At 31.8% G+C, this 123,816-nt stretch overlaps 7 protein-coding genes and 1 long non-coding RNA gene across 10 annotated transcripts; 4 read left to right on the top strand and 4 right to left on the bottom strand.

The window, feature by feature from the left end:
* Window positions 1-5,335: 5,335 nt before the first annotated feature.
* Window positions 5,336-13,922, top strand: LOC111700800 (uncharacterized). Its single transcript, XM_023471842.1, has 10 exons — window positions 5,336-5,374; window positions 5,879-5,945; window positions 6,308-6,355; window positions 7,236-7,286; window positions 7,660-7,707; window positions 11,697-11,754; window positions 12,222-12,268; window positions 12,615-12,676; window positions 12,986-13,022; window positions 13,858-13,922. Exons 2-10 carry the CDS (start codon window positions 5,922-5,924, stop codon window positions 13,903-13,905), a joined length of 423 nt encoding a protein of 140 aa, XP_023327610.1. The 5' UTR covers window positions 5,336-5,374; window positions 5,879-5,921; the 3' UTR covers window positions 13,906-13,922.
* A 272-nt stretch (window positions 13,923-14,194) lies between these two features.
* Window positions 14,195-41,765, bottom strand: LOC111700779 (rhomboid-related protein 2). The gene is made up of 15 exons (XM_023471818.1): window positions 41,469-41,765; window positions 34,241-34,315; window positions 33,680-33,761; window positions 32,839-32,951; window positions 22,383-22,442; window positions 21,259-21,333; window positions 20,938-20,975; window positions 20,594-20,646; window positions 19,811-19,917; window positions 18,912-19,021; window positions 17,914-17,967; window positions 16,365-16,477; window positions 15,154-15,195; window positions 14,623-14,726; window positions 14,195-14,489 (listed from the first exon to the last, which is right to left on the bottom strand). Exons 2-15 carry the CDS (start codon window positions 34,312-34,314, stop codon window positions 14,420-14,422), a joined length of 1,095 nt encoding a protein of 364 aa, XP_023327586.1. The 5' UTR covers window position 34,315; window positions 41,469-41,765; the 3' UTR covers window positions 14,195-14,419.
* Window positions 41,766-43,875: 2,110 nt separating this feature from the next.
* Window positions 43,876-50,187, bottom strand: LOC111700773 (intraflagellar transport protein 56). Its single transcript, XM_023471811.1, has 5 exons — window positions 48,961-50,187; window positions 48,379-48,472; window positions 47,367-47,488; window positions 45,830-45,923; window positions 43,876-44,109 (listed from the first exon to the last, which is right to left on the bottom strand). The coding sequence occupies exons 1-5, from the start codon at window positions 50,185-50,187 to the stop codon at window positions 43,985-43,987; spliced, it is 1,662 nt and encodes a 553-aa protein (XP_023327579.1). The 3' UTR covers window positions 43,876-43,984.
* A 5,650-nt stretch (window positions 50,188-55,837) lies between these two features.
* On the top strand, window positions 55,838-62,755 carry LOC111700796 (uncharacterized protein DDB_G0271670). Its single transcript, XM_023471839.1, has 7 exons — window positions 55,838-55,956; window positions 58,514-58,566; window positions 59,657-59,705; window positions 60,260-60,358; window positions 61,021-61,087; window positions 61,555-61,793; window positions 62,609-62,755. The coding sequence occupies exons 1-7, from the start codon at window positions 55,862-55,864 to the stop codon at window positions 62,742-62,744; spliced, it is 738 nt and encodes a 245-aa protein (XP_023327607.1). The 5' UTR covers window positions 55,838-55,861; the 3' UTR covers window positions 62,745-62,755.
* Window positions 62,756-63,537: 782 nt separating this feature from the next.
* LOC111700797 (uncharacterized) lies at window positions 63,538-66,244 on the bottom strand. The gene is made up of 4 exons (XR_002765049.1): window positions 66,216-66,244; window positions 65,602-65,665; window positions 64,437-64,815; window positions 63,538-63,917 (listed from the first exon to the last, which is right to left on the bottom strand). It is a non-coding gene; the product is annotated as an uncharacterized LOC111700797 (long non-coding RNA).
* Window positions 66,245-66,356: 112 nt separating this feature from the next.
* On the bottom strand, window positions 66,357-74,710 carry LOC111700795 (uncharacterized). Of its 3 annotated transcripts, none has more exons than XM_023471836.1 (9): window positions 74,639-74,707; window positions 71,882-71,939; window positions 71,059-71,129; window positions 69,627-69,717; window positions 68,834-68,906; window positions 68,241-68,306; window positions 68,074-68,171; window positions 67,172-67,238; window positions 66,357-66,448 (listed from the first exon to the last, which is right to left on the bottom strand). In XM_023471836.1, the coding sequence occupies exons 2-9, from the start codon at window positions 71,932-71,934 to the stop codon at window positions 66,380-66,382; spliced, it is 588 nt and encodes a 195-aa protein (XP_023327604.1). In that variant the 5' UTR covers window positions 71,935-71,939; window positions 74,639-74,707; the 3' UTR covers window positions 66,357-66,379. The 3 variants fall into 3 exon arrangements, with proteins under 3 accessions (XP_023327604.1, XP_023327603.1, XP_023327606.1); XM_023471835.1 differs by lacking the exon at window positions 66,357-66,448 and adding an exon at window positions 66,836-66,958 and having other exon boundaries at window positions 74,639-74,710; XM_023471838.1 differs by lacking the exons at window positions 66,357-66,448; window positions 68,074-68,171; window positions 68,241-68,306; ... (3 more) ...; window positions 71,882-71,939; window positions 74,639-74,707 and adding exons at window positions 66,836-66,958; window positions 67,623-68,059.
* Window positions 74,711-86,065: 11,355 nt separating this feature from the next.
* On the top strand, window positions 86,066-109,967 carry LOC111700799 (signaling mucin MSB2; the record flags this gene model as incomplete). Its single annotated transcript, XM_023471841.1, has 10 exons — window positions 86,066-86,235; window positions 99,214-99,236; window positions 99,429-99,866; window positions 100,192-100,458; window positions 100,940-101,257; window positions 102,112-102,385; window positions 105,143-105,268; window positions 107,775-107,886; window positions 108,481-108,571; window positions 108,920-109,967. Coding segments are annotated over exons 3-10 (2,256 nt in total), but the record flags the coding sequence as incomplete, so codon positions are not given.
* Window positions 109,968-110,435: 468 nt separating this feature from the next.
* On the top strand, window positions 110,436-122,741 carry LOC111700778 (uncharacterized). Its single transcript, XM_023471816.1, has 6 exons — window positions 110,436-110,815; window positions 111,640-111,953; window positions 119,187-119,333; window positions 120,555-120,668; window positions 121,211-121,268; window positions 122,102-122,741. Exons 1-6 carry the CDS (start codon window positions 110,436-110,438, stop codon window positions 122,739-122,741), a joined length of 1,653 nt encoding a protein of 550 aa, XP_023327584.1.
* Window positions 122,742-123,816: the final 1,075 nt, after the last annotated feature.

Below are 123,816 nucleotides of genomic sequence, written 5' to 3'. Positions count from 1 at the left end.
GAGATTTAGTAAGAAAATACATCTAAAAAAAGTTGTTCTGTATTTTGTTGCTAATTTGTGATATTTCGGGCATTTTTTTAATCAATCAATATTTTCCATCAGTATTTTGCCCCCCAAACATTTAAAAAATGCGCAATTTAATTTGTCTTCCAATTTTAAAATGAAACCCTTGAACGGTGAATTGTCTTCCTAATTATACATGAAACAAACATACACTCAGTATTTTCGTAATTTCAATTTGTTGTTTTTTACTTTTGCAAAATTTGTATCGTTTACAGTAAATAAATTTGTAATGGCTAAATTAACCTTGAAATTTATAATTCCAAAAGAACCACACTTGAAAGATGAATGCATGGCGCATGCGTCTTGTACATATATTTAATAAAAGAGCAGTTTTATTAAAATACATCAAATGTTAGCATTTAAAGGGACTGTAACGCGGCTAGAACAGGCTGAGGGACGAGCGCTACGGCTAGGACAGACTGGAAGTTGCCGCTTGGGAAATTTTACATTTGGGAAGTTGTCACTTGGTTAAATACTCTAGTGAAGTTACCACTTGGGAAAAATCCTTTGGGAAATTACCTAACATCATCATTTCTGGTTTAATTCTTTGGTATCAGGGAAACCCTTGAGTTCTGGTTCAGTATTATAGTATCTGGGATACCCTAGATTTCTGGTTTAGTTCTAAAGTATCTGAGATACCCTGGATTGCTGGCTTAGTTATTTAGTATCTGGGATAATCTGGATTTCTTGATTAGTACCTCAGTATCTGGGGTACCCAGTAGTTCTGGTTTTGTTCTGAAGTATCTGGGATACCCTAGATTTCTGGTTCAGTATTATAGTATCTGGGATACATTAGAATTCCGGTTTAGTAATTTAGTATCTGGGGTACACTATGGATTTCTAGTTAAGTAATCGTATCTGGGATACCCCATGAATTTCTGGTTAAGTACTATAGTATCTGGGATACCTTGGATTTCTGGTTAGGTTCCTTAGTATCTGGGATACACTAGATTTCTGGTCGTGTTCTATAGTATCTGGGATACCCCATGAATTTCTGGTTAAGTACTATAGTATCTGGAATACCTTGGATTTCTGGTTAGGTTCCATAGTATCTGGGATACACTAGATTTCTGGTTGTGTACTATAGTATCTGGGATACCTTGTGGATTTCTGGTTGTGTTCTATAGTATCTCGGATACCCTGTGGATTTCTGGTTGTGTACTATAGTATCTGGGATACCCTGTGGATTTCTGGTTGTGTACTATAGTATCGGGGATACCCCTGTGGATTTCTGGTTGTGTTCTATAGTATCTGGGATACCCTGTGGATTTCTGGTTGTGTACTATAGTATCGGGGATACCCTGTGGATTTCTGGTTGTGTTCTATAGTATCTGGGATACCCTGTGGATTTCTGGTTGTGTACTATAGTATCGGGGATATCCCTGTGGATTTCTGGTTGTGTTCTATAGTATCGGGGATACCCCTTTGGATTTCTGGTTGTGTACTATAGTATCTTTGATACTCTAGATTTCTGGTTTAGTTCTGTAATTATTTTCAAAAAAAGTTTTTTATAATATAATTTTTTACAAAACGAGTAAAAAAGCCTTACAAATTTCTATTAGAAAATTGACTCATTTGCCGTCAATTCATTGATATTTATGTGAAAAACGTAAAAAAATCACACAACCTCGATTTTTGTTAGCTGTTTTTCAAAGTGGATTTACGAGCGGCTATATTTCTTGACAGCTATAAGCAATTGTAACCTGGATCCGAAGTTAGAAATAAATACTACAAACATTTCCACTGGTAACCAGGCTAATTATTTGTATTGCAGGAAAAATACGAGTTATCAGAATTAAATACTTTTAAACTTGAGACACGAGAATATTTTCCAAATCAGATGAAGGGTTCAGGGGTACCTTTGTGAATCTTATCAATTGTGTTCATAAATGTTTTTTTGTCGTGATAACTCTAAAGGGTAACTCAAAGGCGGATTAGAGGGGGGTGCCAGGTGCCTGGGCCCTCGGGCCCCAACCCTGTGCGCTTACGCGCGCTATTATGGGCCCCCCTGAGATAATGGTTAAATCCACCCCTGTAAGGATACTACCTAATATAGGGCCTAGGCTATTAATCTTTATAAAACTACTTGATTATTTAAGACATACTGTATTTAATTTGTGTGCTGAGTTGGTTTGCTAAATCTTGATATTTGCGAATATATTGCAAGGTTTGCATGCTTTAAAGTTTGCACGAAATCGTTCAGCAAACCCTCGTCATTCAGCGCAGATTATAAACTCTAGGATAAATTCTGCAAAAAGCTTCCAAACATCTCTCACGAAAATTTAACTATTTATGTATCTGGTCAAAGATTGGGGAGATATCTTGAGGTTTAAAGGGACTGTAAGCGTATTTAAAGTGACCCTCCATGCAAAGATCGCAATGGCCGATTCACATCAGCACCCTTTACACCTCTGGTCAAAATTGTGGAGGATATCATCGATAAGTGTTTATTTGGTACCAGTACAAACGTCGGACTAATGAAAAAAAATTATTCTAATTTTAAAATAAAAAATTTATCGACTGGCGTAAGAAAAATCTACCCAAAGGAACTAAAATATTTTAATCCCTATATCTTTGCAACCTGGTAATGGTATTAACCTTTGATACTTTCAAACTTGAGCTGTTTGATCTTATAGATTTCAAAGATTAAAATATTAAAGGTTATTCGACATCGGGTTGCAAAGATATAGGCATTGGAACATCAGAGTTAAACTAAACTCATTTTTGGTCTGTTGTCTTGATTTTTATCACAAAAAGTGAGTGACTTTTAATTTATTTCTGATAGCAATGGTCTTTTTTTTCAAACTCACAAAAGTCCGTCGTTTTACCTTAGAAATGTACCCGTCCGATGTTTGTACTAGTCCGACGTTTGTATCAGTCTTACATTTGTACCAGTCCGACGTTTGTAAGTCTGACGTTTTAACTGGGCGACCTTTGTAACGTCCGACGTTTGTACTGTCCGACCTTTGTAACGTCCGAAGTTTGTGGTGATACCGTTTATTTCTGTGCATTTCTCTATGGTTTCTTTAAAGCGCACGTCATTTTTGCAGAGAAACAACAAATGAAAATAAACAAAAACATAAATTTCTAATTCATACTTGATCAGACAAATTTTTTTAAGGGTTCCGTTGTACATCGGACATTGTGTCACTCTAACCTTTGCATAGAGGGTCACTTTATACTCCCTTGGAGTTCCTGTTAGATTCCTTGCTGCTTTAAATCCAGCCAGGACAAACCTGGTTAGTCGGGATCCTAGATAAACTGGTAAGTCGGGACCCTAGATAAACTGGTTAGTCAGGACCCTAGATAAACTGGTTAGTTGGGTCCCTAGATAAACTGGTTAGTCGGGACCCTAGATAAACTGGTTAGTCGGGACCCTAGATAAACTGGTTAGTCGGGTCCCTAGATAAAATGGTTAGTCGGGACCCTAGATAAAGTTCAGGGGTTAAACCAATTCAAAGTGGTTGAGAAAGGAAAATAGTGTGATATAACTATAGATTATCAATATATGCGAAGCAGAATAAACTTTTGCATTGTTATAAATTTATACCTTTGTTCTGATTCAACTCAGAGAATAAAACAAAATTATTCAAAATCTTCATAATTTTTATATTTTTTTTAAAAATGTCTTATATTTTTTAGTTTATTTTTATTACTTCATGTTTAGTTTTTAATTTGCTGAGTAGTGAGTCCGTATATGATAATTTTCTTGAAACATTTTTGGTTCGAAAATTAAGGTGTTGCCCATTTCATAACAGTTGTCCTGTCTATTAAATGTCCATGTCTATGAAATGACCTGTCTATGAAATGTCCTGTCTGTGAAATGTCAATGTCTATGAAACGACCTGTCTATGAAATGTCCTGTCTATGGAATGTCCTGTCTATGAAATGTATTCCTATGAAATGTCAATATCTATGAAATGTCAATGTCTATGAAATGGCTTGTCTATGAAATCTCCTATCTATAAAATGTATTCCTATGAAATGTCACGACAGGCCAAAATTAAAACGTATTCAATATTCATGAACTTTATTTCCATGCACTCTCTGCTTTTGCTTTGCATTACGGGGGGTCTTTGAAAAAAAACTAGCTATTCTGACGTAATTTAAAGTAATCATGCAATTTAAAATACCAGAAACGATTCACAACGGTACCTTTTAAATCTTTGTATAAAGCCTTGTTTTTCTGTTCGGACCACAAGGATTTTCTTAATTACTACTTTAAGTTGTGATCATTATTTCGAAAGTTTAGGAATAATATAATTATGCGAATCTTTGTTGAACATTAAAGGGAGAGTTCGCGAAAAATTAAAGGGGGTATAGGCTTAATGCGATAAAAAAGCGCTTTTGATCGCTAATAATCTTACTTCTATCTGTTGCGTCTATAAGGAGAAACTTGTTAAAGACGTCTCATACCGATTAACTTAGCGCCCATACAAATTGAGAAAATTGCAGCATACGACTTTGACCGTAAAAAATCAATTTAATTTCCAACAAATCACTCAGATATTACAACCTATAGTCATCGATTATCTTTCGCCAAATTTGTATAAAGTTTATATTTTATAATATTTTTTAATTAATTTGTTTTGAATTTGATTATTTCTCTTGCAGCTTGCGCAACTATCTAAGAATGCTGGCGACCTCTCACATTTTTCGAAATCAGTTAAAACGTTTTCTAAAAATATAAAATATTATAAAATATAAACTATATACAAATGTGGCGAAAGATAATCGATGACTATATAGGTTGTACTATCTGAATGATTTGTTTGAAATTAAATGGATTTTTATGGTCTAAGTCATATGTTGCAATTTTCTGAATTTGTATGGGCGCTAACCGTTAAATGTTTAAAATAAGTTATATTTTAAAAATAGACAATTTCAAAATAATTTTTAAAAAAAACTTAAGATTTCTTTTTAAATCTATGACAATGACAATAAATAAAATAAATAAATAAATCGGCTTTTACTCAGGCCACCGTTGTTCTTGAAAAGTAAGACAAATACTAATGAATAGCTAATAGGCTATTCCGTTTACCCTCAAATTATCCAAATAAGTGAGAAAAAAAATTAAATAATGTCTTCAAACCTCCAAACATTTTTTTTTCTAATTTAAATTATAATTTAGGAAAAATAAACAAATTAAAAAGGGAACAAGTAAAATTTCCGTAAAAAAAATCCCGCCATATTTGTTATCTTCGACTGATGCACCCCGTTGCATGAGATTTGTATTTTGATATAAAATGTGTATAATACGGATTTAAATATTTTCCATTGATCGCTCAGTCCAGATCTGGTCTTGTACGAGGTAACATAGAAAATTTACTTTTCAGTTTCACGAACATATATTGTGTTCGAAATATCGAAAACGTTGTCTGTTTCTTTGTATGTTTGATATTCAAACTTGTGAGCCCCCTGACTCCCCTGACCGATTTTCCTCAAATTTTGTATGTGGAACTCTGTATTACGGGAATGTTTTTAGCTTGGTTTAAACGTTTTAAATAAATTGTGTTGATATTTCAACTTAAATTATTTTATCTGACAAAATTCATGTATTTCAGAATTACCTATCATTTTGATACGCATAGAGAAAGCAGTTTTTCATAATGGAACACATTGATATTTTACAGGATCTAATAAACTTTTTCTGTGTAGGAATTTGAAAAGGGATTCAATATATATAATTCTTACAAGAGTTTCCAAACGAATTGATTCCCACTTATCATTCAAGACAAAAAATGTTAAATATTTAAATATATATGTTGTTATTAACAGAAGTAAAAAATTAATATTAAATATATAATTTTTTTAGGGATAGATTGTTTGAATAGTTTCCCTTGTATAAATCTGTAAATATGATCAAATACATAATTGTAATGGTAAGCTAAGTAGTTTTAACTTTTTTACATTTTTTATATTTTTTTATTTTTTTATTTCAATATTTCTATATTTTGATCTTCAATTCAATATTTCTATACATCATTGGTCTATATTTCTATATTTCTTTATTTCTTTATTTCAATACTTCTATAAATATTTTTAAATTTCATATTTCTATATTTCAATGTTTCTATATTTCTATATTTCTATAATTCTATATTCCTATTTTTCTATATTTGTATATTTTCAATATTTTCATTTTTCAATATTTAAATTTTTCAATATTTAAATTTTTCAATATTTAAATTTTTCAATATTTAAATTTTTCAATATTTAAATTTTTGATATTACAATATTACAGCTCTGTTTATCTGCATATAGCTTCCAGAAGATAGTTGAAAAGGAACAGGTAGTTAGAAATTATAGTTGAAAAAGAAACAGGTAGTTAGAAATTATAGTTGAAAAAGAAACGGGTAGTTAGAAATTATAGTTGAAAAAGAAACAGGTAGTTAGAAATTATAGTTGAAAAGTTTACAAAATTTTGTTCCAATACTCTCATTTTTTTATCTAAAAACTATGTTGGATATTTTCCGACGGAGATTGCAATATTAATCTATTATATTCTTGGAGAGATTGCAATATTAAACGAATATTTTCTTAGAGAGATTGCAATATCACATTAAAATTTTCCTAGGGAGGTCATGCAATATTAATCCAATATTTTCCTAAGGAAGTTGTAATATTAAACTAATATTTTGCTAGGGAGATTACAAGGTTAGTCTAATATTTTCGTAGGGACATTGCAACTTCAATCTAATTTTTTCCTATGGAGATTGCAATATTAATCTTACATTTTTCTAGGGAGATTGCAATACTAAACTAAAATTTTCATTGAGAGATTGCAAGATTAATTTAATATTTTTCTAGGAGATTGTATTATTACACAAAAATTTTCCTAGGGAGATTGCAATATATTAATCCAATATTGTCCTAGGGAGATTGCAATATCAATTGAATATTTTCCTAGGGGATTCCAACTTTAATCTAATATTTTCCTAAGGAGATTGCAACTATTATCTAATATTTTCTTATGGAGATTGCAACTTAAATATAATATTTTCCTTTGCAGATTGCAACTTTAACATAATATTTTCCTTTAGAATTGCAACTTTAATAAAATATTTTCCTATGGAGATTGCAACTTTAATCTAATATTTTCCAAAGTAGATTGCAACTATAATCTAGGAATTTCCTAGGGAGATTGCAACTTTAATATAATATTTTCCTAGGGAGATTGCAATATTGTGGATAAACGTGTGTGTGACGGAACTGTAGCAAAGGTAAAGTATGGCGTCCTCTAAACAAGAGTACCATTAAAAGCTTTGTCTATGTTCGAGAAAAAAATAATAATGTTTATAATTTTGAAAACTGATTATTTTTATGGGTTCTTTACAATTTAAATTACAAATGTGACTTGTGCATTTCTACTGTATGGGAAGACATAACGGATTAATCTAAATAAATAACTTTAAAACCTTGAAAGCAGGACATTATCTTCAACATTATTAAATTAATTGATCAAGGGCACAGTCGTGAATCCAGCATTGTCTTATTTGCAGGAATGGGTCACTTTAAATCACGCTAACAGTCCCGTTAAAAAAAAATATTTTAATTCTGCATTCAAGCATTAATTTTTTCATAATATGTATAAAGGTTAGACCGGATGGGACCTCGATTGTTTGCAAGGGTGGAAAATTTCAGGTAAAATTTATTTTTTTTTTAATTCAAAATTTTCAAATCCGTTTACTTTGTAAATCTTAAACATGCAGTAAAAACCAAAAAACTGTGGACTACGAAGACGACGTTTTAGCAATTTTTAAGTGTAATTTTGATGTTGTTAAAAAGTGAATAAATTCTTTATTAAGTGAAAAGGGGTTGAGTACCTGCACAAACACTGTGTTATGTTAATTGGACTATATAAGGGGTGTCCAAATAAACATTGAAATTAAGAGACGAATTTGAAGTCGTATTTATTAAATCTGAAAAGTGTTTTAAAAAATGGAAAATTGAGTGAGTCACAACTAAAAAAAACTCATCAAATACGTTAAAAAGTTATAAAACTGGATTTTAGTACCATTATTTGGCCATAACTTCTTTAAATTTTAATATATTTAAAAATGGTTTTCGAATCTGAAATCAGCATGAAATTTCCAAGAAAATGATGTATCATACTTATTTTTGGAAATATTTTTTTAGGCCTTGCGGAAAATTTTCCAATATTAAATTGTCAATTCGCAACCCTATGGGCGATTTTGAATTTTTTTATTACAATATTTATATTAATTTAAAACGCAGCGACCTCAGGTGGGCGGCTGGCTGAGTTCTAAAAAAAAGTCACAAATCAATCACCCTTAACGTCCAGCATACATTTACAAGAAAGGAAAACACTCCTAATTTTCAAATCATCAATCAGATAAAGGTATACACGTTATCATTGGGAATCGAGCATGGCCCTCTTTTAATGGAGGATCACTTGAAATTATCATCGTGTATTTGACGAGCTTAAAAATAGATATGTTTTGGGACACTTCATAAAATGAGTTAAAATTCGGCAAGGCAAACCACTTTTGTATGTGGAACAGTAGTTCTAAATTATTTTAGATTAGTTTAGGGCTATTTTTTTCTTTTTTACGCAATGCAGACTGACCCTTTTCTTCGATCTAACAGAATTCATAATCTAAGGCCCACAACATTTGGTAGCAAAGATATCCGGATTAGAAATATAAGTTTGTGAACAACTCAGTTTATTTAGACATTCTTATCTAACAGAAGTCATAGCTTGAAATATCAAAAGTCTACAACACCAGCTTGCAAAGATGTAGAGATTAGAAAAATATAATTTGTGGCGAATTTTTAGTTCTTTTTGTGTTTTTTTTTTATGTTACTTACAAAGTGAGTAAAAAAGCGGCATTAGCTTTAGTTTACAAACCACAATGAAAATGTTTTCAGAGTTCATGTTTGGGGTTAAAATATATAAAATATAGTAAGACAAGTGCTAAATTTATTTTAACACAAACCACGCGAAATAAAATTATTTAACATTTTTTTTTTTTAAATCGATTAAAAAATCAGATTTTTTTCTAAAGTTTCAAAAAAATCTATTGATGAATAAAACATAACACGCATTTTCCATTTGATAAAATATTGTTGCATTTTAGTAAGTATCTACAATTCTAAATTTTTCAACCTAAAAATGAACCATGCCAACTGAAGTTATGATTTCAAGTAGTCAAATAAACATGAAACCCAGCAATTGTGTTTGTTCACAGACTCGTTCCACTTAATAAGTTAATGCATATGTAAAATTTCTTAATGTCGTCTTCCTTTTCAAGAGTTTTAGTGGGTTTCATCAAACAATGGCAAATCAAAAACCTTTAATGTCCAAGAAACATTTATAAGATTTGAATTTTCACTAATAGCATGTTACAAAAAAACTCGTTTACAATTAAATTTTTTTTTATTTACTAATCCCTATATCTTTCCAACCTGATGGTTTAAGCCTTGTATATTTCAATATTAATGGTCTATGACATCGGGTTGCAAAGATATATTAAATGAAAATTAGAGTTTTTGGCATAAACTCATTTTCTTTGAACTTGAAATGAAAAACCATAAGTCTTTGCTCTTATAATCATCAGTCGAATCTCTTAATTGATTTTGAAATGTTTTGATTGACAGAATTATTGTTACACTTTGAAATTAAAACTCAGCCCTCATAGTCTAACGTTTTATGAACAACATTTTCATCAGACATATATCTAACGTTAGACTAATCAATTTAGTATTCAGAGAAAAGTTATGAAACATGATTTACAGAATTACATTTTTTTAAATGTTATACGTTACATTATTGAAATTTATACTCTGTAAAAAAACTTTCGCTTCCTGATTATTAAAACAATAACCCACTTCTGCAACGTTGAATTTTTCATTATACTATAAGGAAGAACGTTTCAAAACGTTTTCATAAACATTAATGCATTTTTCAGTTATACAACGTTACACTTTTTATAAGTTGAACTTTGAAATATAAATCCTTTCGTTACGATATTCAATCAAATCACAATTCATTTTTCAAACGTTAGACTTTCAAGCTCCCCTTGGAAACAAAACATTTCTTTACGTTATGGTCGAAAAAGTTGTAGATATTAGAAAAATAACGTTACAATTCCACAAAACTCTAACGTTGGGGTTGGGGGTATATTCCTCTAACGTTAACGTTTAACGTTAACGTTAGGTATGAGCTCCTATAACGTGAACGTTTAACGTTCACGTTATATAGAATATATCGAAACGTTACACATTATTGTAACGTAACGAACAAAAACGTACATTTTACGTTACGTTACACTATCGTTGACATCTCTACAAGATAAACAGTAAAAAGAAACAACTATACTGTGATTGTGAACGGGAATTTCTTGTTTTACTAAGCACAACGTATGCAATCAAAACATAAACAAACAAATTTTTAACTCTAGCAGACGAAACATATGCGGATTACATCTTTCTCAGTAGGTATCACTATGCTAATTCAAAAATCCATTTACAAAGACGATATCAAAATCGTCACTTAATTCTCATGTTTATTGGGACACCCTGCGAAAGAAATTATAACTTGAGTTTAAAGTCGTCTAATTCAGTTTTCTGGTTCTCATGGTATTATATAAAATATTGGATCATCTTTAAACTTTAACGTCAAAATACGAACATGATGCCTAAATAACACCTTGCACCACATTTATTGTATTGTCCAAATTCTTAAGAAAATTAAATGTCAGTGAAGATTGTATACGAATTAACAAGATTACACTTAAATTGTTATAATTGCTCATGTCAAATAGATGAGAGGGAAAACGGGAATAGCTAATAACAATAAATCTTACTAAGCAGAGACATTTTTTTGATTCAACCCCCAACTNCCCGCCGTTCCACAAACCTGCAATGTAATGTTTTTGCCTTGTTGAAATGGTTTGATTTTCCAAGAATTTTAGGCAGTCTGATTTCACTGCACCAATACAAATATTAAATAAGAATTATATTTGTATATCATTCGTTCCTATGTATTGTAATTTCAGGGTTAGTATACAAAAAGAGTACCAAAAAACTGTTGAATTAGTGTCGTCGTTGTTCAATTATTTTACTATGGTTTTTTGTAACTTACAGTTGTGAAATTAAAAGTCAGAAACTTGTGTTTCAATAATACTGATATAATTTGTTATTAGATAAATCTAACAAAAACTTACAGTAGTTACCAGAAAACTTTGGAATAGGAAGACGACTTAAGGACACAAAGTACGACTTTAAAATGTCCAATGAACATGAGACACAGCAACTGTTCAGTTTAAACCGATCCATTTCACTCAATAGGTGATTTAATAAGTTACTAGTGAAACTGTTTTGTTACAACATCAAATACAATTAATTATTGTCATCTTACTATTCCAAACTTTTCTGTTGCTCACTGTAAAAAAGCTAAAATTTATAATATAAAATTTTGAAATTTTAACGCAAAGAATACTAACCTTTTACCCAACCATTTTAAGGTAAATCCAGTAACTACTGAGTTTCACCGATTTCTTTATATATTTTCCCACATTATTACATCTATGTTAAGGAAGACGACATTATTCCTCAGTTTTCTGGTTTTCAATGTAGATTATCTGTTCGGTGATTAAACGTAATATTAGGCTTCACCTGCTAAAGGAAGAGTTGGTAAAAAGCTCGGAGGAGACGGAGAGAGCGGAGGTATCATTCCCTTTAATATATTTATTTCATAGATTTTTCATTAGTTTTAATTATTTATTTCAGATTCAGTATTCAATTTTTGTAATTTTGAATTTTTGTATTCTTTTAATAACTATCAAATTATATAATGTTTTTGTATTTTGAATTTTTTTAGTCTAATAACTATAAAATTTTATAATGTTTATAAATTATTTAATCCATAATATTTTGAAATTTTTGTTTCATTAAATGAACATAGTTTTAAGTTAATCTAAATGTTAAAAAGTTACATGACCATATTCACAAAGTTACCCTTCAAACCTTTGTCTTCAGGATCTTTTCAATGCTGTAAATTGATGTAATTAATATTTTTTTACAGAATGGATATCTTCCTCATTGTTACTCAGTAAAGCCTAACGTGTTTGATTCTTTCATGTAACTATTTAAATTTGAGGTTCAATTATAGTTACGTAAACTGTCCCTTTAAGATTGTGAATGGTACGGCCAAGTGTACTGTGATGGTGATGTCGTTGAGGTAAATATACATAGATTAATTACAATAACAGATAGAGCACTAGATGTCGTCTTTTCAAGATTTAGGGATTTTTCGTTCACATTAACCCTGAGGCAGAAGTCCAAAGTAGTTACGCGAAGTCTGCGTAAAGCAGGCTCTCTCTGTTTTGAAAATCTACGCGAAGTGTGCGTAAAGCATGCTCTCTCTGTGTTGTAAATCTACGCCGACTGCGTGAAAAGAAAGAGTTTAAGGTCGTCATTAAAGTCTCATCCTTGGTGGGAAACCCTGTATATTTGTTTTTAAATATATCAAATGATATTAAAACTAAAAATTAAAAATTAAATTTGTAAAATAAACTCTTTTTAAGGATTTGTTTATTTGGAAACACCAAGTGAAATGTGCTCAGGGGAAAATGTTTATCTATCACAGGTAATAGTAATAAACGATCAGTAGTTGAACTGTTTAGACATAGTTAAACCACATATCTTGTGCGCAAGTTTTGAAGATAAATAGTTCAAATATATTCTATAGGTTTTATAATACTTTTCTCGTTTGTCCGTTTATACCAAGTAAATTCTCAAAATTACAAAAATTTGTCTTCAAATATTTAGATTTTTTGCAAAATTTTGAAAATCGACAAAAAAATGTTATTAAATCTGCAAACTTTTTTGTTATTATTTTATAATATACCAAGAGAAGATGCTAACAGAAATGTCCACTTTTTTTCTTTTCCTTTAGATCATTGCAAGAAGTTGAATCAGATCCCAGGTTTCAGGTCTAGAAATTTTTTTTAATTTCAAAGTTCAAGTAGAATTTTTAAAATGGAATCGAGTCTTTGTCACAAATCTGATTTTCTAATCCTTTAATCTGTTCAACCCAATATCGTAGACCTTAGATATTTCAAACTATGAAACTTGTTGGATCAAATGTTTTAAGTTTGAAATATCTGCGTTGTACGACAACTGGTTGCAGAGATATTGGGAATTAAAAATGAGAGTTAGTGGCAGAGACTCAATTTCTTTATTGATTTATATTTATTTTGTTTATACAGCAACAAAAGTGAAATTAACTGCTTTACAATTTTATTTTGTAATCCCGTCGTAATACTTTGATATTTCAAATTATGAATTCTGTTGGATCAGTTTTTTTTGAAAATAAAAGGTTTACAAAGGGTGCAAGAGTAGAGATAAAACAGCTCATTTGTATTTCCAGCTATTTACTTTTTAGATTTAACCAAGTACATCGGAGAGATCTAACGAATTTATAAATGTCGTCTTGACAATTTTTCAATGTTTTTTCACTATTATACCATTACCTACATCTTAATAATTTCAAAACTAAATATACATTCCATTATCAGTAAGTTAATATATTTTATATATTCTTTTGATGTCTCCGAAGTACGTACTGGGTTACACTATAACAAAGTTGTCAACTTTTAAATCATAAATTTAACTAAATCAAATCTAATAAGTTGTTCCTAATCTCTCATAAGCCAAACCTTTGTAAAACAGAAATTCGGTTCTTTGTATCAAAACATTAATTAGAGCTTTTGATGATTTCGTTTAGAAAAAAACTTAAAATATTTATTTTAATTTTATTTTCAACAGGAACTTCTGAAGACCAGAGAAACCGAAGAAACTTCTTTAGAAAAATAAAATAATAAAAAATGTAATTAAAATTAAATTTTTTCTTAGAAATTTTTAATTGAACTTTGGCTCTAAAAGGAGAGGAGATTGAACCTCATTTACAAACTCGAAGACTTTTTAATGTTTTGATTTTCATTAAATAATCAAAAAAAGTCGAGATTATTTGTGGTATTGTTTTTGTTAAAGATATGTTGGAAAATAGCGCTAATAATAATATTATGATACTAATATCAAAACATAAAATCTTAATGAGATATCATATATTTTATTGAAAAATAAATTACGTTACATTTACATTTTACATTTATAAGGTTAAATATACATAACCCCGAATGGTTTGGTTTGGCAATTTATGTTTTTTTACCCAGGAGCTCCTAAAAACATTGGACTCCGAGATCAACTTTCTTAAAAATTTAATTATTAAAATCTCGACATTTTAAAACAAAAAAATTAAGAACAACAAGGTACGTTAGTTTGCCATTTTTTCTCTGGCGGATTTGTAATGAAGAAGACGACATTACAATTACATATCACGGTAAAATATTATGATGATGGCAACCAGACAGATCACGGTATACAAGCTCAAAGCCAACCTAAATTATCAAACATTAGATACAAAAGTTCATCTACAAACTTCTCAGTGGTTTAACTTAGATAAATCTGATTTCAAGTTGCAAAGATATAATGATTAAAAGATTCTATCATTTCTTAAACATCAAATCTTACCACCAAAGCCATCGTTCCCAAAGCCTTTGCTTGAAGTTTTTAAGGACCACAAGCCCCACAGTGGCACCAGCTACACAGCCCCAAATATGGGCCAAATAGGAAACCTTGAAAAGGAAAGCATTTAAAAAAGAAATTTGTATGACAACTGACGTTAGTATTTTAATAGAAACTTATATTATTTGTAAAGTTGTCGATTTTCCAATAATTGGAAAAAATCATATTTTTCTCAACCCAGGGTTTTCCAAAATGTGGTCCGTCTGTATTTCAGGATCTTCAAAATGTTTAGAATTCAAAGTTTTACAATTGAATTAAGTGTCAAATGGCCATTTTTTTCATATTTTTTTAAAATATAAAGTTTACTTTATGAAAGTTTATAGTTTTACTGATTTTTTTTTCAAATCAAATCGAATCAAAATTTTAGATAGATTTCAAGATTTCATGATATCCAAGTTTATTTGCATAGTTTACTATAAAAATTATTAATCTTTAAATAAATTTACTTAAAAAATAATAAATGATTGAATAGTTCACCTGAACATCATCGGCATATCTACCATATACAGCTACACCGACCTGGGAATAATAAAACATTAAAGGGACTGTACAAGCGTAATTTTAAATGACCCCCCATGCAAAGATTGCAATGTCCGATTCACAACAGTACCCTATAAAACTGTACCTCTCAAAAGCTTTGTCTGAACAATTATGAATTAAATATTAATAATAAATTTATTCAATTTTAGACCTAGAAAAACGACAATATCTCCCATGAACATTATTGATTAGTTGAAGGTTTAAAGGATACTGTTGTGAATCGGGCATTGCATGAAGGGTCACCACTTTAATAATAATAAAATTCACAAATTCACTTTTAGTATTTATATTTAACTAAAATGGACTATTGGGCTTTTATCTTGATCTGATTATCCATGAAGATAATAAAGTTGTTTCTTTTCTTAATAACTAGCTATTTATAACACTGTTATTTTGGTTCGCAGTGTTATAAAGTTTTTGGACAGAAATTTTAAGTCCAAAAACGTCGTGCCAACATAATAGTTTTATAGGTAATTTTTTGAAACAGTTGTGTACTTGTCTTATTTCAATAGCTATTTCTAGATGAAATAAGCTTTAAAAACAAAGCAGAAGTCAAAATATAAAGTTGATTTTAATTTTATTTTCATTTCAATTGAAATTTTTTTTTGGAAATATCGTAAATTTTTGAAAGAAAATCCGGGAACCAATCAATACTTTATAGCACACGTGGTATAATGTACAGCTAATTTAACTTATAGCACGATAATTATTTTATAGCACGGTCATTATGAAATTCACGATGAAGTGAGGAAGAATGGTAAAGTATACAATAGTTTCATAACATATATAAATTATGAAAGTTTGATTATTTAAATCTGCATCAATACACATAGAACACTATAGAAGAATAGCACCCTGAAGTCTAACATCATGGATTAATAACGATACAGATAGAACACTATATGTCGTCTTTTCAATATTTAAGGGGTTTATCGTTCAAAATAACCCTGTGGCAGAAGCCCAAAGTAGTTACGCGTATGCCGTATTGAATTACAATAACTCCTTAATTGTGAAAAGACGACATCTAGTGTTTTATCTGTATTGGTATTAATCTAAAGTATCAAAGTTTAATTAAAATTTTCATTTTAAGAAAAAAGGGAGAATAAAGAAATATTTTTTTTTTTTAATTTAAAAACTCTAAAACTAACCTCCACCGAGGCCACGAATATCAAAGCTATTAGCCTCATTATACCATAATCCATAGAGGTGTAGTTTAATAACAGGTTGGACATATGGGCAGATAAGAGGACGTACACTCCTCCTAGATAGATAGATAGATAGATAGATAGATAGATAGATAGATAGATAGATAGATAGATAGATAGATAGATAGATAGATAGATAGATAGATAGATAGTCTTTGAATTTATTTCTTCAAATTCTTCAAATGTTAATCTAATTAGATGACTAGGAACATATTTCTCAAAAGAAATTTGTTAATAAATCAATGCTAGAATCGATTATTTCGTTTTTATTATTATATTGAAATTATTAATTTCTTTGAATTTATTTCTTCAAATTCTTCAAATGTCGTCTTCTCAATAATAATTCTAGAAAATCTGCGGAAAATGGTGAATAATGAGAAACCAGAATAATAAGAAAAAAGAAACTAATAATTGAACAAGATAACTTATTTTTATTTTCTCAACATGTTCCTATACATGACGTCTATAGTTTATTGTAGAACTTTTTTACATTTTATGTCGTCGTTAATTAATAATTTAAAAAAATAATTTTGAAAACGTATCCAACCCCTAAAGTAGGAGTTTTGAACGTCGAATTTGCGCTCAAACTCAGGATTTAAAGATCGTTAAAAAGTTTTATATGTCTCAAATGAATCCGAAAGAAATTTTCCACAACACTGCATACTCAGTTCAACTACCTTACATAGCCGGTCACTCCCTTTAATCTGATCAATAATGTAGAAATTAACGTCGTTTCTCTGGCTAGAAAAGTGTTTATTTCTGATAATTTCTCCATTGTTTCTGTAGTAAGAATTGCACAAGTCAGTTTTGCAGAGAAACCATAATTAAATAATAAAAACATTCCTTCATTCGATAACAGACGAAGCTTTAACAGGTACTGCTGTGAATCGCACATGTAAATCTGTCAAATGGAGATTTGAGATTACGAATACACTCAGAAAGGACTTGAGTCTTTGTCACAAACTCAAATTTTCTAATCCTTATATCTTAGCAACTTGATGGTGCAAACCTTTGATATTTCAAACTTAGATTATTTGATCTACCAGAGTTCATGGTTGAAAAGATATAGGGATTAGAAAATTTGAGTTTGTGGCAAAGGCTCAAATCCTTTGGCTAGACTTCAGCAATTTTTGCAGACATAAGGTTCTGGGGTTGTTGATTGTTTATATGTAAATTTGACGTAAAAGGACAGATAAGAAACTATTATTGTAATCCTCGGAATCTAAAAAAATCGGAGTTTACCGTGGAAAATACATAAAATGACTTGTCACACCTCGTTTTCAAGCAATCGATTATTTTTTAAAGAACGTTTGTGATTTTAAAAACTTATTTTGTTATCCTTAACTTTGTTTTAAAACTATTTCGTTAATACAACTGTCTGAAATTAAAACAGTCATTTCTAAAAAAGTTTTTAAAATCGAATGCCATTCCTTTAAAAAAAACATTTATTGCTCAATAAAAAAGTCATAAAAAAGTTAAATCATTTTTCTACCTGAAGCTCCAACCAAACAGACTTCGGGATCAAGCAAACTTGAAGCCAATGATCCTAATTAAACAATATTAAAGGATTGATAAATTTGAAGCCAAGGATCCTAATAAACAATATTAAAGGATTGATAAATTTGAAGCCAAGGATCCTAATAAACAATATTAAAGGATTGATAAACTTGAAGCCAAGGATCCTAATTAAACAATATTAAAGGATTGATAAACTTGAAGCCAAGGATCCTAATTAAACAATATTAAAGGATTGATAAACTTGAAGCCAAGGATCCTAATTAAACAATATTAAAGGATTGATAAACTTGAAGCCAAGGATCCTAATTAAACAATATTAAAGGATTGATAAACTTGAAGCCAAGGATCCTAATTAAACAATATTAAAGGATTGATAAACTTGAAGCCAAGGATCCTAATTAAACAATATTAAAGGATTGATAAACTTGAAGCCAAGGATCCTAATTAAACAATATTAAAGGATTGATAAACTTGAAGCCAAGGATCCTAATTAAACAATATTAAAGGATTGATAAACTTGAAGCCAAGGATCCTAATTAAACAATATTAAAGGATTGATAAACTTGAAGCCAAGGATCCTAATTAAACAATATTAAAGGATTGATAAACTTGAAGCCAAGGATCCTAATTAAACAATATTAAAGGATTGATAAACTTGAAGCCAAGGATCCTAATTAAACAATATTAAAGGATTGATAAACTTGAAGCCAATGATCCTAACTAAACAATATTAAAGGATTGATAAACTTGAAGCCAAAGATCCTAATTAAACAATATTAAAGGTTTGATAAAGTTGAAGCCAAGGATCCTAATTAAACAATATTAAAGGATTGATAAACCTGAAGCCAAGGATCCTAATTAAACAATATTAAAGGATTTATAAACTTAAAAAATTAAAATTTAATTAAAAAAAGATTTTTGAATTCTGAAAGAATGTTCCTTTAAAGTAAAACATGCAACCCCCCTCTATACCTGCTAACACTCCTGACATATATATTGTTGCCACCCTCCCACTCCCATGAACCATCTCTAGGGGTAAACCAAGAACTAGTTGGATACCAAGGTTAAATATGAGATGCCACCTAAACATATTCTACATTCTCATTGGTCAAATATTACTGTGTAAACAAAATACTGTTTTTTTATTGATCAAATATTTCTGTGTAAACAAAATACTGTGTTCTCATTGGTCAAATAACACTGTGTAAACAAAATACTATTTTCTTATTGGTCAAATATCACTGTGTAAACAAAATACTATTTTCACATTGGTCAAATATCACTGTGTAAACAAAATACTGTTTTTTTTATTGGTCAAATATTTCTGTGTAAACAAAATACTGTTTTCTCATTGGTCAAATATCAATGTGTAAACTAAATACTATTTTCCTATTGTTCAAAGAACTTTTTGTAAACAATATACTGATTACTTATTTGTTAATAAATTGTTAAATAAACTAATGGTTTCTTATTGGAAAAATATGAAAAAGTGGTGAACAAAATACTATTTATCTATTATTATAAAATCTTAATGAACGACCATAAAATAAGCCTAAATGAACTATGGACCATAAAATTAACCTACCATAAAATAAACCTACCATGAACTATGGACCATAGAATAAACCTACAATAAACTTTGGATTATAGAATAAACCTAACATGAACTATAGACCATAGAATAAACCTACCATGAAATATAGACCATATAATAAACCTACCATGAATTGTAGATTATGAAATAAACCTACCATGAATTGTAGATCATAAAATAAATCTACCATGAACTGTGGACCATGAAATAAACCTACCATGAACTGTGAACCATAGAATAAACCTATCATGAACTGTGGACCATAAAATAAACCTACCATGAACTGTGGACCATGAAATAGGAAATATATCTCCAGAGTTCCACACTTCGCCCTGGACAATAGGCAAGTACACTGTCTAAAATATTAATAAAGTTCACGTAACGCTGAAGAACAGAAACTGGAACAAGGTTAGGAACCAGATTAAGAACAAGGTAAAGATGAAGATCAAGTTCAAAATAAAGATCAAAAAGGTCAAGTGTAAGAAAAAGATGAAGATGAAGATGCAGATGCAGATGAAGATGAAGATGAAGATGAAGATGAAGATGAAGATGAAGATGAAGATGAAGATTAAAATTAAAAACCTTTAAAAAACATTTTTAAAAATTTTGATCATTCATAAACCTTCCCTGTGGTCACGTGATGTCCCACAAAAAATTTGGGCCCGATCGGTTCAGCCGTTTTGACGTTTATTGGATAAAAACAAACATAAAGACAGACAAACACCCAGACAAGCCAAATTTATATATAGATATGTTAATTTGATTATATTTTCAATATTATACTATTATATGTTAATTTGATTATATGTTCAATATTAATTGATTATATATCTACCTATCTATTTGACCAATCATTTGTTCATAAATTTATTCGTTCATTTTTTGATATATATCTAATCATCTATTCATTCAGTTATTAGTTTATTTTACTTATTTTTTTATTGATTCGCTTTTATGGATTTTTTTATGAGCCCTAATATTTTTTCCCTCACTTTTTTATTCATTTCATTTTATTTTAAACCATTTTTTGGAGTTTTAAATGATTAGAAAATTGAAAAGCAAAATATGTATTCCTGTGTATCCAATAGTATATAAAAACTCCTAACTCTAAACCTAGAATTATAAAAATTAAAATATTTTTATACTCAGATATTAGATATTTGAGAGTAAATATGAGCGAAAAGAATGGGTGAAGGAATTGAGTCTTTGCCAGGAACTCCGATTTTCTTATCTCTATCTTTACAGTCCAATTTTGAATCCAGGAATTCTGTTAGTTCAAATAATAAGTTTTAAATATAAAATTTTTATTATCAGGTTGCAAAGAAATAGAAATTGGAAAATTTGAGTTTGTTGCAAAGACTCAATTATTTTGCTCAACAAAATCGTTTTTGTCCTTTAAGTTACCAGTTATCATAAGAATGAAGACAGGAGGCGGCCAGCATCTGAAAAAAAGAGAAAAAAAAAGTTAAGAGAGACTGTTAATGAAACGTGTTAAATTTAGGATCATATTGTGCTTTCCTTGGCAAATTTAATCTTTCGATGATTTTGAAAGACAGTGCAAAGTTTTGCACACAATGAAAAGTTTTGTATTAATATTATTCAAATGTACGAAACTGTTTTCGCAACAAAAAGCTAAGATTACTATAATAAGCTCCCGTAATCCTAGTACTCTAGCTCTATAAACTTTTAAATTGCATGCATGGCTGTGTACATATCGCATTATACCTGTACATATCACTGTAGTATTTTCTATCCCTAGGATCAGCTAACATTTCTTGGGACAGGAAACTTGTCATCTGACTAGATAGACCGACAGATAGACAGATAGATAGATAGATAGATAGATAGATAGATAGATAGATAGATAGATAGATAGACAGATAGATAGATAGATAGATAGATAGATAGATAGATAGATAGATAGATAGATAGATAGATAGATAGATAGATAGATAGATAGATAGATAGATAGATAGATAGATAGATAGATAGATAGATAGATAGATAGATAGATAGATAGATAGATAGATATGAGTCTGGTATCCAAGAAGAAAAGTTTCTAGACGAACTAAAAGGTGCACTCCAGCCGGAAATTCGGAATAAAATCTAAATAAAAGTCCCAAACCGGGAAATATTGGCAAACTTCAAACTTTTAAGAATATGTTAAATAAACAAGAAAATGGGAAAGCATAACTTTAAAGAGACTGTAAGCGAAATTTCAAGGGATTATTTATCTCCAAAAAATTGAATGTCCAATTCACAACTGTACCCTTTGTGCCATTCAAACCTTAATCTGCTCAATAATGTGGAAATTAACGTCGTTTATATAGATAGATAAATAGATAGATAGAGAGATAGAGAGATATAGAGATAGATAGATGGATAGATAGATAGATAGATAGATAGATAGACAGATAGATAAATAGTTAGATAGAGAGATAGATAGATAGATAGATAGATAGATAGATAGATAGATAGATAAATAGATAGATAGATAAATAGAGAGATATATAGATAGATAAATAGATAGATAGATAGATAGATAGATAGATAGATAGATAGATAGATAGATAGATAGATAGATAGATAGATAAATAGATAGATAGATAGATAGATAGATAGATAGATAGATAGATAGATAGATAGATAGATAGATAAATAGATAAATGGATAAATAGAGAGATTGGTAGATAAATAAGGTGGATAGAAAGATTTAAAGACAATTATATAGACATAGATAGATAAATAGAAAGTTAGATGTATATATATATATACATAGATAAATAGAAGGATAAGTAGATAGATATAGATCGATAGGTAGATAGATAGATCGCCAGATTGTAACTAACCTGAACATAGGCTTTTCTAAAGCAATGTGGAAATCCCCAGACCCAACTATCTGACGATCCCTAAACAGCAAAATTTACATTCAAATTTTCCTTCTAAACATTACAATGTTTTTTTTGGAAATCCGCATAGGAATACAGAAAAATCTGCAAAATTGTACAATGACTTAAGAAAAATTTGCTTGCACAGATACAATAACTTTTAAATGGTAAACAGTTGCAATTATGAAGCAGGTTTTTAAATTAAACTGAATAATACTATCAAATCTCAGTTTATCTTTAGACTTGATTCTTATTTTAGTTTGAATTGCGCTGCTTAGTCATCAGACTAATTCTTCCTGGTTTATTTTAATTGTTAGCTAAGAGCTGAAATCTAAAATGAGATATCCTTAATCCCGATTACTTAATCTGAGTATCCAATGGGCACACTTTTGATTTTCTTCTTAAACCGTTCTTTCTTGGATATAGTAGAGAAAAATCAAAAACTGTTTTTTTTTTAAAAGAGAGTCCCTCCCGTTTCTGTATATCAATTTTAAATGGCGCGTAAAATTTTAAAGAACCTGTCAAATCATTCGTTGGGATGTTTAGAAAGATGAAAATTTCCCTGTATGATAATTGAAGGACTGCAGTATGGTTTTGGTGAATTATATTGGCGTACAAAGCCTAGGGGTGTCAGAAATGATTTTTTTTGCATATTTTTAAAACTTCTATAAAACTTTTTAAGTTTAATTTTTGATAAATTCATCATCATCATCATCATCATCATCATCATCATCATCGTCATCATCTTCAATATCATCATCATTGTATGTTACAAATAAAAAAATACAGATATTTTTTCGTACTTTTTCAACATGTTTTACATCTTGCGTGCTATCTTTAGTAATTCTACTTTAAGTTATCAAAACTTTTGTACATTAGCTAGCTTTAGAATGGCGGAGTCACGAAAATGAATTGTATAATGTTATTATGTTTTTTTTTCTCTCTGTAGACTAATAGAATAATCCAAATTAGGACTTTAGATAAAATTCAAGTATAATATACTGGGATTTCATTAGTGCACTGGAATTTGTGAGAGGTAAAGGGAATTTTAAGAATTCTTGGTGGATAAGGGGAAATTAGGAAGCCTGCAGCTAAAATGGGGGGAAAGAAAAGTGGAGTAAAAAGTGAGGAGAAAATTTAAAGAATTTTTAAGTTAGACAAAATAATCTAAAAAAAATTTAAATTGAAGGAAAGAAATAATTAAATATCCAATATTTTCCATTTATCAATTTGTTATATTTGTTATATTTGTTATATTGTGTTGTATTTTGATAGTTTTAATATTATCATTTTTATTATTATAGTTATTATTATGATTATCAAAATTATTATTATTATTTTTTAAATTATTAATTTTATTTTCCATTCATTTTATCATAATTATTACTATTATTTTTTCTATTTTCTTTTATTTTGTTACACCATTTTATTATTTCTAAATAAAATGATTTTCAGGAAACTTTTAGAAAATCAGTTTAGGTCGTCATTTAATTGTCTGAATTTTTGGGCAACTCTTGTCAGAATTATTAAACCTTTCTTTGAATTTAGCTTTAGAGAAGAACGAAAAATATTTTATTATTTCTATTATGCAACCATTTTATTCACATACTATTTAACTAAAAAATAGCCAGGTGTAAAAACTATAGAGGTCAAAAAGTCATACCAGCAATTTTGCCTGAAATTGACTTTTACCAAACTAGGCTTTTAGGGCGCTTCGCGCCCATCTTCTATTTCAACTTTTAATTGTGGCTTTATCTGTGAGCATCTTCTCTTTGTACGGTATAAAACAAAAACAAATAAAAGTTTGCGGATTTTATAATATTTTTTCAAAATTTTACACAAAATAAAAAACTTTTAAGCACAAAATTTTGATCATTCATAAAATTTCCCTGGGTCAAAATTTGGGCCCGATCAGTTCAGCCGTTTTGACGTTTATTGGATACAAACAAACAGACACCCATACACCCAGAAAACCTAAATTTATATATCGATGTCTACACAGATTGAAGTGAATTGGGATCTTAGTTAAAAGCTGATACCACACACCGTAATATTAAAGGTCGACCTTGATTTTACCGCTCTAACTAACGTATGGTTTTCTGTATATAATTTATGTACATTTTAGCTCTATAAACCACTTGTTGTTAGCTTTGGTTTTTTAGAATTTCTTGGTAAAATTCTCATTAAATTTAGCTTCACCCTGTAGGATTGAGTAAAATAGCTATTCACCCTGGAGGATTGAGTAGAATAACTATTCACCCTGTAGGATTGAGTAGAATAGCTATTCACCCTGTAGGATTGAGTAGAATAGCTATTCACCCTGTAGGATTGAGTAGAATAGCTATTCACCCTGTAGGATTGAGTAGAATAGCTATTCACCCTGTAGGATTGAGTAGAATAGCTATTCACCCTGTAGGATTGAGTAGAATAGCTATTCACCCTGTAGGATTGAGTAGAATAGCTATTCACCCTGTAGGATTGAGTAGAATAGCTATTCACCCTGTAGGATTGAGTAGAATAGCTATTCACCCTGTAGGATTGAGTAGAATAGCTATTCACCCTGTAGGATTCACCCTGTTTGATTGAGTAGAATAGCTATTCACCCTGTGGGATTGAGTAGAATAGCTATTCACCCTGTAGGATTGAGTAGAATAGCTATTTACCCTGTAGGATTGAGTAGAAAAGCTATTCACCCTGTGGGATTGAGTAGAATAGCTATTTACCCTGTAGGATTGAGTAGAATAGCTATTCACCCTATAGGATTGAATTTATTTGAATATGTTAATTAATTCTATTCTAGTTAAATCCTCAGGAAGAAATTAGATAATATTATTCTCAGTCCGGAACCGACGTTTGTTGGTTAATCCGTTTCCAGAGCACTAATCTCGTTCTCCCTACCCACCTAGGGATTAAATCTAAATCGTTTTTAAAATTCTACTTTAATCCGTTTATTTCGCAAATGATTACAAATGTTTGCACGAACTTTGCATTTTTCAAAAAGAATCTTGAAGAGTGTAAAATATAAAGATTTAAAATTAAAATTCCATTGTTTTTTAGAAACATTTTTTTATTTGTTCTCCAATGCGTGGCTGACTGTTTTTAAAGTTTAAAGACTCATTGATGAAGCCAACCTTGTAAATCTTTTCATTTTTTGCATTTTAGATCATAACTCAGGAACCCTCTTCACCAATTTGCCTCAAATGTTAACTAATGAACTGGGAAAAACCACGGGAATGTTCTTAACTTGGTTTAAGAATTATAAGTTGAAATTTCAGTTTCCAGGGAAAGCTGCAGGTTGCAAAGCTATAGTTGCATTATAAATTTTATCTAATCTTCTTTCATCAAAAAAGTTGAAATTGTCATTTTATGTTTTTGCCGAAAATATGATTCACATATTCTAATTTAAATTTTTATTTTTTATTTTTGTTTCTTTTTGAATGTTTATATTTGATTAACGGGTGTAGATTAGATTCTCAAAGGTAAACAAAAGAATATTCTTTTATCAAAGTTTTAATTTAACTTTGTAAATGAAACACAGCTCAACAAAGAAATTCAATTCAACAATTTAAAAACATGCTAAATTATTTTTTGTTAAAATGAAAAGGCCTGTAGACCCTCCAAAGAGAGTAGGTATGTGAGATTCACAACTGTACCCCTCAAATCAATATCTAAGTAACAATCAGAAAGATAACGTACTTTTTCTATCTTCAATAAATGTTCTACATGTTTTTTTGTGTTTTGTTTGAAGCATAAATGCGCAAGTCAATTTTATAGATCAAAATCAAAGTTACTGAATTTTTACTAAGGGATAACAAAAGTTTAACATGTATCGTTGTGAATCGAAAAGGGCACTTTGAAATGGATGGTCACTTGAAAAAAACTTACGGGTTTATTCCTTAAACCAAAAAATATGTAATTAAAGCAAAGAAACTTGTACGTTAAAATACAGTTAGCAGACCTTCTTAGTTTCAAGAAATAGAATATTTTATTCTCCCCTTGTTTAAACCCCCCACCCGACCTCCTTGGAACAAAACTGATATTGGAAAAGGAGGCAGGCTAACCAGTAAGTAAATTCGATAAAAGTGTCTTCATATTAAAGATTTTGAAAAACGATCGTTTCGTTATGAAAGCGACGACATAAAAACGAAAACGGAACGATCATTATCAAAAAATTACGTTATTTCTTTCAAAACGATAGTTTTTTAAAATATAATCGTATAAAAACGGTTGCTAATCGTTTTTATAGAAACAACCGTTTTCAAAAACGATCGTTATTCGTTTTCTAAAAGTTTAAAACGAGTGGGTCGTTTTAAAAACTATTGTTTTTTTTCGTTTCGTTTTTGTTTTTGAAAACGCCGAAAAACAAAACGATTTACAACACTATTTGGGCTTCTGCCTCTGGGTTATTGCAAAACTAAACACACAGGAATCTAGTGTCCTATCTGTTATTTTAATTAATCTATGCTTTATATAAATTAGTAAATCTCTGTTTGTTTGTATATCAGATCATTACCTATTATTACTATTTGATTTGGAACTCAGTAGAATGAAAATGACACAAGTTTAGATTTAATGGCAAAGCTGGGTTCCCAAGCAATTTTACAATAAGAGACAGGAAAAAGATGAAACTCGTGCACAATTTTCCCTTAAAGGGACTGTAAAGGAAAAATGACACAGTTTTATATCAATTTCTCGAGACAAGAACATCAGATAAAACTCTTATAGGTCTCAATCAACTTCTGAGATTCTCTGGTTTCATCCTATACCCCTTTTCTTTTTTCCTTTACAGTCTCTTTAATTGGATTAAATGAATTACAAGAAAACTTAATTAAAATTCTATACTTTCATTCAAAAAAGTTTTTTATATCATTGCGTTTATATGAGAATTTTACAAGCAAGAGAATGCTGAAATATTTTTCGTGAAAAAATTGTGAAATATAAAAAATAAAACCCGTTGAGAAATTTAATTTCCAAATTATCTTTTTCCAAACTTTTCTTTTTCGACGAAACTTTCTTTTCGTAGAAGAATACGAACCTTTATCTTCCCTTACTATTCAAAGGAGTGAGGAGGGGGGGGGGGGGATATTTCCAATATTTTGGTAAATTCCAAGGAAAACAGATAAAGTAGAAGTAAAAGAAACGAAATATAATCCCAGATCAGGTACAGGGTTATCCTGAAATATAATACCAGATCAGGTACAGGGTTACACAGAAGGCTGAGACTTTAACCGAAAATATTAAAGTGGAATTCTGTCCGGGATAAAACTTTTAAAAATACAGATAAATAGATAGACGGAAGGATGGATAGATGGATAGATGGGAAGATGGATAGATGGAAATATAGAGAGATGGATATATATATATATATATAGACAGATAGATATATAAATGAACAGATAAAAAGATAGATAGATAAGGAGATAGAAATATAGATAGCTAAATAGATAGATATACAGATAGCTAAATAGATAGATATATAGATAGATTGCATAGATAGATAGATAGAAAGATAGATAGAAAAAGGGATAGATACAGGGTGTCCCACGAAACATGACAGTATGCAAGAGGACTTGAATGTCGTCTTGATTTTTGATATAATTTGCTGTGTTTATTTGTCAACCTAATTTTAGAAGTAAATTTCTAGAGATAATAATCACAAAACTCCCCTAGTCCTGCCATTTCCAAAATGTGGTCTGCCTTTTTTGTGCTTTCAATATTGCCCGACATATAAAGAATTTCGTTCAGATTTCGACAATTTCGCTTTTATTTAACAAAATTGAAATCTGAACCAAACTCTTTATATCTCCGGTAATATTGAAAGCACAAAAAACGCAGACCACTTTTTGGAAATGTTAGGGCTAGGAGAATTATGTGATAATTGTTTCAAGAATTATACATGTTAAAGTAGATAGAAGACTAAATGTCACAAATAAATTCATATATCAAAGACGACTTTCAAGTCGTCTTGCTATTGTCATGTTTCGTGGGACACCCTGCATTTAGATAGATATGTAGATAGTTAGATATATAGATAGAAAGATAGATAGATAGATAGATAGATAGATAGATAGATAGATAGATAGATAGATAGAAAGATAGATAGATAGATAGATAGATAGATAGATAGATAGATAGATAGATAGATAGATAGATAGATAGATAGATAGATAGATAGATAGATATATAAAAAACAAGACATGTCTGCAGTAGTAATGAAGAGAAATGACCCCCTTGAACCAATGTACTGCATGCAGTCTGCAATATATGTATAGGAATGTTATCGTGGGTTGGGGCATTGTTTGTTATAATTAATTAAGTTTTTTATCTTTTGATCTGCTTTACAACATTGCAATCCTCCCTAAATCGAGATTTTTCAAAAATTTTACGTTACAAGACTAAAAACTGAGAAGGATCTGAAAATGATTGATTAAATCGCTTTTATGAAAGGGTTTTCTATATCTTTCCTTTGTCGAAGTAAATTTTATATACATTAGTGAAAAACAAATTTTCAGTGGCTTTAAAACAGCTTCTGAAATTCTGAAAAATCCTCTAAATTCTTTTTCAATGCAAGAAAACAACATTTTGTAAAATAGTTACTGGAAAAGGTGGCGCGAAGCGCTCTAAATACTTAGTTTTATGTATATTCCTTCAGCAGAGAACTGACAGAGTTAAAATATGTAAATCCAACTGATACAACCTGAGCAGGAAACTTTAAACAAAATTTAGATTTTAAAAACCGAGTTTTGAGTTTGAGAATATGCCTTGTGTAATTTTAGGACAATATTTCTTTTTTTCTGGATTTTACTTTTTAATGTTTAATTTATGGATTGATTTATTCCCAAGCTGTGTTTAACAACTGTTTGTCATATTATCTATTTAAAGTATGCAGAAATATTATAAATAATATTCCATCAAATATTAGTTTGAGAACCCAGCGCTGCCAAGGTTACTAAAAATTACTCCCGCCGTCTACCCGCACTTGAAAGAATTTACCGGGAAACTAAATTTTTACTGAAAAACCGGTCCAGAGGTTCCTGAGTTATGATCGGACAAAAAAAAACAGACAGACAGTTAGTCAAACAGAGATTGCAACTTTATATATATATATAGATACTTTAATGAAATAAAATAACTTAAAAATACATTAAATATCTTTAAAATTGCCATGCAAAATAAAATTTTTCTCAAAATCTTATAAAACTGTTTCCTTATTGCAAATTTGGTAAAAGTTTAGATAATATTATGGGTTTTAGGTATTTTCCAAAGAGCTACTTTCCAAGTGACAATTTCCCAAGTGGCAAGTGGAAACTTCCCAAATGTGCAATATTCAAAAATGTTCAAAATATCTGAAGTCAAAGTTTAGGTTTCGAATAACCGTTGATTCGTTCTCTTAAATTCTCGTCTCTGAAGTATGCTCTCTGTATATTCTTGTGTCGGAGAATTTGAATGGATTTAATGACCCGTTTTACCATCCTACTCATCCTACTCATCCTACTTTTCCACTCAGCTCAAACCCATAGTTTTATACTAACTAGCTTCATCTTATATATATATATACTGTATAAAATTATATGATATTATACAGAGGGTTTCCCAATTAACATGAGAATTGAAAGACGACTTGAATATCGTCTTTGATTTTCGATAATTGATAAATGACATAAAGTGCATGAAATTAAGATGAAACGTCTAATGAGCTTTCCAAAATGAGGTCTACCTTCTTGGACCTCTAAAATTGACGGAGATATTAAACATATGAACAGTTTTGTTGATTTTTACCAAACTGGAATCTGGACAAATTTCCCAATATCTCCGTTAATTTTGATGGTAAAAAATGGTAGACCGGTAGAATAGTAGTTTTCGGGGATAAATGTTTTAGCTGTGTTACTACAAAATCATATTTACAAAATGATCTTGCTTGGAACAAAGACAATAGAAGTCGTCATCTAATTCCCATGTTTATTGGGACACTCTGTTCATTGTTATAAGAAAACCTTTTTCTCGTGTTAAACCTCTCCAAAACTCTGAAAGAACTTCATTTTGGTCCAATCGTCGCATGATCCGAACCAAAATAAGGATTTACTGATCTGGTGTAATCGTATAAATTCGTACCAGCCCGTAAACCCATTGTTTATTCTAATTTGATTTTTACTATTTGCTTCTGATGGGTTTCAAAAATATCAATTTGATAGAATATAATAAGAATTTGATAGAAACCAGTATTTTTAGAAACCATTGATAATCCATTATTTGCTTTATCATAAAATATTAAAATATGATTTCAAAGACAAGAAGATACTTTTTGTGCTTGTTTTGTGAATTAAGCGAAACAGCTTTTGCTCATTGTTCTACATCATTCGCAACCAGTTTTGCGCATCCTTCCGCATTATATGTGTTGCGCAACTAGTTTTTTGCATTGTTCCACTTTATATGCATAACAGTTTTTCGCATCGTTCCACATTATATGCGCAACCAGTTTTGCGCATTGTTCCGCATTAAATGCGCTGCGAAACCAGCTTTTGACATAGTTCCGCATTTTATGTGCAACAGTTTTGCGCATTGTTCCACATTTTATGCGCAATCAGTTTTGCGCATTGTTCTGCATTATATGCGCAACCAGTTTTGCGCATCGTTCCACATTATTTGCGCGATCAATTTTGTTCATCGTTCTGCATCATTTGCGTAACCAGTTTTTTGCATCGTTCTGCATCATATGGGTAACCAGTTTTGTGCATCGTTCTGCATCATATGCGTAACCAGTTTTGTGCAACGTTCTGCATCATATGCGTAACCAGTTTTGTGCATCGTTCTGCATCATATGCGCAACCAGTTTTTGTGCATCGTTCTGCATCATATCCGCAACCAGTTTTGTTCATCGTTCTGCATCATATCCGCAACCAGTTTTGTTCATCGTTCTGCATCATATCCGCAACCAGTTTTGTTCATCGTTCTGCATCATATCCGCAACCAGTTTTGTTCATCGTTCTGCATCATATCCGCAACCAGTTTTGCGTGTTAAATAGCTATTGAAAAAAAAAATGGTGTAAAGAGCTAAACATTTGTGTAGCTTACAGTGTCTAGCAGTAGTCTTTGCTATTTCACATTTTAATGGATCCCACTGTAGGATAGTCTAAAAAGTGTTGAAATGTAATGTAAAATGCATGTGCCATTTATCTAGAAATTTATGCTTTGTGCCTTCTGTTGACTTGAAATATATCATAATATTTGGCCTAGGAAACTGGAGGAAACTAAATAAGATTTATTTTAGACTCTCACAGTTAAAACCAGAGTTGGGTTGAAAACTTGAGCCATGAATTCAAGAAAATAGGAAAACTTGGGATGAAAAATGTTTCGGACAAATTCCACTTTCCTTCTCTCTAATCTACCTCAGTTCTATTCTTTAAAGCACAGAATTATATAATGTATAAATATAGTTATTTCCGAGGTGTACGCATCTTTTGTACGCGCATCTTTTTGGATCCATCTTTTACATAAAAAAATCAATGAAACACTCCTGGTCAAAGGAAACTATTATGTAAACTATCAAAATTATCGAAATGAAATGCTTTTATTATCCTCGGATACTAAAGAAACACTGATGCATCTATTTTTGTTTACAAATTCCGCCCAGAGAGAACTGGTTTCAATATGTACGCAGAGAATACGCAACCGCAATTAACTTTCTTTGCCTTATTACCTTGCTGTTAAGGGACCGTCTATTTAGCGAGTGACGCATGCCCTATTCACTAAAGGTACCCTAAAGAACCATATGAACCGGTATTTGTTTTTTATGGAGGCTCACTTGGAATTACGCATACAGTCTCTTTAAAATAAAGAAAAACGATACACTTTTTGCTGAACCAAAGTTACAATCTTATTTCAAATAATGTTTTAAATTTTAAAGAAAAAGGCACCAAACAAAGGTCGAGTCATCCAAACTTTATGAATAGCATACAATTTGAAAATTCTGGTTCAACCAATCTGAAAAATATTCTGGAAGTTCAAATTGAATTCTGCGAATTTCGAATCTATAGAAGGGAAGAAAAAAGATGATTACTTGCCTCAAACTTTAATGGCCTAATCTTTATTTCATTGCAACCTAATGTTTTAGACCTTTTGATGTGTAAAACTATGAATTTCCCTAAATCACAAAGTCAAAGTATAAAGGTTTACACCACCTGGTTGTAAAGATATAGTGAAAAGAAAATTTAAGATTCAAGTTATCAGTTTCTTTGCACAGAGATCGGATATTGTTATCTTTAACGCTTAATCTCGATATCCAATATGGACAATTTTAAATTTAAGCATCACTGATGATCTCACAATTGTCCTTGTGCGGGGTACAACTATCTTGGAATATTAAAAAGGGATTAAGTAGATCTGCATAAGATTGAGATCAATCTTTAAAATATATGACACCTGATAAGCTAGTTCCAGAAGCCGATCTATTTTCTCATCTGATACATGTTCCTTAAACCTAGGACTAGCCAGCACTATGAAGAAATCAGTCCAGGGTATTTCTCCAAATCCCTAGAAATTGCTAAAATTATTTTTGATAATCTGGGGAAAAAACTTAAATCTGACATCAAAAAGGGAAGTTTTCTTTTTCACTTTTGACACTTTGTAGTTTGTTCCCCAAAAATCAGCGAATTAATTCCTATTTATTGCCACTCTGCGCAAACGCACCCAAATTCTGGAAAACAAATTATTTTGAAGGGGGGGGGGGGTTATAGTTTTTTTTTAGGAAAATATACAACACTGCTATAAGTAATGAAAGAATAGGAATCAAACATACCTCGGGATCCAAGAATATGGATCAAACATACCTCTGGATTCAAGAATAGGGATCAAACATACCTCTGGATTCAAGAATAGGGATCCAACATAGCTCGGGATCCAAGAATAGGGATCAAATATACCTCGGAATTCAAGAAAGGGGATCAATCATACCTTAAGTACCAAGAATAGGGATCAAAAATACATCAAGTACCAAGAATAGGGATTAAACACACCTCGGGATCCAAGAAAAGGGATCAAACATACCTTGGGATCCAAGAATAGGGATTCAGCATATCTCGGGATACAAGAATATGGAACAAACATACCTCGGGATCCAAGAATGGGGATTAAACATACCTCGGGATCCAAGAATAGGGATCCAACATACCTCGGGGACAAGAATAGGGATCCAACATACCTCGGGGACAAGAATAGGGATTTAACATTCCTCGGGATCCAAGAATAGGGATTAAACATACCTCGGGATCGAACTGATCGAACAGATTTCTCCACTCGTCCCTAAGAAGGAGCTGTTCAGTTCTTAGATCTTCTTCATCAGAACTAAATAGAGTAAATATCTTATTTAGATATTAAAATGGGAGGGGGGGCGGTTTAGGAGACCTTACCCTCTGAACCCGAGGAGCAGCGGGGGGCGGGGAAGTTTCTGAACCGTTTCTCTGTTTTTTCATTAATTCTTTTAAAAACAAATTTTATGATTAGAATGAACAATCATGATTCATAGACTTCATTATAGTGATCACAGCTTACAGTACAGTACAGTAAAGAATAGTAAATCTGGGAACATTTTTAAAGCTTTATATCTATCAAAAATTGACAGATTCTTTGTGTAGTTGTTTCTTATACATTTTCCCTCCTTTGATATTTACCCGCTTCTGATTCGTGCTCCAATCTCAAACTTACTCACTTCTGCTACTTACTCACTTCTGCTACTTACTCACTTCTGATACTTACTCACTTCTGCTACTTACTCACTTCTGCTACTTACTCACTTCTGCTACTTACTCACTTCTGATACTTACTCACTGTAGCAGGTTTGAAGGGCGTCTACACACTCGGGATCACGGGCCATAGAGAAACAAGAGACAAGACGCATCCTGAAAAAGTGTTTATCATAGAAAAATTATAAACAAGACAAATCCACATAGTTTAATTCAAAGAGAAATTAGAAAAAAGAATGCCTTAACAATTTTAATTAAAATCGAAAGCGTAAACCAAAATTATGAATATCTTCAATCCATAAAGAACTTAAGCAATTTTCAACCATAGAGGAATTCTAAACAAGACGCATCATTAATGGTCTTTATTTATATAGAAAGTAGCAATCAGGTATGTTTTTATCATTAATATAACTTTTTTTTTAAATCAAAGCATCTAAATATATAAAGTAGTAATCTCTGCATGTATGTCTGTCTGTTTGTTGGGATGTCTGATCATAACTTAAGAACCCCTTGACTAATATACCAAAATGGTTCAATTTTCATTAAATGTACATTGAGAACCAGAAAACTATGAAAGAGAAAGACGACTTTTAGACTAAAGTTATGATTTTGTATCCAATGAACATAAGACACAGCAATTGTACAGGTTAAACAGACTTAATAAGTGATTTAATAATTTACTTGCAAAACTATTTGCTTTGTAACAACATCAAATACACTTAATTATTGCTTTAATTTCCACTTCCAATTCCAAAGTTTTGGGTTCTCACTGTACAATATAATATGTATTTTCTTGAGTCTCTGGAATGAATCCCATGTCTGAGAAATGGTTGGGTTCAAACTCTAATAAAGGTTTACGGTGCTATCAACCTAGAGTGTAAAATATCATGATCTCTGCTCCCTCTGAACACTACACAGAGCCTAAAACTTAAGACAGGTTATAGTCATGAAACCCAGTATCGGAATCCTGGTTTCACTTTCACGAATGGGGTTAGTAAGGCAATTTTGTTGATATCAATTTAATTGTAAAGAAATATTATTTTTAATGGTTTTATTTTCTATTTCTTGTTGTAAATCTACATAAATGTAGTTACCACAAAAAAGAAACTGGACAGTTTCGTTCAACGATTTCTCTTTTAAATTTCTGGCTCAGGGAGAATATCTGTTCCATCTGAACACTGCACTCGGAGAAAATAAACTCGAGGTTAGAACTCACATTGCTCCAATAGTTCCATGATCTGAGCCTATACATCATATACTGTCGTACTGTCCAATCTGGACTACCCAGTGTAAAGTCGATCCATCACGTGTCGAAGTACTGATCTTTATACCCATAAGATTATCTTTTAATTTTAAGCTACATGCTTAACCCGTGAAGGATCAGACTTCAGAGACGACTGTACGGAATTTATTGAGATGTTTTTATTTTAATCTTGGTTCCTTGGAACCATTCACGTATTCCAGGGAGGAGGGGGCCGGGGCAATAGTCATCTTGCTTCCTCTTTAGATTCTTAGGCAAAAGTCAAAATCCGGTGCAGATATTTTAAATAATGTACTGCAGTAGGAGAAGATCAAAACAAAGAATTAGGATTAAAACGTTTTTCGCGTTTATAAAGATCTGCTGCGGCTTAAAACCGTAAAAATATACAATTTAAAGCAAAATAGAAAAATAGAAAAATACTAATAAACAAATGAAAAAAGATCATAATTATTTCTTAGATATTTCTGTCAAAACACAAGTAAAAAAAAGTACTGTTTGAGTTTGTTTACATTGCTCCCAAAGGGTACGGTATATAATTTTCACACACACTGGATTGATCTGGTTTCTTTGTTTTGATCTCCTCCCCCTGCAGTACACAGATTTGACACATTAGATATGACTGTTCCTAGTCAATATATATTTCTTGGGATGAGTACTCCGAGAAAGGTTTAAAATATATAAGTTTCGACCTAAACAGTTCTATAGAAAATAATTTTTAAGTTTGTTTTAATCTTATAAGAAACTCTGAATAAAAAGTTGTGAAGGAAATTATTCTGAAATGGTTTTAGTGAGATTTTCTGTAGAATATATTACTCATTTCTTCACACTACTTTGTTTTGTTAAATAAAATATTAAATAATAATAATTTTTTAGTTCTAACCTCCTTGGTCTAATCCGGAATATATCCATCTATCCCACTATCCTTAGTTCTAACCTCCTTGGTCTAATCCTAGCCTATATCCATCTATCTCACTATCCTTAGTTCTAACCTCTTTGGTGTAATCCGGCCTATATCCATCAATCCCACTATCCTTAGTTCTAGTATCCTTGGTCTAATCCTAGCCTATATCCATATATCCTACTGTCCTTAGTTCTAACTTCCTTGGTCTAATCCTAGCCTATATCCATATATCCCACTGTCCTTAGTTCTAGTATCCTTGGTTTAATCCTAGCCTATATCCATTTATCCCACTTTCCTTAGTTCTAACCTCCTTGGTCTAATCCGGCCTATATCCATCAATCCCACTGGCCTTAGTTCTAGTATCCTTGGTCTAATCCTAGCCTATATCCATCCATCCTACTATCCTTAGTTCTAACCTCCTTGGTCTAATCCTAACCTATATCCATCTATCCCACTATCCTTAGTTCTAACCTTCTTGATCTATTCCTTGCCTATATCAATCTATCCCACCATCCTTAGTTCTAACCTCCTTGGTCCTGCTATCCTGAGTTCTAAGCCTCTAGGTATAATACCAACCTATATCCATCCATCTATGAATGGAGTTGAATAATAAACTTGAATCTTATCCTTTGTATATATATAATCTACTGTTGTGGATATCCTATAGTCTGTTTATATATTGAATTTGAAGAATATATATATTAACTTATTGAATTCCAAGTTTAAATCCCTTACCTCTACCTCGTATATAAATTTATTTATTTGAGAACCAAGCTTTGTTTCTGGGAACTTAACTTTCCCTATAAAAGTATTAAAGTCAACCCATCATATCAGGTCTTACCAAGTTGTTCAATACAAATTTGTGGCAAGTGGTTTTTGAAACACACAAAAACAAATAGAGATGTTTACTTTATATCTATAATATTATTTGGCGGTTATGTTTTTTTTGTGTTTCATAATTGATCATCTTAATAACAGAACTGATCAGACACGAATTTTCGTTAGACCTGATATGACCCCAGGGAAAATTTAAAAACGGACTGGACATAATTTAAAAAGTTTGCCTATGCAAAATATTTATTTATTTATTTCCCCTAAATTCACCATTAAAGCAGAAGGTCTTATTTTCTATTTCTTTTTCTCAAAGGTTCTGTAGAAATCGCTTTAAATGGGAGGGGGCTCTCGATGCTTTGAATTATTGCATATGCGGAAAAAAACGTCGTTTTAAGTGCATTGGTATAAAACAATTAACAAACATTAAGAAAAAATATTAACTATATACGAATGCGTCGAAAAATAATCGATGATTATAGCCGAGTCGCGTTTTGCAACTTTCTGAATTTGTATGGGCGCTACAATCTTCTGTATAAGTCGTTTTTAACAATTTTCTCCTTATAGACGCAACAGATAGAAGTAAGATTAATAGCGATCAAAAGCGATTATTTTTCGCCGTAAGCATACCTCTTTTCATTTTTCGAGAACACTCCCTTATATCTTAAAAGTTTTCAATTGTTACTTCTTTCAGAACTTCTAGTTTATAACTGGATATATTTTATCCGTAGTAAATAAATTTTATCCATAGCTAAGAATTTTAGAAAAGATTGTTTTTTATTGTCAAGCAAACTAATTCAAAATTTTTAATATTTTGTAAAAACTTTGCATTCACTTAATGGCCCAACTTTTAAGGGCTATGTGTTGTAACAGAAAAAAAACATCAAAAACATTCTTTCCTGAAGAAATAACCATTTTCCAATATCAATCTTTATTAATCTTGTTAACCTGCATAATAATATTTATTTGTCAATCTGTTTCTAGATGGAGAATAAGCCAATATCAAGTATTAATCTCTTAATCTCTATTTGTCTGTTTTTGATGTCTTATCCTAATTCATGAACCTCAGGACCGATTTGACTTAAATTTTCATTGGAGCATTCAGTAGTATATATTTAGTAAGATAAACGATATCAAGTTTTAATCTTAAAAATCCAAAACTTAAAACTTTAACTTAAAACTCAAAAAAGTGAAAAAGATACAATATTTAATATAAAACTTTATCACATTTTGCTGAAAAAAAGCGACAATTATTTTGTGATTTTAAATCATAAATTATGCTTTTCAAAACAAAACACTTATCACAAAAGTATAAAGTTTTAATGTATTTTTTATTAAGATTTTTCACCAATTAAAATAAAAAAAGCATCAGTGGTTGTTTTTTCTTAAAACTGGTGTTGTTTAAAAATCAAAGTAAATCACATATTTTTCAATACTGCGCCACTAAGTCTTTGAGTAGCTTTTTAAAGTCACATAACTTGATAGGTCATATCACAATCTTTCAAATTCATACCAAATCACGATTTTGTGACCTCCCCTCCACAAGAACTTATATTCTGGTCTGTATATCATTGCAACATGATGCAGTAGACCATGCATATTGCATATTTGGAACTATGAATTCTCCTTAATCAAAAGTTTAAAATATCAAAGGTATAAAAGATACAGGGATTAAAAATTACAGTTTGTAATACATTTTTAAAAACTAATTTGATATGAGTTGTGTGTACAATTTATTCTGTATTGAGATTTAAAAAATCAAACTTGACTCCTAGTATTTCTAATTTTGAGCAACTCCAAGAGAATTCAATTTATTTTTCTTCAGAGCTATATCTTTTGAAATTTTAGATATAAATAAATACCTCCATTGACACAGGACTTTGTAGGTTTTTAATAATTCTGAAAATTATCATAATAAGGGGCTGCATCAGCTATAAGCTGCATCAGCTATAAGCTGCATCAGCTATAAGCTGCATCAGCTATAAGCTGCATCATTTTTAAAACCCGGTCGACCCTAAAGTGTCACCACGCCATGGCCTTTGATTTTACTTCCTTAACTCACTCATACATTTTTTTTTCCTAAACATTACATTATTATTATTATTATTATCATTATTATTATAAAAAGACAACCAATCATTTATAAAAAAACTTGTTTTTAGTTTCAATTTTATGAAGCAATAATTGTCAAAAATTTTTATTTCTTTTAAAATTATATTTTTCTACCCGGTGAACCATAATTCTAAATTATATTGTCTTATTTTATTTTAAAATATATCATTTTTTTACTAATTGTCCAAGAATCATGTTAAATTTTCTAAAAATGAAATAAAATATTTATGAGCTTTGATAATTCTTTCTAAGTTTGAGTTTTCTAAACAAATTGTAAATTTTGTTTCAAAAACGTAATTTTTCTAAAGAACTTGTTTCTCTCCTTTGATGTTTAATACAATTTAATACATGTTAAGTTAATCAACTTTATATAAATAATAAAACAAGACATTCGTATTTATGTTCCCTTTAGCCAGCCAAACGGCTGGACCGATTGGGCTAAACAATTTTTGTGGACACTCATGGGTAGCGTGGCATGGGCTTAAAAAGTTATAAATTTATTTTCTTCAACATTTTTTTTTTAATTCCACGATGAACGCCGGGGAACTTCAGCTATTAGTATCTTACATTCTTGCTTAACAAAAAAAATTGTAAATTAATTTTTGTTTAGATAAAAAAACACATTTATTATATCTTGCCCCCTTCCAGCTTTTTAACCCCCCCCCCCCTTTTAGTTAATCCCTTCCCCCCATCGGGAGTGTTAATGTCCTCCCCCCCCTCTCTGTGTGTGTTTTAAAATAGCATGCTGATTTTTTTTGCATTTTTGAAAGAAAAAATATATTTCTTGCCGAAAAATTTAAAATATTTAGTCGAAACCATTATTTTGGTGTGGGAAAGGGTTATGGTAAGTTAGAAAAGAACGTAATAGATAAACCTCTTTTTGAGCATTTATAAATTCATTTGAATTTTAAAATTATGATTTTCATTGTTTCTTTTAAAGGATGGTTTCCAGTCACATTATATTTACTAAAGGATGGTTTCCAATCACATTATATTTACTAAAGGATGGTTTTCAATCACAATATATTTACTAAAGGATGGTTTCCAATCACATTATATTTACTGAAGGATGGTTTCCAATCACAATATATTTACTAAAGGATGGTTTCCAGTCATATTATATTTACTAAAGGATGGTTTCCAGTCACATTATATTTACTAAAGGATGGTTTCCAATCACATTTAAATTCCTAAAGGAGGGTTTTCAGTCATATTTTATTTTCTCCATCTTTTTACAAACACACTTACACAAAACCAAAAGTTTTGCTGCAGAAAAATTGTTACATCGGGTTAAAAATTAAAACTTTTCGAGGTATTATAAACTAAACGCTCTGGAGCCTAACCGCACTATTAAAACATTGTTCTCAACAGAAAACTTTTAGATGGAAAATAATCCTTTAGATTGCTAAGCCCTATACTTTTGTTTTAAATGCTCAACCAATGAAATTTCAGTTCCATGTTGTTCAGGGTGTCCCCATAAACAGGGGAATTCAGTGACGAATTCGATATCGTCTTTTTAAATAATTCTTTGATTTAGTGATACCTACTAGGTGAAAGCGTAATCTGTAAGATTTTCGTCTGCTTTGTTCACATTTTGTTTGTTTATGTTTTGACTGCATATGGTTGTTCTTGGTAAAACAAGAAAATTACAGTATACAAACATAGTAAACTTGTCCGTCTTCACTGTTCATCTTGCGGAGACATTATAGACACATCTTTACAGCCATTTACCGTTTCCATTAAATAAACTCTAGCAGACACTTAATGATATTATGGTTTTATAAATTAGATATTACAATGCTAATTCATAACAAAGAAGATATCGAATTCGTTACAGAATTCCCATGTTTATTGGGACACCCTGTATTTGACCATTATCATTATCAATGCATTAAGGCCATGAAACATTGTTTTTACATACTACACTACACAGTAATTCAAAGGTCGCAAGCACTTTTTTAAAAAATTGATGAGAATTTTGCCAATTACTTCTTCCAACCTAAAGCTAAAATGTACATGTCTAAGGCTACAAAAAAAAAGTAAGTTGGTGAAGAAAATTAAAAGGCCAGGGCACTGCGACACTGCTAAAGCGACCCAGTCTTAAAAATTGATGCAACTTTTAAAAGCACGCACGGTCTTAAACATTTCTGTAAGTATTTGCTGTTCCTAACCCCTTTAGCTTCACAATCTTATAATGAAGTTACCTTTTTGGAGCTGCCTTATTCAATCTCTCATTGAAATTTCATATTTTAAACTCCGTAAACTATCTGAAAAACTTGGAAATTTCGTACAACATAAAATTGAACATTTTAGTTAGCTCTGTTACTTTAATTCGAAATTTCAATATTTTTTCCCAGTTAGAGATCGGTAAATCTTCCCGATCATTGATCAATCTGATCATTCAAAATTATCCAGCTCTGAGCCCGCAATTTAAAAAATCGGGAAAATACGGCTGGGGTCTAAGCTGTCAATGGGCCTTATTTACGGCTTCAGCTTTCGGATTCAAGCTACGTCTTATTTTCCACAGAGTTGAGTTTAAAAAAACCGGTTTAATATTCTATTTGACGGATTTTCATGGTAGGAATTGGCGCATTCTGGGTTTTGATGAGAACAAGAATTATTTGAACTCAACATTTAAAATTATTTAGATTTGGTTTTCAATAATTTAAACTCAACATTCAAAATTGTTTAGCTTTGGTTTTTAATAATTTAAACTCTACATTCAAAATTGTTTAGCTTTGGTTTTTAATAATGTAAACTCTACATTCAAAATTGTTTAGCTTTGGTTTTTAATAATTTAAACACTACATTCAAAATTGTTTATAGCTTTGGTTTTTAATAATTTAAACACTACATTCAAAATTGTTTAGCTTTGGTTTTTAATAATGTAAACTCTACATTCAAAATTGTTTAGCTTTGGTTTTTAATAATTTAAACTCTACATTCAAAATTGTTTATTGGGGGGTGGTTAGCGTGAGGGGATTCATGATATTGATTTTTCCATACTCAATTTTCTTATAATGCAGATAGAAAGAGGGATAGATGGAAAGTAATAAAGATTGTTAGATACACAAATATATCAAATATAGCAATGTAAATAGTTACTTTTCAGTTTTTAAACTTCACATTTTATTAAAAAAGAATACTAAACATAATGTTTCACGTCTCATGACGATCCTCAGTAGTCAATTTCCTTGAATAACAAATAGTTAGATAGATGGATAGATAAATAGACCAAAGATAGATAGAAATATCCAAAAGTAGATTACCTTTACAGAAAGATACATTTATGTGATAAAACGTTTTTTTGGTAGTTTGATATAAGACGTAGACCCCCCTCCCCCTCTATCCCGTTCTTCTTTTCTATAGCTCACACCGTTAAAAACTTTTGTAGTTTGTATATATATATACTATTCCTGTTAAACAACGTAAAAAATTTATCAAAAATAGAACGAAATATGAAAAGTGGATTTCTGTTTAAAATCTGAAATCACGTGACATGAAATCCATTTTACTAGAAAGAAAATGTTTTCCATGATTTAATCGGAACCAGGACGGGAACCATGTTGCAGATAACTCCGTGTATACGTGAGAACAGCGTGAACCCAGACAACGGAGGTTTAGTTTCTCCGGGTTCAGACTTCACTCAGAGATGGTTACAGGGATACTATTCTCTTTCCGTCTCTCATCATCGTCTTTTTAAATAATTCTTTGATTTAGTGATATACATATTGTACCGGCTCTGGTCTAGACTGGTTGGTACGAGTGAATGCACGAACAGCACATATTGTACTGCCTCTGGTCTAGACTGGTCGGTACAAGTAAATGCATGAACAATACATATTGTACTAGCTCTGGTCTAGACTGGTTGGTACGAGTAAATGCACGAACAGTACATATTGTACCGGCTCTGGTCTAGACGGGTCGGTACGAGTGAATGCACAAACAATACATATTGTACTAGCTCTGGTCTAGACTGGTCGGTACGAGTAAGTGCATGAACAATACATATTGTACCGGCTCTGGTCTAGACTGGTTGGTACGAGTAAATTCACAAACAATACATATTGTACCGGCTCTGGTCTAGACTGGTCGGTACGAGTGAATGCACGAACAATACATATTGTACCGGCTTTGGTCTAGACTGGTTGGCACGAGTGAATGCACAAACAATACATATTGTACCGGCTCTGGTCTAGACTGGTTGGTACGAGTAAATGCACGAACAATACATATTGTACCAGCTCTGGTCTAGACTGGTTGGTACGAGTAAATGCACGAACAGTACATATTGTACCGGCTCTGGTCTAGACGGGTCGGTACGAGTGAATGCACGAACAATACATATTGTACTATGCTCTGGTCTAGACTGGTCGTTACAAGTGAATGCACGAACAGTACATATTTTACAGGCTCTGGTCTAGACTAGTCGGTACGAGTAAATGCACGAACAGTACATATTGTACCGGCTCTTGTCTAGACTGGTAGGTACAAGTGAATGCACGAACTGTACATATTGTACCGGCTCGGACCATGCAACTGAAAACAATTTTCGACACAGAGAAAATACATTTCTGACATGAGAACAAATGAATATTTTAAGACAACAAATTAAAATACACTTTTTTATTTCATAAGGAGATCAAATTACATACGAGCGCTTTCTACTTAGTTGTAAATATTTTTTTGTGCAACAAATATTTTTTTGTTAATTTTGATGTTAGATAGGCACCCTGTTATCTTTGGCCCATTTCTTCATCACTTTGATTATATTTTCAACTTGAGGGTTTGATGTGTTTCTCAGAATCTGAATGACATCCGCCAAAGCTTGACGATCCTCTCGATCTAAAATAAAAGAATTCGATCCTCTCGATCTAAAATAATAGATTTTATTATCTATGTGCTATAATTGAAATGATTTTTTTCTTCATAAATCGGAGGCTTTTCAAACATTTTTTTGTTAAAGGGACTGTAAGCGAAATTTGAAGCGACCCTCCATGCAAAGAGGACTATGTCAGATTTACAACAGTCTCCTTTAAACATTTGACTTGATCTGTCAAATGCTTTTAGGAAGTGTACTTTCCCAAGTGACAATTTCCCAAGTGGCAACTTCCCAGACGTGCAATAGGGGCCGAGCACTGCGGCTAGGACAGCCTTAGGAAGTTGCCGCTTGGGAAATTGCACATTCGGGAAGTTGCTACTTGGGAAGATGTCCTTGGGAAGTTGCCAATTGGGAAAAATCCTTTGAGAAAGTACAATAACATTCTTTAGCCTTTCAGGATATCGTTATAAATCGGGCCTTGCCATCTTTTCACGAAGAGTCACATTAAATTAGGCTTACAGTCCCTTTTAGTGCCTCAAAAATTATATTTTTCTGAAGGAAACTTTATTCTTTTTAATGTATTAAAGTTTTAATTTTGAAACAACACGAACTGAAGGATTACTCCGGGTTGCCAATTTCAATTTTTCAAATAGATGGAAAATAAAAATAATATTGGTAGCGTCAAATTCAATTTCAAATAGCACACCACTTTAAATTTCCGCGGACAATCGGAGTCATTTCTTTTATACAAGTAAATCAGCGTCACTTTATTATGGAAAAGGTAAAAGCAAATTTTTAAGGTTCCTTATTAAAAATTCAAAACTTTATTTTATTTTCAATAGTTCTTTGGAAAAGGAGGTATATAATAAAAAAAACATGCCAGATTTAGTTCAATCTTATAAATTAAAGGAATTGACTTTTTGCCACAAATTCAAATATTCTAATCCTTACATCTTTGCAACCTGATGGTGTAAACCTTTTATATTTCAAACTTGGACTATTTGATCTAACATAATTTTTACTTTGAAATATCAATAGTGGGTTGCAAAGATATAGGGATTTTAAAAAATCGAGTTAATGACAAAAACTGAATTCCTTTACTTAATTTTGACGTGAAATGGCAGTGGACAAGGGTCTTAGTGACGCAAGGCAAGTATTGGCCCAACCCTATCCTATGCCGGAACTTATAAATTCTGTAAAATTTGCGTTGGAGTCCTGAAAATTTCTCAGGAATTTCCGGAGAAATATTCCTAAGAAATTCTCAGAAATTTTTGGGAGCAAAATTCCTGAAAAATTCTTAGGAATTTTTTGAAACTATGTCTCTTATTCAGTTCCCCATAAAATCCCTTAAATTATGTGACCAGGACTTTCCGGAGAAATATTCCTGAGAAATTCTCAGGAATTTCTTGAGACCATGTCTAAAATGCTTTTCCTCGAAAAATTCGTAAAATGAGGGACCAAGTCCTAAGAATTTCTCAGGAATTGACGGAGAAATTCTGGAAACTCAGTCTCAAAACTATGACCCCCAAAAATCTCTAAAATTGGGGACTAATTCTTGGGAAATTCTCGAGAATTTCCAAGGAATAATTCACAAGAACTTGTTCTCGAGAAATTCCTCGGAAATTCTTAAAAGCAAACCACCGAAACTGGAGAATTTGGGGAAATTCCTCCCTTTTGTTAACTAGGTAGGCTTATTTGATCTACCCCTATACCTAAGTTTGTTGTTTAAGTTTAATAACTAACCTGCAATAATCATCTGAAAAACTCCTACACATGCTCCTCGTTTCCCCTCCCAGTATTCAGGGTTAGGGTCCAACCGTTCAAGCATATCAAAAGCCTTCGAGAAAACAATAGTTATTTCACTCAGTGGACTAGGGTCAATTTTAATTCGTACCGGACCAACCCCTTGTACCGGCATGTACCGGTCTCACTGGTAAGCAGCATGTACCGGCCCTTGTATATTGTATATCCTATGTCTGCCCCGTTTCAACTTTGATGGCGCGGCCAAATTTTTACAGTATCCCATTTGAATTACTCCACTAGCTTAGTTTGTTCGTGTTAAAAAAAACTTTTAAAGAAACCGTAGAGATATGATCATGCTAGAGATATGTATTTCGATCCGCTATACACTCATCAGGGTTTGAACCCCAAAAAGGTGTTTAAAGCTAGAGGTTATTTCAAAAGACTCCATTTTTAAAGCTACATTTTCATTCACAACGTAATCCTAAAAACGACCAGGACAGTCCTTTTAAGTGTGACATTTTCTATATGTTTAATCTACATTTTCAGGGGGTTTTCTAAAATATCCTCACAAATGTTGACCCTACGGTCCCTACCATGGAAAATATAAGCTTACACGATTATTTAAATCGTCTTTAAGGGAGTGACCGGCTATGTAAGGTAGTTGAACTGCGTATGCAGTGTTGTGGAAAACTTCTTTCGGATTCATTTGAGACATATTAAACTTTTTAAAGATCTGTAAACCCTGAGTTTGAGCGCAAATTCAACGTTCAAAACTCCTACTTTGGGGGTGGATACGTTTTCAGAATTAGTTTTTTTTAATTATTAAATAACGACGACATAAAATGAAAAAAGTTCTACAATAAACTACAGAGACTATAGACGTCATGTTGAGAAAATAAGAATTAATCTTTTCATCGAAAATAAGTAACCTTGTTCAATTATTAGGTTCTATTTTCTCATTATTCTGGTTTCTCACTATTCACAAAGATTTTTGCGGATTTTCTAGAATTATTATTGAAAAGACGACATTTGAAGGATTTGAAAAATTCTGCGAATAAATTCAAAGAAAATTAGAAATTCAATATAATAATGAAAACGAAATAATCGATTTTAACATTGATTTATTGACGAATTTCTTTTGAAAAATATGTTCCTAACCATCTAATTAGATTACTGTATAATTTTTACTTTATTTTTCGTTGTCGTTATATAATAATTTAAAAAAACTAATTCTGAAAACGTATCCACCCCCAAAATGGGAGTTTTGAACGTCAAATCTTTTTAACACTGCAAACCGAGCTGTGCACACTCTCACACAAAAATTAAGCAGTATTTTGCCAATTACTCGTTTTACATTTAATCTGGAAGCAAACACAAAGCATTTTTAAACTGCTTATGTCTAGGTCTACAAAAAAGTATAACTGAGTTGGTGACATAAGACCAAGGCGTTTCGACACTTTAAAGCCGAGGATGTCCAAAAATTTGATGTTTCAGAGTTGTCTCTAATATCTCAGTATTATTGATTAACTATTATTTCCTTAGCAGCGTAGTAGAATTGTCCCATTTTATAGCAATCGTTTGCAATCAGCTGTAGGAGGGAAAATGATTCTCCAGAAGTTTCCATTTTCAAGTACAGCTCCCAGGCTAGTCTACCCTTACCTAATCATGGATTTTTCTTTTTAAAGGGACTGAAGACGATATTTCAAGTTACCTTCCATTTATAAAGTGGCATGTCCAATTTACAACGGTACTCTTTAAACCTTTATCTGATTAACAGTGAGGAAAAGTTTTAAATCCATGATTTTATAAATAAACCACAATCAAAAAGGATTAATTTTTCAGAGAGAAAAACTTGGATATTTCGTTCATCCATGATCAGACAAAGGTTTAAAGGGTAAGGTTGTGAATCGCATATGTACTCCTGAAGAATAACTTAACTTGAAATTAGGGTTTTTGAATTTTAAGAATCTCCAAAAAAACGGAAATAATTTCTATTTCAAAATCATATTCTGTGTAAGTTTGTTTTTTTAAAACATGTTGCTGAATTTTCACCTGAATAATAATATTAACCAAGACGTTTTGACTTTTGAACAATCACTTTTTTGCTTTTGTAAGCTTCATAAATTTTAAAGAAATGTTGCACTCCATGTGAAAGCAAACTTTTAGATTAATAAAGGAATTGAGTCTTTCCCACAAAATAAAAATTTCTAATTCTGTTATTATATATACAACCTGATATATTTCAAAATTAGATTATCTGATCTAACGGAATTCCTAGTTATTTGGTTACGAATATATTGGGATTAGAAAATTTGCGTTTGTGGCAAAAACTCAATTCCTTTATGATATTCTTGGGAAGACTCTTGAAAGTAATGAACAGATCAAGGGATTATTAGTAAAAGCGCGAATTTTAATAAACAAAAACAAAAATCTTATATTTTTTTAAAATTACTTATGACTTTTTAAATGTCTGTTTAAAGCATTGTTAATAATATTCAAACTTTTTAGTTTATCAAATTATTAATATTTAAATATTTTAACATATTTACCATTCATAATATAGCAGCGAGCTAACCAAGATAAATATGCGTAATCTTGCTTCAACTTTTCAGAACTAATATTTAGGAATATTTCTTCAGCCTCCTGTTAAAAAAAACAACATTATCTTAATTTTGAAAAAATATATATAACTATTTTGAATGCACTGTTCATCTTAGTGAATAAATAGAATTTATCAAACATGACTGTGAATCAATGTCTATCATTAATTTGCTAAGAGAGAAAAGTTGATAAAAAAAGAAAAACATTGCCACAAAGAGACAAAAAAAATTGGGTCTTAATGACTGTTAACACTTGTGTCAAATAATCTTTTTTTACAGGGGCATACTGAATATCCAAGAATATCCCCGAGAAGGAATTGAGCCTTGCCTCCAACTTAAGTTTCTATCATTGAAACCTGATTGTGAAAACCTAAGATATTTAAAACTGAGACTATTTGATCTCACACAATTCATAGTTTGAAATATCAAAGGTCTTAAACATTGGACTGCATTGATATAGGGATTAGAAAATCAGAACATGTGGCAAAGACTCAATTCCTTTGAATTAAGGACGACTTATCACATTGCCACCTGGTAGTTTCCCACTGCTGCTTTAGCTTGTCCATAGTTGAAGTTAAAAGTATCATCGTTATAATAGTAGGATTTAATGCTGTTTAGATATAGGAGAACGTCATCAAACTGTTTGAGAAGGAAGAAGCAAGCGGCCATGCATTGTCTTCCAGGTATAGTATCACATTCTGAAGCACTGCCTCCAACAAGCTGGAAATATTGCTGAGCAATCTTCAGATGTTCTCGGCTTCCATTTTCTTGTCCAACAGCGGCATTTACCACGCCCTTAAGAATATACTCTTGGGGGACGGTTGGTTCAAGATCTTTTATTAGATTATACGCTTCATTTACATCATCCTGTTTAAGGTAGTAAATCACAAGGTTGAGTCGAGCTTCTGGAATCACATCTACTTGAGGTGGCAGGATCTGTAAGGCTCCTTCCCCTCCTCGGAAAACGACCAAATTGTGTTTAAAAAGATCATGTCCGAAGGTAAATGTTGATGTAGTTTGATCTTGAAGGGTTTTTAGCTCCTGTTCTGCCGCCTTGCCATTGTACAGTCGGAAATGATTGCAGGCCTTCAGGTTAATGGCTATAGCGGAGTCAGGATAGTGCTGTAAATATACGGCCAGCACTTCTTGGGATACATCGTAGTAATCCAGCTTGTAATAACATAATGCAACGTAAACATTCAGGGCCAGATAGTCACGGTTATCCAGCAGAATTCTTTTGTAAATATCAATGGCCTCTTGATAGTGGGACCTTAAATAATGTATGGAGGCCAAGGAAAGCTGATCCTCTATAACGTCCTCCAGCTGTTGATGAAACTGCATCAACTTCTTCTCATCTCCAAACTTATGCGCCAGATGAAACTGTAACCTGGTTCTAAGCCTGGACTTTTCGGCCTTCTCTGCAGCTTTTTCAGAATCTGAATACATACCCAGGTAGAAGTAGCAACAGGCCAAGTTGATCCATACTAACTTATTCGGATTTTTAGAGTGAGTCACTGCTTCGAACTCAAGCATTGCGCGCTTGTAGTCCCCCAGATGAAAGGCGCAGTAGCCTAACCACATATCCACATCCTCTCCACCCTTCCCAGAGGCTCGATTGAACTCAAGTATTGCCATGGCTCCCGTATAGTCCCGTTTCTCAATAAATTCCTCCATTTTGAGAACAGACTTCTTGGCAGAACCTGATTTCCCATCTTTATTAGTGTTTTGTATTGCAGGCTTAGATCGAGATAAAATCATTTTTCTGCAATAAACAGTCCAATCAATTGTAAATTAGATGTTGACTAAATTTCTACAGGGTTACCCACAAAGGATGAGACTTAAGAGACAACTCTAAGCGGAATGTATACTATCTGTTTCCTTATATTTATAATTCCCATACAACTTTAAACGTTTATTCTTTGCCTAATCATTTAATATAAATCGTAAAAATACCGTATTCAAGAAAGAAGACTTAATTTAACCTTAGCTTTGCAAGGTTTAGTTGGTCGTCTTACAGTCTCACCCTTTTTGGGTAATCCAGTATTTTTGTTTGTTTTTGTACATACATATATACATACATACATGCATACATACATAAAACATATATTGGAAAGTAAACAATGAATTATTATGAATGTTAACCATGGAAGACTAGGAATGTTGCCTTTCCCTTAAGTTCTACCTTACAACCAATAATCGCAGTACTAGTAGAGGGGCTTTCCAGGTAGATAGATAGATAGATAGATAGATAGATAGATAAATAGATATATAAATAGATAAATAGATAGATAGATAGATAGATAGATAGATAGATAGATAGATAGATAGATAGATAGATAGATAGATAGATAGATAGATAGATAGATAGATAGATAGATATAAAGACTGTTTAAGTGATTGTCTAAGATTGCCTCTAGGGCGTATGAATGAGTTTATATTAAGCTCCACCCTTTGCTAAATGTCACAATATATCAAGGTTATATATAGGGTTAGACAATGTCGTCACCTAAGCATAGAAAAATAGAATCCGCATATGAAGTCACTTACTATAGAGCCGAGAGTGATGTCATATGCGAATTTTATCTATGCTAAGGAGACGACATTTTCCGTACATTGGAGCGCATAGAGAGTAAGCAACCTTTTATACAACCTTGATACATATACTATATTTATACTATACTGGCTACACTAGTCCAAGGTTATAATGCAAGGAAAGTTATTTCAGAGGTGTACGCATATGTGTAATGTCTCTGGGCAGTAATGTAAACACAAGACGGATGTCGAAGCCTAACATCTTTAACATAAGAAATCAATAAAATATTCTGGTCATAGGAAACTATTATGTGAATTATAAAAATTATCAAATTTAATGCTTTGAACCTCCTCGGATACTAAACGACACTGATGAATCTATTCTTGTTTACAAATTCCGCCCAAACCTATAATAATTTTGACCTTCTACCCTCAACGATAAAGTTGTAAAATGAAAGAAATGACGATATGCAACATTGCAACGGTGGTAGGCGATGTTACGAATATAATGGTGACGACTTTTTACAAAAGTTTTAATTGTTAGCAAGCTATTTTTTGCATTACAAGTGTACAAATAATAAAAGAAAAGCTTTTTAAATTGAAATCTTCTCTTTGTTTCAGTGTTATTTTGTAACCATTCTGTTGAAAAGGCTTGATATAATTAAAATTGAAATCGAAAGTCGTCTTCATCATATTGATATAATCGTCTACCACCGTACATAAATAATCTTTGCAATTTTATTTGATTTTGTTTTTAATTTTGATATCTGATTTAAAATCCGTAGAAATAATATAATTAAATTATTGTTTAAAATAAATAGTTCTAAAAATATATAAATTATACCAAAAAGGAAAAATCTTCATTTAAAGAGTGAAAAATGGTTTTAAAGTTAAGGCCCAATGATTTTTAACCAGGAAGGTACAATTTCATCTTCACCTAAAGTACAAGAAGTGGGTGTATAATGTACCGTTTTGGTTTCATAATATTTATGTGCAACTCAACTTGCTCTAAGTAACTTGAAGTCGTTATGCAGTACTATTGTACTTTTGTGCAGTACTTTAATTAAACCGGAGTTTTTAGTGACAGCAGTACTATTGTACTATTGTACTATTTTATATTTGTACTATTGTACTATCAACTTTCACCTTTAATTTGAGTACATAGAGTCGGTCACACACCAAGTACAAATTAGAATGAACCGAAGTGAATTATTAATTGTAATTTAAATAAAAAATAATTCAATTTCCTTCCGGTGTTATTATTATTATTTATATTACTTAACACGATACAGAAATAATGAATATTTAAACCTTAGAACTACAAATCTATTCTCAATAATAGAATAAGCATCAAAGTTAACCATAATGTGTTTTGCTCTACATGCCTTCAATTATAAACTAAATTATTCACATTTCGAAAAATCGAAAAAAACTCAAGGTATTGCATGAAAAACTAATATCTTGTACGTAATATCATACTACCGTGACCATTTTGGAAATGCAAGTGAGATATTTCTAACTGCAAGTGAGATATTGGTAACTGCAAGTGAGATATTTCTAACTGCAAGTGAGATATTTCTAACTGCAAGTGAGATATTTCTAACTGCAAGTGAGATATTTCTAACTGCAAGTGAGATATTTCTAACTTTTTGTTCGATTTTAATATCGAACTGATAGGATTATTTCTAACAGCTCATCTTATTTATAAATGAATAAATTGATTATTAAAGAACAACTATTGAAAGAATAAAATACAATTTGAATACTATCCTAATCTTTTTAGTACATTTGTTCAAAAAATATCAAAAAGATTTCACAATATATTTGTTTTATAAAAAGTTTTCTGGATAAAAAAATAAACGAGGAAGTTTATTAAAAAAGAACTTAAAATGGTGTGTACTGTGTACTGTGTACTGTGTACTGTGTACTGTGTACTGTGTACTGTGTACTTCATTTTCTGGGAAGAATGTAAACAAAGCTTTGCCCAAGGTTGTTTTGCAAGGAAATTTAATTGCAGTTGCATATACTCTGCGTACATACTGGGCGAAATTTGTAAACTAGAATAGATGCATCAGTGTATACAGGGCAGAATTTGTAAACATGAATAGATGCATCAGTGTTCGTTTAGTATTCTAGGAGGTTAAAAGCATTAAATTTTGATAATTCACAAAATAATTTCCTATACCAGAATATTTCATTGATTTGTTATGTGAAAGATGGATCCCATGTCAGGCTTCAACATCCGTCTTGTGTTTGCATTACCGCCCAGAGACAGTACACAGCGGTACAAAAGATGCGTACACCTATGAAATAACTTTCCTTGCATTATAACCTTGGCTTTGCTGTTTTTACATTTCTCCCAAAAACTGCAATACATTGAATTTGTAAACAAATATACTGTAGTTCCAGGTATATTCCTTGATACAAACAAAGTAGTACTGCTGAGCTCATTTTTTGAATAGATATTAAGAAGCATCTTATGTCATATTTTGTAATAAATCAGATATTATATTTTATATATTATATCATATTTTGTAATAAATCTTACCAACTTTGTAAACATTTTCTGTTAAGAATCAACGTGTTGATGTTATTATCTAAAAATAAAACAACCTACCCTCTCTCTCTAAACAGCTGTATCACTCTGCATTTATAGGGCTCTTCCCTTCGCGCTATTGCAACTTTTAATTGTGGCTCTACCTTGGAGCATCTTCTCTTTGTACAATATAAAACAAAAACAAAAAAGTTCGCTGATTTAATAATATCTTTTCGTGGATTCAAAATCTTTTTAACATAACTAATTAATAAAAACCTTCCCTGGGGTCATGTGAAGTCCCACACAAAATTTGGGCCCGATCGGTTCAGCCGTTTTGACGTTTATTGGATAAAAACGGACAGGCAGACAGACAGACAAACAACCAGAGTATACATTTAGAAAACTTTGATTTGATTTGATTTGATCCAGTCTGTAGTACATTTTATTTGTGTCTTACTTTGATTTGATTTGATTTGATTTGATCCAGTCAGTAGTACATTATATTTATGTCTTACTTTGATTTGATTTGATTTGATCCAGTCCGTAGTACATTATATTTAAGTCTTATTCTTTGCCTCATTCTGCAAATATCCCCGCGTATGAATCCATCGTAGTTGAAGCTGGAAGGTTGAGTTGGACGGATGTGTAAGCCTGAGCTCCGTGTACCCCCTGAGTACAGGGTGCAACTAGGAAGTATCTCTGTAGCACCTTGAGGCTAAAAGTTTATCTCGATTCAATTCTCATTCAGAATCAGTGTTTAAAGAGACTGTATGCGACATGCGTAATCTAATGTAACCCTTCATTTATTAAGTACAATGTCTGATTTGACATGCTATCGTCCCCTATCCTAAAAATGTATTGAAATCTGACCATTTCCTCCGTTTCTCTGCGGCATAATTCCGCAAGTCACTTTAACTTAAGCCAGTAAAACAAGGATATCTCATACAGTCTTGATCAGGTACAAGTTTTAAGGGTCCCGTTGTAAATCAGACAGTGACCTCTTGAAAAACATTCACAATTCCTTTAAGCTGAGAGCTTTGAATGGACAGACTTAATTTTTCAATCGGGTCAAATTATTTGAACTAATTCTTTTTTCTCTCTTTAGTTACATTTTTTTTTGATTAATAAGAAAAAAGCAAAAGTTTATTATATTTATCTTGAAAAGTGTTTGATTTGATAATTTCCTCCATTTTTTGTGAAGCAGAAATCCGTAAGACATTTTACAGAGGCACCTCAATTGGAAAAAGAAATATCATGCATTCTTCATCATTCTTCATCATTCTTCATCATTCTTCATCATTCTTCATCATTCTTCATCATTCTTCATCATTCTTCATCATTCTTCATCATTCTCATCATTCTTCATCATTCTTCATCATTCTTCATCATTCTTCATCATTCTTCATCATTCTTCATCATTCTTCATCATTCTTCATCATTCTTCATCGTTCTTCATCATACAAAGCTTTAAAGGGAGCCGGTGTGAATGATAAATCATACAAATAAGAATTACTTGAAAAATATCAAACTTGAGAATAAAATTATTTTGAAAATGCTCTAGTAAACTTTCAGAATAAATTCAATATTCAATTTTGGAACAATGTGAGAATAGTGTAGGTTAGAGGGATAGGTATTGTGTACATATTTTACAGAAACATCTATTTGGCCCAAATTTTTTGTGGGACCATAACTTCAGGTAAGGTTTATCAATGATGAAAATTTCAAAAATTTGCCTCAAACAAATTTCAATTTTCATTAAATTTGAAAGTCCACGAAATTTCTTTTATAGAATCGGTCAAGCTTTTTTTTGGTTTTGATTTACAATGTATACAACGAGACAAGGTTCACAATTGAAATAGAAGATGGGCGCGAAGCGCTTTAAAAGCCTATTATTACTTATATTAGGACAGCTGGGAACTAAGTTTATCAAAATAACAATGAAAAGTCAAGATTTTCCTGGAATGGCAGAAAGGCCGGTATCGTGAAGTCACAAGAAAAAATTATACGCTTTTAATTTTTCTAAAAAAGGTATCAAAAAGGTATGTATCAAAATCTTTTTGTTAAGTTCTATACTTACTATCACAGGACTGCTGTGTCGTTATTTCAAGTGTAACAACGGTACCAAGTTACAACCTTTAACCGATTAATTATGCATGAGATATTGTCGTTTTTCTTGCTTGTGTAAAGTGTTTATTTCTGACGATTTCCACAATTGTTTCCGAAGCAGAGACATAGGAGGTTAAAAGAAGAATATCAATATCATTCAAAGAGAAGAATTCTTGAAGCTTCAAAGAACACAATGGTGAATCGGACATGCCAGAGAAGTTTGTTACATGACATTATACTAAATGATTTCAGATAAGGATGAAGATGAAATTAATTCTGTTGTTTATATCAATGTTGGCTTGTACTTGTACACAAGCTAGAAGAGAGAAGAATTGTGGGTTAACTTGCTACAGGTGGGTTTATGCACACATTTTCCAGGTTTGTGTACACATTTTCCCGGTTTATGTACAAATTTTCATGGCTTATGTACACATTTTCATGGCTTATGTACACATTTTCCTGGTTTATGTACACATTTTAATGGCTTATGTACACATTTTCCAGGTTTATGTGCACATTTTCCAGGTTTATGTACAAATTTTCGTGGCTTATGTACACATTTTCATGGTTTATGTACACATTTTCATGGCTTATGTACAAATTTTCCCGGTTTATGTACACATTTTCCTGGTTTATCTGCACCTTTTCATGATTTATGTACACATTTTCCAGGTTTCTGTACACATTTTCATGGCCTATGTACACATTTTCATGATTTATGTAAACATTTTCATGGCTTATTTAGACATTTTCATGGCTTATGTACACATTTTCATGGTTTATGTACACATTTTCATGTCTTATGTACACATTTTCCTGGTTTATCTGCACCTTTTCATGATTTATGTACACATTTTACAGGTTTATGTACACATTTTCATGGCTTATGTACATATTTTCATGGCTAATTTACACATTTTCATGGTTTATGTACATATTTTCATGGCTTATGTACAAATTTTCCTGGTTTGTTTACACATTTTCTTGATTTTGTTTAACTTTTTCTGGTTAATGTACAAATTTTCCTGGTTTATGTACACATTTTCCTGGTTTATGTACACATTTTCCAGGTTTATGTACACATTTTCTTTGTTTCTGTCCATATTTTCATGGTTTATGTATGAACATTTTCATGGTTTATGTACACATTTTCATGGTTTATGTACACATTTTCTTGGTTTATCTGCACCTATTCATGATTTATGTACACATTTTTATGGTTTATGTACACATTTTCATGGTTTGTGTACATATTTTCATGGGTTATGTACACATTTTCATGGTTTATGTACACATTTTCATGGTTTATGTACACATTTTCTTGTTTTATCTGCACCACTTCATGATTTACGTACACATTTTCGTGGTTTATGTACACATTTTCCAGGTTTGTGTACACATTTTCCTGGTTTATGTACACATTTTCCAGGTTTATGTACACATTTTCCTGGTTAATGTACACATTTTCATTGTCTATGTTCTGCATAGTTTCTGGTCTAGTACACATTATAGCAAACAAAGAATCTTTTTATTATTATGAACGTTTCCTTAATAGTTATACTCTTAGTTACGATTTGCCCAGTTTTAGGTAACATACATAATAACTATTTTGACTCTCTTTTATGATAACATTGATCTACATAGATCTAATATATAATTATACAGTTTTACGTAACATACATAATAACTATTTTGACTCTCTTTTATAGATAACATTGATCTACATAGATCTAATATACAGTTATACAGTTAGTTCTATATCCTTCATTTTCAATATTTAATGTTGATTTTCAACGTTGAAACCCTTCTGACCTTTTGCGTAAATATTTACAGTTTTGTTGGGTATAAACCCCCATATATGAAGTGTATAGGCAAGCAAAGGTCAAACCAAAGAGTGTTTACTATACTGTACAAATCTAATACATCCGCAGGTTAATAAGGGGGGTTGAACCACGACGTGTATGACCCCTGGCGTTTTTGTAAAATGCATCCATGGTACTCTTTGATAAAATGTGTGACTTTAAAGGGAGTGTTTGCGAAAAATGAAAGGGGTTCTAGGCTGATCGATTCAAAGTGAATAAAAGGGTCCCGCAACAATAATTTGGAAAAAGTTTACCAAACCAAATAATAGCGTTTGGCCCGACTAGTCGTCTTTATTCTGGTTGTTCCACTTTAGTATGCATTTACTTTGGATTCAATTGCTACTCATTTTACCTCTATTTATCTATCTATCTATCTATCTATCTATCCTACTTATAGACGCTATATAGTTTCAAGTTAACTATAGTAGCAATCGAATCCCAATTTAATTCGGATTAAGCCTAAACCCATTTCATTCCGCAAGTTTAATACAGTGTTTGATACAGGGTTACCCACAAAGGATGCGACTTTAAAGACGACCTGCAACTCTTTAAAGACGACCTGCAACTCTTTAAATCTGACTATTCCAAGGTTAAATTAAGTCTTCTACCTTGAAGACAATCTGATAATGGCGTATTCAATGATTAGAAAAAGAAAGAAATAAGATTTACGGTTGCAGAAAATAATAAATATAAGGAAACTGCAGAAAGTATAAATTCTGTAAAATCTTCTCTGAAGTCTCATTCTTAGTGGGTAACCCTGTATATTTGCCATACGATTAGTCTCTAGATCGTAATAAATATAACCCCAAAAAGGTAACTGTTTTTTGCTTTTAACAAAATCTTTACTCTAGGAAAAAAGCATTTTCAAAACAACAACGAAAATGACCGGTTCATATTTTCTAAAAAATGTGCAGATTGAATAAAAGAAGATTTACTAATATTGAAAAAACTTAGATTTCTTTTGAGACCCTTTTGCTGTTTCATAAAGATATATTGTCGAAGATATAATTTAAAAAATGTTTTATTTAATTGTGGATATTTCCATCAGATGGGGTAAATGCATGGGTCAGCTCGATGGAACAAACAGACCTGGACAGCTGGGTAAGTTGTGTGGAAATAATGGCCAACTTATTAAATGATATTGAAATGGGTCTGTAATACACTGCTCATTTGCTGTGTTTCATGTTCATTCATTCATAATCATAACTTGACTAAACAGTCACAGTTTCACAGTTTTATAGTATTCACTGTGCATTCATTCATAATCATAACTTGACTAAACAGTCACAGTTTCACAGTTTTATAGAATTCACTGTGCATTCATCGTAACAGGTCTTTTTTGTCTAGGTGAACTTCTCACTTTGAAAAATTTGTTTCTTTATGTTTATCAAAATAATAGATACTTTTCAAATTGATAAAGGATAAGAATTTGTTCAGGATAAGAATTTGTTTTGCGTTGTGCCTTAAAAAAGCCTCCTCACATATGTCAAAATATTGAAAAACAAATTATCTTAACTGAAGACACCTAATCTCTGGCGTAAAACAGCAAATGTTATTTATCAATACTTTTGTCTTTAATTTATATCTATTTTTATTATATATATATATTTCAGTTTTTAACTTCACATTTTTATTAAAAAAAAGAATTATACTAAACATAATGTTTCACGTCTATCATGACGATCCTCAGTAGTTACAATTCTTTGAACACCCATATATATATGTTTAAGAAAATAAGTATTCAAAACATGATTTGAAGTTTTATTGTATCAACATTATGTTTCATGCTAGGTATTCTTTAGGACACTATATATACATATATGTACAATCAAGGTTGTAATTCAAGGAAAGTTAATTGCAGTTGCGTATACTCGGCGTACATATTGAAACCAGTTCTCTCTGGGCGGAATTTGTTTTGTAGTAAACAAGAATAGATGCATCAGTTTTCGTTTAGTATTCGAGGAGGTTAAAAGCATTAAATTTTGATAATTTTAATAATTCACATAATAGTTTCCTATGACCAGAATATTTATTGATTTTTTATGTGAAAGATGGATACCATGTCAGGCTTCGACATCCGTCTTGTGTTTACATTACCGCCCAGAGACAGTACACTGCAGTACAAAAGATGCGTACGCCTCTGAAATAACTTTCCTTGCATTATAACCTTCTGTACAATAATGTTTACTAGGAGATACTGGTATTATCGTACTCAATACATGCTCACCAATCGAGAAAGGGTAATCTCTAATAATTTTTTATTTCTTGCATACGGTGAGAACCAAAAACTCTGGAAAAGGAAGACGACATTAAATCAATGCTTAAGTGTATTTGATGTTCCTATAAAACAAATAGTTCTACTTGTAACTTATGAATTCACTTATTAAGTGCAATGGGCCCATGTTTATACTACACATTTGCTGTATCTCATGACTATGTAAATTCATAACTTGAATTTAAAAGTCGTCTTCCATACCAGAGTTTTCTGATACGAATGATAATATATATGCTCTAGTATATATATTATCTTTGTATGGTACTCACTGCACTTGGTGGTGACGATTTCTCTTACAATGTTCCTCATTGTTTAAATTGATGTAACGCGAATAATTCGATTTTGTGTTCATTGAATTTGGATAAATTTTGGCCAAATATTGCTCGTCTTTTAAGTCAAGATGCTGTTGAGTGATTTGATTGATTTAAGGATAAAAATTGAAATTTATTGTAAAATTTTCAACAAAGAGTCGGTATAGTTTGTCAGCAATCCCTTTAAGAAATAAATGATTTATTGCAGCTGTGACTGTTTAACCTTCCTCGAAGCTGAAAAGACAACAACAACAACAACAACAACAACAACAACAGCTGCCCCTGCTTCAGCTTATGGATCCTCTAGGTTAGCAGCTAACAACAACAGCAACAAACTCAACAACAACAACAAAAATTTAATTTCAACTTTTTTCGTCCATTTTCATGCACTGGTTTGGCCAAAATTCAAATTTATTATTGATCGCTCAGAAATCAACTACCCTGGGTTTCCCACAAATTAAGTTTAAGGACAATGCATAGAATTAGAATCTGAAAGGTATACTACAGTGAAACCCTTAATAACGAATACATCGGAAGAATTTATCAAATGTCGTCTTGGCAATTTTTCAATGAGTTTTATACTATATTACGTAAATTTCAGTATTTGCGAAAATAAATAAATAGCCATGAAAATGCGGGAACAGTTTTAAAGAGTTCCATATAATCATTTAATTAAAAATCTAAATATCTGCAACATTCCATTATCAGAAAGTGAAGAATACGACATTTGATGAATTCTTTCGATGTATTCGTTATTAAGGGTTTCACTGTAGGATTTCTGACATACAATGCAGGATTAACAACATAGGATGAGGCTTCAGAGACGACCTTGTCAATTCCTTTAAAAAAAATCATGAAATAAGCCATTCAAATCGTCTTTACGGTTAAATCCTTTGTGAAAATAAAAAATATGTTTAAAAACTAGGAAAACCAGGAATGGATTATTTGGAAAAATTTTAACTTTTTTAGGAGTGGACTTTCCCGAGTTCGAAACCATCTTAGGGTGCCAAGAAAACTGGATCAAGATCTTTACAAGGTTAATTTTAGACTCATTGAGTAGAAACCAGAAACCAGGAAGTCGTCTTCTTTTTCTCATTTTTCAATTAAATGCACGGAATATTTTTTGACTAATTTATTTCTATAAATGTGCCAAAAATTAAGGAAATAAAGAACTTTGACCTTTATTTCCAAAACTACCAATGTATTAAGATTAACATTATTAATCACAAAAAAGTTTTGACCTCTAAACCGTCTAGAAATAAAATTAATTAGAAAACTTGAAAAATCCAAAGTGACAATTCTGAAAATAAAGAAAGAAGCAAGCCTACGATCTGTCCAAACACAGACCCAATTCACTTAATAAGTGATTTAATAATTTACTAGTAATACTGCTTGTATTGTACCAACACCATGTGCACTTCCGTATTGTTTTAATGTCGTCTTCCTATTCTACAGTTTACTGATTATGACTCTAAAGGTTTTATATTAATTTTTAAATTTCAGGAAATTGAAGAGAAGGCATCTATTGTTCAAACTAGAGAAGTGAGTTCTTTGAAACCAACCCGTCAAACCTATAGACAGAGAACTGGAATTAGAAGCAGCTTTGGACGCTCTTCCAGTTCTGGAAACAGCTACACCAGCTCTGCAAGCAGCTCCACCAGCTCTGAGAGCAGCCCTGTTAGCTCAGTGAGCTATAGTACGTCTAGCTCTTCAAGTAATAGTTCATCCTACTCTACTAGCAGGTAGTGTTGTTATTCAGTTTTTTAATTTAGTAAAATTTCCAAGATTTGAAAACTGTATTCTGCTAAACTTTGCTTTTATTAAACTTGGCAATATCTTTAATTAAACTTGGCAATATATTTCATTAAACTTGGCAATATATTTCATTAAACTTGGCAATATATTTCATTAAACTTGGCAATATATTTCATTAAACTTGGCAATATATTTTATTAAACTTGGCAATATATTTTATTAAACTTGGCAATATATTTTATTAAATTTGGCAATATATTTCTCCCTGAAAAGATTGAAAAAACGATACAAAAAATGTTTAAACGCGTTCGTTTCTGCATCGTTTTTTGTTGTTTGATGGCTTTTGGGTCGTTTGGGTCTTCTTTAATAGACAAAATTCGAAATAATGTAAAAAATGTAAATGTTTAGAATAAACAAAGTTGAAAACATTTTCTTACACTTTGTCTAATTTCATCCATGAAAGAAAATATATTTTAAAAAAATGAATGAACTGAATGCACAATGCACATGCAATTAATTTCTATTGGCCAATTATGGATTACGTATGATATTGTTCTCTAGAAGAACCCCCCCCCCCCCACCATATATTTCGTTTTCGTGACTAATACTGAACTAATACATATTTAATTTTTAAATTCCAAAGACTGTTTCTCAAAAATTTCAAAGTTCAGAAAAGGTTATTGTGTATTTCTGAAAAGGCCTTATAGTTTTTAAACATAATTTGCTAAATTTTCGGAGGGTAGCAAAATTGATAAAAGTGATAATTTTTTGCAACCCCTCTGAAGTAATAATATTCTCGTAGGAAGTCGAACAGAAATGGAGATGAAAGCTCTACCCCGAGTATTCCTGCGACAACGAGTAAATCAGCCAGAATATCTGCAGCCCGCAGAAACTTGTTCAATAGTGAGAGAAGACGATCTCTCAGATTTAAACATTAAACAGATTTTGAGAAAGAAAATATTCACCAAATATAAATTCAATTCGAGGATAAAACTTTTATATTCAAAGGGACATGTATGCGTAATTTTAAGTGACCCTCTATGCAATGATTGCAGTGTCCGATTTACAACGGTACCCCTTGAAACCTTTGGTCTGTTCAGCAATAAAAAATGTATTTTTGAGTAAACAAAATAATTTTTCAGTAACAAGCTTTAACTTGCTTTGTTTGTCTAAACAGATTGAATTTCATGTTTTTATTTCAAATTCTTTACTCCAACATTTGACATTTTGGTTAAATCAATTGTATTTTAATAATACACACATTGAGAATTCTGAAATCGTTGAAATTTGTTTGTTTTTTTATTATTAATATTTTGTATAAACTGTTATATTTATATTTATATTCACGTATTAAAGTTTGAATAAATAATATGATTATATATAACCCAAGAATATATATTATTGATTACAGTTAATAAAGTTGTTATAAGTGCAGAAATCAAAAAGTTTTATGTACAGGTTATGTACATGTTATGTACAGGAGGTTAGATTTATGTGACATTACTGGTATGACTTTGTGTCCTTGAAGCTAATTTTTTCAGATTTTTCATATAAAAAATTCATAACTTTCTTTTCCTTCTAAATAGCTCTTAATAAAAGGTAATTATGGTTGAAAATGGCGGGATGGTGGGAGACGGAGACCCCCCCTCCCCCGGTTAATAGACGGCTCTTTTGAAACACCGCCTTCTTAAGGTTAAAACATAAAAGATATGGAAAGCATAAACAAATATATAATTAACAGAATTTGTTACAATGAACAAAGAACGTTTGTTTATTAAAGCTAATATAATTTCATAAATATTCTTCAAATGCATACATTTTTACTGTTTTACATCTTAAAATAAGATTCAAAACATTCTCAGAATTGTTTTTAAATGTTTTCTCTTTATAAAACACATGCAGTTTAGTTTAAAGGGACTGTAAGCATAATTTCAAGTGACCCTCCATGCAAATTTGAATTGTGGTTCCTCTTTAAAAGTGACTTGTGCATTTCTACTATCGGTGACAAAAAGAAATGATCACTTTAAACCAGAAACACAACATTACCTTCCGCATTATTGATTATAGAAGGGTTTCAAGGGCACTGAATTATGAATCAGGCATCGCCATCCCTGCATGAAAAGGTCATTAGAAATAACTCTTTTTAACTGTCTATTTGCGACTGACAAAATGTAAAAAAGATATTATAGATTTTCTTCTAAAAATAATTCTACAGGAATTCTACAGCAAATACTTCGGTGAGGTGACTTTTCTCCTTAACTCTGATTGGCCACATTCAAGGATTGGACCAATGAGAGATCCTGAAATTTTACCCAGTCGACCAATGAGAGATCGCTGATCGGGAAGTTTATATTTTTAGTCTTAGCACAAACTAAATGTTTCTTAAATTCCAATATCTTTCAAATCTGATGGGGTAACCTAGATTTTTCAAACTTAGATCATTTATGATCTAACAGAATTCAGTTTGAGATAAAAAAGGTCTTTCACAATGAGTTGTGAAGATATAGTGCATAGACAATTAGTGTTTCAAAAGCTCCGTTAAAGCTCTAAGATATGACTGCCTTTATAACTTATAACCTTCGTATAAAAAGGGGCTAGCCGGATTCATATGGTACCCTTTGAACCTTGACCTGTAAGCAGAAATGCGCTTGAAGACACAGTCGTAGAGAACACCAAATGAAAATAATTAGATTTCAAAAAAGGAACCATGGATGGATTGCCTATTTATTCGATCTTTTGATTGAACAAAGCTTGTAGGGGTACCGTTATTCTGACGTGCCTCCTTTTTGGAGAACTTAATACAACGTTTACGTTTAAAATTAATCATGATTTGTAAACTAGGAGAATCATCTTCTTTAATTAAAGGGATACTTTAAACAACGTTATGCGCCTCTTTAAGTTGACAAAAATACAAAGAAAAAACAATAAATTGATTTATTTTTCTTATTTAAACATCTTATCATCGTTCTCACATATTTGGACACAAAATGGAGTCGTCCATATCCGAACCTGAAATTAAAAATATCTATGAGAAGAGAATTAAATGTCGTCTTCCTGCTGTTCAACATCACACTGTTAGTAAAAATCCCCCAAGAAAACTGTTACTATATTGTACAAAACGTTTATAAATAACGAACATTAAGCTTGACATTATGAACAAAATATAAAACAAGTGTGAGGAGTTTTATATTATTATATACTGCTTAAAAGTATATTACTATATATATATTATATACTGCTTTAAAGTATATTACTATATACTGCTTAAAAGTATATTACTACATATATTATATAATGCTTAAAAGTATATTACTTATCAGAAAGTGAAGAATACGACATTTGATGAATTCTTTCGATGTATTCGTTTTTAAAAGTTTCACTGTACTTAAAAATATATTACTATATATATTATATACTGCTTAAAAGTATATTACTATATATATTATATACTGCTTCAAGTATATCACTATATATATTATATACTGCTTAAAAGTTTAGATGATCAAACTTCACCATAAGAACATCATTGATAAAATGTTTTTAGCGATCTTAAAGATTAGTTTCTGAAACCTGTAAATAGGTCATAATCTTATGAACCACAAGATTTTAGAAAGAAAAGAGTTTTAATTTTTATCGGTTTTATTTGTGTACTAGTTTGGAAACCTGGCGTTGTCCGAGGTTTTACAGACTTCCTCAATCAAAATTTGAGATGAATCAGTCTAAGGGTTCATGAGGTATGATCGGACATATAGACAAAGGAAGACAGATAACTACTTTATTTATATAGATTACAACCTGCAGGGGGTTCAGCAAGTTTGATCAAATCTCGTGTATACTGTCCTTCTTTACTGTATTTTCCCTGAAGAAAGTTAAGTTCAATTCATTTTATTTCGAAAGAAGAATATTTTATAAAAAAAAATATAAAATTTCATAAAAATATATAATATTATATTGTTGGTAGAACAAAATGACTAAATTTTAAATCTTTTCACATATACGAGTTTTTCTTCATACTTTTGCTATTTAAATCAATTTTCGACGGCCATTTTAACTTTTATAACTATCATGACAGAACGACCAGGTTAAAAATCATACAATACGGTGTAGTTTAGTACAGTTTGTTTCAAAACAAACTCATATAATTTTCAACATTTGCTTTTGTAAGACCTAATAAGGTTTTCTTTTTTAATCTCTAAGTGGTTTTTGGGGAAAATAAAGAAGAGTAGGTATCCCCGAAAATTCGCCTCTGTAAAGAGTAAGATAATTTACCTCAGGTCCGTGAAGTCCTTTACTATATAATTCACCTCAGGTCCGTGAAGTCCTTTTCTAGATAATTCACCTCAGGTCCGTGAAGTCCTTTACTAGATAATTCACCTCAGGTCCGTGAAGTCCTTTACTAGATAATTCACCTCAGGTCCGTGAAGTCCTTTACTAGATAATTCNGCTAGCGGCTAGAATACAATATATTACTAGATATTAGTAGCCTGCACCCCTAGGCTCCTAGGGCTAGTATAGCGGCTAGAATACAATATATTACTAGACATTAGTAGTCTGCACCCCCAGGCTACTAGTGCTATCGGCTAGAATACAATATACTACTTGATATTAGTAACCTGCACCCCCAGGCTACTAGGGCTAGCGGCTAGAATACAATATATTACTAGATATTAGTAACCTGCACCCCAGGCTACTAGGGCTAACGGCTAGAATACAATATATTACTAGATATTAGTAGCCTGCACCCCTAGGCTCCTAGGGCTAGTATAGCGGCTAGAATACAATATATTAATAGATATTAGTAGCCTGCACCCCCAGACTAGGGCTAGCGGCTAGAATACAATATATTACTAGATATTAGTAGCCTGCACCCCTAGGCTCCTAGGGCTAGTATAGCGGCTAGAATACAATATTACTAGACATTAGTAGTCTGCACCCCCAGGCTACTAGGGCTAGTATAGAGGCTAGAATACAATATATTACTAGATATTAGTAGCCTGCACCCCCAGACTACTAGGCCTAGCGGCTAGAATACAATATATTACTAGATATTAGTAGCCTGCACCCCTAGGCTCCTAGGGCTAGTATAGCGGCTAGAATACAATATATTACTAGACATTAGTAGTCTGCACTCCCAGACTACTAGGGCTAGCGGCTAGAATACAATATATTACTAGATATTAGTAGTCTGCACCCCCAGGCTACTAGGGCTAGTATAGCGGCTAGAATACAATATGTTACTAGATATTAGTAGCCTGCACCCCCAGACCTCAATGGGCTTTAATAGTAAAGCGGCTAGAACACAATAAATCACGGATATAAAAAATGTGTAAAAAAATATTTTCATATTTGTGCAATGTGCCCCCACCTTGTCTTCTGGAAGATCATTATGCGGAGTAATAATATGTTTCCTTATGCACCCTGTCAACAAATCTCTAAAAATAAGAAATATGAAGAAAACATAACGTTTAATAACAAGCCACTACATTATGCAACTAAAAACAGCTTTTTTAAAATCGAGCCTTTTTGGACCAACAGGATGTAAATTAAACAGGATGTTTACATATCTGTACCTGAGTTCTTGTACAAGTATTGGATGTTTACATATCTGCACCTAAGTTGTTGTACAAGGGTTGGATGTGTACATATCTGTACCTGAGTTGTTGTACAAGGGTTGGATGTGTACATATCTGTACCTGAGTTGTTGTGCAAGGGTTGTATGTGTACATATCTGTACCTGAGTTGTTGTACAAGGGTTGGGTGTGTACATATCTGTACCTGAGTTGTTGTACAAGGGTTGGGTGTGTGCATATCTGTACCTGAGTTGTTGTACAAGGGTTGGGTGTGTACATATCTGTACCTGAGTTGTTGTACAAGGGTTAAATGTGTACATATCTGTACCTAAGTTGTTGTACGAGGATTGGATGTTTACATATCTGTACCTCAGTTGTTGTACAAGGGTTGGATGTGTACATATCTGTACCTGAGTTGTTGTACAAGGGTTGAATGTGTACATATCTGTACCTAAGTTGTTGTACAATGGTTGGGTGTGTACATATCTGTACCTGAGTTGTTGTACAAGGGTTGGATGTGTACATATCTGTACCTGAGTTGTTGTACAAGGGTTGGATGTGTACATATCTGTACCTGAGTTGTTGTACAAGGGTCGAATGTATACATATCTGTACCTGATTTGTTGTACAAGGATTTAATGTTTACATATCTGTACCTAAGTTGTTGTACAAGGGTTGGATGTGTATATATCTATACCTGAGTTGTTGTACAAGGATTGGATGTGTACAAGGATGGTACAACATTACAACAGCTCCGTGTTCTATATTATGCAACCAACGCTGTGCCGGGACAAACTTTAAACAAATTAAATTAAAGCAAATATAAAAATATGTTATTTGGTTTAAAATTAATAAAAAAATCACCCTGTATTCTCCAAATTTCGGCCAGATTGGTCGATGATTTCCATGATGGGGAACTGGATGTGGATACTAAATAAAATTGGTGATATAATATGAAATCAGTAAATACAGAACCCAAACAGCAAAGCATTAACTTAGAAAATAAAAACTTGGCCATACCAAATATCTAATATTTTGTGGAATATAATATACCATTTTAAAATTTGAATGTTTGAACCTAAAGGGACAGTTTGCGTTATTCCCGGTGACCTTTCATTTAAAGATTCAAAACTGTTTCCTTTCAACCGTTACCTGATCAAGGATAATCAGGGGGAATTGGCAGAGTATAAATATTTTCATTTGAAATTTTAAGAACGCGTTGAAAATAAAATATTCTAGATTTTCCGGAAAAAAATCTGACGTCATTCGCGTTGAGTTCACACAGTACACTTACGTACATTCCAATTTAACGGCTTTTTACACAGAATTTAAAAGAAATATACACTGAGTTCTCTGTCCTTGATGATCAACCAAAGGTTTAAAGGGTACCGTTGTGATGTCCCACCTCAATTTACACTTTACAGTCTCTTTAAAGTTTTGAAAATCAATGTAAATACCTTTATAGGTGTTCCGAGGCAAAAATGCTGGGGTGAGTAATCTGATGGGAGATCTTTACATTCAACAACAGATCTAGAAAATAAATTTCATTTTGTTAAAAAAAACATTCCATCCTCTCCTTTCCCTCCTTTATCTTAAAAAGTAATTAAATTTTTAATGTAAGATTTTTTGGATTTTTGAAGAAAAAAAATTTAAATGAAAAAAAGAGAATTTTGTTTTATCCACATAAAAAAACCAGGACATAAGAAAGAATACAGTTTTAACCACAAAATACAGAGTTAGAACAAATTATAGAAAATGGATTTATCCACGGATTACACAGATAGGACAAAAGAGAGAATAAAGGTTTATTCACAGATTCCACAGATTAAAATAAAGAGAGAAAAGTTGTTTAGTGACAGAATATACAGACTGAACAAAAAAGATTCCACGGATTGAACAAAAGAAAGAATCCTGGTTTATTCACAGATTCCACAGATTGGACAAAAAGGAGAATACTGATTTATCCACAGATTCCACATATTGAACAAAAGAAAGAATACGTATTTATCCACAAATTACACAGATTGTACATCGAGAGAGAAGCCTGGTTTATCCACAGTTTACACAGATTGAATAAAGAAAAAATACTGATTTATCCACAGATTACACAGATTGAACAAAAAAAGCATACTGATTTATCCACAGATTCCACAGATTGGACAAGAGAGAGTAAATTGGTTTATTCACAGATTGTACAGATTGGACAAAAAGGAGAATACTGATTTATCCATAGATTGTAAAAGAATGTACCTGGTTGAGCTACCAAGAAGTAAGGTATCTGGATGATAACAAGTATAATTTCTAGGATTTCCATCCCAGTCAATATCATTCCCATTAACACCTAGGGTAAAGTTCGTTATTTAAAGGACAGGGGGGCATAAAATTCGCTCCCCCCCCCTTGGGGGGGATAGAAATCAAAGACTCAAGAGGACGGGAGAGAAGGGTAAGAAAAAAGGGAAGAAAAAAGGGAAGAAAAAAAGGGAAGAAAAAAGGGAAGGATAGGGAAGGAAAGGGAAGGAAAGGGAAGGAAAGAGAAGGAAATGGAAGAAAAAAGGGATGGATAGGGAAGGAAAGGGAAGGAAAGGGAAGGGAAGGAAAGAGTATAGGGATTAGGCAACTTCGAAAGGGGCAGGGTAGGTACTAGGTAGGGAAAGAAGAAGGAAGGTTGATAAGGGAAAAGAAAGGTAGGGAAGGGAAGTAGAAGGGGACGGTATGGGGAAGGTAGGGTAGTTAGGGAAGGGAAACGAAGGGAAGGGGAAGGTAGAGAATAGATGGAAGGTTGGCAGATAAGGAAGTGAAGGAAAGGGGAATATAGGCAAGGGAAGGGCTGGAGCTCTTTACATATCCACATAACTTAATCTAAAATCAGAGAGTTTTTCACAACAAAATTTTCCCCAATAGTTATAATGCAGGATAAAAAAACTTAAAAATTTATAATAACAAGTATGATAAAAGAATACTCATTACTCAATAATTTTTCCAAATAGTTAAACCTATTCACATTTGTTGGTGCTAAGGCACAAATTCATAAATATAGCAAAATATTTTTTTGAGAACTTGAGAAGTAAAAGTAGAAAACCAAGTAAAATGATGGGAAATTAATTTAAAAAAAAAAAACAATATAATCCTGGACTGACTAATAATCAATTCCAACATGTTTGCCATTGCCACCAAACCATTACCCAAAGTTGAAGAAAAAAAACTTGCCTGCGCCGCCAATTATGCTTTTCTGTATGCATCCTTTTGGGGAATATTATGCATTACAATATTAATATTAAAAAATTATGTCTTTTCAGTTATCGAATTTGGGGAAGGAAATTAAAAAAAAAATAAGAAAGGGGGGGGAGAATAAAAAAATTGGAATTATATATTATAATTAGGATATTTTGTGTATTTCAAATTGGTTGAAAACCCCTTTTAAAGTGCGTTTCTTAATAGATAGCTATTCCAAAACTTGTTCGTTCTGATATTTGACAATATTTGACAATATTTGACAATATTTGACAATATTTGACATTTTGCAGATTTTCCATTTTTCTTTTGTCGATTTTTCAAATTCACGAAAACAGAGATTAAATTTTTTTATGTATTTAAAATTGAGTTGATTTCAGCTATTATTTTTTTCATTCAGTTGAAATAAATCCCCTAGAAATAAATCCCTGGGAAAATTATATTCAGTTACCATCATCGCAGTCTTGACGAGCTTCTCCCATCTTTATCTTGGATTTCATATTTCCGTTCATATATTCTCCACTAAAAACAAAAAACAATAAATGAATGATAATTAAAATACTTTAGTAGTAATTTAAGAAAATTAAATAACAATTAAAGATATATTTGTAATTGTAATTTTTGGAGTAAAAAGGAATATACAGCTTCATTTTCTATTTATCGAAGGCCCCAATTTTCGCATAACATTTTTATTTAGTAAGCAAAATTTCATACAGTGTAATCAAGCGCGTTCAAAGAGTTGTTCAAAATAGTTTTTTTCATTTGTTTTAAACATCTAGATCTATAAACTTGCATGTTATACAAAATTGTAGGTGCTAAAAGCTTTTTGGTTTTTAGTTTTGCAGTAATATTACTCTCAAAATAACAGAAACAATTTAACCAACAGTGTTCCATTTTTTAGGTTTTAAATTTGGTGAGGTACACACATTTGAAAATTGGATAACATTTAAGTCTTTGTGAAGCTTTTCAAAAGTTTTAAAAAAACTGTATACAGTGGTAAGCGATTATATTAATACAATGAAGACAACTTTTTAATTCAAGTCTTTATTGTTAACAAACTTTTTTCGACTTACAAGTTTACAAGTAATCATAAAGATCCTTTTTTTAATTGACAGCGTCTCTTAACTACCAATTTTATGTGTATCAGTGCTGTTAAACAGCTTGACTCAAATAAAATTTGAAATCGAAAGTCGTCTTCATTGTATTAATAGAATCACCTACCACTGTATTTTAAAACAATCCAAAAAAGCAAAAATAATTAAGAATATAAAAACCTTATGTCCAGAAATGCAGGAAGAAGAACAAGAATTTTATTCCAGAATGTCATTTTATCTATTTTTCAATTTATTTTTTAAAAAAATGTTAAGAACAAAATAAGAATTTGCTTTGGTTTCTTTATATAATTCTGTGACGTATTTAGACAGCTTTTAAGAGGTAAACAGACAATATTTAGTAAACAAAACGTGCAATCATTGTTATTGTTTACTAGTTGTATAACTATCCTAATATGTCACAGTAGAATGTAAACCGACCCCTTTACGTGCACCTTATTTTTCCTCGGAGGCCGAATTATAAAAAATTTAAGCCGCAGCTTAAATTTGAGACACGGCTCAAACATAGTTGGTTGCACTTTAAATTGTATTCAATGTTTCAAGATTTAAGCCGGAGCTCGATTGAAACCGGTTTTGGCGGATTTGAAACGCGGCTCAAATTCATTAAATTCGGACTCAGATTGGTTTAAAGTTATTTTACTAAGTATTAAATAATGATGTAAATTATGATATAAATGATGTAAATTATGGCTCCATTCCCTTAGAAGAGACAATTAGCGTAATTTCATGTAACCCTCCATGCAAAGATGTCAATGCCTGATTCACAAGGGTACCTTTAAAAGCTTTATCTGATCAAATATGAATTAAATTACGTTAAAACTTTTGATTTCTCTACAAAAGTGACTTGCGCATTTCTACTGCAAGAAATTAAGAATTATCAGAATAAAACACTTTTAAACCTAGAAAGACGAGAACATATTCCACATTTGGATCAGATCAAGGTTTCAAGGGTACCGCTGTGAATCGGTTATTGCCATATTTGTATGGAGAGTCACATGAAATTACGCTTACAGTCCCTTTAAGAGGTTTATTTCTTGAATAGTTTCACTTTAAATCTATATTTAAACTAAATATTACTTACATTTAGTCTTTCAGCATAATTAAAAATAAAAACACTTGTTAAAATGTTATATAATCAAACATACTCTTTTAAAGAGTTTTAAAATGTGAATTAATGTTTAAGACAACAACCCACGGTCTGTCGGAACAAACCTAAAACCAAACCTAGAACCAAACCTAAAGAACTAAACCTAAAACCAAACATCAAGAACTAAACCTAAAACCAAGCCGCAAGCACTAAACATATAACTAAACCTTAAACCAATACAGAAACCAAACCTCAAGAACCAAACCTGGGACCAAACCTAAAACCAAACCTAGAACCAAATCTAGAACCAAACCTCAAACCACACCTAGAACCAAACATAAAACTAAAACCAAACCTAGGAACAAACCTGAAACCAAACCTAGAACCAAACATAAAGAACTAAACCTAAAACCAAACCTCAAGAACTAAACCTCAAGAACAAAACCTAGAACCAAACCTAGAACCAAACCTTAGAACCAAACCTTGAACCAAACCTAGAACAAAACCTAGAACAAAACCTAAAGAAATAAACCTAAAACCAAACCTCAAGAACTAAACCTCAAGAACAAAACCTAGAACCAAACCTAGAACCAAACCTAGAACCAAACCTTAACCCAAACCTAGAACCAAAGCTGGAACCAGAACTAGAACCAGACTAACCAACAATTGGTTTAAGACTGAAGAGAAAGCAAGAGAAAGCTTTCTCAGCTTTTCAAAATAAATCCCCGAGACTAGAAAACAATAAACTAACAATGTGTCGGTGGACTTGAATAAAGTTTGAAAGTAAACATTATTTTAGAATATTGAATTACGATATTATTAGACTGTAAAGTTTAGTATACATTATAGACCCTTCACTAAACACTTCAGAGGGGTTCTCTTTTATTAATGAATTTTTAAATCCAATAAATTAGCAATCAGACCAACTAAATCATAAAGGGTGAGTTTATAAATATTTGGACCCGCCGGTTGGTTTTCTGCCGTTTATCACATACACAAATCAACCAACAAAGAGAAAGGATACACAGGGTGTCCCACGAAACATGACACTAGCTAAACGAATTGAAAGTCGTCTTTCAACAAGTTATTTGTGACATTCAGTCTTCAACCTTCCTTCACATGTATGATTCCTGAAAAATAACTACAAAATTCGCCTAGTCCTGCCGTTTCCAAAATGTGGTCTGCCTTTTTTGTGCATTCAATATTGCCGGAGATATTATGAAAGGAAATTCATCATATCTGCAGAAACATTGAAAGCTCAAAAAAAGGCAGACCACAATTTGGAAATACCAAGACAAAGGGTATTTTGTGATTATTAATTCTAGAATTTTACACCTGAAAAAAATGTCGCATACTATTTCAAAGGTCTATGACGACCTTTAAAATCGTCTTGCTATTGTCATTTTTCGTGGGACACCCTGTATTTATCGCAAAATATATATATGTAGATATATGAAGAATCAGGGAAGGACACATGAAAACAGCCAGGAAGGGGGGGGGGGGCGAATATCTTTGGTACAAAGAATTCTGAAAATTGGAACAAAAAAATCTTAATTAAAAGGATTTTGGAACAAAAATAGAAACATCAGCAAGAACATTATTATGCATTTGAAAGTTTGATAAGAACAATATTATAATTTAAGTCTAATTCCTTACAAATATCTAAATCTTATTTATCACATTCTCTTGTTAATTTAGAATTCCTTCAAAATCTTGAAAAAGGGGTATCATACGATTAATCAAATTAAGAACATTTTTTGCCTCAAAATTTCAGGGGGGGGGGCGAAGGTATCCTCCCCCCTTGTAAAGTGTATTGTAGATTTTATACTTACGTTCAATAGAAACAACCGTTGATAGCTCAGGTATTGACAATTGGCACTACCGTTCTCAATTCTAATTGAGAGAGTACAGGTATACGCTCAGTGTACACAATGACCTTTATAGGAGACTGTAACGCCGGCCCGGTGTCGTGCATCAGTTTATCTTCCCTTTTATTTAAACTTTCAACACTAAAGTTTAACATAAAAATTAATGTTTAACCCTGAAAACTTATTTTTTTGCAAACAATAAAAATATTAATAACTGGCTTTCTGTTTCAAAAATATGTAACAACGCAAAAAGGATGAGACTGTAAAGACGACCCAAAACTCTAAAAATGTGACGATTAAAAGCTTGATTTTTGGTATCTGCATTCAAACGAGTAATTTAATGTTTACTAAATGATCCAGCACAGAAATATGCCGTTTTGGCCTACTACAAGAAACCCTGAATGCGAGAAAACGGACTAAGAAAATCCGTAAAATCGTCTCTGAAGTCTCATCCTGCCTGGGCCTAACCCTGTATCAAACCTTCGGAATATGAAGACTACTTTCAGACTAAAACTTGGTTTTAATTTCTCTGGACAAACGGGTTACTCAAACACGTGTTGTTAGCCGTGTTAGGATTAAAAAAATCGTTGTATAACAAGTTACGTTTTAGATCCATTTTGGTTCTGTTTTTAATATATTTTCTGTTATGGATCAAAATGAGTAAGAAAAATAGTCTAAGAACATCAAATGTTTAGAATAACACATTTGCGTTAATAACACATTGCCACATTTTGTCCCTAAAAGAAAAAAAACCGAGAAAAAAAATTGACGGAATGCAAATCACTGTCCATACATCAGGAGAGTTTGAGAATTTTATTACCCTTAATAACGAATACATCGAAAGAATTCATCAAATGTCGTATTCTTCACTTTCTGATAATGGAATGTTGCAGATATTTAGTTTTTTAATTAAATGATTATATGGAACTCTTTAACACTGTTCCCGCATATTCATGGCTATTTATTTATTTTTGCAAATACTGAAATTTACGTAATATAGCATAAAACTCATTGAAAAATTGTCAAGACGACATTTGGTAAATTCTTCCGATGTATTTGTTATTAAGGGTTTCACTATATGACCGTAATATTAATAATAAGAATTATTCTCAAGAAGATATCTTATTTTTTAACATTTTGACTACTTCTGGGCTTTTGCCAAAATCAAAATAACGTTTTTTTCTATGACAAATAAAATCTGTTTTTGAAACATACAATTATTTGACAATTTGAGTCTGGGAGTACTATTGGAGACCCCCTTTCATTGGAGACCCCTTTGGGCGTCTCGTTGGAGACCCCCACATATTCATTGGAGACCCTCAGATTTTATTGGAGATCCCATATCCCAGGAGAAGAAAAAATATGATGGACTACCGGGGACTTTAATCACTCGCATTGTCCACGCGTGATTATTTACGTATTTTATTCCAAAGTTTTGAATTAAATATTCAATAAATAGGAATATTATTGGCCTATTGGATTCTAATTTGTAAACAAAATTATTCAAAATTTAGGTAAAATTTATCCAATATTATTGTTGTGATCGCGCGATTCCGAAATATTGAATAAAATATACAATCTCAAATTTTACAGTGTAGTTTGGAAATGATGAAGTTGTTAAATCATTTATCAAGTGAAATGGGTCTGTTTGCAAAATTGCTGTTTTCTCATGATCATTGGATGAATTAAAGTCATAACTTGAGTTGAAAAACCGTGTTTCTATTCTAGAGTTTTCTGGTTCTCACTGTATCAAATTGCATCACATTCATGTGTGAATATTTCAAGCAACACTTTATGTCCTAAATGTGCGTCCTAATTGTGTTTCATCACAAACGTGTTGTCCTAGATAGTGGTTAAAAAATATGAATAAAAAACCTAAGAGCTTTAAAAGATGTTCAAATGCGAATTATGAGAAAAAAAAACCGAAATTATAGACCAAAGTTCCCCAGCAGTTAGGATTACAATTTTTTGAAAACATACATTTGTGTAATGTTTTTCTATTTCAAAATTTCAGAGGAGGATAATAAGATTTCCAGTGGAGAGTACGGTGCCCCCCCCCCCCCCCACCCAGATTTCAAATGCACTTATAGCTCTCACAGTTCTCTGCCAAATCAATTAGTATTTAGGTTTTATTTCACCAGTTAAAATGTTTATTGAAAGCATGAGACCCAATTCTACCTTCATATCGTTAAAATTAACGAGTTTCAGCTGGCATCGTTTTGAGACTAGTATTCAAATATTCAATGCTTATAGACGTAAAGGGACTGTAAAGGAAAAATGAAAGTGGGTAAAGGATGAAGCCTGAGAATCTCAGGTTTTGAACGATACCTATAGAACATAAATTGACATAAAACTGTGTCAAAAATTATACCAAATGGGCATATGCCAGATTTTGTATAAAAAGTTGTAGTATTAAATAGATCATATTCAACAATTCCAATTCATATTCCAATCTGAAAACGATTATATCCCACAGGAGCCTGAGAATCTCAGGTTTGCTCATATTATAATTTTTTACTTCGCATTTTGCATTTTTAATAGATATAATTGATAATATTATTACATTTAGTCCGTATAGTCCGTATTACGTCACAATAACTTCAGACGGAAATCACGTGACCAGTCCCTTTCAGAGATTCTAGCATTATGCTAACCAATCATATTAAACAAAACGATTTTACAAAACGATTCGAAAATCAATTTGAAAAATAGTTTGGTTAACATTTTTATCAGAGAAGAAAATCGCATAATGTATAATTGAGGAATCAATTCTGTAAATTCAATTAATTAATCACATCTTTGTGAAACGTTTTTAATTAAAAAAAACTAAAATTAGAGGGTGTCCCAGTAAATATATTAGAGGGTGTCCCAGTAAATATATATATGTATTCTTGGAGTAGTCATTATCATCAAACATGTAAAGTCCAGGTCACACAGAAAGGTGGAATAGGAAGACGACATTGAAGCATTTAGGTGTATTTGAGAGTTTTGTTTTAAAGAAAATAGTTTTAAAATTGACAGCTTGAAAATAGATTTATTTAAGTGAAACATGTGCACACCGTGTACACTGTGTTTTATGTTCATTAGAATATTCAAAATAAAAATTTGAGTCTATCAATCGTTTTATTATTCCATTCCACATATTTTTCTCGTTGATTTACAAAATTTTACGAAATCTAAGATTTTCGGCGACAATTTCTTGTAACTCTGAGCAAAGTATATAAATACAGGCTCTAAAAACATGGGAATTCAGTGACGAATTGGATATCGTCTTTGTTAGTAATTAGCATTGTAATGCCTAATTTCTAAAGCCATAATATCATTATGTCTTCTAGAGTTTATTTTATGAAAAGTGTACAACCGTATGCAGTCAAAACATAAACAAACAAAATGTGAACATAGCAGACGAAACTCTTACAGATTACAGCTTTCTTTGTAGGTATCACTATACTAAATCAAAGAAATATCTAAAAAGACGATATCGAATTCGTCACTAAATTCCCATGTTTATTGGGACACCCTGTAGGTTATTGTCTTGTGACAGTAATTCGGGTAATAACTTTTAGTAAATACTAACATTTGTATAAATAAGGACTCATTTGTCGGGTGGGGGCAAAAGTTTGAGAGGGAGGGGGATTCTCCCCGTCTCAATCACAGCTAATAGCCATGCACGGGGATATGAAGTGAACATGAAGTGCACATCTTACACTTCATATCGTCATATTCCATCTGAGCAGGAAATATAAGGAAGTGTCATTAAACGAAACTCTCGAATATCCTTTTCGGGGTGTATGTATTTGCGTATATTTCGGGGTGTATGTATTTGCGTATATTTCAATTTAAAAAATCAGAAAATAAAATTAGAACGTAAAGAAACCACATGGAATGATATTGGTATCTACAAAACTGCCTGACCCCCATTCTTGAAACCGGGTTTCCGATACTGGGTTTCATTACGATCTCTGTCTTAAGTTTCGTGCTCTGCAGTATGTTTTCAGTGTTAGATATTCCAAACAATTCAGGAAAATAAACAAATCAATAAATTTTGATGCATTTAGCTATTTATCATGAACAATGAACATGAACAATGGACATGAACCACAAAAACACTATAAACCACAAGAATACTATGAACCACAAGAATACTATTAACTACAAGAATACTATGTATCACAAGAATACTATGGACCACAAGAATACTATGAACCACAAGAATACCATGAACCACAAGAATACTATGTAGCACAATAATACTATGTACCACAAGAATACTATGATCCACAAGAATACTATGAACCATAAGAATACTATGAACCACAAGAATAAAGAATACTATGATCCACAAGAATACTATGAACCATAAGGATACTAAGTACCACAAAAATACTATGAACCACAAGAATACTATGAACCATAAGAATACTATGAACCACAAGAATACTATGAACCACAAGAATACTATGATCTACAAGAATACTATGAACCATAAGAATACTATGAACCACAAGAATACTATGTACCACAAGAATACTTTGAACCACAAGAATACTTTGAACCACTGGAACACTATGAACCACTGGAACACTATGTACCACAAGAATGATATGAACCACAAGAATACTATGTACCACAAGAATACTATGTACCACAAGAATGCTATGAACCACAAGAATACTATGTACCACAAGAATACCATGAACCACAAGAATACTATGAACCACAAGATTAATATGAACCACAAAAAAATAGCAACCACAAGAATACTATGAACCACAAGAATACTTTGTACCACAAGAATACTATGGACCACAAGAACACTATGAACCACAAGAATACTATGAACCACAAGAATAATATGGACCACAAATACAGGGTGATACTAAGGACTACAGGGGATACTAAGGACTACAGGGGGATATTAAGGATTACATGGAGGGATACTAAGGAAAACAGAGGAATACTAAGGACTACAGAGGGATAAAAGGGACTACAGAGAGATAAAAGGGACTACAGAGGGATGAAAAGGAATACCAAGGACTTAATACTAAAGAGGGATAAAAGGAACAACAGGGGAAGAACAAATATGGTGGTGTACAGGGGACTTTTGAGGAGTAAATTGGAATTGATTATTTCTCAAACACACGCATACCGTATAATCCGCCTGTGTTTGTTATGAATCTCATATAGATCATTTCTATTGTTGTATCCGTCCCATTGATAAGATTGAAAACCGATTGGGCACACGTCCATGTGCAAAAAGATCTGCAAATCTTGAAACCTGCCAACTTTTTGCAGGTTTTCCTTCAAGGGGGGTTGGACGACTAATCTGTGTGGTGTATGATTAATGTGACACCTTCTATTGACGAAGCATAGAAAAAGGGATGTTGACGCAATTTTATTTGACCTTTCAATTAAAAAGTTGAATTTTTGATTAACAAATGAACCCTTCAAACCTCTATTGTCGTTTTTCTATCTTGAATTCTGCGATGAGACAAGTGGCATAAATCAGTAAGTAACTTCTGTAGAGAAACTACACTGGAAAAATCAATGAATATCGTATTATTAACTTTTAAAGTGTACTGCAAATGAAAGGATCGAAAATCGAAACAATTTAGGTCAAGTTTTGTATTTTATACTATTCGAATACACTGTTTTGTAAACATTGACATCGATTGGATAATTTTAAGAAAATTTTCTAAATTAGAAAATAAATTTAAATTTGCAGGAAATGGAAAAGCAGTAAATCTAATTTAGTTTCATTCAACAATCAAACATGCTGACATACAGATATCCTGATATACAGATATCCTGTCATACAGATATCCTGTCATACAGATATCCTGTCATACAGATATCCTGTCATACAGATATCCTGACATACAGATATCCTGTCATACAGATATCCTGACATTAAGATATCCTGACATACAGATAATCTGACATACACATACCCTGACATACAGATACCCTGACATACAGATATCCTGACATACAATTCTGACATACAAATATCCTGACATACGGATACCCTGACATACAAATATCCTGACATACAGATACCCTAACATACAGATTTCCTGACATACAATTCTGACATACAAATATCCTGACATACAGATATCTCTGACATACAGATACTCTGACATACAGATATCCTGACATACAGATATTCTGACATACAGATATTCTGACATACAGATACTCTGACATACAGATACCCTAACATACAGATATCCTGACATACAGATATCCTGACATACAAATATCCTGACATACAGATATCCTGACATACAGATATCCTGTCATACAGATATCATGTCATACAGATATCCTGACATACAGATATCCTAACATACAGATATCCTGACATACAGATATCCTGAAATACAGATATCCTAACATACACATACCCTGACATACAGATACCCTGACATACAGATATCCTGACATTAAGATATCCTGACATACAGATAATCTGACATACACATACCCTGACATACAGATACCCTGACATACAGATATCCTGTTCCTGACATACAATTCTGACATACAAATATCCTGACATACAGATATCCTGACATAAAGATACTCTGACATAAATATACCCTGACATACAGATATCCTGTCATACAGATATCCTGACATACAGATATCCCGACATACAGATATCCTGACATAGACATACAAATATCCTGACATACAGATATCCTGACATAAAGATACTCTGACATAAATATACCCTGACATGCAGATATCCTGTCATACAGATATTCTGACATACAGATATCCCGACATACAGCTATCCTGACATACAGATATTCTGACATACAGATACCCTGATATAAAGATATTCTGACATACAGATATCATAATATACAAATATCCTGACATACAGATACTCTGACAAACAGATACTCTGACATACAGATACTCTAACATACAGATACCCTGAGATATATATATCCTGAATAATAAGGAATGGCTACCCGAGCAGATGAGCTCTAACAGTACGAGGAAGAGTTAACACTGTACATGTTCTCTCTTCTCAGGATCTCAGGGATGTTGATAGTATATCTCATGTGTTGTGTCTTAAGGTTCCCGAACAAGATCCTCCTCTAGTCGTACTAGAACCAGCAGTCCAGGTCCATTAACATCCTCTTCTGCCTCCTCAGAGTGTTGTTTCCAGGAATTTCATATTCTGAAATGTCCCTTCTCCATCAGTCCTGTACTAAGGTTCAAAACCTCCACTAGTCCTCCACCCTCAAGATTGTGCCTGTCCACATATCTGGTTCTAAACTCATCTGTGATGTGTCAACTGGTGTTCTCCGTCCTCTAGTCTCAGAGCCAATTTTTGAGTTTTTGAGTCCATCCACAAAGTTTCTCTTCCTGGTGAACAAGCCTTTGGAGAATTATTTCCCGGAGTTTTGTTTGGGAATTCCTGTCCAGAGATGTAAACTTCTGGGCCCAGTCCTGCATTAGTTGTCAACGGTGTAAGGTTCAGACTTACCCCAGTTCGCCATATCCCGGTTCCAGGACAAAGATTCTCCTAGGTTCAGGGATCCCTCTCTTTTGTGTCCCTTCTGTAATATTCTGTGACCGTGGTGCACAGTTTACTGGTTCTCTTTGGTTTTTGGGAATAGTTCACTCTCCAACTACTTCCTTCCATCCTTAGTCTAAAGGGATTGTGGAGAGGTTCCACAGACAGCTTAAGGTTTCCTTCCATGCTAGACTTGCTGGGTCTGATTAGTTTCATCACCTTCCCCTGGTTCTATTCAGACTTCGTAGCGTTCCCAGGAAAGATTTGTCAATTTCCTCCTCTGAAGCTGTTTTTGGTTCTCCGTTGGTTCTTCCTGGTGAGTTCCTAGACACAGTCCTGATTTCCCTTCTTCTCCAAATCCAGCAAATAATCCAGTTTTTCCACCACATCACAATTCCACTCCAGCAAACCCAGTTTGGACCAAGTTTCCACCAAGTTTTCTCTGTTCATCCCATTTGTTTGTGAGAGAAGATTCATCCAAGCCTCCACTTTCTTCGCTCTACAGAGTTCCTTACTTAGTGGTTTCTCATGTTTTTCTCTCCAGATGGGTTCCAAAACAGTTTCAGTCTCCGTGGATCAACTGAAACCAGTGCTTTCAGAGTTCCCTGTGACAGCTCAAGAGCCCCCTCGTAGAGTTAGATTTCTGTTGCCTGCAAAAGCTCTGGCTCCGTAACCTCCAGTTTTGAAACCTCCGGCTCTGTCACCTACAACTCCAATTAAATAGGCAGATATATATAACTCCATCAAACCCATAATGGTATATCTAACAGCACTCAATTCTAATCTAACATGAAGAAATGAAATTAGTTGCAATAGAGACTCTGTACTGTTTACTGCAAGAGAGTAATCGATCCCTGCTGAGGTTGAGGATCGTGTCCTAGTTGAGATATTTATAGTTTACGAGATTGTGTCCTAGTTGAGGCATTGATTGCTCAAGATTGTGCCCCAGTTGAGAAATGGATAACTTACAAGATCAAAGTAGTCGTGTGGATCATGTCCTGGTTGATAGATTGATAGTGAAGAAAATCTGAGTTGTACCTGGATTCTTGTTTGAGAAACCGTTAAGGAGTAGGGCATTTACTACAAAAGTGGTAGCAGCAGTGTGTATCAAGGAACCCTTTCTGAAATGCCTAGAGCGCCATAGAAGAGAAATCAAGTGAGTACCTGGTTTAACAGGGTACTGAGAGAATCAAGATGGTGAGATATCTTTGATGACGAGTCAGCAACAGCAACAGTGGATTCTGTGGAATCATTATACCCTAGGTTACCTAGTGAGGATTGTACAGAGATAGAACTAAACATAACGGAAGCTGGAGGAGGGGGAACCTCCCAATCTCAGAGTTTCAGGTCATAATGTATGTAAATAAATGGGAAAACAATGATGAACCAGAAAATCGGTCTTCTATTGCAAGATTAACAGCATTGCTAGAGAAATCCAAGCTCACAGATGCAAACCAGAAAAGTAAGGATTTCCTAGATGCAAAGGTGATAAGTGGAGATGCAAATGAGTACACCTATGAGAAACTAGGTAAATTTGAAACAGCTCCTAAGAAAAGAAATCCAAATGAAGTGTTTACCTGGTGAGATCATTTGTCCAATAATGAGTGGCAAACAAACCAAACAATGCAATAAAAAAGATGTTATTGTTGTGTATCACATGAGGAGCTAGACAGGAGACAGTACTGTTGCAGCCTATAGGAGAAGGACTAGCATTTGATACATATGGAACAGGAGAGTTCTTTACTAAATTAATGAAGAAATTCTCCAAGGAAAAAGATGAAGAAGGCAGGAAACTGGAAAACAACAGCAGAAGACAGACAAGGAATGAAGATCCTAGGAGATATTACACTGACAAGTTATGGATACAAGCATAAGCTCCAGCTAAGAGAACATTATCAGAGTTCAAGACTTCAATGCTTTTGGGGTTGTGCCACTGTGAACTGCAGAGAATGTGTTTACAGTTTATGCCTAAACTACTGCAAAATGAGAACAAGATTAAAGAAGTATTGGATCATCAGCTGTGCAACCTAAGAATGATCAACACAGACCCCATGGGCTGCTTCACATGATATAGTGGGGTTGACCAGCTCATTTAGTAACTATGGAGGTAACCACAATGACTGGCTTAATACCCAATGAATCAGATAGAGGGGAAAGTTATGGAGATCAATATGCAATGCAGCCCAAAAATAGCTGTTTTTACTTGGAAGTGGCTGAAGTGTAGAAAATAAGGGATGGATATCCATATTTTTCTACATCCCCCCCTTTGTAGCAAATAAAGAGTTTCAAAGTAAATTACATTATACATTGTCCATATAGTGAAATGTGGGCAGTAGTAAATATGTAATTCATCTATTGCAATTAAACCAATTAAATATGCAGATATGTATATAACTCCGTCTAACCCATATTGTGTTTGCTTAACTATGTTATATGTCTAAGAGGGCATAACTTATAATTACACTGTTAAGACCCAATTCTAATTTAACATGAAGAAATAAAATTAGTTGCAATAGAGATTCCGTACAGTTTACTTTAAGAGAGTAACCAATCCCGTTTTGATAAACAGGTTGAGGATTGTGTCCTAGTTGACACATTGATGTCTCAAGATTGTGTCCTAGTTGAGGCATTAATAGGTAAAAATTATGTCCTAGTTGAAACATTGGTAGTTTATGACATCACACCCAGTAGTAGTGGCATTGATGATTTATGCCAAAGTAGTCATGTGAATCATGTCCTTGTTGAGACATTGATCGATGAATTGCTAGTGTTCGTGTTGACATTGATAGCTAACGAGATCACGCCCAGTGGTAGTGACGTTAATAGTTCACGCCAAAGTAGTCCTGTGAACCGTGTCCCGGTTGAGACATTTAATAGTCAAGAGAATCTGAGTTGTACCTGGATAGATACTTGTTCGAGAAACCGTTATGGAGTAGGGTATTTACTACACCCGGACGTATAGTTACCCTGACATACAGATACGATAAAAAATAAATTAGACAAAATGTTACTGATCCACCAGTCTCACACATTGGCGACATGTTAATAATAAACTAAGAAATATGATTTGTAATTGTTGAGTTACTATTTAAGTGTCTAAGATACAAGGAGACCCTAAAACAATTTTCCCAGATGTTCATCAAAAACAAGTTTTTCAAAATTATTACCTTACATCCTAATGACCTAGAAAATATGAAAAGTTTAATCAAATGACAGAAGGACAAAGGATTTTTTTTCATTTGATCTTTTTGAAGGATTATTTTGTGTCGCGAGGTTTATAATATAAGTTGAACAACGAGAATGCATTTCTAGTTCAAGCAATTATACAGACTAATGCTTCATAACCCAGCCAAGGGTGGAGGGGAGGGGGAGTGGTCAATGTGGGGGGGGGAGGGGTGAAAGTATATTTTTACGCTTGAATACACATAAGATACTCTTAATCCATTCACTGTCAATATTTCATATATATTCATATATTGATTGACAATATATCATATATTCATATATTGATGACAATATATCATATATTTATATTTATTTGCGAGTTTTGTATTATCTTGAAAACAATATTTGCGAGTTTTGTATTATCTTAAAAACAATATTTGCGAGTTTTGTATTATCTTGAAAACAATATTTGCGAGTTTTGTATTATCTTTAAACAATATTTGCAAGTTTTGTATTATCTTGAAAACAATATTTACGAGTTTTGTATTATCTTGAAAACAATATTTTCGAGTTTTGCATTATCGGGAAAACAATATTTGCAAGTTTTGTATTATCTTGAAAACAATATTTGCAAGTTTTGCATTATCTTGGAAACAATATTTGCAAGTTTTGACTGATAATTTGTCCTGTTCAACATATTACCTCGCGTAGAGCAGCGGAGGTATCGGAGCCTCTAAGCGCGCTGAATGCCGGTATAGATGCGCGCAGTTTATCAGGGGGAACTGTTCAGAGTGAATTATAAAAAACTCAGTGAACATAAACTTGAAGTGAAAAAAATGTTTTTTTTTGATTAAATCAGGTACTTTTCTTTATCAATTTAAGAAACATAGACAAAGAACGGAAAGAATAAAATCCCCCAAAAGTTTTGCCAAATAGATTTTAAAAACTAAGCAAAAATTCTTGGGAAATTTTTTAATTAATTAAGCTTAAACAATAAAACCTTTAATATGGACATATTCTATTTTTTTCTAAATCGCAGTATTTCTAGAAAGCCAAAAAAGGCTTTAAAAAAAAAGTATTTTAGATCTGACCAATTCTGGAATAAAAAGTATCATCATGAGTCATTAATGGACCATATGCAATGGATGGAAAATTTGTTCAGAAATAATGAAAGATTAGTTTTTATAAGAAAAGAAAGAAAGTGTAAATAATTCGAATTAAGTGTTTTATTATTAGTGTAAACTAAACCTGACTATAATATTAAACTAATTGAACTATCAAACAATTAGTGACCCCATGCCAAGCATGTTCTTTTTAAAACTGAAAAAGATACCTATATAATACATATTGTGACCCTCCATGCAAAGACGACAATACCCGATTTACCTTTCAAACCATTATATGGAAGATACTGTCACTTTTCTTATTTGAAAAGTGTTCAAATCTAATAAGTTCCATAAGTTGTGGGCATACTTCAGCTCAGACAAAGCTTTTAAGGGTACCGTTGTGAATCGGGCATTGACATTTTTTACTGTTCTGAAAATTGCGCTTACAGAGATAAGAGTAAAAACAACCAAAGCTGGAGACTTTTAAGATATTATACTTAAGATACTTATAATCCCGATCACTTAATCTCGATATCCACATTTAATTTGAGGATTAATTACATCTATTCATGCAGGGTACGATAACAATGCGGGATATCGAATAAAGATTAAATTAATCTGCAGATTAACAAAAGATCGAGATCAAACAGTTATCTCGATATCCACAATACAATAGCTCTGAATACAGAACTGTTGTGTTTTGTATCTCGGGATGAAGCAGGCCCCTACGGAATATTTAGTGTTGGTCATACACTGCAGGGCTAACTTGAATTCAGGGATAAATCATGGATTCTCTATAGATAAATAGATAGATAGATAAATAAATAGATAGATAGATAGATAGATAGATAGATATATAGATAGATAGATAGATAGATAGATAGATAGATAGATAGATAGATAGATAGATTTAGACTCATTATGAATAATTAAACCTTTACTGCCTGAACAAAAAAATAATTATAAACGATAATAAGATAATAAATCTATAGGAGAAAGTATAATCGTTGTCAATAAATATTCATATTTGAAATTAATATATTTAGAAGAAAAAAAATTAAATTTAAAAATGGCCAAAATCAATTGACATCGAAACTGTTAGAATAAGATTCGTTGTATCTTTTCAGAGTGAACAGTTTGCATAAGTATAAAAACCCCTTTCAGAGCTTACAAACAATACACCTTTATCATTTTGAGAGGAGCAATTAGTTGTAAAAGCTTAAATGTTCAGAAATCTAATGGCTGAAACAAAATTCCATTTTTTTTAGAAGTCTCTGATAGGAGGAAATAAGATAATAAAGAGCAAGATTAGTTCAGAAACCACAAAAGAAAAGAAAAAAAGTCTTCTAACATTTTATCCTATATTTAGGAAATAATATCGATATATCGATCATTCTGGTTCTCAGGAACATCTTTGAGGTTTTTGTGAATTATACATTCCACACTTTTTTTAAATTTGGGGTCGCTCGAAATTACGCCTAAGGTTCCTTTAAAGATCGACCAAAAAAGGTTAAAAATATTTAGTTTTGCATGGGAACAAGAGACTTCGGACAACCAACTGTGGTCCGTGCAATTACTTAAGAAATATGCATACATTAATCTATTTATAAATTTAGCTTGTCTGTCTGTCTGCTTGTTTGCTTGTATCCAATAAACGTCAAAACGGCTGAACCGATCGGGCCAAAATTTTGTGTGGGACCTCACATGACCCCGGGGAAGGTTTATGAATGCGCAAAATTTTAAAAATTTGTGTTTAAAAGTTTTTTATTTTTGTAAAATTTTGAAAATTCGCGAAAAAATATTATGAAATCCGCAAACTTTTTGTTTTACACTGTACAAAGAGAAGATGCTCACAGTTAAACCCACAAATAAAAGTTGAAATAGAAGATGGGCGCGAAGCGCCCTAAAAGTCTAGTAATATACATATATATATATATCTGAAATAAAACAAGACATTCATATATATTTTGCGTATAGTCAGTGAAACGGCTGTACCGATTGGGCTAAATTTATTGTGAACACTGATGGGTTGCCTGGGGATGTTATAGGCTAAAGAAAATATTTAAAAAATTTAAATTGTTTTTTCCACTGGCAGCGCCGGGCCCTTTAGCTAGTATAATATATATATGAATAGTGTCGGCTCCAGCTAACTAATATAATAAGGTCAATAACGTTTATTATTTTACAAGGATTGGTCTCAACACAACGAATGCAATTCAATTTAATTAAAGAAACAGTTCGCGCGTTTTAACAAAGACAAANGAAACATCCCTCTATCACTGTATAAACTAAGGTTCTTTGAAGTACCTGAACGACTTTTAGTCAGCTATAGAAAGTTGCACTCTGTACAGTTTGAATGTAAAGACGACTTGAAAAATGTTGGATGTTTCTAAGGCTAAATTAAGAACTTGCCTTGAATATAATATTCTACTTGTGCATTAAATTATTTGGATGAAAAAGAAAAAATTTACATTTGTGAATAGAAGAAAACGGACAGTATAAATTCTGTACAGTCGTCTTTGAAGCCTTATCCTTTGTGGGTAGTGCCCCCCCCCCCATGTAAACATACTTATTATGATTTTATCTTTAACGAAAATCCGATCATTTAAAGTAAGGCACTTTTGATTTTCATCCTTTTTTGGTTCTGAAAAATTAACAAGGTTATTCTAAAAAGTTACAAAAAGTCGTTAAACATGAAGTTTACACAAATTAGAAATATTTAAATCATTTCAAAGAAATTGTGTCTTTGCCACATCCTCAAATTTGCTATTCCCTGTATCTTTGCAACCTAATGTTGTAAACCGTTGATATTTCAATCTATGAATTATGTTAGATCAAAGGATCAACGTCTGAAATATCAAAGGTATATGACATTGGGTTGAAATGATAAGGGGATCAGAAAATCTGAGTTTGTGACAAAGAATAAATTCCTTTACGAACAGTTTGTTCTAAATTAGGAAAAGAATGTTAGAGACAGATTACAAAATTTTATTTACCAAACACTGTGTTCATGTTTAACACTGTATATAATACTTGCCAGGTTTTCATTCTTAATTTATATTCTTTTTAATAAGTTCAATAACTTTTGCTTGGCACAAAATATGGCTGACAACCCTTTACTATTTATTGCCTTATTTATCCTTTTGACCTCTCCATTAAACAAACCCAGCCTCAAATTAATGCTTTCGTTATATAATAGCGAAATTAATATTAACATTATTATGAATTATAAATTCAATTCTACCTCTAATCTCTAATATTAGTTTTAAAAAAATAACAGACTGATTCGGTTTTCTTAATCGAAACAAATGGATGTTTTCTTTTTCATATTTTTGTGCAAGGTGTCCCATAAATGTGGAAATTTAGAGTAAATTTTAAATTTAGGTTTGATTTTAAATTTTCAATATTTTTAATGTTTAAATGTTAAATTATCAAACTAAGCTTTTAGGGCATCTAACATCCCCCCCCCCCCCTATTAGCAATATTAGGGTTTAACTGTTGCCCTGAAAGTCGCAATTTTGAACTCAAATTTTTGCGAATTTTTTTGTTCAATTTGGGTCGTTTTCCAAAATAATTAAAATCGATAATTTTTTATCTTTGATCATTCCATAAACCTACACAATCCTTCACCAAAAAAAAAGCTTTTACTAAAACGAAACAAATGTCGTTATCATTTGATGTTTTTTTGACACCCTGTACCCCCACAAATCAATATTATGCTATTTTCTAATTAGGTTTTTATTCCAGGTTTCTTAAACAATTTTGAAAATGACCTCATTTCTAGATACATTTCTTTAAAATTGGCTCGGATCAAATGCCCGCCCCTTTGGTTAAAAAAACGTAACAAAAACCAAACACCAATCAAAGGCAAAAACACCAAGAAATTGAGGAAGAAAATTACAACCCCCCCCCCCACACCTATCATAGGGGGGGGACTTCCCACTTATACAACCTTTTTATATAAAATAAAATAATTTAGATTATATTCAACCGAACTAATTTTATCAACCGAACTATTGTTATCAACTGAAATAATATTATCAATCGAAATAATATTATCAACCGAACTAATGTTATCAACCGAACTAATACAATAAACGAAACTAATATTATCAACCAATGTAATATCATCAACCAAATTAGTTCTATCAACCAAACATATATTATCAACCGAACTTATAATATCATTAACCGAATGATTATTATCAACCGAAATAATTTTATCAACCAAACTAGTTTTATCAACCGAACAAATTTCATCAACTTGATGCAACTTCATTTCTTGCAATATTAATATTTCTCTCCTCTTTATGATAGAATAAATAAAAACTGTCAATGCAGAATTGTGCAATATGATTATGTTACTGTATGAAGGAAACGATGGAGGGGAAGGAGGTAAGGGGGTGGGGCAGGATGGGAGGGGAAAAGGGAGGGGGTAAATAGGGGGAATAGTAGGGTCCATGTATGAAGGAGAGGACTAAAAGGTATAAAAACTTAATGGATGTGCGCTATAAAAGCAAATATAAACATCATCTCTGCTCTTCTAAATTAAATTCAGAAGAAGAAAAAAGAAATTAATGAATTACACATCTTGCATTAAAGTGGATATCACACTTCATAACAGCAGTCTAATTTAGACCCATCGCTTTTTTTTGTATCATATGTAGCTTGGAACCCCAGCGTAGCCCAGGGGAGTCATAGTTACTCCCACCGTTTACCCGGCCAGTGTCGTAAATTACGATTTTAACCATGTGGACTCACTCAGTTTAGAATTTCAAAACCAAGCTAAGAACATTTCTGTGGGCCTCCCGAGTTCCCTAACTAAAATTTGTGGCAATCGGTCCAGGGGTTCCTGAGTTATGATCGGACAAACAAACAAACAGATATTACAGTATATATAGATAATTCAAAGGGTTTCAGTTGCAATTTTTTACACGCAATTTATCGTAAAATTTGGATTGGGTAAAAAATCGTAATTGCACGCAATTTTCACTTTTATAGCGAAAGCTAATTTGCAGTTTACTCAGGGTTAACAAGAAGTTACTAAAAAAAAAAAATATTTGTATTGAATGTAGAAATTATTAAATTCTAATATTAAAGAATTTAAATATTTAAAGTTTTTCAGAAATCAACAAATCCAACATTTTTGAATCTCCCTGTGCATATTGTATACTACACTACATAGATCTATTCTCTGTTTTATATACAAATAATTGGTCGTTGTGTGCAATAAAACTGGTGTAAAACCCAGATTGTCACGTTTCTCCAAAAGAATTATGAATATACTCCAATACAGCGGAAGACTAGCCTATAATATATATATAATGGGAAAATGTCATGCAAAGAAAATCTTATTATTTTTCTGAACTTAAAATATTGGTTAGACTACCCTTTCTTCTAAATAACCATTGTTTTCGCCCTTGTACATAAACCCCAAAAACCCCATTTCCCGCAGGAAAACCTCGAACCTCCCTCCCCCCTCCCCGATATTCACCCTCTTCTCCCTCCTTCCCTCCCTCTCTCTTACCCCCACCTACCCCAGCCCTGAAAACCTCGTGTCGTGGTTTCATTAAAATTACATGTTTACGATACTGTTACTGTTCCGTTCAAGTCTCCGCCAAATATTAGTAAAACATATTTCGTTAAAATACACATTTTACGTATTTCTGTCAGTTCAACTCGTGAACGTGCATCCTATTTTTCTACCTTTTAATGTCCTTTGATCTAATATTGTTTCCTTTCTTTCGTGTGTGATGTCCATTTTCACAATTTGACCAATTTAACATAAATTTTTAACCTTTTCTCTTTTACTTCTTTTGACAGTGGTACGAAATGAAAAAGTATTAAAACACAATTTTTGTAAATTTTAAGCTAGTTGAATTAAAGACCAAAAAGCGACTTAATTCAAATTTAAGAAACTAAACATCTGTTCTTTATGTTCTTCTTGTTTTTCTTATTCTTCTTGTTCTTCTTGTTCTTCTTGTTCTTCTTGTTCGTCTTGTTCTTCTTGTTCTTCTTGTTCTTCTTGTTCTTCTTGTTCTTCTTGTTCTTCTTGTTCTTTCCTTAAACCCAGACAAATAGATTTCAAGAAAACTTCAGATATGTAATTAATTATATATAATTAATTATATATAAAACATGGAATTCGGCCTGCTTCACACCTTTCATCAGAATTTCTAAAGTTTTTCTATGAGCCTTTTAAATGCGAGTCTTTTTTTTTCATAAAACAATAACATCAAAAATTTTCGCAGATTTTTCTGTGTACTGGTCCTACTGGATACAACTCGTTTTAGTTCTATCGACGCCTACTGGATACAACTAATACGCCTACCGGATACAACTAATACGCCTACTGGATACAACTAATACGCCTACTGGATACAACTAATACACCTACTGGATACAACTAATACGCCCACTGGATACAACTAATACACCTACTGGATACAACTAATACGCCTACTGGATACAACTAATACACCTACTGGATACAACTAATACGCCCACTGGATACAACTAATACACCTACTGGATACAACTAATACGCCCACTGGATACAACTAATACACCTACTGGATACAACTAATACGCCTACTGGATACAACTAATACACCTACTGGATACAACTAATACGCCTACTGGATACAACTAATACACCTACTGGATACAACTAATATAACTGATACCAAATGTTAAAAACAAGAAGACAAATAAATCAATGCTGAATCTGCAGACCTGTGTCGTACTGTTAAACTTTATAAAAGTGTGTTGGATCATATAACATCATAAAATGCATATTGTTGTTGTATGTTGTTTAACTGTAGAAAACCATATTTATTGGATTGGTTAGAGCTCGGGGGTTTCAGGCAACTTGAAACCAAAACTATAAACAATACGTATGTTACCCTAAACTTACTTGACACAAACATACAAACAAACATAATCATGACACCTCTTATTGAAGAGTTTAAACAAAAATATTTCTAATATACAACCGGATGAATTGTTTAGTTTTTATACTTGTGCATAAAATCAAAATTATATGAGCTACGAGGTCACACATTTCTTCGACTCACTATAGTTTCAGTATAAGTAAATATTTTCATTTACTAATAGCGCCGATTGAAGGAATCATAACTCTAATTGGATAATGAGATAAATAGAAAAATAGATGTTACCGCCAAACTATTTCTATTGGTTCAGAATAGACAACAAACACATGACTGAACCCTGATTGGATCAGGCGCTAAAGGACTCGGCATACAGGAGTCCACAATGTCGCTTAAATCTTTTTTCTGCCGTAGTTTGCAGTGACACATTTATACTAATAATCAGGTTTACAACTGAGCTATGAGGAAAAGAACTTCAAATTTTCTAACTGTTTTTAAAAATAATGTCTAATAAAACCAAATGAAGCCATACACTTAACATGGCCTATTTCTGAGAGTCATTTTATACAGGCTTGTCCTAAAGTGAGTTTTACAATTATGTTACACCTTGTAAACCCGTAGATCTGGTGGTTTAAACATGAGAAAATGTGCGAATTCAGTTTTTTTCTGACTTCTGTTGATGTTTTCTCTTCCCAGCAGGCATCAACAACTACTACTGTATGATGGAAATCAGTTTGAGTTCCGTTATCAAAACGCAAAATCAAAAAAAAATTTTAAACGTTTTGTTAAATCGCTTTGGTCAATATCTTTGATCAGAGTGGAAATATTGCATAAAATTTTAAAAGCAACGGATTTTTAGTAAAAATAAAATAGTTTTCCTATTTGTGCATTTTCTTAAACTGTCAAAACATCCTAAGTTCAATTTATCACTGTAGTTTCAGTAGAAGTAAATATTTCCATTCACTGTTAAGCGCTGATATAAGGATTTATCTCTAATTGGATAATGAAATAGATAGAAAGATAGATGTTATCCCGATACTATTTCTATTGGTTCAGAATAGACAACAAACACATGGCTGAACCCTGATTGGATCAGGCGCTAATGGACTCGGTATACTAGAGTGTTTAGATAACCCTAGAGACCATCATCAGATCAATAATGTAGAAATGGTTGTCGTTATGTAGATTAAAAGTGTTAAATGTCGTTATGTAGATTAAAAGTGTTAAATGTCGTTATGTAGATTAAAAGTGTTAAATGCCGTTATGTAGATTAAAAGTGTTAAATGTCGTTATGTAGATTAAAAGTGTTAAATTCCGATAAATCCTTTATATTTTTCAACAGTGTAAATACACAAGCTACTTTTGTAGAAAAACCACTATTGAAAATAATCATTTTTTAAAATTATAAACATTAAATTTTTCTTTACTTTTATATCTTTAAAGGAAAAAATCAAAAACATGCAAGGAGGGTGAGAAGCATGCTTAATTCCTATAAAATAAACCTTCTAGAACTTGGCCAAACGGTTTTAATTCATTTTACATAATTTCCAACGCGTGGGAACTTTTCAGTATCTTTCTATCTAATTTCTGAAGGACAGGCTTCGAACAAAACCGATGCAATTCGAATAATTGCTAAGCTATAAAATAATAAAAACACAACGATCTAAACTCAATAAAAGATTTGTAATTTATCCAATTTTTAGACATTAGGCGGAGATTAGAAATCTTTAAAACAATTTCTTGTCGTACATTTGTAATATTTCAATAAAAAGGATAAGGATAGAAAAGTCCTAAATATGTTGTATATTAAACTTCCCAATAAAATCCTTAATTGACAAATCATTCAAGATTTAATATGATCACTTAAAACCAATAGAAATATTTCAAAACATATCAAAATTGCTCAATTGTATTTTGTCCTATTTTAAAAGAAAAATGTCAATTTCTTTTAAACGTTGACTGTTAGAATATCGTTTAGAGTAGATTTTAAAAAAATGTTCATCAATATATGCCAATCCTTCTAAAAACATGCCTTATTTATATCTAAAAATTTTGAATTTTCACTTTTTACAGTGCCCTGATTCTATGGTGAAGGTGTGTTGTGGGTTACTGTACTGTACTGTACTTTATAAATATGTACTGGGTACTTTACTGTACTGTACTGTACTTTATAAATATGTACTGGGTACTTTTGTAAATCGAAAATGCAATCCTTTAAATGTGAGTAACGTGAAATTATCTCAACGTCAAAAGAAAATGACAAAGTCTAATGTAATCTTAAACATTTTAATTTTCTGCAGAGTGAAATTGAAACCCATTTCAAACATGGATCATTTGATCTACCAGATTTAACAGTTTGAAATTGCTTTGTTCTTCTACACTGGGTTACCAAGATATAAGGATTAGAAAGTAAGACTTAATTCCGTTTGCTTGTCTGTTTTCTAAACTGCTGAACCGACCGGGCCAAAATTTATTTTAGAACCTTACTTAGCCCAAGAAAAAGAAAGAAAGAAATTAAAGAAAATAAATGAAATAAATTAAAAAAATGAAAGAAAGAAATTAAAGAAAAAGAAAGAAAGAAATTAAAGAACATGAAAGAAAGAAATTTAAGAAAATGAAAGTAAGAAATTAAAGAAAATGAATGAAAGAAATTTAGGAAAATGCAAGAAAGAAATTAAAGAAAAAGAAAGAAAGAAATTAAAGAAAATGAATGAAATAAATTAAAGGAAATGAAAGTAAGAAATTAAAGACAATGAAAGAAAGAAATTAAAGAAAATGAAAGAAAGAAATTAAAGAAAATGAAAGAAAGAAATTAAAGAAAAAGAAAGAAAGAAATTAAAGAAAATGAAAGTAAGAAATTAAAGAAAATGAAAGAAATAAATTAAAGAAAATGTAAGAAAGAACTTAAAGAAAAAGAAAGTAAGAAATTAAAGAAAAAGAAAGAAAGAAATTAAAGAAAATGAAAGAAAGAAATTAAAGAAAAAGAAAGAAAGAAATTAAAGAAAAAGAAAGTAAGAAATTAAAGAAAAAGAAAGAAAGAAATTGAAGAAAATGTAAGAAAGAAATTAAAGAAAATGAAAGAAAGAAATTAAAGAACATGAATAAAATAAATTAAAGAAAATGCAATTAAGAAATTAAAGAAAATGAAAGAAAAAATGAAAGAAAATGAAAGAAAGAAATTAAAGAAAAAGAAAGAAAGAAATAAAAAAAAAATAAAAAAAAAAATTAAGAAAATGAAAGAAAGAAATTAAAGAAAATAAAAGAAAGAAATTAAAATAAACAAAAAAAAATTAAAAAATGAATGAATGAAAATTATATTTTCAATTTGTTGAAAACCAATACATGAAAAAGGAGAAATCTGGGAGTCACATTTTTTTAATGCATGTAGGAAAAATTATTCTTAAAATCTTAATTTTTACAAGAAAGCTAGGGTCTTAGTTACCTAGTACAGTATATGTAGGTTAATATAGCATAATGTGGTCTAAAAACAATTAAGTTTAATACAAACAAGTCTAATAACACACAAGGTGAAAGAAGATTTTGTGGTGAACAAATTAGTCTAGTCTGAGTAGGGTGTCCACAAAAAAATAGGGTTTTTAAGAGACTGTTTGTGAAAGAAAGGAGTAAGTAACTAAATTTGCCTTTAGTTACCTTCAGACACATCCCTTAAATATGATCAAACATTTCTAACAGAATTAAATTTTCCTATTGTATGTTTTTTTGACACCCTGGATCTACAAGTGTCTGTTGGTACAGGGTAGGAGAACAAAAGTGTCACATGCCTTGTTATAAACTATAGGCATTAAAGCCTCAAACAGATGATGGATTGATGGATAGACAGATAGATAGATAGATGAGTCGTAAAACATCAATTGTTTTGTGATGAAATCTTGTAGTTACAGTTTTTAAAGATATGTGACTTAACTATCAGAACTATTGAGAGTTAACCATGTAGAAATATATTTGTCATCAACCACAAATAGACAAGCAGACAGACAGATAAACAGATAGACATATAGACACATAGACATACAGACATACAGACACCCAGACGTACAGACATACAGACATACAGAGAGATAGATATACAGACATACAGACAGACAGACAATTGTATACACACAGACAGACAAGTATACATACAGATATATAGAAACACAGACAGATGACATACAGACAGATAACAATTAAAAATAGACAGAAAGATTGATTGAAAGATAGACAGATATATAAAAAGACAGATAGAAAGACAGATACACAGTGGACTGTAAGATAGTTGCAAAGACAGACAGACATAAGATTGATGAAATTTTGCAGTTTTCATGCAAGTTAACTGTTAAACATTAATGCACTTTTATATGGTTTAACACACGGTTAATACTTAGAAATAAGTACATTTCAAAATTGTGTTTTCAGAAGGATAACCATAGTGATAATAATAATACTTATATATAAATATTATATAAAGTGGTAATGTGTTGCTTTTTTATAGTAGAAATATAGCTTCCTGGCAAAGCTGGGTTCAAAATTGTCAATGAACAGAACTATCTTTCTATTTATCTAATGTAGACGTTTATCTATCTATCTATTTATCTATTGTAGACTTACGTCAATCTATCTATTTATCTAATGTAGACGTACATCTATCTATCTATTTATCTAATGTAGACGTATATCTATCTATCTATTCATCTAATGTAGACGTATATCAATCTATCTATTTATCTAATGTAGACGTTTATCTATCTATCTATATATGTATCTTTTGTAGACGTATATTTATCTATCTATCTATTTATCTAATGTAGACGTATATCTACCTATCTATTTATCTACTGTAGGCGCATATATATCTATCTATTTATCTATTGTATACGTATATCTATCTATCTATTTATCTAATGTAGACGTATATCTATCTATCTATTTATCTAATGTAGGCGTATATTTATCTATGTATTTATCTATGTGAGACGTGTATCTATCTATCTATTTATCTATTGTAGACGTGTATCTATCTATCTATTTATCTGTTGTAGACGTATATCTATCTATCTATTTATCTGCTGTAGAAGTATATATATCTATCTATCTATCTATTTATCTCCTGTAGACGTATATGTAGACATATGTATACATTAACCACTGTTATCTACATAACTAAGTCTAGGATAGGTTTAAACTATTAATCTGGACTAACACTAACAGATGTTTAATGTTTATTCAAAATGGTAAATTTCTCCTGTATCACTACCGGACACACTGTTTTCTCGACTGCAGGGCATATAGCGGTCGGAATCTTCAATTCTTTTAATCATATTCAAACATTAATGTTCAGAAAAAAAGAAAAAGTCAACAGCAATGTTTTGCATTGTTTTAAAAGAATAAAAGGTTTTATAATAAGAATTAAACCTAAGAATATGTCTGTGGTCATTTTGGTATTTTTGTAACTTTAGTTATATTTTTAAACCTTTTATTTTGAGTATTTTAACTTTAATAGAAAACTTAACATTTTTTTCGTCGAAGTTCCTGAAAAAGTCGAAATGGCTTTGGCATAAGTTGAAATACTGAAAAAATATGTTTGGAAGTATAAAAACTAAAGAAAACTAAACAGTAAAATCACACTCTAGAAAAATATAAAAATGTTAATTTTATATTAGAGAATAACTAAAATAATAAAAAGAGCTGTTTTCTGCTAAATAACAGATAATTATTGATCAAGTTTACCCAAAAACCGATGATAAGAAAGCCTAATAAGCGTAAATAGTTTTCTTTTAAAAGGTTTTTAAATGAAATAAGTGAAATTAGAAATTTGCAATTTTAAAATGTTTTCTGTTTCAGGATGCGTCTCATGATTTCTCAAGGTTGAACAAGTTTTAAAACTTTTATTTTTTATAAGTTTCCCCTCTCCTCCGCCCCTCCCCCTCTCACCGTNCTTGTCTGAAAGGTGGTAAATTGACCGTGAAAAAAGTGTATATCATTGTCTGCTTCTGTCTCTAACTAAAGAGAGATTATTTCTATATTTTATTAAATTAAAAAAAAAAACTGTTCCAAAGTTCAACCTTGGCTCACCCTACTCTGCTAAACTGACTCATTGGTAGCACTGACCTCGCCTTGAAATCTGACTCATCCAACTGCACTTGTGAGTCATGATAATTCTAAGACTCAGAAGTACCATTCGCCATTTTTAAATGGTGGCCTAGAGTGAAGACGACTTTGCAATGTGGGCTCGAATAGATTGTTTGATTTTCCCAACCAAGTGAAACAAGAAAAATAGTGCAGAACAGAATATAATTGTTCAATTAGGAAGAATAAAAAACAAATCTGCAATCATCAAGGGCGGCATTTTTGAAAATTAAAAGATTGTCGAAAAATTAGAATTCCTTAAAGATATGAAAATATTGGAAGCAGTGGAGTTACGCGCCTCGAGATACGCAGATTCAGATAATTGCAATAATTGAGAAATCCGCGAGAATGACATGGAAACTACTCAGGCAAACCAAACCAAATAATGGAGAAAAATGCATAGGTTCCAATAAATCAATTAATCAATCAAGTAATAAGCCAAAAAAAAATTTATAATAATTCTTATAATAATAATAATAATAATAATAATAATAATAATAATAATAATAATGATTATGTTAATGTTTATAAATATGTACTGGGTACTTTACTGTACTGTACTGTACTTTATAAATATGTACTGGGTACTTTTGTAAATCGAAAATGCAATCCTTTAAATTATAATAATAATAATAATAATAATAATAATGATAATGATTATGTTAATGATAATTATGGTTTGGTTATCACTAGGAGTTTAATGACTATGCTGCCCCTTCTCCTACTCCTTGGACCTACCCCGGTCCAACCCCTGGACCTGCAGGGACTTCTACCCCCTATAGATCTTCCAGGACTTGTACAGTCCTTTCCCTGGGCAGCTGGACTCCTGCAGTCCATGCCGAGGGAACTTCTCAACCCCTGGGCCAGAGCACTAAAGGACGAATTAAAGGACGACGAGTATCAACCACAGGACGATTTTCCGTACAAAGAGGACGTTCAGTATAATCTAACAACAATCAGGGAAGATAAATATTTTATTATATTTCCTTCTTTCTTTGTTTATTTATCTTTCAATTCTCATTTTTACAGTGCTTTGCTTTCCTATAATATAGCTACTCTGATTTTATCCTTTAGTTTGCAGATATGTTTTTATTTTTTATCATTATTTCCTTTCGTTTTTAATGTTTGCATTTTGCTGAATCCTTTTCTAAATCCTTTCCTTATCTTAACCATTTCTTTAGTTCTTTCTTAAATCCTTTCCTCAACCATTTCCTTATTCGTATCCTTCGTCATTTTTTAATCCTTTCCTGTTTCCATTAGTCTTTTCCTTAATTATTTCCTTGTTCATTCTTTCTCCTTTCTCTTTCTCGAATTCTTTTCTCGATTATATACTTGTTTATTTCTCATTTTCTTAATCCTTTAATATTCCTTTACTAAACCCCCTCCTTGATTTTTTACACAATCCTTTTCTTCTTTGTTGAATAAATATGTGTCTCTGCAGTCCTGACGACGAAACTATCGACGCCTTAGTCGCTGCTGTCGACAGCGCTGCTCAATCCATTGAGGACTTTGTCGCAGGAGGATCAGCAACCCTTGAGCTGACAAGACCTCCCGAATCGACCCAGCCCCAAGCATCGACCGATTCGACACCAACGCCGATTATTCTAAAACCGGTCCCTGACGATATTTTTCCGGTTAACGAGTCGCAGTCATCTGTCGAATTGACGACAGTCGTCCCTGAACAGACGACTAGTATAATGAACTATGGTGACTACTCTGATGACTACTCGGTCGAAGATCCTGACTGGCCGGGATTTAGGGAAATAAAATTTATATTTTATTATCAAATTTTTCAATATTTTTAATTTTAAAGGGATTGTAACTGTAATTTTAAGTGAGATCCCAGCATAACAGCTTTGTCTGATTAAGTATGAATGAAATATCATTGTTTTTGTTTTTTTTCGTCGTCATCGGATCTTAACAAATTAAAGAAGATGTAAAAAGCTAAATAACTTATTTTCATGAAGAACAAAAAGAGGCAAATGACATTTGTAAATCACAGTGTTAAGTTCTGAAGCTGTCAATTAAACGATAATAATACAATCACTTGGTACAAGTGTCAATGGTAATGTCCTCGTTAGGCCAAAGGAAAATTTAAAAACATAATTCTTACTAATTCAACCGGGTAATGAAAATAAAAATAAAGCTCGGAACCATTTAATTTATATTTAATCAGTATAATTGGACTCTAAGCGTAATTTCAAGTAACCCTACATACAAAAATAGTAATGCCAGGTTTACAACGGTGTCCTTTATATACCTGATCAAAACGTTTTCTGACTCGAAATGTGTTTAGTTCTAAAAATTACTCCAATCTTTCTTATTAGCAAGAAATGCGCAAGTCATTTTTTCAGGGAATCCGCAAATGGAAATACACAGTTATAATTTCAAAAACATGAAGTTCTAATTCATACTTGAACTGACAAAGCTTTGCCATCTTAAAATTAGACCTTTAAGAACTATAATTTTTACATGAATCTTCATTGTCTTATTATGTAAAATTAGACCTTTAAGAACTATAATTTTTACATGAATCTTCATTGTCTTATCATGTAAAATCTGTTCTTTTCTCTAAAATGATCAATTTAAAATCTTAGATTTTAATTTGTGTAGTGATGAGAACTCTGGAGAAGCCTCTGAGGAAGGTTCTGAAGATTTATCTGATGATTTTGAGGAGGCTGAAGTTGGTGAGATTGAGCTGAACCCTGATCTTGAATACTATGATTACCTGGACGGAGTTGATATTATTGAGCCTGGTGAGGATGATGATGATGATGATTATTATGATGATGATGATGACGGTGATGATGAAGAACCTGATCCAGATTTTGTTGAAGCTGTTTTTGTTGAACCGTCCACGATTGGAAAACCTGTTCTGAACAGAACGGTAAGATCTTTTAACCTCCCCCTATTTTATATTTTTTATAAAACTATTGTGTACTTTATCATTCTTACTCACTTCATCGTGAATTTCATAATAAACGTACTTTAAAGTAATCACTGTGCTTTAAAGTTAAATTAGCTGTAAAAAGTTTTGATTGGTTCCCAGTTTTCTCCAAACATTTTTTTTGAATATTTCCAAAATATTTTTTTCAGTTAAATGAAAATAAAAATGAAATCAACTTTATTTTGACTTCTGCTTTATTTCAAAGCTTATTTGATCTAGAAATAGCCATTGAAAAAAGACAAGTACACAAACGTTTCATAAAATTACTTATTTTGGTACGACGTGCTATAACGTTGTTTGACTTAAATTTTCTCTATATCTCGAAGGTTCTCGCCTTTTTAGATTATATTTTGTCCCTCACTAAAGCTCGGGACAAAATTAAATCTGAAAAGGCTTGAAACTTCTCGATAAAGAGAAAATTTCTGTCAAAAAACACTGCGAACCAAAATAACAGTGTTATAAATAATTATTGTGTTTTGTCAATTTTCGATATATATATATATATATATTTATATGAAGGGGAAAAGGGGTAAGGGGTAGGGGGTAGGAGGTAGGGCGGCAACGCAGGAAAAAAAGGTGTACGAAATTGTTGAGATTTCTCTTTAAACAATTTACCAAATCTTTATGGTAAATTTTCCTTTAACCCGTCTTTGTGTTGTAAATTTTTTTTAAACCGTCTTTGTGTTGTAAATTTGCATTTAACCCGTCTTTATTTAGTAAATTTACCTTGAAACTGTCTTTGTTTCGTAAAGTTACCTTTAAACCGTCTTTGTTTAGTAAAGTTACTTTTAACCCGTCTTTGTGTAGTAAATTTACCCTTAATCCGTCTTTGTTTAGTAAATTTACCCTTAGCTCGTCTTTTTTAGTAAATTTACCCTGAATTTGTCTTTGTTTAGTAAATTTGCCTTTAACCTGTCTGTGTGTAGTAAATTTGCCTTTAACCCGTCTTTGTTTAGTAAATTTGCCTTTAACCCGTCTTTGTTTAGTAAATTTGCCTTTAACCTGTCTTTGTTTAGTAAATTTGCCCTTAATCCGTCTTTGTTTAGTAAATTTACCCTGACTTCGTCTTTGTTTAGTAAATTTGCATTTAACCTGTCTGTGTTTAGTATATTTGCCTTTCACCTGTCTGTGTTTAGTAAATTTGCCTGTAACATGTCTTTGTTTAGTAAATTTGCCTTTAACCCATCTTTGTTTAGTAAAGTTGTCTTTAACCCGTCTTTGTTTAGTAAATTTGCCTTTAACCTGTTTTTGTTCAGTAAATATGCCTTTAACCTGTCTTTGTTTAATAAATTTACCTTTAACCCGTCTTTGTTTATTAAAGTTGTCTTTAACCCGTCTTTGTTTAGTAAATTTGCCTTTAACCCGTCTTTGTTTAGTAAATTTACCTTTAATCCGTCTTTGTTCAGTAAATTTACCCTATAATTCACCCTTTTTTGTCCTTTAAATGGTCCTTTCTTATAGCATATCCTTTAAATCATCCTTTTTATTAAACTTTCCATTGAATATTAGCAGTCTTTATAGTGAATTCGTCCTTTAAACCGTCGAAAAATGAATAGATTTGAATCGATAATGCTTTTGTTCTTTTAAGGTCTGGGTTAATATTATTTTATGAGAAGTATATTAAGGTCTAGGTCTCATTTCTTGGTAGAGCAGGACATTGTTTTATTTTGGTTCGTTTTCAACCATTCAAGGTTTGTTATCTTTTTAGAGGCTCCTTACGAAACTAAAAATTTATTATAATATAATATTGTATTCTCTAAAAGTTTGGTTGTGTTTACATAGTGATTAAATTTGACTCTATTATAAGATGCAGGGACAAAACTAAAATAATCGTGTGAATATAAATGATGTAAAAATACAATTTTGAAATAAAGTAATGTTCTCTTATTCCTGTGGAACCTATTAAAAGCCAAAACACATTGAATGATTATAACGATGCCCATGTCTGACTGCAAATCAATTTTTGTATCTGTGGTTTTTTTCTTCGCCATTATTGGTTTTAGCGTTTTCTCATTCTATTCACATCAGTGGAATTATTATATTTTAGTTAAAACACAATTATACAATCAACCGTATCATAGTTTCAATAAAGTTTCAACTGTAATGTAATTTACAAATCTTTAAAAAGTTTAATATGTCTCAAATGAATCCAAAAGAAGTTTTCCACAACACTGCATACTGAGTTCAACTACTTTACATAGCCGGTCACTCCCTTTAAAAGCTATTTACAGGCAGAGAGCTTTCCATAATGGAAGTACCTTTTGAAAAGCTTTCAGTCGAACAGCATATTTTAGATAAATCTTCTTTTTAGATAGATTTCGGTGATCAGCTATCATGTTAAGTGGTTCATTGGTCATATTCATTTGATTGAATCTTAGATGTACATCCGAAAACTATAAAGCTTATTTTCATTGCGTGTCTTTTTTGCCCAAAACTTCACAGTGATAACCAAACAAAAACTCTGATATAGGAAGACGACTTTGGGACTCAAATTATCACTTGAAATAGTCCAATAAGCATGGAACACAGCAATCTTGCAGAGTAAACAGACTTTATTAGTAACTTATTAAGTGTCTAGTAAAACTATTTGCGTTGTAAAAATATCAAATATATTTTTCAAAGTTTTCTGGTTGTTACTGTATAAATTAAATTCCTTTTAGTCAGATAAATTTGTAATAACGTATTTGTTTTCTTCAGGTTTATGATATGGTAAACTTCTTTGCCGATATAGAGACAAGAATAACGTTTAATGAGTTGGAAGAAGATGGATGTCAGATAGAGTGCACGATACATTCAGAGAAAGGACATTTGTTTTACGATGAGGTGAGTACAAGATTATAACAATGATAATAATAATACTGATAATGATAAAGATAATGATAATTTAATAATGAAAATAATAATAATAATAAAAATAACGATAATATTAACTAATTACTGTTTCAAGTACAAAATACAGGTTCTTAATATAAAATATAACATATATATAGGTGTATATATATGATATATATATACATGATTTATTATATAAGGATGACTCTAAGTTTAATATCTAACCTTAAAGTTTAATTTTAGCTATAATTTTTCTCTATCAAGGGTAAATATTTTCTTCTAGCCGAAGTGCCCAGCGTTGCCCGCGGAATTATAAAACACTTTGGGAAAAAAATCTAATTTTGAGGTAAAAGGTCTAGGTCATCCATTGGATTTCCTCTACAAAAAATTAGCAAAATTTGGTCCAGCCGTTTTTCTACCTATAGCTAACATATCGATACATAGATGACGTCAAATGTAAGAAAATTGAACAAAACATTGAAATCTTCATTATTGTTTTCCATCATAACTCCTGTTATTACAAAATGATTGAAAATAGAAAAATTTATTTTTATTTTTTTATATTTTTTATATTATTTTTTATATGTAACCGAATAAATTAGATTTTCTCATTTTTTGGCGTAACATAAATTCTACGAGATCACAAAGCCGTAGAAATGACGTCGCATCAATTTGACGTTCTCTATCTGTCTAGTTCACAGCTGAAATGAGCGAAGAGATGAACTATGCGCTAAATACTTTTTTAAAAGAATCGATTTTAAAAACATCTATGTGCTATAATTTCATGGACATGAAATATCAAAAATAAAATGTATAAAAGTACTCACTTCCCTTACTAATAGAAGATAAATATTTACTAAGTAGAAAAAAAAGTAGCAAAAGCAACAAAGTTTGATCTGCTACTTTAAATATATCCATTGAGTCTTTTTTTACTGATCTTATTTGTTATTGTTTTTATTACATAATTACGCAATTTTGCGTTAACAAATCTTTATGTTGAAAATCTAAGCATTCATTGACAGATAAAAATGTTCACTGTTCGTCATTTAAAAACATTTTCTGTGCAAAAGGTTATTGCACGTCATTTGCAAAAATGTCATCAATGCAATAACTGTACAAATCGAGTGAATAATGGTGATTACATATTGTTTAAAAACATATCAACCAGGAACGGGGGGGGGGTCCTTTAAAAAAGTTGTTTCCATCCATATTGACTCTTTTTATTTGATATTAAACATATTTACAAATACAAATTAAAAAATAAATATTCAAAATCAACTCAGGGGACGTTTTTTTAAACTTCGCTGTTATTAAATAAAAATCTAATTTCCCTAAATGTGCAATGCCGCGTTTTTCTCCAATTTGGCCACGGTTTAACAATTAAATGAATAAAATAATAAATACATAATCCTGATCCCACAGTCCAGACAGGCTTTATTAAGATACAGGGTGTCCCAGAAAACATGACAGTTGAGAGACGAAGCAACGCGTCGGTCGTCTTTAATGGTAATCAAAGACTGTCGTTTTTCTTTTCTTTGCTCCAAATTTTGGCATTGAATAGACGTCAAAGACGATCTTGCCGTTGTTTCTCAGCTGTCATGTTTACCGGGACACCCTGTATAATCAAGAGGTTTGCAGTCTGCAGTTTTAAACAATGAGACCTTGTAAAGTAAAATTATGCATATATTTAATATATTAAATCCTAATTGTTTTATAGCCGCGCCTTCAGCGCCAATTATCATTTAATAAGAGAAAAAGAGTTTTTTTATTTTTACTCAAATTATCTAAACTTTACATTATACAATGCAATGCAATACAAATGCATCTGTATTTACCCAATGAAATATTAATCTGTTCTTCAATCTGTTTCTCTAGACGTTCAAAATTCGCAAAAGTTCTTTGGTGGATTTTAAAGTTTTTCTTAAATTAATTTTTAATTTGGTCGGATCTTGCAAGTCAAACATATTTACAGAAGTTCTCATCTGTCATTCGTGATGAAGAAAAAACAAAAACTAATGTAATTTCAAAAACTCTATCTATAAAGTAGCATGTACGATTCGCTACGAGAACTTAAAAAAAACTATTTCTACTGTAAGCATGTCACTTTATAAGTAGAAGGTCTTGACAACGTTCATTTAAAGATTAAACTTTAGGAAACTATCTTTACTTTAAACCGGATCTAACGAGTTCCTAACCGGATATAACCAGTTTCTGACCGGATTTCCAATAAAATAATAAAATAAATTGAGTAAATGTTTTCTTTGAATATCTTTATATTATTGCATATTTGAATATTGGTATATCGGCAAAACCCGATGAATAGATTTAATGTGAATAGGTTACCTTGATTCAAGGTCAGTTCAATACTTTTATCATACCCAGGTTAATAATATTAATGATAATAATAATAATAAAATTAATAATAATAATAATAATAATAATAATAATAATAATAATAATAATAATAATAAAAATAATAATAATAACGATTATATAGACTGGATCTCTATTTGATGTTGCTCTACTGCCGACGATATATTTGGTGCGGGGTCGGACAAACTGCCATCTTCTAGCAAATGAAACTGGAGATATTGATGTTAAATTTATTGGTAAGCATCTCACGCGAAACTAATTAAAGCAGAGTATGTTGAGTTGTATATTAAAAAGTAAACCAAACAAACTTGACAAATGTTTTTTTAAAGAATATTGTTTTTTGAAAGATTAAAGTCTTGGAATTTTAAAAATGGGGTCTGTCTTTTCATTCTTTTAACGTTCATGAAAGTATTTGGAAAGGAACTATGTTTTTGTTCAAACTTAAATTTTAGAGTCCTTATATCTTTGCGACCTGGTGGTGTAAACCTTTGATATTTTAAACTTAGACTATTTGATCGTTCGGAATTCATAATTTGAAATATTGTTTAGATTTCAAAAACAGATTTTTGTTTAAATTGTTTTTACATACATTATCCAAAGTAGACCACATTTTGTAAATCTCATCCATTTTTATTTTTAACGTTTAAGCAGTGAAGAAAAATGTCTAGTTTATGTCTAGTTTACTGGGACATTATTGGCATTCAATATTACATAGATTGATATTAAATGTCGAATAATAAATAATCCAAAAAATCATAGTTTTTTTTTGCATAAAAATATTAGTTTTAGATATATTTGTGGATGAATAAAAATATAAAATTATATTTTAGGTGCAATCAGGGGTCCAGGGGTTGTTGTTGCTGATATGTCAAACATTATTCGCTATTCAGAGCTAGAGGGTCGATGTTTAGCTATACTTAGGTGATCTATCATATATTATTATATTATGTTTAGCTTTACACCTTTCATTAAACTTAGCCATATAAGTTGGCATTTGTAGTAATACAAAACTGTGTAATTAAGCAAATAAAAGTTTTACCAAATACAAATTAACGAAATGTAACTTGATAAAATGTAAGGTTGATCAAATACAAATTAACGAAATGTAACTTGATGAAATGTAAGGTTGATCAAATATAAATTAACGAAATGTAACTTGATAAAATGTAAAGTTGATCAAATATAAATTAACGAAATGTATAAATCGACAAATATAAATTAACAAACTGTAACTCGACGAAATGTAACTAAATGATGTTGCTTTTTCAGAAAAGGGAACACTATTGTTGACGACCTTTTGGCAGGGTCGACATCTTCTGTCACAACAACAACAACAACAACAACAACAACAACTACAGCGATACCTACAACAACCTTTTTAACTCAGGAAGAGGATATCGATCCTAACTTTACAACTCCGCCTACTCCTGAACCATCCAGACCTTACCCAACTACAACTACTACAACGTCAACAACGTCAACAACTACTACAATGTCAACAACTTCAACGACTTTGTCAACATCAACAACGTCTACAACATCGACGACCTCTTCAACATCGACGACGTCTACAACATCGATGACGTCTACAACATCGACAACGTCTACAACATCGACAACTTCTACAACATCGACAACGTCTACAACATCAACAACTTCTACAACATCGACAACGTCTACAACATCGACAACGTCTACAACATCGACAACGTCTACAACATCGACAACGTCTACAACATCGACAACGTCTACAACATCAACAACTTCTACAACATCGACAACGTCTACAACATCGACAACGTCCACAACATCGACGACGTCGACAACATCAACAACGTCAACAACATCAACGACGTCGACAACATTGACAACGTCAACAACAACAACTTCAACAACATCGACTATGTCGACAACATCAACAACAACGTCAACAACTCCAATTACAATTATTCCAGATTCAACTACACTTCACACGACGTGGTGGACAACCGTTGCATCTAATCCAAGTTTCACAACACCAGTAATGACGCCAACAACAACAACAACGACGACTTCAACAACAACATCTACGACGTCAACAACATCAACAACAACATCAACGACAACGTCAACAATGACAACGACGTTCACAACAACAACGTCTATTACAACTTCAACATCATTAACAACAACTTCAACAACAACATCAACAACAACAACATCAACGACGACGTCCATAACAACGACGTCAACCCCAACAACGTCTACAACGTCAACAACAACTTCAACAACAACATCTACAACGACGTCAACAACAACATCAACAACAACATCAACAACAACATCAACAACATCAACAACAACATCAACAACAACATCAACAACAACATCAACAACAACATCTACAACAACATCTACAACAACATCAACAGCAACATCAACAACAACATCAACGACAACAACAACAACAACAACAACAACTACCACAACAACAACAACAACAACAACAACAACATCAACAACAACATCAACAACTACATCCACAACGACGTCAACAACAACAACCTCTACAACAACAACAACTTCAACAACGACATCTACAACAACATCAACAACAACAACATCAACAACAACTACATTAACAACAACAACATCAACAACAACATCAACAACAACGACGTCAACAACAACAACGTCTACGACAACTTCAACAACGACATCTACAACAACATCAACAACTACAACATCAACATCGACGTCAACAACAACAACGTCCACAACAACTACGTCTACGACAACAACAACAATGTCTACGACAACAACATCAACTACAACAACAACGACGACACCAACAACTCCAAGTACAACTCCGAGTACAACTACTCCTACTGCAGGGACTACCTGGTGGACTACCCAGGCTCCTACTAAGCAACCTGAACTTCAAGCTGACGAAGAGGTGGATCCAAGTATGTACGAGGAATACTCGGACTACATTGAATACGACGAAGACGACTTCTTCTACCATATGTATTTTGACGAGGTGTCGACCACCCCGCTCCCTAGTGAGTTCTACGACATCCTGGAGACCGTAAGTGGAGGAAATAAAGCACCGGAAGTATTGGACTATCCAGATTACGGAAACCTATTCAATAATAGGAAAGCTAACTTCACTCTAGACGGATTTAGGAAAATAACTCTTTTTATATAAAAAATGTAAAAAATGTAGAAAAATCTTTTTAAAAAGGGCTCATTCACTTTTTTCAGTTATACATACAGGGTGTCCCACATCAAATTAGACCGCGTCAATTAGCCATATTACGATTTGGGGGACAAATCAGAAAATTTAAGAAGGATGAATCATTTTGAAAAATTTAATAAGGCTAATAGAAAATTTGTTTGCAGAAAATGCTAGATTTTCGGAGTATTATTAGCGTATTTTAGCGTTAAAGATTGGAGATAGTCTAATATGATATGGGACGCTCTGTATATCAATACAATGAAGACGACTCTAATATTTAAGTTTTGATTTCTAACAAGCTTTTTTCAAATTAATAGTTTACTACAGTGAAACCCTTAATAACGAATACATCGAAAGAATTTATCAAATGTCGTCTTCACAATTTTTCAATGAGTTTTATACTATATTACGTAAATTTCAGTATTTGCGAAAATAAATAAATAGCCATGAATATGCGGGAACAGTTTTAAAGAGTTCCATATAATCATTTCATTAAAAAACTAAATATCTGCAACATTCCATTATCAGAAAGTGAAGAATACGACATTTGATGAATTCTTTCAATGTATTCGTTATTAAGGGTTTCACTGTAGTAAACAAAGAATAGCTGTTGAATGACAGCTTCTCCTTGTTTCCATGTGCTTGTGTTTCTGCTGCTTGAAAAATTGGTAGAAATTAAAAATTGAAATAAAAATTCGTCGTCATTGGCATCATAAACTAACCCCCCCCCCCTCATTTCTTTTCATACCTTAAAAGGTTATGTTGTCTTCAGGTTGACCCCTCAAAGAAACAGAACTCGCTCCACTCGCTACTTCCGCAACAACAAAATGACAAGATGGAAGCGGGATGCCAAGCCAAAAATAAAATCCAAAAAATCCAAAAAACCCAAAAAATTTACAAAATTTACGCGCAAGAAGAAAACCAAGAATGGTCCGAAGAAGAGGATCAAGACTAAGCAGAGTGATCCAAGGATCGCCGGGATCCTGGATCGTAGAGTTCCTGAATTGTTCCGGGTGACACCCTTTGTTACAATTTCTCTCACTAAATTTGTAATTTTGTCTACAGGGTCCACCCCCATTATTGCAGGTAGGAAACTCAGGGTGCATTTCAAGAAAGAAAAGTTCAAATTCTTAGAAGTTGCATTTCTTTGCAACAAAAACAGTGTTTAAAAAAATGCAGAATTAATATTCCGAACCTTGTTATTTTTTTCTTTGTCATTTTTTTAACGTTCAAACAGCCAACTTAAAGGCACAGATTTGAGGGAAAACATTGTTTGAAAAATTCCTATGGCTGTGTTCGACTTTATCAAAATTGAACGATGACAGTTCGACGGTTCGAAAACTTTTCAAATAAATATCGGTCACAAGTCCGTCCGTATAAATATATATCGTATTTTAATAGATAGAACTTCATAAAAAGACTTATAAAGATTGCATTAAAGTATATATATATATATATATATCGTATTTTAAGAAATAGATCTTCATAAAAAAGACTTATAAAGATTGCATTAAAGTATATATATTGCATTGCATATATATATTGCATATATATTCATCAATATAGACATTGAAATTTACTTGGACAAATCAAAATAAGTATCAATTCTCTCTACAGTTCAGTTCGTCTAATGTCTGTTGCTATGTTCCTTGTCTAAATGACGCAATTCCTGCTCACATTCTCAACTTTTGGAAGATTGTTTCTGCTCAATCACACCTTACTGTTTTAGTTTCGGCGAGTGCAGACTTTCTTGCAGTTTTCTTTCGTTTTCAAAATCTTTTAAAATCTTCCAAAATCCACAATGAGCTGCCGTCATAGTATTTTAGCTATAGCTATTGTTGCTGTAGAGCTCGTAGATTGAGGGAATTCATATTTTTTGCGTAATTTCCTCTAAAACTCAAAAAATGGAGCAAAAAATTCTTATTATGTTATTAGATCAATTGGAAAATCTGCGAAAATATCCATACAAATAACAACACAAAAAAAATCTGATGCGAAAACAAAAGCAAAAATATTTAACCCCGCGCAATTATGATGCACTTGGTAAAGTAATTAAAACTTGTTATATTATAATGTGAGCAGAAGCACGTGTCCTGCGAATGATTAAGTTTGTGCGCATGTGTGTGTTTGTGCGCGTATGATTATGTTTGTGCGTGCGCAGAATATTATGTGCTCTGCTCCTCTGGTTAAATAATGGTTAAAAACTAGCAAGGTTTCTCTCAACTTTAAAGAAAGAGTTGGCAAAAAATTAAAATTTTAAATATTATTTTTGGTAAAAAAAAGATTGTCTGGTGTTTGTTCGTAATAATATGAATTGCGAGAAAGATCGATATTTTCCATTTTAGTGAACTGTCCCATTATGTTATCTATTTTTCCATTTTAGTGAAATGTCCCATTATATTATCTAATTTTCCATTTTAGTGAACTGTCCCATTATATCATCTAATTTTCCATTTTAGTGAACTGTCCCATCATATTATCTAATTTTCCATTTAAGTGAACTGTCCCATTATATTATCTAATTTTCCATTTTAGTGAACTGTCCCATAATATTATCTAATTTTCCATTTTAGTGAACTGTCCCATAATATTATCTAATTTTCAAGTTAATTTTCGTAAACAATCACTTTAACAATCCATACAACTTATTTAATATTATCTTTCTTGTAATTATAGATATTTAATATATATATATTTTGTAATGATCAGCACCGTCTGCACCGTTAGGGAATAATGACAAAATTTTAGCAATCCTTTTTTCATGTCCAGTTGACATTTTTGGTTTTCCATTTGAAAATTGATTTTTTTCAATTGCGGGTTCTCTTTAGATTTAATTTGCGGATTTATGCAGAGATAGATTAAAAAATTGTCAAAATTTAACACTTTTATTTAAACAAAGAGTCACATAAAAATAAGCGCCTACAGTCCCTTTCAACAAAAATTATAATTCTTATTTAAAATTTAATCATTAATTTAAGATATTCACAGAATTAGTTTTTTTTAATTCGTTTTTAGAATTAATCATGAAAAAATAATAAAACAGATTATTTTTAAAGTCAAACTATAAATTCTAATGAAAAATATATTGATTAAATATGTAAATAAGTACATAAGTACATAAATAAGTACTTTGTACTTTCTTATGAAATGTATTACATACAAACATGACTGCTGACTGCTGAGCGGTGAGTATTGTGGTTAAAAATTTCACTTATCAAACATAAATTCATCTTTTCCTCATAACTTTCCCCCCGATATATACCCCTTTCCCTTGAATCCATCNTCTATCTATCTATCTATCTATCTATCTATCTATCTATCTATCTATCTATCTATCTATCTATCTATCTATCTATCTATCTATCTATCTATCTATCTATCTATCTATCTATCTATCTATCTATCTATCTATCTATCTATCTATCTATCTATCTATCTATCTATCTATCTATCTATCTATCTATCTATCTATCTATCTATCTATCTATTTATCTATCTAAACATCTACCTATCTATCTATCTATCTATCTATCTAACTATCTAACTATCTACCACGAAATCAAAACCTCATCAAGAATTTAAACAAGAAATCTGAAAAATTGCTTTTCTAATCATAATTGAATTTATGTCAATTTATTAGCTAAGATTTTTGTCAAAGAAAATATATAGATAGATAGATAAATAGATAGATAGATAGATAACTGATAGATAGATAGATAGATATTACTCTGTTATTGACCATGGTTACACTTCAAAGAATAATTTCCCTTTAACTCTGAATCATACATGAACATTTCCCCCCCCTCTTTAGAACCCTCCCTTTTCCCCTCCCTCAATCAACCTCTTCTCTTCCCCCCTCCTGCAACCTACCCACCCCACCCCCTCCTAAAAATTATCCTTAAAATTACACTATTAAAACATTGCACCAAAACTCTCTAGCTAAATTGAAGATAAGGTTAAGTTTACACAATATTGTTGAAGATAAGGAAATTGAGTCTTCGCCACAAAATGTTCTAGTCTCTACATCTTTGCAACCTGATGGCTAAAGCCATCAATGTTTCAAGCATATGTCATTGGTTTGCAAAGAGATAAAGGGAATAGAAAAACTGAGTTTGTGGCAAAGATTAAATTTGTTAAATATGTCAATATATGTCTATAATATATAATATTATGTAATATGTATCTATTTTTTTTTCTATCTATTTGTATATCTATCTAACCTAACCTTAGCTTTAAATCACACTAGATGGCAAACTTTTTATCTATCTATCTATCTATCTAACTATCTATCTATCTATACTGTAGGATGAAGGGGGGGGGCATCTAGAAAAGGGAGGGGGGGATATATGGTGAATAGGGGAAAATGTACTGGAACTGAAATAAAAAGTTTTCTTTTCGTTTATTTCGTTTGATTTATTTGAGCATTTTTAGGTAGCATTATTTTACAAACAGACAGTTAATGACCCTTTTTAAAACAAATTAAAGAAATATTGCTATTTGTCAATCGAGTGCGCCAGAGAGATTTAATCTTTCTATCAAATCGTTTTCAACTTTTTAACATACAAGGTTCCGCCAACTTTAAAGAGTTTTCACAAGAATCTGAGAGTTTTACACTCTTTTAAAATGCTAAGCGGGATAAGTTTGCTATTGTAACATTTTGAAAAATTTATTCTGGAATGTATTCGAAGCTTAAATCTTCCATTCCTCGTACATCCTTGAAGTCATAGATAAATTATAATAACAGACAGGGCACTGGATGTCGTCTTTTTAAGATTAGTGGTTTTTTTGTTCACAATAACCCTTAGATAGAAACCCAAAGGAGTTACGCGCAGTCGGCGTAGAACAGGCCATCTCTCTGTCTTGTAAATTTACAGAGAGAGAGCCTGTTCTACGTAACTCCTTTGGGCTTCTGTCTCAGGGTTATTGTGAACGAAAAACCCCTAAATCTTGAAAAGACGACATCTAGTGCCATATCTGTTTTTTAATTAATCTATGCTTGAAATCATCTCTGGATTGTTCAGTAGATTGACCCAAACCATATCTCAAAACGAACCCCTTCAACATACAACTTAAAAATTTTGTCTGGTATCTTAACTTTAGTTTCCAGGCTCTTATATTTTGATTTTATCTCAACAGTAACTCTGATATTAACACCTGAATTGGCCATCTTAGAGTTTCTCAGAAAAAAATTAATGAAAAAAATAAACAATTAAACTCTGTTAAGCATTTATAGCTTTCCTTGTCAATGTTGTTTATTTTACAACAAAAAAAGATGAAAATAAAAATAAAATAATTATTAATAGTTTAAAATTACTTAAAATAAAAAATTAATTAAAACTTGCTAAAATGATTAAATATTACGAAAAAATGGGATCTTTCATAAAACTTTAAGAACTATGGTGAACTCTGGCCAAAAAATACCACATTAAATTTTCAAAACAATTCATAAAACGTTTTTCTAAATAATTTTGTGTTTTAAACTATGTCCAGAATACGGTAAATATATTTTCTGTTAAAAAGATGTCTGAGTTGTCAATTTTCATATTTTTATTTTTATAATTCCTTCTTGGATAAAGGATTTATAAAGGTTTTAATGGATTCTTAGTCTTCACCTGTTAAAAATGGACATCAATCATTTCCAATAATCTTTATGGGAAACACAACTAAGCCTATCCCCGCTCGATAATGTTAATGCGGCCCATTTTGACTCGCTATTTTCTGCCAAAAACCATAGAAAAATTATGAAATTCATTTTTTAATTTTTTTTATAGCATCTACATTCATCTTCTCTTTTAAGAAACATTTCTCAAGACTGAGAATCAGTCACGATTAGAATCCATTTTTAAACATGATACTGTCATTGTTTCCTTATTTTTTTATTTCTTTTTTTTCTCAGAAAATAGATGTTATAACATAATTAAGTAACCTGAGCTAAAAACTTAAGAATTTTGGATATCGAGATTCTTTTCTTTTAGTTAATTTCAAGATTAAATAATTCTAAAATTTGTATCCACAAAAGTTTATATATAATTCAATCACTCGAGTTGGGATTGGAGAAACCATAACAGCCAATCAGAGAAGCCGGGAAATTTGAAATTTTGCGCGCCATTTAATCAGTCAACTCAAATTGGTCGGGAACTGGCAAGAAGAGAAAAGGAAAGAAAAAGAGCAGATTAAGAAGGAAATTAAAAGTTTCCACATTGGATATTTGGATTAAGCTATCGGGATTAAAGGTATCCCATTCTAAAGTTTTCAGCTCAGATCCTGTCAGTTTAATCTTCAAACAGGCGAACTATCCCTTTAAAGTAACGGTATAACGTCCATAATTCCTTTAATAGTACATAAATTACAATAAGTACAATTGTATAAGGACAATATGCTTGTAGAATGAATATACCTCTTGTTGCGTGCTACAACCAAAGTGCATGAATCTTAGAACTAGGCAGAGTGTCAAGGAAGTTATGTGCGCATGCCGCGTTGAATTAAAAGACAGACAGAGAGTCTGTTAGAGCTACGGCGCTCGGCCCCCTGGCCGCAGTGCTCGGCCTCCTAGCCTGTCCTAGCCGTAGCGTTCTGTCCTGAAAGTGTCTTTATCTAACCTAACTCTAGAATGTATACTAATCTCTCTCTTTCTTGTAATGCAACGCGGCAAGTGCATGTAACTTCCTTGGGCAACTGCATAAGAACTGTGCTTGAAGTGTCGCATTGCGTCAAGGTATGGGAATCCGCGAAAAATTTAAACTGAGAAAAAATCCCAAGTTTTGCTCACGTCACGGAGTTAAACAATGAAAACCTGACATGTATAATTTTCATATCAATATCTATTCATCTAATAAACAGAGTTTAATCAGAACAAAGAACATTTATTTTAAATGGTATAGTTAATAAACCATTAGTTAAATTGATTTCGCGACTTTTTTAACTTTTAATTTAGTTCAATTTATTTTGACACATTTTCGTCAAAAAGTCAAATTTATTAAATGAAGCCTTCCAATGTTTCTTATAAAAGGAACTGAGTCTTTGCCAAAAACTTTAATTTTCTTACTCCTATATCTTTTCAACCTGATTGTGCAAACCTTACTGAAAACTAATTAGGAGAAAATGGTTAAATTCAAATGACAACCATTACGACTTGTTGACTCCGTTGCTCCTCTAGTTTGAATTATGCACAAGTGCAAGTAAAGCAAATTAATTTGGTTACATATTATAAATTCAAAACATTTTCGTTCTTCTCAATATAGCTTTTTGATAAAACATTTTACTCTATAGTTTACCCTTTGATATTTCTAACTTAGAGTATTAGATCTTACAGAATCCATAGTTTGAAATATCTTTTGTTGCAAAGATATAGGGATTAGAACATCATAGTTTTCCTTTTTTCGCTCCCTTTGAAATAGGCGTTATAAACAAACTTTTAACTATAGTTTTTAAATATTATAAAATAGATATTTAGCATTTGTATTTTATTGTCTTAAACTTGACTGGGGCCCCGGGGTGAAAATAAAATTATATTTGATTTGAAATTATTTGAAATTATTTAAAATTTTTTCAAGAAAATTTCCTTATTGAGGTTAAATGCTTTTAGCAAATTTTAGCAAAAATAGGATAATTAGAGCCTTCGAAATAATATTGTGTAACTTTGCATCTTTTTTCTCAGTTTAAAAAGTTTCTTCGGAAAAAAAAGTTCTCTCAAAGTCTTAACATCTTAAATCTCAAACGTTTGTCAAGTTTTGCTTTTCCTCTCATTCTGTTTGATAGTTATTTCTAACTTTGTGCTAGATTCGGCTTTCTTAGACGGTATGCCTTTATTAACTCATAAATCATCTATCGAAATAGTCACTCAATTCTCATGTCACGATGAACTAAGGTCAATTTGAATTCGAAGCGGACTGACCCTTATTTCAAACCTTAGTGACCCGCGGTAAGAACCAGAACGACCCTATTCAAAGCCGGATTGGTTTAAACTTAGATGGCGCGGGCAGACTTTTTACAGCTCCCGGATTATCATAAGCCTAATTGACCCAGGTCGAACTGTCTCTCTTATTTTTTATAAGTCGAACAGTAAAATTTCTTTTGCAATTTTTAATTCCCAAATTGGTAACTAACTAATGTGCTGAAAATAGAAATAAAGTCAATGTTCATGAATCTCCCGATTTCTATATTGATCAAAAAACGTCCCAAAAAGATCGATATTGTCTTAGAAAAATCAGAGTTTTTGCCCAGGTTACAAAAGAAAGCATGGTAATATGAAATGTTGTGTGTGAAATAAAAAATTCGATTTCGAATTTAAAGTTTAAAATAATATATTTTTGTGTTTAGTGGCGTCCAGCGATATCTCCAACATTGTGTCTGTGGTGAGCCCTATAATAACCGGTTCTACGGTAACCGCCAGTATTGTGAGTACTGGTACAACCGGTACAACACTCTGGTCTTTATTTCCGTACATTACGCTACCGGGAATTACAGGTAAAGTACAGTTGTCGTGTTATATATCAATACATTGAAGACGACTTTCGATTTTGATTTTGATTTATACAAAGCTTTCAAACAGTTCTCAGAAACACATTGTAACAGAGAGAAGTTGTCAATTAACAGGTTTTCTTTGTTTACTTGTAAATTGGTTGTTAGGGATCAAAGCATCATTAATAAAAAGTCGTCTTTATTGTATTGATATAATCGCCGACCACCGTACAATGAGACCCATAAACCGTGGACTAGAAAGACGACTTATAAACTCAAGTTTTGACTTTTAAATAGTGCAGTTTATATATTAAGAATCCAGATAAACAAAATTTTCACTATATGGACATTGCCCTGAAACTTAATGTTTATAATTTTTATGTAAACTGATAATTTCAGGGTTTAAAATGAAAATTGTCTATATTGACGGACCATATATCTATATAGTATAGCTATCGAGTACAATTGTAGTTAAAGGGACTGTACGCTTAATTTCAAATGACTTTTCATGCAAAGATGACAATTCCCGATTTACAACGGACTATCAAAAGCTTTGTCTGTTCCAGTATGAATTAGAAATGACATGTTCTTTTTCCGTTTTTATTTCATTTTTGGTTTTTCTGCAGCAGTGTCTTGTGCATTTCTTATTTACATGAAGCATTGGAGAAATTCGCATAAAAACGATGCTAACCTTAATATTTTGATTAGATAAAGGTTTTGACCTTATTTAGATTTCTAAGCGATTATCACCACTTGATAGTATCCCAGGATGTAATGCAAGGAAAGGTTTTTAGAAGTGTACACATCTTTTGTACTGCAGTGTACTGTCTCTGGGCGCTAATGTAAACACAAGACGGATGTCGAAGCCTGACATGGGATCCATCTTTCACATAAAAAAATCAATGAAATATTCTGGTCATAGGAAACTATTATGTGAATTATCAAAATTTAATGTTTTTAACCTCCTCGGATACTAAACGAACACTGATGCATCTATTCTTGTTTACAAATGTACGCAGTATACGCGGCAGCAATTAACTTTCCTTGCATTACAACCTTGATAGTATCTATAATATCTGTATTGTGTGTAGGTGGCGCTAGTATCTATATGTGTATTGTGTGTAGATGGCGCTAGTATCTATATCTGTATTGTGTGTAGGTGGCGCTAGTATCTATATCTGTATTCTGTGTAGGTGGCGCTAGTATCTATATCTGTATTGTGTGTAGGTGCTGGAATCCCGTATCTCTTGATCTCCTTGTTTATCCTGTATACAGGGATAATTATATATATTGACGGAGAATATATTTATAATAAACTTAGAAACTTCGCCATAAATAGAAGTAAGTAGCATTCTAATTTATATATTTATCTAATTTTTATAATTGATTTAAAGGAATTGAGTTTTTGCCACAAACTCTGATTTTCTAATCCCGATTTCTTTTCAACCTAATGTTGTTGACCTTAGATATCCCACAATATGGATTCTGTAAGTTAAAATAATCTAAGTTTGAAAAATCTAAGGTCTACACAGTCAGGTTGCAAAGATATATGGATTAGAAATATTTTTTGTTACAAATCCTCAATTCCTTTTTCACTGTACAAATAAACATAATAATTGTAATCTTTATGTACTTTAATAGTTTTGCACTATAGTAAAAAAGACTTTAAGTAAAATTATTTTTAAATTGGATATTTTAAATTTTTGCTTGGTAATTCGTTTTGCAATTTAAAAACCCCTTTGTTTAAGCAATTACAATGCAAGTTAAGAGATGCTAATTTCTAATTTCTACTCGTCAACAAATTTTCATGTTTTATGGGACGAAATGTAGCACATTCATTCTTTTTTATTATTCAAGTTTTTTTATTTTATTTTATATTTTAGTATCAAACGTTCGTAGAAATGTTTATCGCCGAGTGCATTCAGAGAAAGGTAAATCACAGTTTTTTTATATTTAGAATTTTTCGGAAAAAAACGCTATAAAAGAGATCTTTAATCATTAAATATGTTTTTTATTCTTATTATTTTATTAGAAAATCATTTTTGAATCAAATCAACATCATCCATCCACGCGCAGGAAAAAAATAACAGATTCATGTAAAACCAGTTGCAATTACCTCTCTAAACCTCTCTAAAATAGCTTAAGATTTATAATAAACGCTAAAGGGAGTGACTGGCTATGTAAACTAATTCTGAAAATGTATCCACCCCCAAAGTAGGAGTTTTGAACGTCGACTTTGCGCTCAAACTCAGGATTTACAGATCTTTAAAAAGTTTAATATGTCTCAAATGAATCCAAAAGAAGTTTTCCACAACAATGCATACTCAGTTCAACTACCTTACATAGCCGGTCACTCCCTTTAACATTTAAAACACAAAGCTTAACAAAAAGTATAAAATAGAAAATCCGAAAAACTACATTAAATGGGTAAAAATGTGTTCTAAAGTTAAGACTCACTGGCTTTTAACCAGGACCTCTCGTTTACCTTGAATTACACGGAGATTTAGATAAAAACACTGACTTTTTTCAAGATGGAAATTAATAAACTTTTGAACCCTTCACCGTACTTAAGACAATAGTTGATCTCGACTTAGCTTGCTATAAATTCAAAAATGTCTTCAAAAATTCATATTCATTACATATTAAATCTCAGTTTATTTCAAGTACCTTCTAGTGAAATTTATGTTTAGTGAGACCAACTAAGACTTTTTCCACATTTGAAAATGTCAAAACCTTGTTAAATTGTAAAAATGATTTACGATTTGCATTTTCAGGTATAGTAAACCATCAGCGAAGTCTACTGCTCGACCCTATATCCGGCATCAGCTGCCCTACACAGACCGGAAACGTCGGAAAAAAATTCCGAAAATCTCCCAAAAAGTTCAAAATATTCCCGCAAAAACTCTGACGTCCAGAGACAATTATTACAGCAGACCTGTATACAAAACTAGTCCTAATACACAAAATAAAAATAGTCAAAATTTGAACTATGAACCTTCGGCAGATAAATTCAAAACGCCGGATGTATACTTTAAAACGCCACCGGAGGTGAACTATAAAACGCCGGAGGTAAACTATAAAACGCCGGAGGTAAACTATAAAACGCCGGCAGTGAACTATAAAACGCCGGAGGTAAACTATAAAACGCCGGCAGTGAACTATAATTCGCCGAAAAGTAATTATAAAGTTCGGAAATTTAACTCCGAGAAGTATAGTCCGGACCGTTACAGTCCAGAGTACACGCCGACACTTTATCGATGGGACGATTCTAAGGACGATCGAGAAAGTGATACATCGTCCCGTCAGGACCATCAATGGTACCGGGGGGACTATCAAGACGAGTTTAGAGAAACCCATGATTATTACAGTTTAGATGTTGTCCCACCAAATGAAGATTTTCCAACTTATGATTAAATTCAACTTTCTACAGATTTAAACACAATAGATTTCATTGTGTTACTGGAAGACCTTTTTTATTTTGTACATGATAACATAATAGGTAACTAAAAAGGGCTGTTATGTTCCTTAATGTCCCTTTGGATAATTAAATAAAATAACATCCCGCTAATCGAAGTTTTTGTGAAAGCTTTTGCAGACATTTAAATCAATTGATGCAAAATTAAATACTATTTCTTAAAACTTTTTCATTTTAACTTTTATGCAATTTTTTTAACTTAAAAGTGTAAAAAGCCCAGAAACGCCATTTGTTATGAATTTGGTCCTACACTCCTAATCCACATTGGACGATTTAAACTGTGATTTTTTAACTATAAGGGTTTATGTTTTCAGCCCTCATGCCATCTTATGTACATATATTGTATTAATTATATTTTCTTAATTTCAGTTTTATTTCATCTTTGCCGTCTAACCTCTACAAAATATTGAAAATCGAATTATTAGAAAAGGTCGTGACCGAAATAAATATCAAAATATTAAAAGTGTATCCTAGTGTAACCAAGTTGGCTCGAAGCGGATTCATTTTTATAATATCTTAAAAAGTGATACAGTGATAACCAGAAAACTATGAAATAGGAAGACGACTTTCAGAATCAAGTTATTACTTTAAAAAGTCCATTGAACAAGAGACACGAGAATTGTGTAGTGTTAAAAACCCCATTTCACTAAATGAGTGATTTAGTGTCTAGTAAAACTATTTGCTTTGTAACAACATCAATATAATTAAGTATTGCTATATTGCGTCTTCCTATTCAATTGTTTTCTGGTTATCACTGTAGATCCCACGGGAAATAACCTTTGATGATTTGTAAAACTAAGCAAGATCTCCCCCCCCCCAATTTTTTTTATTGATTTTGTTTTTCGGAAAATTAGCTGAAACTATTAGTTAATTTAATATTGTGTTTTTTTGGTCTCATCATTCTTAATTTCCAAATCAAACAGAGACATATAGAATTTAAAAGTCATATTTGTTCTTTTTATAGTCCTTGTGTCCTATATGTTGTCCTTTGTATTTATTGTCTTTTATGTCCTA

Source organism: Eurytemora carolleeae, unplaced genomic scaffold (genome assembly GCF_000591075.1).
Source record: "Eurytemora carolleeae unplaced genomic scaffold, Eaff_2.0 scaffold169, whole genome shotgun sequence".
Taxonomy (NCBI): domain Eukaryota; kingdom Metazoa; phylum Arthropoda; class Copepoda; order Calanoida; family Temoridae; genus Eurytemora; species Eurytemora carolleeae.
The sequence above is the reverse complement of the archived record's forward strand: the minus strand, read 5'-3'. Positions and strand labels throughout refer to the sequence as shown.

Bases quoted from the DNA above. Each gene is read 5' to 3' on its own strand.
- LOC111700796 (XM_023471839.1), top strand. From the start codon at position 55,862: ATGAAGATGAAATTAATTCTGTTGTTTATATCAATGTTGGCTTGTACT. The intron at 58,567-59,656 runs GTAAGTTGTGTG...AATGTTTACTAG, and splicing joins AAACAGACCTGGACAGCTGG to GAGATACTGGTATTATCGTA. The intron at 59,706-60,259 runs GTAATCTCTAAT...GATTTATTGCAG, and splicing joins TGCTCACCAATCGAGAAAGG to CTGTGACTGTTTAACCTTCC.
- LOC111700773 (XM_023471811.1), bottom strand. From the start codon at position 50,187: ATGATTTTATCTCGATCTAAGCCTGCAATACAAAACACTAATAAAGAT. The intron at 48,473-48,960 runs GTGGCAATGTGA...TTTTTTTAACAG, and splicing joins CAGCAGTGGGAAACTACCAG to GAGGCTGAAGAAATATTCCT. The intron at 44,110-45,829 runs GTTAGTTATTAA...CTTTTATTTTAG, and splicing joins TTTTCAGATGATTATTGCAG to ATCGAGAGGATCGTCAAGCT.
- LOC111700800 (XM_023471842.1), top strand. From the start codon at position 5,922: ATGATCAAATACATAATTGTAATG. The intron at 5,946-6,307 runs GTAAGCTAAGTA...ACAATATTACAG, and splicing joins TCAAATACATAATTGTAATG to CTCTGTTTATCTGCATATAG. The intron at 12,677-12,985 runs GTAATAGTAATA...CTTTTCCTTTAG, and splicing joins AAAATGTTTATCTATCACAG to ATCATTGCAAGAAGTTGAAT.
- LOC111700779 (XM_023471818.1), bottom strand. From the start codon at position 34,314: ATGCGTCTTGTCTCTTGTTTCTCTATGGCCCGTGATCCCGAGTGTGTA. The intron at 32,952-33,679 runs GTATGTTTAATC...AGCAATTTCTAG, and splicing joins TCGATCAGTTCGATCCCGAG to GGATTTGGAGAAATACCCTG. The intron at 19,918-20,593 runs GCTTTTCAATTT...TCTGTTCTTCAG, and splicing joins TACACAGGAATACATATTTT to CGTTACGTGAACTTTATTAA.
- LOC111700778 (XM_023471816.1), top strand. From the start codon at position 110,436: ATGTCTACGACAACAACATCAACTACAACAACAACGACGACACCAACA. The intron at 119,334-120,554 runs GTAAAGTACAGT...TATTGTGTGTAG, and splicing joins TACGCTACCGGGAATTACAG to GTGCTGGAATCCCGTATCTC. The intron at 121,269-122,101 runs GTTTTTTTATAT...TTGCATTTTCAG, and splicing joins TCAGAGAAAGGTAAATCACA to GTATAGTAAACCATCAGCGA.
- LOC111700795 (XM_023471835.1), bottom strand. From the start codon at position 71,934: ATGACATTCTGGAATAAAATTCTTGTTCTTCTTCCTGCATTTCTGGAC. The intron at 68,907-69,626 runs GTACATTCTTTT...TTTATTTTCTAG, and splicing joins CTTCTTGGTAGCTCAACCAG to ATCTGTTGTTGAATGTAAAG. The intron at 68,307-68,833 runs GTATTTACATTG...AATTTTATTTAG, and splicing joins GCCTCGGAACACCTATAAAG to TATCCACATCCAGTTCCCCA.